Source organism: Podarcis bocagei (genome assembly GCF_964188305.1).
Source record: "Podarcis bocagei genome assembly, chromosome: 5".
NCBI lineage: Eukaryota > Metazoa > Chordata > Lepidosauria > Squamata > Lacertidae > Podarcis > Podarcis bocagei.
In genome coordinates this window covers 447,796-588,087 of record NC_138129.1, presented here as the reverse complement: position 1 = coordinate 588,087, position 140,292 = coordinate 447,796, and the positions used below count along the sequence as shown (strand labels likewise).

General features: G+C 55.7%; 1 protein-coding gene across 4 annotated transcripts; it reads right to left on the bottom strand.

The window, feature by feature from the left end:
- Window positions 1-37,017: 37,017 nt before the first annotated feature.
- CDH22 (cadherin 22) lies at window positions 37,018-103,084 on the bottom strand. Of its 4 annotated transcripts, none has more exons than XM_081196141.1 (11): window positions 102,574-103,084; window positions 96,130-96,424; window positions 84,698-84,817; window positions 75,302-75,469; window positions 72,468-72,655; window positions 71,348-71,601; window positions 65,862-65,998; window positions 44,987-45,108; window positions 43,903-44,020; window positions 40,887-41,138; window positions 37,018-39,358 (listed from the first exon to the last, which is right to left on the bottom strand). In XM_081196141.1, the coding sequence occupies exons 1-11, from the start codon at window positions 102,817-102,819 to the stop codon at window positions 38,826-38,828; spliced, it is 2,433 nt and encodes an 810-aa protein (XP_081052267.1). In that variant the 5' UTR covers window positions 102,820-103,084; the 3' UTR covers window positions 37,018-38,825. The 4 variants fall into 4 exon arrangements, with proteins under 4 accessions (XP_081052267.1, XP_081052270.1, XP_081052269.1 ...); XM_081196144.1 differs by having other exon boundaries at window positions 102,587-102,828; XM_081196143.1 differs by lacking the exon at window positions 102,574-103,084 and having other exon boundaries at window positions 96,209-96,342.
- Window positions 103,085-140,292: the final 37,208 nt, after the last annotated feature.

Genomic DNA, 140,292 nt, shown 5'->3' with positions numbered 1-140,292 from the left:
GGGTTGGGGGGGAAGCCTGCCTGGCTCTTTCCCCTGCACAGGCTCCCCCCTGGTCTCTTGTTCTTTGGTGTTATTGTGTCCTCTTGTCCCAGTGGCTTAATATAGATTACAGCATTTATAGCAGAACGCTGTCCTCTCCCTCGTGAGGGATTCCTGCTCCCAAAGAAACAGAGGTGAGGAAGAGGATTTGGACATCTATGCTACACTTTAGCAGCCAACTCCCAATTTATGGGCGATGTCGGTTTTAGGAGGTTTGCTCTATTTTTTGCCATATTATCTTTTGGCGACAAAGGAGACCGCAGGGGCATGCCGTTTTACAGATAGAAGAAAAAAGTCAATTAAAAAAAATATTTATTGCTTTCCACACAGAGACAAATGTCCCAAACACAACTCTGCATGAAACAAGGACAAAATACAGAGCAGAAACATGCTCATTCAGGAATATTTACGAAAGGACTCTCCTTCCTTGGAGGTTTTTAAGCCAAGGCTGGGTGGCCATCTGCCAGGTGTGATCCAGTTGAGAGTCCTGCATAGCCTCCAGGACCCCTTCCAACTCTGCAGTTCTGTGATTCTAAGAAGTGCACTAAAGGGCCAAAAACATATCTCACTACCCTCCCAAGAAACAATCAAATGAGATGGCAAACAGAAATGTTCTAGCCTGGCACCCTAAAGGCAAACGCCAGGCCTACTTCCATGCATGGAAGTGTTGTGTCTGAGGTTGGGATCCTAGAACAGTGTTTCCCAACCTTTTTTGGGCAAAGGCACACTTGTTTGATGAAAAAATTCTCGAGGCACACCACCATTACAGCCCCGTGACGTCAGCGCGCAGCGTCACGCCGGGAGGGACGCACGAAAGTGTAAGTTTCAATTTTTTCCCCTCCCCCTTGCCGGGGAACCTCCAAGCTTTGGGGGTGGGAGGAGGCAGCAAAGCGAGGCAGGAAGGAGAGCGCGGCTTGGCTGGGTGAGCTTTGGCAGGGGCAGGGAATGAGAGCCGCGAGGCGGGCGCTGCGGACGGAGGCGCTGCCCGCCGAGCTCGCAGGCAGCCAGGCAGGCAGACGGCGAGAGCCCCGCGCTGGGCAGCCTCTCCTCGCCGCCGCCGCCCCGCCTCTCGCCGCCCGACTCGCCCGCCTCCCTCCAGACAACATCTCGCGGCACACCAGGCAACATCTCGCGGCACACTAGTGTGCCACGGAACAGTGGTTGGGAAACACTGTCCTAGAATAATAGGCAGGGAGGATTCTAGAAGGTAGCATCTGATTGGCAGTGGAGCCGTCCAATCCAGCTCCAGAAGGGAAGTTTGAACTAGCCTATCAGGTGTGACTTTGTCTTTGTCAATGGAGTTTTCTTGGCAGGGATACTGGAGTGGTTTGCCGGATGGTCTGAAGCTCAACATCAAAAAAAATAAGATCATGGGCCCATCACCTCCTGGCAAATAGAAGGGGAAGAAATGGAGACAGTGAGAGATTTTACTTTCTTGGGCTCCATGTTCACTGCAGATGGTGACAGCAGTCACAAAATTAAGAGACGCCTGCTTCTTGGGAGAAAAGCAATGACAAACCTAGACAGCATCTTAAAAAGTAGAGACATCACCTTGCCCACTAAGGTCCGTATAGTAAAAGCTATGGTTTTCCCAGTAGTGATGTATGGAAGTGAGAACTGGACCATAAAGAAGGCTGATAGCCGAAGAATTAATGCTTTTGAATTCTGGTGCTGGAGGAGACTCTGGAGAGTCCCCTGGACTGCAAGAAGATCCAACCTCTCCATTCTGAAGGAAATCAGCCCTGAGTGCTCACTGGAAGGACAGATCCTGAAGCTGAGGCTCCAAGACTTTGGCCACCTCATGAGAAGAGAAGACTCCCTGGAAAAGACCCTGATGTTGGGAAAGATGGAGGGCACAAGGAGAAGGGGACGACAGAAGGGGGGCACAGGCACAGTCTGAGACTGCGTGGAAAAGACCTTGGAGGGGAGGAGTCCCAGTGGGCACTGGGAAGCCGGAGACCTTCAGTCCTCGCAACTGCTTCACCAGGGCAAGACCTCCTAGGAAACGTTGCTGAGACCCCTAGGGCTGATCTGTTTCCTTGCCTAAAGAGTTGACAGCACTCTTGCTTTCTTGCTGACCTGCTGCTGGCTCCAGCCCTGACAGCCCTCGTGCCAGAGCTGGCTGGTGTTCGCTGCTCCCACCGTCTTGCTCCAGTCAGCAGTCAAATCCTGCCCTGGCTGCAGATCCCGAATCATCTTCAAAGGCAGCCCCACATTAAACATGCTGCACCTTCCTTGCGAGAAGAAATCCCAAGGCAGTTCACAAACCGCTAAAAGCCAACAGCAAAATAGGGAGAATAAGACTGATTACAGAAATAGAGCAATGCATAACAAAAATGCAGAGCAGAACAATTTCATCAAAACATTAAAACCTCCGTAATTAAGGTGTATGGTAAACAAGCCTATTAGAACAACGCAACAGTTAGAACAATAATTAACGCAGTAGGGTCAAGTCGGGAGATGAGGGGGATGATTGTTGAAACAGGCAGAATGCCAAGACTGACGGGACCTCTTGCTTTTCCGCAACACTGGCGCCACCAGTGGAACATCCGCCTCCAGGTTACCACAAGATGGTGGGCACCAGGCCTTGGCAAAGCTCACTGGGGTCTGAGCAGAGAAGGGGGTGGGGGTCTTTCAGGGAAACTGCTCCAGAGCTATTTAGAGCTTTGCTATGGAAGCTGCAGCATCTTAAAACTGCTTCAGGGGTAAATAGGCTGCCAGGATAGAACCCTTGGTGCTGGGTTGGTGGCAAGGAGCACCATTCACCACCCGGCTTGTGGCAGCACTCTGGACCAGTCGCAGCCTCCATGGGAGCCCCACACAGAGAGCAGCAGTGAAGTGAGGCTGAGATGGGGGCAGAGTCCCCACAGACCTCTGCACCCCCTTCCACCTGGAGGGAGCCCAGGGTGAAACATGCTGCGCATGGCATGTTGTCAGAGATGGAGGTTTTTAACGAGAGATTGGATGGCCTCCTGTCTAGGGTTCTTCAGCTGCTTCTTGCATCGCAGTGGGTTCGGCTGGATGACCTTTGGGGATCCCTTCCGACTCTACAATGCGGTGATCCTAAGGAGGGCGCCCCGCCCAGCCGCAGGCGCTGGTGTCCTCCGAGGGGTCCTGCGTCGGAGGCCGATGGTGGCGGCTCCCTGCGCCTCTCTCCTGCCTGCAGTGCTTTCCGGGGTCTTTGGGTGCTGGGGAGGGAAGCTGGAAGGGGAGGGGACGTGTTTGGTCGGCCCAGCTCAGCCGCCGCCGCCAAGTTGCTGTACCTGACCAGGAACGAGATGGAGACACGGGATCCAATCCAAGGCCGGCGCGGAGGCGGCAGCTCGGCTCGCAGACGGGAGGGACATGCCCGGAATGCAGCCGACGTCGTCCGCGCGCCCACGGGGAGCCCTTCCCGGCTCGCCTCCCTCCCTTCCTCCCTCGCAGACGAGTCTGGCTAGCTCGGCAAGCCGGAGTCGCCTCCTTTCTCGGGACCCCTCGAGCCCATCCAAGCAGACCTCGCACTTCGAGAGGGACTCGAGGGTTTGGGGCAGAAGGGCGGTGCTCGTCCCGGCGTCCTCTGTTGGGTGGGGCCTCCTCGTTCTCTCCCCCCCCCCCCCAGTTTCTGGGAGACTAAGGCCACTTCCTCCCAAGCCACCAACCTAGATGGCTTTCAAAAAGGGCGAGAGACAAATTAATGGAGGATATCTGCGCTCTGCCTGCCCGGTCGGAAGCGCCAACGCTTCTGAAGTCCGCTTGCAGGACACCAGAGAAGAAGAGAGGGCGCTGGTGCTGGGACCTTGCTTGCGGGTTTCCCAAAAGAGACATGCGGGAGGGCACTGGGCTGGGTGGGCCACTGGCCTGATCCAGGAGGCTCTGATGTGATAGACTGTCCCGGAGCAGGGAGGTTCTGCTGTCTCTGAATGCCAGCTAGTGAGGAGAGGGCGCTTGTTCCTTTGGGCACCTGATCAGCCTCGGGACGCGGGACTAGGTGGGCCACTGGCCTGATCCAGCGGGCTCTCCTTATGTTCTCAGTCCTGCGTCCTCCCTGCTGCAGGAGCTGGTGCCGGGAGACGGAGCTTCGGTGGCGCAACCTGCTCCCTGGCCCGCTCCGTCGGAAAGAGCAGGGCGCGCTTCCAGGCAGAGAGAGGCATTGGGGAGCGGGACCCCCGTGAAGCCCCCGGGAGGGGTGGTCGGAGAAAGAGAGAGACCCCCGCCCGAGGGGCAGCTCCTTGGGCGCCCCCCTCCCCTCGGTCCCTTCCCGGCGCAAGACGGGCTTGGCCAGGCGGGCGCGCCCGGGCCCCGCGCTGCCACCTCGGCTCGGGCTGCCTCTTGACGGCGACGCGCAATGCGAAGTGACAGATCCATCGCGGTCCATCTGCCGCTCCGCCGTCAGCCCGCAGCGCTGCCTGACATTTCCAGCTCGGCCCTGACACACGAGCCCGCGCGGCGGGAGCAGGAGGGGCGGCTCCGGCACGGGCGCAGCGGCGGAGGGCGCAGGCAGGGAGCCCGCCGCCGTCGGAAGGGAGGCGGCGGCGGCTGGCCCTTCAGGGGAGCGGGCGATGGGGGGAGGACCCGGCCCGGGACTTCTTCAGGGGGCCACGTGCTGGAAAGAGCCGGGCCAAGACTGCGGGGAGGCAGCGGGGACCATCGTGAGCCCGGCGGCCGCCCCCTCGGTGCTCGGCAGACCCCCCAGAAGCAGCAACAGCTCCCTTCTCCCCAGGGAGGAAGAGACCCACGTGGCCGAGCCTTGGCCGGATTCCAGCAGGCCCGAGGGGCTGCCAGCTGCCGCCACCCTCCGTCTCCCTTCATGGTCTCAGCAGGAGAGCCGCTCAGCCTCGGCTCCGTGTTCCGGTCGCCCCCCCCCCCCAACTGTCACTCCAATTCCGTCTCCTCATAAGCGACAGGGAACAAGCTGTGCTCAGGCTGGCGAGCCGGGCAGGCAGGCAGCTCCCCACCCCTCTCCCCTCCTCCTCCTCTAGGAAGCCACATAGGAAAAGGCCTCATTCTGCTCTGGATCCACCCATCAATCAATTACTTGCAGTTCTCTACCGCCCTTCATCCAAGGATCACAGGGTGGTTTTCAATATAAAAATACAAATTTCCACTGCTCAGTCAGCAAAGCATGGACTACTCTGCAGGGGTGGCGCAAACCACACACCCTCAGCCACAGCCCAACCTTCACTGTGGAGGGATGAACACAGCAGCAGAGTCATTTTCACGGGGTTTACAGACTCGAAAGAACAAACCCCCAAACCAGACCTGAGCCTGAACTCCTGGCTGCCCTGCCGAGTCCTCTTCAGGCTGGGCCTGATGCCCCGTCACAAATACACCAGAAACCTCCCTTGCTTCCTATGGGCAGCCAGTGCTTCTCTTTGACAAAAGATGCCTCAAGGCAAGGCTTCCAAATGAAGCATAGAATTGTGGAGTTAGAAGGGACCCAGGGGTCATCTAGTCCAACCCCCTGCAAAGCAGGAATCACAGCTAAACCAGGAAGTCCCTGTAACCCTTGAAGGGTCTCTGAAGCCATTGCTGGTTCCCTCAATGTACTCATAAGTGTGACTTCCCTTGTTGGTCAAGAACAATGGGAGGCGGGTTGCAGGCTCATATTGGGCAGAATAGTGCTGGTACATTATGTCTCCTGATTCTTGTTCAATAAGGACTAGAGACTTGGGGGAAGGAGGGAAGGAAGGAGAAGGACGTAAGAAAAAGAAAAGAAAAGAAAAGAAAAGAAAAGAAAGAAAGAAAGAAAGAAAGAAAGAAAGAAAGAAAGAAAGAAAGAAAGAAAGAAAGAAAGATGTATCAGAACTCAGCACCAGCTGAAACAGGCTTGGCAGTTCCTTGGCAGGTTGCAAGAGGGCATGGTGTGCCCCCCCTCCCTGCCAAGCCCGGGGAAACATTTCCACCATGTTCCATTTGCCAGAGGCAAGCAGGGAAAGCAGCCTGGGTGCCTGTTTGTCTTCTTGGCCCAGAGACAGCTGTGCCCCAGCGCCCTGGAGGAGGCCTTTGGAGGGCAGGCCCCCATGCCTGCCTCTCCCTCGCTCAGCTGACAGGAGACGGACGCCAGGTCTCCTCTGCCAAGTGGCTCAGCTGCAGCCCTGCCGGCCTCCTGCTGCCGCTGCCTCTGGAAGGATTTCCTTCGGCTTTAATCTCTCCTTGGGATGGAATTAAAACTTTGCACGAAGAGCGCAGAACAAAGCGCGGGTGGCGCATTGGCGGGGCAGGATCAGGCCGGCTTCCCTCCCGCTGCTGCTCTTCGCGGCCGCGTGACTCTGATCTGGCGGCACAAAGGAAGCGAGAGAGGACAATTATCAATTTTAATTAAAGGCAGGATGTTAGTGAGAAGGAGGGCTGGGCTGGCTCCCAGACAGTTCCCTGTCACTTCAGCCTGCTGACGCCGCAGAAATTGTCGTGGATTCATCTCTATTAAAAACTGCCTGAGCACATCTCTTTTCCAGGACCAAGACAGGCAGGCCAGCCGTGACGCTTGGCCACAGGGGGATCACGGGGGGGGGGGGAGGAAGGCTTGCAGGGGACAAACCCAGAGCCATTGCCCCTTAGCCCTAAAGCAGCATCAGGCATAAGCCCAAGCCCTACACTGGTGGGGCAACAACCTGCTTGCTCTCTGAGCATTGGATAAAGGCTGGGCAGCTGGGAGGAGAGTCACCTGGCTGCAGGTGAAATCACCTGGCCGGGCCTTTCACCCCTTTGCAGCTGTGTTAAAAAATGAAATAGCTGTGTATTGCAGCCTTGGAGAATGAGAAGCAAAGGCTGTGTGGGTGTAGATAAGCGAAGAGAGAGGAGCCGGCGTGGAGGTCGGGGAGGTCCAGCAGACATGGAATCTTTTGGCTTGCAAAGAGCTTTCAACAAAGTCCCAGCCGGAGGCTCCTGGGGAAATGGAGGTGTCATCATGGAATAATAAGGGGAGAAGCCCTCTAACCGACTGGCCACGGGTTCAGGGAGCAGTGGAGGACTTTGGGCTTCCAAATTTCAGCAGCTGCCTGTGCAACACCAAAATTTGGTGCGCCCCCACCTCTCGCCTTCTGTTCCAAGCCATAGCTGAGGCCCCTCCTGAAGCCCCCTCTTGGCTTGGTGCCCAGTGCAGGCAAACTGGTTGAGGTCCCCTAAATCTGCCTCTGCGGGGAGCTGCAGTGAATTGGGCACGTCTCAGATGAGGAGAGGCAAGCAGAGGCAGCAGAAAAAAGCAATATTTAAAATATTTGTATGCTGCTTTGCTATTGAAAATATCCAAAAGGCTTACAAGAAAAGCCACCCAGCAGATGGCAATAAAATCAGCAAAACAGCAGCAGAGGCAGCAGAACAGATAAAAATCCAGGGGGGAAACCCAGTTAGCTTATCATCTCCTCAGCTCATCATCTAACAGACAGCAATGTGGGACCTGTTTGTGGTTGTGTTCTACCAACCAGCAGGCGCCATGCTGGATAAGCTTCTCTGCTGGCTCATCATCTAGCCATCCTCTGAAGAAAGGAGAGCCTTGGGAAGGGTCTACAAAGAAGCAGAGTCATGTACAAGGAGGTGCTCCTTCCACCAATGTGACTCCGACATCTTTGGGACCTTGAAGATCAAAACCACCTCACACTGTGCTTTGAAAGTCAGCGCAGATTTTCCAAAACCACTGAGAGATGTTCAGACCAGCGTGCTCCAGGTAACAAGGTAGCTAAGCCAGTAATCAAAGTCAGTGGAAGTTTCAGGGGTGGCCTTCCTACACAGAACACATTGCAGAAATGGCACCTGGATGTTGCAGGAGCCTGGAAGGTTGTAGTAACAGCAGCCAGGCTCTCTCAGCCCAGGAGGGGTCTTGTGCTGCCTCTTACCCGAGGCTGGAAAAAGACACCAGCCAGAGAGCTGGAGAAGAGGGACCTCAGCCCATCACAGGAGGCAGGGAGAGCCACCACCCTGGATGACTTTAGAAGAGAATTAGACAAATTCAGGGAACAGAGGGATTTCAATGGCTCCTAGCCAGGATGCCTGTGTTCTGCCTCAACAGCTGGAGGCAGCAGTGCTTCTGAAGGCCAGTTGCTGGAAGCCTCATTACTCTTCTGATGTTCTAACGGCCCCACAGGGTTGCTTCCATGCAGGACAGCTGCAGGTCACTCAACTGTGCTGTTCATGTGTGCAACTTTTGAACACGGTCCACAGGGGGTCACCCTCTTCAAAATTCCAATCCATTTCCCCCCCTCATTCCATCCAGATTTACTGTTTCTGTGGTTGGGTTTTAAAAAAACGTGTGTGTGTTGGAATCCAGAAATGGTAAGACAGGAAATAATATGGGGTGGCCTTTCAACAAGGATGAGGTTGTGTGGACACTGCGCAAACCAGCCACTCTTGAGCTGGTTTGGGCTGCCCCTGTCCTGATGGGAGAGGCTTGAAGCCCCAACACAACTTGGTAAAGGTAAAAGGTAAAGGACCCCTGGACGTTAAGTCCAGTCAAAGGCGACTCTGGGGTTGCAGCACTCATCTCGCTTTCAGGCCGAGGGAACCGGCGTTTGTCCACAGACAGCTTTCTGGGTCATGTGGCCAGCAGGACTAAATGCTTCTGGCACAATGGGGCACTGTGACGGAAACCAGAGCACAGGGAAACACCGTTTACCTTCCCACGGCAGCGGTACCTATTTATCTACTCACACTGGCATGCTTTCGAACTGCTAGGTTGGCAGGAGCTGGGACAGGGCAATGGGAGCTCACCCCATTGCAGGGATTCGAACTGCCAACCTTCTGTCTGGCAAGCCCAAGAGGTTCAGTGGTTTAGACCAGAGCACCACCAGCGTCCACGAGAGGGCCAGATCTCACAGCAGTCCCAAACTAGGAGTTTGACCCCACCCAGAGGAGCCACTTGGACAACCAACTGGTTGAGACACCTCTATTTTAGATGGTCTGACAGGCCCTAGTCGGATGGATGTTTAACATGGTTTAACATGGTGGCGCCCGCCCTGTGGAATGCCCTCCCATCGGATGTCAAGGTGATGGACAACTACCTGACATTCAGAAAACATCTTAAGGCGGCCCTATTCAGGGAAGCTTTTAATGTATGATATTTTAGTGTTTTTTGGTTTCTGTGGAAGCCGCCCAGAGTGGCTGGGGAAACCCAGCCAGATGGGCGGGGTACAAATAATAAATTATTATTATTATTATTATTATTATTATTATTTCTCTGTCCTATGGACTGAAATAGCAGGACCAGAGAATTAGCAATGGTAACGATGAATAGATAAAGCCATAGATGAACCCAGCCCCAACCTCAGTTATGTCTGTAGATGGAGGAAGAGCAAGTCCTAATGAGCAGCCCCTCCTGCTGTCTGGTCCGCTTCCACGGAGTCCCTTTCAGCATCTGAGACCTGGCGAGGTGCCCAGGGTGCCAGCAAGTGTTTGCCCAACCTCCTGCCCTTGGGACACTTGCCCATTGGGACTGGGTGGGGCTGGGTGGTTACAGGGTGCAGGGAAAGAGGTTTTACACAAGGAAAACACAGCCAGGAAGCACCCGATGGCAAAGAGAAAGAAGGAAAGCCCATCTCAACGCCCTGCAGTTTGGGGTAGAGGCACATAGACCTCCCCCCCCCCATTTGGAAGGAGGAATCTTAGAAAAGTTCATGAGTGGAGAAACTCCAGAGACAAAAAGTTCATGTTTGATATATGACAGGATCATCAGGAAATGTTTTTGGGACTTGGCTGGTCAGAGAGGAAAACAAACACTTGGGTACTTAGAGAGAAGAGCAAGGATGAAAACATTTCTCTGAGGTTTGACAGCTGACACACCCTGTTCTTGCAGGGAAAAAACTGCTGCATGGACAGTTTATAAGATTGAGACGTAATTGCTCTTCAGAAAAAAAAAATCTTATTTCCAGGAATCTAGAAGATTAAGTAATCAGCTCCTCGAGAGGCCATGCTAGGGAGAGGTCTGGAGGCAGCTGCCATGATGACACATGATAATCTTTTAGTAACATGCAAGCAGAAATCTTGCAATCGGCTCAACTGTAGCGTGACATCTCATTACGTAACCAATATTTTACACAGTAATGTTAAGAGATATTGGTACATTTCAGAGGGAATACCAGGGCATCAGGAAGAGGCATTGATTTCCTTCCAAAGAACCAGAGACATGATAAATGCTTCAGTTAGCCGTGTCCTGGAGGCACAGGTGGTTGCTTAATCTCTCCTTCCGATTGCACATGGTCCAGGAAGAGAAAGGAAAATACTGGAAGAAAGGAACTGGCTGTGGAAATGGTTTCGTGGGGGGAGATTTGGCTTCTTCAACCATGGCCTCTGCTTCCATGAAGAAGGATTTCTGGCAAGAGATGGTTTGCACCTCACAGAAATCAGAAAGAAAGTGTTTGCTAGGAGTCTGGTGAGCTTTAAACTGAATCCCATGGTGGAAGGCAACAATATTTCAGAGGACTGGGGGACACAAAGTACTGGGAAGTAGAACTTCCTTGGTGTACAGTAAACTGAGGTCACACTATAGGAACCTGCTAATGGGCAGGAAAAAGCAAGATGGCAGCAGCTGGAGGGAATAACTTCTTTCAATTATTTCTATACTAATGCACAGAGTATGGGGAATAAGCAAGATGAGCTTGAGTTCTTAATACAGGATAGCAAATATGATACAATATCCCACTGAAACCTGGTGGGATGAGACTCATAATTGAAATGGAATAATTAAGAGGTATAACCTATTCAAAAGGAATAAACTAAACAGGAAGTGAGGGAGTGTAGCATGATCTGTAAGGGATGTGTGCACCTGTGGGGAAATTAATGACTGGTATTCAAATTACACAAAATTAGATTCTGACTAAATATTAGGAATAGCTTTCTGATGGTAAGAGCTGTTCAGCAGTGGAAGAGTCTTCCTTGGGAGGTGGTGGGCTCTCCTTCCTTGGAGGCTGCTAAGCAGAGGCTGGGTGGCCACCTGCCAGGGATTCTTTAGCTATGATTCCTGCATTGCAGGGGGTGGGACTGGATGCCCCTTGGGGGTCCCATTCTAACCCTACAATTTTATGATTCTATGTGTTTAAGGGGGGAAATCCTGGGCACCATCAGCCTCTTCAAAAACTCACAATCCTCACCCACCTGGCCAGCCATTGTGCCTGTTGCAGATTCACACCCAACCTGACAGGTTTCAGGTTTCCTCATAAACTGCAATTGGTGCCGTTTAAGCTCATTCCCATTGATGTAGTTTTGAAAATGAGAACAGGAGATGATCTCTGCAGCCTTACAGATGTGCAGCTGGGCACCCCACTAGTTATTCATGTTCTTGAGAAAAATCAATACAGCATCAGACCTTCAGTTTTGGGCTGTCAAGAAAGTTAATTAGGCAAGTGATAAAGTTTTAGTTTAAAAGGAGAGACAGTAGATTTTGAAATGGAAAACCCACAAGGCCCAAACGAAGAATTTTTATTGTTTTCCTCTTCTGTAATCTATTTTCGGACAATGCCAGGTGGAGGAGTGGGAAGAAAATGAATTTAGATTTCATAAGAAACTGAGATACTTTGATCCTCCTTGTAAATATTCTTGGTCTTTTGAGATCTACCCTGAACCAAGCTAGAATTTTAGGGCTTGTTGTGGGACTGACTCCCCTGTGAGGAACGACTGCTGCGTTTGGGGCTATTTGGTTTAGAGAAAAGTGAGTGAGAGGTAACAGGGGTTTATAGAACTCTGCCAGGCCTAGAGAAAGGTTTTCCTCCCTGGAAATTGTGAGCATCCAAGAAATCTGAAAGTTGGGAGAATCAGGACAGGTAAAAGGAGGACTTTGGATGAAGGGTGGAATATCAGTTTAACAATAAACGAATAAATCACATTCACCCAGTGCTATACCAGCTGCACTGGCTCCCGGTGGAGTACAGGATCAGGTTTAAGGTGCTGGTTTTAACCTTTAAAGCCCTATACGGCCTAGGACCCTCGTATTTATGGGACCACCTCTCCTGGTATGCCCCACGGAGGACCTTACGATCTTCAAACAAAAACATATTGAGGTCCCAGGCCACAGAGAGGTTAGGCTGGCCTCAACCAGAGCCAGGGCTTTTTCGGCTGTGTCTCCGATCTGGTGGAACGCTCTGTCACAAGAGACCAGGGCCCTGCGGGACTTGACATCTTTCCGCAGGGCCTGCAAGACGGAGCTGTTCCACCAGGCCTTTGGCCAGGGCACAGCCTGACCCCCTCTCTCCTTCGATAATCCTCATAGAACTCTAGCCCAATGGTTGCCATTAATTTGACTCTGAATGGATTTTAGAATGAATTGATTTTAGAATGCTGTGTTACTTTTATTGTTGTTAGCCGCTCTGAGCCCAGCTTTGGCTGGGGAGGGCGGGATATAAATAAAATTTATTATTAGTGTTGTTGTTGTTGTTGTTGTTATTATTATTATTATTATTATTATTATTATTATTATTATTATTATTATTACTTTTTCCACACAGCACAAACTATGGCACTTGCTCCTGCAGGAGGCAGTGAGGCCCCTCTAGTTAGATGGCTTTAAAAGATGATTAGACAAATTCCCGGAGGAGGAGGAGGAGAAGGGCGATGGGTGGTCAGGAGTCACAATGGTCACACTCTGTCTCCATAGTCCATGCTTGGATCCTGCTTGCAGGCTTCTCATTGGGAGCATCTGGTTGGCCCCTGTGAGAAGAGGAGGTGGAGGCGCCACTGGCCTGATCCAAAAGGCTCTTCTGAGGTTCTTAATGAAATCCCTAAAAGGGGTGAATTCTGGTGCTGGAGGAGACTCTTGAGGGTCCCATGGACTGCAAGAAGATCCAACCTCTCCATTCTGAAGGAAATCAGCCCTGAGTGCTCACCGGAAGGACAGATCCTGAAGCTGAGGCTCCAGTACTTTGGCCACCCAGGCAGAGAAGACTCCCTGGAAAAGACCCTGATGTTGGGAAAGATGGAGGACACAAGGAGAAGGGGACGACGGAGGACGAGATGGCGGGACACTGTTCTCGAAGCTACCAGCATGAGGGAGGCAGTGGGAGACAGGAGGGCCTGGCGTGCTCTGGTCCAGGGGGTCACGAAGAGGCAGACACGACTAAACGACTACACAACAACAAAAGGGGTGAGTATTTTGGTTGCAATGATTGTCTGATAGAAGGCACTTCAGAAGCCTCTCTTGGCCCAGCCTGGCTGGCCAGAGGTCCAACCCAGACTTGCAGCAGCCTGAGACACACCTTGGCATTGTTATGGAAATGACCGGGGGGGGGCGCACCTTTAAAGTTGTTACAATGTTACAATATTATGCTTGAATGTATCCTTTCGACTTGACAGCTCAGGAAAGATACCTAGCTTTATAAATTCATATAAAATCAGTAGTTTGGCCAATTCTCTTCATTCCAATGTCATTTTGGCCTTAGAGGAGAGGACTCCTTTACCTTTCTCTCCTGCCACAATCCCTCAAGCGCGAGGTCACATACACAACAGCCCACCCAGGGAGTGCCCAAGGGTGGCAATCGCTGAGCTGATAGCTGACCCTAAAATCCCAAGAGCTCATCCCCAGACTTGCCCCAGGACAAGGATACCTAAAGAGTTCTATCTTTCTTTGGTGATAGGTACTTGAGAGGTGTTGAGAGAAGTGTCTGGACATGTTTGCCAAGGTTGAACTAGTGTAACCCCTGGCTACCCCTCCCCTTTTGTGACAAGTCAGTGATGTAAGGAGGATGTATCAGTGATGCTGTAGGAACTGTATTCTGGGTGATTTGGGGAAGTTTTAACAGAGGAGGTCACCCCACGCTGGGGTTCTGACTCCCGTGGGAACCTGTTGCGCAGCAATAAAGATCATGGTCTACTGACTGCTGTTTTGCTCCAAATTACTTGGCTGGAACTTCCTTCTTTTACTGACTGCATAGACCCGCAAGCAGGGCTGTTGAGTAGTCTCACCCCAGAATCAGAGTATTTTTCCACAAGTTCCTCGGGAATCTTACCTTGAAGGTTTTTTGAGCTGCTTCCAGGCAATATGTACGTTGCGGTATTTTTGTATGGAAAAAGAAAAATTGTTTAGCCTTATTGACAATAGGTTTCCATGGGAACGAGGGCTTTACAAGCATGTGGCTTTTGAGACACTGTTTTATGTGTGTGTGTTTTTTCTCCAGAAGCCGTTTGCCGCGCAGGGTGGATCTGAGATGTTACCTGCTTCCTGGCAGGTGGGGGTTGCTGCTGCTGCTTCCCAGGAGGGAGGGGGCGGCAGGGAGATTGGCGAAGCATAAAAGCATCAGCAGTGGAGCCAGCCCCCCCCCCCCGCTGGTCCCCAAGAGCCCCCCACCTGCCAGGAAGGGAGGGAGGCTCTGCTCTCGCCCTCCCCACCGGCCGGCCTCCTCTGGCTCCTCCATACCTCTAGTAATTGCTGCCCCACTTTTCCTGTCAAGGCCCTGAGGGAGGCCTGCGGGGTATTAATAAAAAGTGCATGGCTAAAAGAGCTTGCTAACTTTCTTACTAGTTGCTGGAAACCTCAGGAGGGGAGAGTTGCTCCCCTGTGCAAATTTCCCATTGTGAAAACAGGATGCTCTGCTAGATGGGCCATTGGCCCTGATCCAACAGAGGCTCTCCTGGTGTTCTTATGGCTCTCCAGCAGAGCAGTGCCTACCAGGGGGTCTGCTCCTGAATAAGTCCATCCTGAACCCAGAGACATTTATCAACTCCCCCCCCATCATTAATCCCCCTCTCCTTGGGCAGGTGTAGTAGAAATGCAGGAGACAATTGTATTTTGAGGAGTTAGGTGGCATCTCCCTTTCCCTTTAACACCCCCACTTTGATTCTGGTGTTTCACACACCTGTCGGGAGTTTCCTGGGTTCTTCTGGGTTCTTGCAGGTGCTGGCTGGATGCCCGGCTGCAGGGAGTGGGAGACTGTCAGCCGCTCTGTATTAGTTCCATCTCAGGGTCCTGGGCTCATCATGAGTAATGCCAGGTGCACTGGATTCCATCAAGGCAGGCTGTAAGAGCCATAGGTGGGAGGGACCCAGATCAAAGGACCTGACGCTGGGAGACCGGCGGTCGGGGTCTTTCTCCTGCTGCCCTAGCTGGGGCTCTGGGCAGCTGAAGGGGAGATTGGGTAGCCCCTGTCGGGTATGTTTTATGTTATGCTTTGCATGCCTGCTGTTTATCTGTTAATAAAACTGTTTTGGTTCCCCTTCCACCTCCTCATTCCTTTTGTCCTGATATCCTTGGAAAGAACTGCTGTATTTGGCAGCACAGCAGGATACTTGAGAGGACGATGGTGGCGCAATCGCAGGCACTTCTGGGGGAGCTGATGCTCCAACCTTGGTTCAGGCCCTATTTGGGAACTGGGTCAGCCTTGGCTGCTTTCATGGATGGCCTTGACCAGGAGAGGAGTGCAGGCAGTGCCACCCTGTTGCTCTTTCTCACTTTCTCAGCAGCTTTGGACACCATCAGTTGCTGAATCTGCCCGGAGCAGCTCCATGAATTGGGGACTGGGGGCTGCAGTGGCTCTGATTTCAGAGAGCAGCATGGAGTTGCTGCCTCTCAGCCCCCTGGCAACTGTGCCATGGGAGAGGGCACAGAGGACCAGCGCTGCTTAACATCTCTAGGAAGCTACTGGGAGCTGTCCTTTTAGGGGCTTTGTGGCTGGGTGTCACCAGCACGCTGATGAGCCACAACTCTATTTCTCTTTTACATCTGAATTAAGCGTGGCTGTGCAGACCCTGGACCACTGCCTGGTGTGCTGGATGAGGGCCAGGAAGCTGAATCCGGGGAGACACAACTGTGGCTGAGCGGTTCTTGGGCCCAGCAGCTTCTATGCTCATGACAGCGCTGCACTTTATCTGAAGGAGGAGGTATGCAGTTTGGATTTCGGCAGGAAGCTCCATCGGCTGCACCAATGGGAAACAAAGGAGGATGCCCATCCCAGCCTCTTGTATCAAAGACTGCGGAGAGCCAGATCACATAGAACTGATCTGGTTTGATCCCCATATGGGACAACTGCATATCAGGGATGTCCAACAGGTCAATTGCGATCTACTGGGAGGTTTTGGTAGATTGCAGTCAATCGCAGGCTCTTCCATCTGCCCCCCCCGGCCCCACCCTCTAGATTGTTATACCAGAAGATGGAGCTCTCTTTGCAAGGCTGACTGTTTCATTAGTGATCTCTTGGTGAGTGCCTTTTTTTATTTATTCATTCGCCTTGATCCCACCCACAAAAAAATGGGATTTTCCTCCCTAAAAAAACTCAGTAACTTTGACCTGAACCCCCCTCAAAAGGGGTAGATCACTGCCAGTTTTTAATTGTGTGAGTAGATCACAGTCTCTTGAAAGTCGGCCGTCCCTGGACTAGATGATCCTTGGGGTCCCCTCCAACTCTACAGTTCTGTGATTCTTTGAAAGTGATGCTAAGCGTGTGTTCCTGAAGGGGTCAGAGCCCAGTTCTTGGGTTCCAGGTGGTGGTCCAGGAAGAGGAGGAGAAGGAGGAAAGTGTGGCGGCCAGAAAGGAGAAGCTGTGAAGCCGTCCTCACCCCAAAGGGCCTGGGCTCCAGGGGGGGGGGAGGCCCTGCCGGCAGCTGCAGGAGAGCTCCCTGGGGCCCTTGCCTTCCCTTCCTCTACCCTCCGCCTCACCCCACTTGTGTGGCTGGTGGGTGGCAGGGTGGTAATCAGCCCTAATCAGCTCAAGAAATAATTGCCAAGCCTCCCGCCGCGAAATGATGGCTGAAGAGCCCCCCAGCCTCGCTCAAGTGACTGCCAGGCAGATGCCAGAGCAAGAGAACTTCCCAGGGGCTCCAGAAGAGGGTCAGCTGCAAACCTCTGGGGCATCTGACTCCAAGGACTGAGGGGGCTTAGCTCCTGCTCACAGGGCAGAAGGAAAGGCAGCTCTGAGGTCAGGGTGGAGGTGCAGAATTTGGATCCCAGGAGCAGCTGGGCAGGAGGAGCCCCAGGAAAGGACTGCAGGGTTCCTGGCACAGCAGCAACAAATACACTCTGCTTCCTCATGGCTCTCTCCATCTCCTCAGAAGAGAGGAAGGAAGCATTGCTCTCGACTCATTCCGTGTCAGAATGCCATTCTACAAATCTATGGGGGCTGTGGACAGTTCTGGTCCCCTCGCCTCAAAAAGGATCTTGTGGGAAAGGGTCAGAAAAGGGCCACTAAAATGATCATGGGGCAGGGGGGAGCGACCCCCATATGAAAAAGGGTTAGAGCGTTTGGGACTTTTCACTTCAGAGAAAAGGGAAGGGAGAGTCTGGTGGAAATTTATAAAATGATGTAGGGAATGGAGAAAGTGGAAAGGTTTTCTCCCTCTCTTATAATGCTATGAGTAGTGGACACCCAAGGAAGCAGAATATTGGAAGATTCAGGACAGATTAAAGGAAGGCCTTCTTCACAAAGCACAGAGTTAAACTATGGAACTCCCTCCCACAGGAGACCGTGATGGCCACTGACTTGGATGGCTTTAAAAGAGGATTAGGCAAATCCGAGGAGGAGGAGGCGAGACTGGCTCCTAGCCAGGATTCTCTGCTCTGCCTCCACATTCAGAGGCGGCAAGGCTTGCAGTTGCTGGAAACAGTGGCATAGTGTGGGTTGCTGGCACCCGGGACGGGGCAAGTCTTGTGCCTCCCTGGTGAACTGAGCAGCTGAACCGGGGATGTGCAATGGGGGGGGGATGTGTGGATCCCATGTGGAGGGTGAAGGGAGCCCGCCTTCAACAAGCTCCTCGCCTGCTGCCTCCATCCACCTGACCACTAGACCAACCCGCCTGCTGCTGCTCCTCAGCTGCCAGGGCTCTGTGCCTGCTATGGGGGCGCAACCTGGAACCATGGCCTCCCTGCTCCCACTACTACACCTCTGGCAGGAAACCCCAGGAGGGGAGAGGGCTCTGTGCAGGATGTTCTGCTTGGAGCACCTGGCTGGCCACTGGGAGAGGAGGAGGCTGGACCAGCCGGGCCACTGGGCTGATCCAAGAGGCTCTTCTCATGCTCTTGGGAAAAGGAGCCCAGAGAGAGAGAGAGAGAGAGAGAGAGAGAGAGAGAGAGAGAGAGAGAGAGAGAGAGAGAGCGCAGCCAGCCGGCCTCTGTGCAAAGCAGGCTCCAGGTCTCTGGCATTCGGAAACTGCCAACATCCCCTCTGGCCCAGGTCCCTTTTTTGCGGAGGGAAAGAGCCTCTCTCTCTCCGCTTCCCAATCCTTCTCTTGCCTCCTTCTTCCAGAGAGAGCAGTTTCTGAGCCTTCAAGCATCTCATGCCTAGGCTGTTGCAGGATGTTGCCTTCTGCCACCAGGGAAGCCACAAAGGACCCCTCACAGCTGAGCAACACAAGGGGCAGAACAAGCTCTCCTTGCCCGTGGCCATTGCAAACTGGGGGGGGGGGGACACACCAAAAACAGATTGGCAGCAGTGGCTCTCCATGATTCCAGGCAGGAGTCTCTTCCAGCAGGGACTGAACGTGGGACTTGTCAGTAAAGCATGAGACTCTTAATCTCAGGGTTAAGGGTTTGAGCTCCACATTGGGCAAAATCTTCCTTCCAACTCTGCAATTCTGTGATTCTTCAGAGGCAGATGCTCCATCACTGAGCTCTGGCTCTTCATGGATTGCAGGTGTGAATGTCCCTCTCTCTGTGTGCAGCTCCCCCCTTTCTATTGTACACAGAAACACACATTAAAGCCCTATAGACCTGGGGGCCAGGAGACCTGAAAGGTTGTCTCCCCCCTCCCTCACCTACAGAAGTGATCGCAGCTTGTGCTATCTTCTCAGGAGGCCAATTTTACACAATAGGGGTGGTGACCTCAACCCTTTGGAGTCCCCTCTCCTTGAATATCAGGCCGGCTCCATCTCTGTTGTGCTTTCCTCTTCCAACAACCCTTTTAAGGAGAGATATCATCTTATCAGGAGCTTCTTCCTACACAATGGCTGCCCCTGGAGCCACCTCTGCTGCCTTTTTAACACCAAAGAGATCTTTATTTTCTGTTGCAAGGAAGTGGGGACCCAGAACAAAGATGTGTCACAACTTCTAAAGACCAGAAGCTGCCTGACCCCTTAGCCAAAGAGCAAGCAGAGACGGTTTACAGCAGGCATTTGAGAGGACGGCTTGTCTCCTCTCTTATCAGATGGAAGACCTTCCTCTTCCAAACAGCCTTTCAGGTGGAGATCTTTCCCACCTGCATCTTCCCTGGAACTGGTTTTTAAGAGGCTTGCTGCTTGCTGCCCTGGGCTCCCCTGGGAAGAAGAGGGTGAAATATAAATTTAATAAAATAAATCCAGAAGTTCCCTGCCTTGTGAGGAAAGGGGTCCAAGCATGCAAGTTCTGAAAGAGTGGAGAGTTTAGATGCAGGCCCCAGGGAGCCACAGGCGGGTTGCCCAACACGGGGGGGGGGGGGCATCTCAGAGGGTTGCCCTGGGCCTTATGCAGCAGCGAAGGAGGACGCCCTGGGTTGGCAGTCCAGAGCAGCAACAGGAGAGAGGGCAGAGGACCCACACACCCCCCGGGAGGACATCAGATGGGCAGCTGGCTGCAGCTGGGTCAAGTCAAAAGACCCACCCCGTCCCTCCAGCATCCTGCTCCCACAGTGGCCAGCCAGGTGTCCCCAAGGGAAGCCTGTGAGCAGGATCCGAGCGCAAAAGCCTTCTCCCCTCCTGGGGCTTCCAGCCACTGGGATTCAGCAGCATTTACGGCCTCTGACTGGCAGGGCAATGCCTGCCTGCCTGGTCGCCATCGAGAGCCCTCTCCTTCTCCATGAATTTGCTGAATCCTCTTTTAAAACCATCCAAGTTCATGGCCATCATTGCCTCCTGTGGGAGGGAGTTCCACAGTCTGCGCTGCTTGAATTTTATCTGTCCCGAATCTTTCAACATCCAGCTTCGTGAGTTCTAGTGTTACGAGGGAGGGAGGAAATTATTTCTCTGCTCACTTTCTCCAGGGTAGGTATCCTCTCCTCTTTCCCTGCCTCCCCCCCCCTTCTGCAACTGGCGTGTCCTTTTTGCCCCTGCCCATCCTGAGAGGCCCCTGCCACAGAGGGGGGCCAGCAAGAGCCAAGGTGGGGAGCACTCAGCCACCCCCTGCTTCACTTGCAGGGTCCTAACACAACTGCCTGACTACACTGGGGGGGGGGCAAACTTGAAGGAACTCAGGGAGGAGAATGAGACAGGACAAGGGCAGCTTGTTGCCTGTGGGGGGGCATCTCTCCCCCCATCCCTGGGAAATGGCTCCTCTGGCTCAATGCAAAGAGCGGCAATCTGAATGGCGGCTTCACAGACCATTACTCTGCTCTGCAGCCCCCTGAAGAATAATACAGTTTGGTTTGCTTGAAGTGCTAAATGCTTTCAGATTAAGGCAATATATACCTGAAAGCATCATCTAGAGTTGCACTTGCAGCTGCAAGGCAGGCAGAGATGGGACTCAGCGGTCCTGGTCCTCTTTTCCCCAAATAAATGACCTCATCAGCTGAAAGCCTGACCTGCCCGTCCGTGGCACACAGACAGTGGTGGCAGTACCAGCCTCACCCCTTTGCACTGGGCCCAGATGTGCCATCTTGAGTCCATGTCGAGATCAGGCCCCAAGATCTGCCCCTTCTGCTGAGAGATCACCAACCTGCAGCCTCCAGAGACACAGGTAGGCTCTCACACACCTGGAGCCGTTGCTCTGCCCAGACTTAGTCCAGGTGTGCAGAGCAGCCTCAAGGAGGCCAGAGGTTCTCAGACACCTGACAAGAGAAGCGCATTGGTGGCAGCACTGCTTCTGAATTCTGCTTTCTGGAAACCGCAGGAGGAGAGGGGCTCCTGGGCTCGAATTCTGATTTGAGCCACCTGTGGTTGCGATTTGGCATCTGGTTGGATCCTGTGAGAACAGGATGCTGACCCAGGAGGGTCCTTGGCCTCATCCAGCAGGTTCTTCACATGATCAGCAGAATCATGCGTGGCAGATCTTGCAGGGCTGCACCCTGTTAAAGGGAATTTCCTGGGCTCACTTGGATTGCCAAACGAAAACACCAGCCAAGAAATAGGAGCAAAACAGCAGACTGTGGGCCTGGTCTTTATTCAAAGACTGTTGCAACAGGACTTCCACCCACCCCATGGAAGAAGCAGGAAGAAGCCCAGAACAAAGGATGGCTCCCCTTTTTTATAAGTTTTCCCTTTTTTACCCACAGCACCCCAGTGTAACATCACACATACATCATCCATACATCACAAACTGGGAGGGTCTGGTGACAGAAACCTGAGTGTCATGTTTGTCTCCATCCCTCTCTTGACCTCCACCTCACACCTATCAAGTGATCTAAATAAATTAAAAAGTTGTCCAGTAGCACCTTAGAGACCAACTACTGGACAATTAAATATATATATATATATTTCAGCTGCATCAGACCAACATGGCTACCTCCCTGAATCTATCAAGTGATACAAAGGAAAACATTTACAAGTTCCTGTCTTCCTGGTCAAGGTAATCGCCCTCCTTTGTCCTGACCATTTCTGGACGGTTTGCCATTGTCTGTGGGATGGCTACCTGTCTGGTACCCATCTGCCAGGATGCCAGTGATTATCTCCTGCGCAAGAGGCTGCTGAGTACCTGTTCTCAGGTTTGGGGGATTATGGCTGCCTTTCCTCGTGTCCCAAGTTCCCCCTTCGGTAGCCATCTTTCCCCTGAGCAGAACAAAGTTGGAATGGCAGAAATCTGAAAGTTTTCCCATTGAGCCAGTACATCTATCAGTGAATTGTCACAACTGGTAATGTGTAGTGGAGGCCCTTTGAATGGTGTAGTGGTTAAGAGCAGTGGACTCGTAATCTGGGAAACCGGGTTTGCGTCTCTGCTCCTCCACATGGAGCTGCTGGATGACCTTGGGCCAGTCACACTTCTTTGAAGTCTCTCAGCCCCACTCACCTCACAGAGTGTTTGTTGAGGGAAGGAAGGGAAAGGAGATTGTTAGCCGCTTTGAGACTCCTGAAGGGGAGTGAAAGGCGGGATATCAAATCCAAACTCCTCCTCCTCCTCCTCCTCCTCCTCCTCCTCTTCTTCTTCTTCTTCCTCTTCTTCTTCTTCTTCTTCTTCTTCTTCTTCTTCTTCTTCTTCTTCTTCTTCTTCTTCTTCTTCTTCTTCTTCTTCTTCTTTGTGATAAGAACAGCAAAAGAGGCTTGAGCTCAGGGGTCATCCTCTTTTCTTTTGGCCTTAGGCCCACCCTTGGCCGGCCGTCCATTGTCCTCCCTGGCCGAGGGTGGGTCAAAGGCCGGCTTAAGCAGGTAGGTGGCATCCACCCAGGTGAGCCCTGCTCGGTGCCACCCACCCTGCCCACCTGTGGGGAAGGGAGGGCAGATATTGTGGGGACAGATGCAGGAGTGATTGTGTTGATTCCCCCCCCCCAACCTTTGCATAAATTCTGGTAACAACCCCACCCGCCTGTCTAACGCTCCCTGGGCCCTGGCTCCCCCCTGCCCTTTCTGCCCCTCCAGCAACTGACCACCTACATTAAGATTGCAGGCGCTTGGAAGAGATGGGTGCAACTCTACAATTCTGTGGTTCTATGGTATTTTGGGTTGCCCTGTTCCCCCCGCTGGCATGCTCTTGGCTTGGCGACTTCCCACCAAGCTCACGTCCCCCCAAGGCCAGCTCCCTCATGACTGCAAAAGCCACCCAGCCCTCTCATGGGACGCCTCCGTGGCCATAAATCGTGGCCATGGCCCCTGGCCCAAGCATAAATATGTCTGCTTTCTGCAGGGCTGGCCATGATTATTCCTCCTGACACCAGCAGCCGACGCAACACACACACAATAAGCGCATATTTATCACTCTGCGCAGCCCCACGGAAAAGGGACCTGGCAGTGGGGGGGGGGGATTGTGCTGAGTAAGCATGAAAAGAGCTTGGGAGGGGAGGGGAGGGGGGAGAGATGTGGCGGGCAATTAATTATCGGCCTTTGAACAGCCATAATTTTATATTAAACAAATATGCAAATGTGGTGTAAGTGGCTGCCATTACTGTTTGGGTGATTCAGCTGGATGGCTGGTCATCACTCATCACAAAAAGCTTGGTTCTTTGGGGGGGGGTCTTCATGCCTTTTATTTAATGGAAGTGCACCCCCCCCAGCCCGCCAGGAGGATAATGCATGGGAAGCCGGAGAGGCAGCAGCCTGGGCAGGTGAGCAAGGCCCCCCCCCCAGCAGAGATTCTCTGGAGACTGCATTTCCCTGTATTTCTTATTACTATTAAATCACAATCTCGGGTAACTACTAAATTAACTATAATGTAATAAGTGATAGTTTTAACCTTACAAAACTTCTTGTAACCCTACTAGCGATGTTAATTGTTTACAATTGTCTTTCAAGTATAACAAAAATTTGTTCCAGTCTTTCAGAAAAGTCTGGTCCTGATGGTTCTGGATTTTCCCCGTCAGTTTTTCCCAATTTGGCATAGTCACTGAAGGTTTTTAAGCAGAGACTCAGCCATCTCTCCAATGGGATTCCTGTGTTGCAGGGGTTGGACTAGATGACCCCCAGGGGTACCATACCCCAGGATTTTTCCCTTAACACGCCCAGCCCTACAATTCTGTGATTCTGTGACTCTAAGACCCTAAGAAGGTCCTGCTGGGTGAGGCCAATGGTCTATCCTCCAGCCCAGCCTCCCTTCCTGGGATTTCCAGCAGCTGATTTCCGAAGCCGATTTGAGAAGCATGGCTGTCCCTGACTGTGGAGGCGGAGCTGAGCCAAGATGGCCAAGCTGATCCCCTTGGAAAGCCATCTCTTCCTCCTATAGGAGTTCCAGGCTAAACTACATGCGGTGGAACCACGTCCTTTCTTTTCTCCCTCCTCCCAGGTAAGGGCTCTTCCAAGGCCCCCCCATGCTGCCCCCCTGCATAGAGGAGCATAAGAGCAAGCTGGCTGCTGTGGGCCCCATTGTCTTGGCTGTCCCAATCCCTGCTCAGTTCCCCCCTTCCATGTCCCCCACGTCTCCAGTATCTCGGAGGGTCACCGCAAGGCTGAAGAGCTGCTTTGAGCATCAGTACTCCAAGCTCCCTCCACTCCTGGCAAGATGGTGGTTCTGAGGGTGAGAGGCGCCTCTGTCCAGACAGCTGGTCCATCGCCTGCCCTGAAGTCCTGCTCCTCCGGAAAGAGCAGCCTCATCGCCAGAGATGGACCCCCATTTGTCACTGATGAGACGGCGTTCCCCTCCAGCAAACTGACACGCTGGAAGGTGCGCAGAGGAGGGCAGCCAGGATGATGGAGGGTCTGGAAGCCAAACCTTATTTATGAGGAACGGCCGAGGGAGCTGGGGAGGCCTAGCCTGGAGAAGAGGAGACTTGAGAGGCGACACAAAAGACATCCTCAAGTGTCTGAAGGGCTGTCAAAGGGAAGATGGAGTAGGCTTTTCTTCCGCTGTTCCGGGGGGAAGACCCAAAACAACGGAAAGGAGATTCCGACTAAACAGCAAGAAGAACTTTCTGATGGCAAGAGCTGTTGGACAGTGGAAGGTGGTGGACTCTCCTTCCTTGGAGGTTGTGAAGCAGAGGCTGGATGGTCCTCTGTCAGGGATGCAGGGGGCTGGACTAGATGCCCCTGGACCTCTTCCAACTATGACCCTATGAAGGGGAGGGCATCCTTCTAGGCAAGGGTGAAGAAGACTGCCTGCTTCTCTTCTCCCGGAAATCAGGACCAGAGGAAGCAGAGCTGTAACTGGTGGCTGGGAGGGTGGGAGCCCCTAATGGGGTCCTTGGAGCAGCCCCAGCAGAGCTCCCCGCATTAGCACCAATTAGCAAACAGCTGCAGAGACAAGAGGAGCTTTGAGAAGGACGATGTCGCCACAGTCCCAGCTGCATGATGCCTGGTGCCGCGGTGCAGGAGTTTGGCCGCAGCTGTGCCAGTGCCCCACTCAGATTCGCTGCAGCTGTGTGCCAACAGGTGTGCCCAAGAGGCCAGGCCACAAGCCAGAGGACTCCTGAAGTCACCCTGTGGCTCCTGCAGGTGGGCAGCAAGTGGGGGGGCAGCCCAAACTGCCGCCCAGCTGGGTGGCTCAGAGTTGCGGGGCTCAGTGTGCCCCCTGCTCCTGCAGGAGGTTGCTAATTGCTGGAACTCTTTTGCACGGATCCTGCTTGGTGGTTTGCTGTGGGTGAGAACAGGATGCTGGACTGGGTGGGCCATTGGCATGTTCACGTGGAACCTCCGGGTCCAGAGGCAGTCAATCTGGATTCCTAGGTTCTTAGGCATATCTGGCCACTGTAGGACAGGACTCTGCCCGTCCACCAGGCTCTTCTCATGTTCTTAGGAGCCAGCGAGGTGTTTAAGGATCCAGGACCTGTGACTCATCCTGCCTGGCTCCAGGGCCACCTTCTGCTTCCAAGCCAAGCCTGAGCCTCCATCTCCCCCCAGCAGTGGTGCTGTTCTGTGGCAGAGCCCCGTCTGGCCACTGTAGAAGCGCCAGGATCTGTGCCGAGCCCGGCAGCCCGATGATGTTGCGTTGAGGCACAAGGAGCGTGGCAGAAGCTCTGCAGATGGCAACCCCCCCGCCCCGTGTCACTCTCCCCCCTGCAGACCCTCTGGAGAGCAGGCCTGCAGCCCCCGTGTGATGGATTGAGAGGCAAGGCAGTGACATCCCCTCGTAAGTCATCGAGTTTCTTTATGGGGAGATCACAAGTAATAAGCTTCCCCTCCGGAATTAGAATGACATCCTGGAAAATTACAGTCTGGCTGAACAATGGCTGATGGAGGCGCAAAGGATTCCCTCTCCGCAGGCAGGCCCCCTCCCTCCCCGGCAGTGGAGGGGGGGAAGAGAGAAATGGCTCTCCGCTCAGCACCAGGCAGCCAGCAGCTTTGCCTTGGCCCAGCGCCCTCCGTGCCCTCGGCTCATGACTCGGGGGCCACTTGACCCCTGAGCTCCGGCAGGATGGCGGAGGGGAGGGGGCACAGCTGCTTCAAGGGAGGGGGCACGACTAGGGCGATAGCTGGAGCTCACCAGGCAGAAGATTCATCAGGCTGCCACATGGCTAAGCCACGACTCCTCCTGCGATGGCAGGAACTGCTGTGTGGATGGTGAGTGGGCACCTGAAGCCGTGGCACAGGGAAACAGCCAGTGCCCAAGGCAGCCTGCCCAGAAGGTGGCAGACTCCTTCACTGGAGGTGTCTCATGTGCTCCAACCAGGACCAGAGGCCCTGGGGGATTCTGGGAAGGAGGATTCTCTGGGCCCCACTCAGCTCCTCCCATGGGTCCTTAGCAGGCACACTTTATTCTCCATCAGGGGTGAGGGGGAACCAGCTGTGCCAGCCCCAAACCTTCCCCTGGCTTCAGCGAGTTCCCCAAGCACTCTCTGCCCAAGCACCCTAAGGACTAGCTGCTTGGTGGGATATTTCAGGGTGCAGGATCCCGCGACCAGCGCTCCCTTCTGGGTCTCCGGTGCCCTTGTGTGGAGGACGCAGGTTGCTGGCCTGAGCTGATGCCGACAGTTTGCTCCTTTAAAACCCGGCAGACCGTTTTATCCACCTGCTGCCGTTTGTTCTCTGTTCAGCGTTGTAAATAAGTCCAGCTCCCCTTCCCACCTGGAGCTTGGCATGTGGGCAGCCTGCATCCTCCAGCCCCGCTTGGTTTTCAACTCAGCCACTCTCCTGTCTTTGTTTCTGGCCAGCCTCTACTCTGGACTTCAGGAATCAACACATTTGTCAGGCGGACGCTCAGCTTCTGCAGCTGCCAGACTCGGCACTGGGCACCTGCGAGCGTGAGCTGTGGGCATGGAATTTGCGACTGGGCAGCCCTGGTGGTGGCAGAAGGAGGGCAGGTCTGTTGCTCAAGGTGTTTGCTTGGGAGCGCTGCAGCAGAGGAGGGTCTGCAGGAACTGGAGTTGGGGGGCAGAGTGACCCATCGGCCTCCCCTCCCCTGCTGCTCTCCGGCTGCATCTCCCCCTCACCCCCAGCACCTGATGCCCATTCCGGGTGCTCCGACCGCCACAGCCTCAAGGGGCCTCCATGTTCCTCTCCCCCTCCCCAATTCCTCTGTGCACCTGACAGGCACAGGGAGCAGAGAGCTAATTGATCCCGGTCTTCCTCCTGCTGGCCTCCCAGCTGCTTCTACAATGTCATTTTCTCCAGAAAGGCTCCTGCAATTACTGAGAATTACATATGAAAAGCAGGCGGCCCCATATTGATTGGAGCCCAAGAATAGCTCTCCAACCATTTAGAGTAGATTAACTTGGGGGTGGGGTGGGAGTGGGGGGTTCACAGTTATTTAAAGAGATTAATCAGTTCATTTCAGGTAATTCCTCTGCTGTCCACAGGCTCCTCCTGCCCTGCCGGGTGTAGGAACACCGAAGGACAGCCGGTGCCAGAGACTGGCTGCATTGGGGCAATGCCAGGGCTGGAGGAGAGCCCACCAAGCCAGCTGTGCCACTGCCAACTCCACACCCTCCTTCTTGCGAGAAGTCTCAGGAAGAGGGACTAAGTCTAAGGACAGGGACTGGGTGCTGGGTGCTGGGCAGAGGGACCCTGGGGAGACTGGCTCACCCCTCCCTTGCCCCACCATTCCCATCTCCCTCCCTGATGAAGCGGGGGCACTGATGGGCTTGGTTAAAGGGCCCCACCCACCCCGGTCTTGAAGGCTTGTGGCAAAGTCAGCAGACAGGGCACCCGGCTTCTTTTTACACAGGCAGAAAAAGGTCCCTGCCTGCAGGATCTTCCGCTGTGAAACAGACCATTGTTGTTTAGTCGTTTAGTGGTGTCCGCCTCTTCGTGACCCCCTGGACTAGAGCACGCCAGGCACTCCTGTCTTCCACTGCCTCCCACAGTTTGGTCAAACTCATGCTGGTAGCTTCGAGAACACTGTCCCACCATCTCATCCTCTGTCGTCCCCTTCTCCTTGTGCCCTCCATCTTTCCCAACATCAGGGTCTTTTCCAGGGAGTCTTCTCTTCTCATGAGGTGGCCAAAGTCTTGGAGCCTCAGCTTCAGGATCTGTCCTTCCAGTGAGCACTCAGGGCTGGTTTCCTTCAGAATGGAGAGGTTGGATCTTCTTGTAGTCCATGGGACTCTCAAGAGTCTCCTCCAGCACCAGAATTCAAAAGCATCCATTCTTCGGCGATCAGCCTTCTTGATGGTCCAGCTCTCACTTCCATACGTGAGACAAACCATAGAGGGAGGGAAGTGGGGGTGAGAGAAGGAGGTTCACAGCAGCCGTGTTTGGAGGGTGAGTCTGCATACAAGCAACACACGCCTGTTCACAGCCAGCCATCTTGGCTCTTTGCAATAGCAGGGCGATCGCCACGTGGAATTTCAGAGTAGGAAGGGACCCCAAGAGTCACTTAGTTTGACACCCTGAAATGCATCTCCAGCACAAGACCAAAAAAATCACAAACACAAAAACACTCATCTTACTCTGGAAACCTTATTTAAATCTGACATTTCAATAATACCAAGAGAGATGGAGTTTGGAGGCAGGAGAAGAGGTCCAGGCAGCTGCCCTTGGCTTTGTGGCAAGATCAGTCCTGGGGGCAGAGCTGGACCTCAAGGAGCGCAGCATTGGAGAAGAACTCCAGTAGCCAAAGAGGCAGGCAGGGGTCCCAAGAGGCCCCTTGGCTTCCAGGAAGCGGGTCTTGGCCATTTCTGCCTCTGCCGGCCTCAGCTGCTGCCTGGGGCCTCCCTCCCACCATTGGGCTCTTGCCTTGACCACAAACTCACTACTTCCCACACAGCCATCCCTGCCGCAGGGGAACAGCCGTATTGGCCTCCTTTGCAAGACTTTGGAAAGGACCATGGGACGTTGCCTTGTCCCAAGACAAAGCATGGAACCACCTATAGCTCAGTCCTGTCTGCGCTGCCTAACTGCGCTGACCATCCCCACTTTTCAGGAGAAAACGTGGCCATCTTGGGCCCAGCCTTCCCAATCTCCGCTTTGTTGCTGCTGCGTGAGAGAAAGAGGAGGCAGGCGGCTTCTGCGCTGGGTGACTTTCCAAATGTCAACACAATCTGTGCTCCATTACGGCTAAATGTGATCATCTTAACGGCTGGCTTCTTAATGTCAGAGGTACCCCAGTCGATGGATTGACAGCCCCCAGCAGCACAGGGGAAGGGAGGGCCATGGGGAGGGGGTTATGGAGGGCAGAGCCCCCCTGTGTTTTCTCCAGCCTGTGCACTGGAGGGTTAAACTGCACCCCCCCCCACGGTTGCCCTTCCCTGGGTGCTTCCCTCCTCAGAAGAGCCACAGGCTGAGCTTGTCAGGCAGTTTGGCTGGAATGACGGAGGCCTGTCGGAGAGGCTGGGAAGGAGAGCATTTCTAATGGGCTGCTTGTGTGTTGGGGGGGGGGGTGTTTAGCAGCAGCTCAGGTCCCTGTTGGAGGTGGTGGGCAGATGGACAGACTTCTGCCCCTGGGCCAGTCTGACCAGGCAGAGAGAGGGGGGGGCATGTGCTGAGAAACTCCTGCAATGGCATTGGGAGACATCCTCAGGGCAGCTGCTGGGGGGGTGGCAGCTCAGTGACCCAAACAGCAGCCTCTAACTTGCGAAATGGGGCTCTTGGGGCTGCAGCAGCCCCACCCCCAACACACACACACACACACACACACACACACACACACACACGCACACACACCCTTCTCATCTCAGCAGAGGAAATGGCAGAAGACAATTCAGGACAGATAAAAGACAGTCCTCCTTCACACAGCGCAGAGTTAAACTGTGGAACTCCCTCCCTCTTGACTTTAAGAGAGGATGAGACAAATGCCTGGAGGAGAGGGGGGGCCTCCCCGGCTGGAGGCAGTGATGCTTCTCAATCCCGGTTGCTCTTGAGTCCTGCTCTGGGGCTTGTCTGGCCCCTGGAGGAGCAGGAGGCTGACTGGCCTGATCCAGCACAGACTCTTCTCATGTAGAGCAAGGCAGGGCAGAGCCCAAGAGGCGGAGCCATCCCTCTTTCTCCCTCTTGTTATGGCGAAGTGCGCACAATGTGTCCTGGGACCTTCGGATGGAGGATGGATGGCGATGCTTCAGGAAGCGCATCACGGCCAACCACCCTCTCCAATGCACAGGAGCATCGGGGGACCTGGCCATGCTATGCCTCGCCTTGAGCAGCACTTGTGCTCAAATCCTGTGCCACAGTGAGAACAGGGTGCTGGACTAGATGGGCCCCTTTGGGCCTGATCCAGAGGCTCTGCTTATGTCCTTACTTCCTGGGAGAGGTGAATGGCCTCTGGGCCTCGAGGATTCTGCTCCGAATGGGTTGGCAGGGGCAGGGGCTGGCAGGATGGGGAGAATTTGCTCCTGGGGTTCCCCCTTCTGCCTGCCTGGCTGCCTGGCTGTATCCTGAGCAAGGCCCCCACTTCCTGGTCAAGAGTTTTGCTTGGCTTCCGTTGGCTCCGGTTCCTGGAGTGGGAGCACTGCAGAGTTCCTACTCTCGACCCTTTTTGCAGTGGCAGACCTACATTTTGGGGGTCTTGAACTGTTATGGGGGCCCCTTTGCAACCAGCAACGAGGTCTGGGCAACCACTGCTAACTCCTTCAACGACCATTGCAACACCTGTGTTACTCACTCTCAAACTCTGAGATCGTTGAAATATGTACCACAAAAAATAAATCAATGAGTTGTGAGACTCAAATTGTGTCTACTAGACCCATTTTTTAAAAGCAGTGTGGACCAAAGGCGCTTCTGGGGCTCCTCTGGGATTTGGGGCCTTGAAGCAGAAGCTTCCTTATTTCATGGCAGATCCGCCTGCCTCTTTGTGCCCCCTGCCCACCTGAGCCATCCCTCCGTCTCCTGGTCTGTTTGCCTTTCAAGGCTGGGAGAAGCTGTTTGCTTTTCAGCTCAGCTCACCAAGGCAGCAGCTCCTTCCACCAGCTAGCCTGCCTTCGCTCCTCCGCCCACCTGCAGATGACTTCCTCATGCACCCCTTGCGCAAAAGGGGTTGGGTGTGTTTGCGCACACAAGCCCTGCAAGAGGCTCCCAGAACGGGCACCTGGTGCCAGCAGGGGGGCAGCGATGGCAGGTGTCTCCAGATGCAAAGTTCTGGGCACCTCCGTGCTTGTCCCTGGGGCAGGCGAGGGCCAGGTCAAGCGCCGCCCCGCCAACTGTCCCTTTTAAGCGGCACATCCCAGATCAAAGCAGCAAATTCTGGCTTCTGTTTCGATCCCAGAATGTCCTTTTTTGTGTGCGGCTCTCTGGCATGAGCACCGGATGTGGAAGGTGTCCTGTGCCCTCATTATCCCGCTGCTCCTCGTGATGCCAGGGGTCAGGGCATCTGTACCAGGCAGGAGCTCAGAAGCACCCGCAGCCTTGGCACTGCCCGGAGGGGGAGGCCCTTCCCTGTGGCAAAGGCTCAGAAGACGGATCTCCCTCCTGGGGCGGGAGCAGAGATCTTGCTTGCCGAGCACATCTGTCTCTGCCAAAGCTCTCTCGGGAGACTCCTCTGGGCTCTGCCTGGCGCATCTGGAGCAGCTTGCAGAGGGGGCTTAATGGGCCCCACAAGAGGAGACTCCCGGGAAGAGGCGCTTCTTGCAGGACTCAGACGGGGGCACCAGCCTGTTCCCTGGGAGGCAGGAAGAGGTCCCAGTGCCCTTGGCCTTGGGAAAGCGAACAGGGAAGCTTCGCCTCCCACCCCCTGGCCTAATCTGGACCGGATGGCAGGACTTCCTCTCCTGCTGCCCCCTCCACCAGCCCCCATTATCCACTCCGGTCCTGACCCAGCCCCTCCTGCTTCCTGTCCAGTGAGAAGCCGCTGCAGGACACACACCCCTCACACACACACACACACACACACAGAGTAAATCTTCCTGCCTGCTGCCTTATCAGGCTGTGGCCCACACTAATTCCTCAATTTTGTTTTCTAGGAAGAGGAGAGATAAAGGCCTTGTTACCTTTAAGCTGCTTTGAGCATCTGCTGTTGCTGGAGCCCGTTGAGGCACACGGCAAGGCAGCCTCTGCTGCTGCCAGCTGCCAAGCTTCCTGGCTTAGTCAGGATGCGGCCCCTGACACCACTTGCTCTGTCAAAAGGCAAGGACTGCGAGTTTGGGGAGGGGGGAGCATGGCAGCTGCCCCTCTTCAGCTCCCACAGTCCATTTCCACACAGCATGCATGCGGGGGATATTGAGGGTTCCCCCTCACTTCCATGTGCCCAGAAAACATGGGTGCAAGCCCCTGCCCCACTCCTTCCCCAGGGAAAACTCTCTTTAGGGTTAAATTACATCAGATAGCAAATTTGGCACTAAAGGGCGATTGTTGAACTCAACATCCGAAAGAGCTTTTTGATGAGGAGAGCTGGCAGTGGAACAGACTCCCTTGGGGGGAGGTGGGGGCCTCTCCTTCCTTGGGGGTTTTTCAGCAGAGGTTGAATGGCCACCCATCATGGATGCTTGAGCTGAGATTCCTGTATCACAGGGGGCTGGTCTGGATGACCCCCAGGGTCCCTTCCAACTCTACCATTCTAGGATGCTCAGCTGCACTCCTGGCTCTCCCTTTCCAGCCCCCGCCTCAATCGGGCGCCTCTCCCCATCTCACACAGTAACTAGAAAATGTGCCAAATCCTAAAAGCAGCAGATTCCAGGAGGCCAGGGTGCCCCTCAGGAGTGCCCTTGGCATGCGAGCCCCTGCCTCTGCCTTGGCAGCCCCTGCCAGTCTCTCTGAATCACCAGAGGCCACAGAACACCAGGAGATGGACAGGTGCCTGTCCCACCCTCAGCCAGGGTGACCCCCCCCCAGGTCAGCTGCAGGCAGACGCTTGCCAGGAAGCGACGCCTCTCCCCTCGGACCCCTGCTTGGCTCCTGTCGCCCAGGAAGACCCGAGGCTGAGCTTAGCCTTCCTTTGGCCCGGCTATCGATTCCTCTCCTGGAATCCTGAGCGTTTGTTTTGATTTTCGGTGGTGCCAGAAGATTTGTCTCTATTGAATTTCAATATACTGCTTTCGGTACAGCCTTCTAATTTATCAAGGCCATTTGAACTCCCAGCTTATCACCTGCAGGGTCTGCCGTAACTCCCCAGTTTATGTCTGGCAGTTCAGGAAAGCACACAATCTCCGTGGAGTCTGTCTGCAGGAGGGGGAGCGAGAGACCCCTCCCCATTCAAGGCACAGCATTTGGGGGTGTGGCTGCAGGGGCTTTGCTGCCTTCGCTTTCCAAACAGGATTTCCAGACAGAGGCAGGCAGCTGCTGAGCCCAATTCAGACACGTGGTGGAGAGGAGGACAGGCAACATCGGACTCTCCTGGTCCTACAGATCACCAGGGACACCAAAACCAGGAAGAGGCTTACGCTGACCAGATCCAAACTGACCTAAAGGATCAGGACCGCAGGTATGAAGTGGAACGGCCCTCAGGGATTGACCTCTTAGTGGAGGACAATACTGGGACTGAGCCAGACCTCTCCTCCTCCAATGCACAACAGGGAACCCCCAGGAGTGGCCCCAAGATGGACCGCAAGGGGGGCCCCAGCTGGCCCTGTGGTTGGCGACAGCATCCTTCCCTGAGACAGCAGCCCACCTGGAATCCTAGAAGGGTGGAGCTGGAAGGGGCCACGAGGCTCATCTAGTCTGACCCCTTGCAAGGCAGAAGTCGCAGCTAAGGAAGCCCTGACAGCTGGCCATCCAACCGGCCACGAAGGAGGGGCCACAGCCTTCTGAGTTGTGGGCTACAACACCCTTTTGTGGGCCAGCAACTGCCTCCCTCTGGTTTTCCTCTGGCCCCCTGAAATCCCTGCGAAAGGTGGAAGTCTCCTTCCGGGACCCCGCTCTGCGCCCAGGAGGACAGGCTCCAGCCCTCAGGCCCTTCCCCCCACCAGGCACCCCAGAGGGCTGGCTTCAAGGGGGAGCAACCAGCTTCCCTGGCTAGACCAGGCAGGACTCCAGTGAGCAGCATCAGAGGCTGCCTTCTCCCAGGTCAGGCTGGCCCAGTCTTCTCCACTCTGACTGGCACCTGCAGCTCTCCAGGGTCTCGGGTTCAAAAGGGACTTCCCCATCACTTGCCTGGACTTCATCTGGCAAACCAAAACAGCCCTGGAAATCCCAGGGGTTGAATGTGGGACCATTTTTGGCCCAGGTGTGCAAGTGTGGGACGACCCCTCAGGTTACCTAGAGCAGATTCCAATCCAGCTTACAGTCGACACAGAAACAGCCTTGCTTGCCCTGCGGGGAAAATCCTCTGGTACTTCTCAGTGGCCTTCAGTTCCACCAACTGAGCATGGAGGGAGTGGAATCTGGGGCCTGCGGCTCCTGTTCTTCCTGCAGGGACACTTTCCTGGAGAGGGCTACCAGCGGCTACCACAGTCAGAGGCACCAGTGCTTCTGGACACTGATGGCTGGCAACCACAGGAGAGGAGAGAACTCTTGGGCTCGGATCCTGCTTGCAAGTTCCCTACAGGCACCTGGTTGGCCACTGGGAGAACAGGATTCTGGACTAGATGGGCTGTTGGCTTGATCCATCAGGCTCCTCTTTTATCTTTCAGAAGCTGGTGCTGAGGACCTCCCGCTCAGTGCCTTGGCTCCTAAGCTCATGGTGGCCCCAGGAGCTTTGCTCTGCCTCTCAGGCTGTTTAGTATCTGCAGGAAGCCGCTGGGAAAAGGTTGTATGGAGATTTGGAGCCATCAATACGGAGATGACAAGCGGGAGAGCCTCTCTCTTCCATCACAGTCAGGGCGGTGGCTGGACCGATGCCTTGAGGTGGAAACAGGCTGAATGTGGCCAAACACAATGAAGCTCAATCCCCACCAGGCGAGGGGTTGAGGGGGGGGAGGGAGGGAGCAGCACCCCCATTTGAAAGGCAGGCTTGTCACTTGGAGTCTGGCTTGTCCTTGGCGCCCTGACGGCTACAGTCAGATGTGCTTTTGCTCAGGCCAGGCTGGTGCGCCAGCTCTCTCTGTTCCCGGAGAAGGCAGATCTGCCAATCGTGACAGAGGCCTCGGATGCATCGCATGTGGGCTCCCGCCTTTGGAAAATGCCAAGAAACCTCCGCAGCTGCCATATTGCTCAGCTGGACCTGCCTCTCCAGAAGATGCTCTTGCCCCAGTTCCCAGCTTGCCCTCTCCCAGTTCAAAGCACTGGTGAAAGAGACCTTCAAAGGTCCGTTCAGTTTGGGACCAGGATATCAGAGTGAACCCTCCCCTGATCTCCTACCCGAGCTAAAGGGACCCCATGCCCCCCATGAGCAACCCTGGTGGTTTTTTTTGGGGGGGGGGCTTTTCCTTGACTGCAAGAGGCTCCGCCCCTCCCTCCCGAGGGAGGCAGCCCAGTGCTTCCATCGCTCCAAACACTGCATTGGCAAAGCCTCCCTTCTGGGCAAAGCCGCTTGGCGGAGTGTATTAAATGTGTTGGAAGCTGCTCTAAGTGTCCAACTGGGTGTTTTTAATTATTGTTTTAATCTCTGCCGTTTTCAAGTTTGTGTCGTTTTAATGCAGCTGCATTGTTTTAATTGACTGTCACCAGTCACCTGGAAGTCTTCTGGTGAAAGGCAGGATTAACGTGTGGCCAAGCCATTTATCTATGCTGCTTAATTACCCGCACCCATGAGTGCTCCCCACCCGCACCCATGGGGACGTGGGTGGTGCTGTGGGCTAAACCACAGAGCCTAGGACTTGCTGATCAGAAGGTCGGCGGTTCGAATCCCCATGATGGGGTGAGCTCCCGTTGCTCGGTCCCTGCTCCTGCCAACCTAGCAGTTCAAAAGCACAAAGTGCGAGTAGATAAATAGGTACCACTCCAGCGGGAAGGTAAACGGCATTTCTGTGCGCTGCTCTGGTTCACCAGAAGCGGCTTAGTCATGCTGGCCACATGACCCAGAAGCTGTACGCCGGCTACCTCGGCCAATAAAGTGAGATCAGTGCCACAACCTCAGAGTCGGTCACGACTGGACCTAATGGTCAGGGGTCCCTTTACCTTTACCTATGGGTGCTCCAAAGGCTGGCAATTCTTAGTCCAGAGACCAGCCGCCCCCATGAGTGACACTTGGCTGCCCAGGAAGACTGCCTAACTTGGCTGTGGGCATGAGAGGGGAGAGGAAAGCCATGACCCCCCCCCCCCGTCTGCACCTGCCCAGGAACACTTAAAAGAGGGTTTCTGGAAGCTGGGGGCACGCAGCGGAAGAGGGCACACCCCACATGGGGCTCTCATCCTCTCCCTCCGGGCCTCCTTCCAGCATCTCTGCCCATCTGAGTCCACTTTCCCCTCCCAAGAAACTACCAAGGAATGTAGCAGTCCTCTTGGGACGCCTTGCCAGGATCCTTCCCTGCAAGCAGCCGTTGGGGGGACGGAAAGGAGCTGGATTTGGGGCTGGCTCAGAGGCTCAAGCGCAGACCTTAAACTAGTGGCAGATTAAAAGGGTTCTTGTGGGAGACGCCAGAGATTCCACTTGGCTGAGACATCCCTCCTCCTCCTCCTCCTCCTCCTCCTTCCGCAGACCAGCCAGGAGTCTCGCCCGACCCCCAGCCCCCTCAATTCATGGGAATTGCAAAGTACAGTGTCATGAATTACAAATTACGAATTGTGAATTATAAATTAAACGCATGACAAAAATATGTGGGTCGTGAAGAATTCAACACCTCCGAGGGCCACGTGACAATTCAAAGCGGCAGGAAGGGCTGCAAGAAGATCTGATCTGGACCCCTTTTAGGAGACGGAGAGCCATTACTCTTTTGAGGGAAGGGGATTCTGAACGCCTGCCTGGAGCCAGCGGACCAGACCCACTTCTGTGGGGTCACCCCTGTGCAGCAACGGAAAGGGGCTCCGGTCCCTGCCAGGCTTCTGGCTGAGCTGCAAAGGCTTTCCTAAAATCATAAAATTGTAGAGATGGAGGGAGTCCCCGGGGTCATCTAGTCCAGCCCCCTGCAATGCAGGAATCTCAGCTCAAGAATCCCTGGCAGGCGGCCATCTGACCTCTGTCTGAAAACCTCCAATGAAGCAAAATCCCCGCAGGACGGACACACAGGCCAGGCCCCTTCTGGGGAGCTCGCTGCCCACCAGTCCCAGGCCCAGCAGCTGCAAAGGGCAGCAGGAGGTTTTCCACCCCACCTCACCCCCACGGAGCAAGACAGGCACTGGGGGCTCCTCTCCTTGTCTGTCTGTCACATACAGGGTGGGTGCCTGCCCCCCTCCCTTACCAAAGGAAAGCAGCACAAAGGACTCCAGGAAGACGACAAGGAGATCATTTATTTCCGGGTCCCAGAAAGACCAAAGTGTGAAAATACCAAAGGTGAGCAACTTGGCTGGCTCAGAACTCAAAGCACAGCTGCCCCCCCCCCCGTGCTCCATGGGCCTGCCAGCTCCTCCTGTGGGGGGGCATCCTTTGGGGGGCACCCCTATTTACAGGTGGGAAGAGGCAGGAGTGGAGGGGTGTCACCAGGACAGCAGCTCTGGGCAGGTGGGTGGGAGGGCAGGCAGTGGGGGGGGGGGAGCGCCAGATACATACCCTGTTTGGCCTGTGGCCTGAGAGGCCGGCTGCCCCCAGGGAACAGGGAGGGGAGGCGTTCCTGAGGAGGAGAGGGAGGGGAGCAAAGAGCCGCTGTCCCTGCATCTGGCCCCCACCCTTTGGACAAGGACCACGGGGGGGGGGACACTGCCATCTGCCCAGTTGCCTCTCTAGAACCAGAGGGGAAGTCACAGTGAAGGCCAGGCTGGCATGGGGAGGCCCATCCCACCCCCCCTCCCACTACCGGAACAGCCCAGGGAGACTGGGGAAAATCCTGAGAACCAGCGACTCGGCTTGGTCCGAGCCGTAAAGTCAGGCAGGCCTGCAAAGGGGGGCAGGAGGGGGGGAACTGGCCAGGAACAGGGAGCTTGGGGGTCACAGCAGGTGCCAGGGGAAAGGGGAGTCATGAAGGCTGCCCCACTCCCGGCCCCCCAACACACCCTTCAGGCCTGCATCTTGGCCCCAAGTCCCAATGGGCCCTTGCTGGTCTCTCACCCCAAAGGCCAGGCATTTTGTAGGGAGAAGTGAGACTGGCAATGAGGCTGTGGGGCAACCATTTGCCCCAAGAGAGCGGCCTCCCTCAGACCCATGGCAGGGAGGGGGGGGAGTCTCAGGCAACCAGCTTCTGCCAATGGCGCACAACTTTTGCAAGAGGGAAACGGGCAGGTGGAGCCAGAAGGGGACGGTTGGTGGGGGGAGACCCTGCGGAGCAGTGATGCACCTGCTGGAGGGGAGGGGTGTCACACTGCAAGCACCTGGGGAGGACAAGGTGGGGGTGTCTTTGCCGGGGGGGGGGCGGTGTCTGGGGCTGCGTGTGGGAGAGGAGCGCTCTGCTGTGGAGAATTAGAAGACCCTGAGGATTGGTCCCCAAGAGGGGTGGAAGGTTCAAATCCAAAATGCAATAGGGAACGCTGCCAAAGGAGGGAATCAAAATGGTCCCCCCTCCCACTGGAAAAGCGCTGTGCCCCCTCCCCTCCCTGGAACCCACAACCAAAGGCCTCCCCTTCCCCAAGGATGAGGCCAGAGAGGAAGGTCCGGGGGAAAGTCCTGGAGAGGGAGACCCGGGAAGGAGAGCCAGCCAGCGGGAGAAGGAGCAGCAGGCTCCTCTTGGCAGAGACTCCGCTTAGCAAATCAAAGCTTGTCAAACGTTGGAATCAAGTGACAAAATCAATTTCAACAACAAAAGGCTCCCCTCCCTCCCAGGCAGGCCGCCCCCTCCCCTGCGCAGATCCATTTAAATGATAATTTGCCAGGGGAGAAGTCCTGGCTGGCAGAGATGCAGTCTTCAAGGGGCGTGGAGAGTTTCACTGGAAGAGGCTGCGAGGGGGCAAGCAGTGGGGCGTCCCTGGCCCCCTGCCCTGGCCCTCCCTCACCCCAAGGCCCTCCCCTTGCAGGCAGGCCAGGGCACTTGGGGGGTTCTTCTGTGTGGCTGGACCTGGCTGCATCCACACGGTGCCCCCCCCCGGAAGCCACTGCCAGCCTGGCTCTCTCTCCTCCGCTGTGGGTGGGGTGTCTTTTTGGTTTGGTGGGCCTAGGACTCTGCGCCGCCGCCACCGCCGTCCTCCTCCCCTCCCCGGCGCCCGGCGTAGAGGGCCGCCAGCTGCCGGAAGCGTGGCCCCCAGCTGCCCAGGTAGGAGAAGTCCTGCTCGGAGCCCGTGGAGCGGGAGGCGATGGAGCTGAGGGAGGCGGGAGGGGAGTCGGCCCCCTCAAAGGCGTAGGTCTGGAAGGAGTCGTAGGGGGGCACAGAAGGGTCCTCGTCCGCCTGCCCCACCTTCCTGCTGATGTAGTCCCTGAAGACGGAGAAGTCCAAGTCGGGCGCCGGGCGCCACTGCGGCAGCGAGTGCAGCTCCGAGGGCAGGACGGGGGGGCCCTCGCCCCCGCCCCCCTTGGTCTCCGCAAAGTCGTAGAGGCTGCGCAGGGCAGACATGTCGTAGGCCTCCGTGTCCTGCTCCCCGCCCCCCTCGTCGTTGTACTTGATGACGTTGTCGCGCATGTCCTCGTCCTCCTCGGAAGAGAGGTGGCCCTTCTGGTGCCGCTTCAGAGTCAGGATCAGGAGGACCAGCACTGGGGGGGGGGAGAGGGGTGGTCAAGGTTGGAAGAGGGGGTGGGAGAGAGCAGGGGACCCCCCGGGACAAGAGCCAAGGGCTCCTTCCAAGCACCTCCTACCCAAAGGGGTCTCCCTTTCCTTACAAAGGAAAACCCACCTCCTCTGGCCCCATGGAGCCTTCAATGTGGGGTTCCTCAAAGTCTATATTATCCCTCGTGCTGTTTAACATCTACATGAAACCTCTGAGTGGGATTATCCGGAGGTTTGGAGTATGTTGCCAGCAGTACAGTGGTGCCTCGCAAGACGAAAAGAATCCGTTCTGTGATTCTCTTCGTCTAGCGGTTTTTTCGTCTTGCGAAGCAAGCCCATTGAAGGATTAGCGCTATTAGTGCTATTAGCGGCTTTTAGCGGCTTTTAGTGGCTTATCTGTTGATTGGATCAGCTGATAAGCGGCTTAGCGGCTTAGAAAAAGGGGGGGGAGGGAAAAAACCCAGCAGGAACTCGCAAGACATTGTCGCCTTGCGAAGCAAGCCCATAGGAAATTCGTTTTGCGAAGCACCTCCAAAATGGAAAACTCTTTCGTCTAGCGAGTTTTCCGTCTTGCGAGGCATTCGTCTTGCGGGGCACCACTGTATGCAGATGACTCTCAGCTCTCTTTCTCCCTGACATCTGCAGGTGAGGCAGTGGGAGTTCTGGACCAGTGTCTTGCCTCGGTCATGGACAGGATGAGAGCCAACAAACTGAAGCTCAACCCAGATAAGACGGAGACCCTGTTAGTGGGGGATTCCCAAGACCAGATGGGTGGGAGGGCACCTGCTCTTGATGGGGTTCCCCTTCCTCTGAAGAAGGAGGTCCTTCTGGATCCACTACTGTCGCTTGAGGCTCAGGTGGCCCCAGAGGACCTTCCTTCAGCTTCGCCTGGTTTCCCAGCTGAGCCCCTACAGGGGGAGTCTTAACTTCTGCTGCCTCTGCTCTGGGAACCTCAAGGATGGATTACTGCAACTTGTTATACATAGAGCTGCCCCTGAAGACCGTTCAGAAACTTCAGCTGGTGCAGAATTCGGCAGCCAGGTTGCTCACCGGAGCAAGACGGTTTGAGTGTATGACACCGATCCTGATCTTACTGCACTGGCTACCAATTAGTTCCCAGGCCCAATTCAAAGTGCTGATTTTAACAGCTCAGGGGCCCAATACCCCAGGACAGCCTCTTTCCACATGAACCTACCCGGACACTGAGATCCTCCTCTGATGTCTGCCTTCGTGTGCCTCTTCCTCAAGCTGTGGAGGGTGGCAACACGAGAGCGGGACCTTTTCTGCAGTGCTTCCCTGCTTGTGGCCCCTTCCTTCCATATCTTTAGCTGCCAGGAGAAAGGTTTCCCTTGCACCCGGCCTTTGGTTGACGAACAGCCTCTGTCCTTTCAAGTGTTGATGGGAGGGACTTCCTTGGTTTCCTTTCCTTTCCTTATGTATTTGTGTTCTTGGAGGAGTGGCCCTCCCCCCCCCCCGAGGGGCAGGAAGGGGGCTCCGTGGGGCACAGAGACTCACCGATGAGGATGAGGACACAGACCAGCAGGGCAATGAGGGCTCCGGGGCTGAGCGAGGCGGAGACCACGTAGGCAGTGGTGTTGCAGGACTGGATGGCGCCGGAGCTGTCGCAGCCGCAGATGCGGATGGTGAGGGTCCCGGTGCTGCTGAGGGTGGGGGGCCCGCTGTCCACCACCAGGATGGGCAGCAGGAAGAGGTCCTGCTCCTGCCGGTTGAAGCCCAGGCGCTGGGTGTGCACGGCGGCCGTGTTGTCTGTGGGGAGGCAGAAGGGGCATCGTGCATGGCAGGGGGTCAGACTGGATGGCCCTTGGGGGTCCCTCCCAACCCTACAGTTCCGCCATTCTAATCCGAGGAATGACACAAAACAAATGAAATACTGTGAAAATCCCTGAAACAAGAAGTAATCAACAAGGAAAATATTCTTATACTAATAAACTAAATAATAAAAATCAAAAAGTTTAAGGAAAAAATTAGAAAAACCTAGAATTGTACAAAGCCTTAATCGGATGCCAGCTACAAACCTCATTTCACTGAACTATTCAGTTTCCTCAGAAGAAACTAGAAAAATCATAAACCTTAAATGACCAAAATTCAAATTTCTAGTCGATTACTTCTCGTTTCAGGGATTTTCATGGTATTTCATTTGTTTTGTGTAATTTCTCTGTTCCGTGACTGTCTTTTTCCTACTGATTCTAATCCAAGGAGGCAGAGGGTCATGGGATGGGCGGAGAGCGGCAGGCATCCCCTTCCCCAGGCAGCCCCCCCACACACACACCTGAGGGCCGTCAGGTGCTCTTTGCAGCTGGTGCAGCAGGATTCGTCCTCGGGGCCAGCCCAGCCAGAGTCAGTTCTCTCCCCCCCCCGCCCTCCTTGCAGGCACAGACTCCGCAGATCCTCTCCCGCCTTCCTCTCTTCACTGTCAGGGTCCCCAGGAAGCTGCCAGCTCCTCCTGCCCCCCCCCAAAAAAACCTTGCTTCTAACGAGATCTTTAGAGAGTTCCTGCATCTGCTCCTTTTGCCTGCAGTCAGGAGCCGTCCGGTGTCGCTCCCAATTAGCCACCAGCCAGCCAAGAAACACACACAGAGAGAGAGAGTATCTTCCAGAGCCAAAAGCAGCCCGGCAGGAGACAAACCTTCTTCTCCCATTGCAAAAGTGGGAGGGTGGGGTCTGCGCTTCTGGGATGTGCCCCCACCCCAATCTGTCCTGCCTCATCTCTGCCTTGTGTGTTTTGGGGAATGTCTAGAGAGGGACTTCTGGGGGCCCCATCTCCCCCACCTGCACCCTGTGCTTGTTCCATGCAGCCCAGCAAAGCCTGCCTGCGTTGGGAGGGGGGTCATAGAATGCTAGAGTTGGAAGGGACCCTTAAGAGTCATCTAGTCTAACCCCTGAAACACAAGGATCTCAGTTCCGGCATCCAAGCCGTCCAACCTCTTCTTAAAAACCTCCCAGGAAGGAGAGCCCATCTCCTTCCATCCCACAAACAGCTCTTCCTGTCAGAAAGGTCTTCCTGATGTTGTGTCGGAATCTCCTTCCTTGTAACTTGCAGCCACGGGTTCGAATCCCGCCAAACAAGCTGGTGGGGTGTGTGTCCCCCACAGGACACCCCATGGGATGCTAGCTGCCATTCAAACTCCCCAGGGAAAGGCCCAATGGCGCTGGTGGGGGGGGGGGAGATTGGAGGGTCAAAGCCCCAGACATGGGGGACCCAACGGACCCACAGTCTGCCCCTAAGGTGGAGCAGAGAGCGGCAGCTGGGCCACCCTTGCAGGCCAGCCCAGGACCAGGCAGCCGGTCAGCTGTGGGAGGGGGACATGTGCAGGCCCTGCGAGCCACCTGCACAACAGGCAGAAATTCACCAGGGAGTGCAGGACTCAAAAAAGCTTCCTTGGTCAGATTTCTGCCTGCGCAGATCCCAGAAGCCCAGCTGGAAACATGAGGAACTCTTTGGATGCTGAGAAAGTGAATGCAAATTTTATATCGTTTCAGTATTTTTAACTTTTTGTATCTTTTAAACGATTGCTGTGCATTCTTTCTGGGTTTTATAATTTTCTAAACCGCCTTGGGGGTTTTTCCCCTCCACAATCGAGCGGCATATAAATCTTAAGAAATAAATAAATGAATATGAAAGAAATCCTCCTTGTCAGCGGCTGCTTCTTCTTCTTACAGTTGTGCCTGTTCCTGTTTTCTTGCTCTCTGTGGGGAGATTTTGCTGACGGGGTGCACAGAACTCTCTGGGCTAAAGAAATGCAGCCCCTGCAGCCACAGAGGGAGGCGGAGGCCCCTGGAAGCTCACAAGCCCAGAAGGAGAGCAGTTGTCCCCCCTGCCCCACTTTGGTGGGCATTTCAGTCCATACCCAGATGCACCCCAGTGGAGCTTAGATTCACAGAATCGCAGAGCTGGCAGGGACCCCCGAAGGTCATCCAGCCCAACCCCATGTAAGGCAGGAATGCTTGCAGGCATGGCAGGAGAAGAGCAGCTTCCTTGCCCCTCTCAGGAACCAGGACGCCCTCCTTTCCCCCAGCCACCCCCTTCTGCCAGCCTGACCCCAGGGAGCCCCCTCAAGCCAGGCAGGGAGGGCTGTGCGGAGCTTTGCGCCCGAGGTCTCTTCCTGCCGCCGCCGAGGATGTAAAAGGGGGAGATTTAAGTGAGCGCTTTGTGTCTCCATCTGGGCTGGCATCCATCAGTGTCTTGTCTTGGCTCCAGCAGCAATATTTATAAATCACATCTCAAAACTGGCTACAAATTTGTACAAAGAAACAGATGGGCGGTTGGCGGCCGTTTGTCACCGCCGATATTTATACCGTGCCCAGGAGAGAGCAGAGGGGAGGCGGGCAGGGCAGAGGGGGGCATGGGGGGCACTCGCCAAGGGTGGGGCAGGAGCTGGCATGCGTGTATGAGTGGGGCAGGGCTGCCAGCCTTGGGTGTGGGAGAGCAGGCGGAAGGGCTACCTGTGTGTGGGCAAGGTGGGGGGCTGGACTAGATGACCTGGGGGTCCCTCCCTGCTCCCTGGCTTACCCTCGATATCCAGCAGGGAGAAGTGGTGGCTGGAGGAGGCCTCGGGGGCCAGAGTGAAGTAGAAGCGGTGGCCGCTCTGGGGCTCATCCCGGTCCACGACGCTGATGGTCTGGATCAGCTGCAGGGAGGGAGGGCAGCGCTCAGAGGAGCAGCTCAAAACAACATGCCCAACACGGGGCGCCAACGGATTGGCTCAGCACCAATGGATTCTCAGTGCCCCCCCCCACAAATAGATTGATCCTGATACGTTGGAAAGACACAGATATGCCCCCCCTTTGATCAATGGATACAAAAACTCTTACAGCCCATTCTTCCAGATAACGGCTATCCACAGACGTCTTTAAGGCGTTTCAAATGTATTTGTCAAAACCATCGTGAATCAACCTATACTAAGTTTATATTTCAGCTTTGCAACCTTAATTATATTTATTGCTCTTATGTATTCTCTTTCTCCCTTTTCTTTTCTTTTAAAAACTTACTTTAATCTGTCGTAATAATCTCAGTAAAATATATGTATTCTAGAAGAGCCCCTCTTGGGGGCAGGTGGGGCCACAGGTGCCTCTCAGGGGCAGACAGAGACTGCAGCTCCCAAAAGTGTCCCCCCCCAGCATGGCAGGACAGGAAGGGCGGCCTCCCCCCCCTCCCCAGCGGAGGTGATGGCCTCACCCAGATTGACTTCCCTGATTGACAGCCGCTGAGCCACCCCAGCAGCTTGGGGAGCAGGGATCTGGGGGGGGGGGGAGGAGAGACAGAAAGGGGAGAGAAAAGCCCCCACCCCAAATGCTCCTGCTGGACCACAGCTCCCCACAACGAGTGGTCAGGGCTGTCGTACGCCACATAAGACACCCCCCAGCCCCTCCCTAGGCAAAAGCAAGCAGGTGAGAGGGGAGGGGAGTTTCCAGGGTTTGGGGGGACCTTTCTGCCCAGCAAGGCTGTCCCTGCCCCATATGGATCCCCCCCCGCCCCTGCCTGAAGTCTCCCTGCAGGAGACGTGGAGGTGAAGCTGCCAAGTCCAGGGCCTGCCTTGTGGGCTCAGAGCCCCTCACCTGGCTGCCCCCCCCCGGCTGCCCTCCCTTCTCCTCACCTGCCCAGGCTTGGCGTCCTCGCAGACGGCCGCCTCGTAAGGCGTGGCGAGTTCGGGAGGATTGTCGTTCACGTCCAGGATGCGGATGCGAAGGGTCTTCCTGGACACCTGAGCGTGATTGTCTGGAACACAGAAAAGGGCAGAGGGGACTGAGAGCCGCCTCCCAAGGTCCGGGGGGGGGGCATCTCTCGGAAGAGGGACCAACTGGCTTTCTCCTGCTCCAGAACTAATGGAGGAGATTCCAGCTGCACCTCAGGGAGAACTTTCTGAGGCCAAGGGGAACAGTCTCCCTCGGAAGGTGGCAGACTCGCCTTCCCTGGAGGTTTAGAAGCAGAGGTTGGACGGCAATCTGTCAAGGATGCTTTAGCTGAGATTCCTGCATTGCAGGGGGTTGGACTAGATGACAACAAGAATCACTAAAAAACAAGAATCACTAAAAACAAGAAAGAACCAATCATTAAGACTATATAAATCCCAATGACACCCCCCCAGGACAGTTTCCCACAGGCAAGCCTAGAATTGCAGGGTGAGTTTTCGGAGCCAAGTGGCTTCCAGACAGAAACTTCCTGGCTTTTCCTTCCTGATCTTCTCAACAGAGGCATGAAGAAACCTACACAGTGGTACCTCGGTTTTCGAATGCCTCCGTAGTCGAATGTTTCGGAACTCGAACGCCAAATACCCAGAAGTCAATGCCTCGGTTTTCAAACTTGCCTCAGAAATTGGAACAGGAAATGCGGCTTCCGTTTTGAGGCTTCCGCTTTCAGTTTTGTGTTTCTGAATGTTTCAGAACTCGAATGGACTTCTGGAACGGATTACGTTAAAAAACCAAGGTACCACCTTACCAGTTTGTGTCCTCTACAATTGAATCTGATGGACATCAAAGTGACCTCAGGTGGCTGCATCATTCCTGCCCACTGGAGGCAGAATCTAGACTGTACAGTTTTCTGATGGGATAATACACGGGGTGGCCTCACTCGCCCACCCCCCAGGGCCACCCCCCATCACCTCTACAATTCCATGGTTTTACCACATGCCAGGGAGCTCGGGGGGGGCTGTTGGCACCCCAAGAGCATCTCCCAGCCAAAGGTGGAACCAGGCCCCTCCAGCCCTAGGGAGAGCTCCCCTGACCCCCCTCCATAGCCAAAGTCTCTCTGATGCAGCCGCCTGGGAGGACGGAGGACGGAGGCCATGGGGAAGGAGCAGAGCCTGACCCACGGCAAATGGAGTGGCCCCGAACCACAGGAAGCCCTGAAGAAATGCAGGCCAGCCCCAAGCTCCTTGCCCACCTCCAGGTAAGTCCCTGCCAGCCCCACCTGTTGCAAAGACACCCCCTCTTCAGCCCACCCCACGGCTGCCTCTCCCCCTTGCCAGACTGCTGTGAGCCTGGACACAGTGTCCGACCCTGCTTGTAGGGTGGGAGCAATGCGGACGATGCCCCTGCCTCCAGGCACAGACACCCACCCCACCTCTGACTCCCGGAGCTGGTGCCCTTTGCCAAGAAGCATCGCTCCGGCCAGGGCTGGCAGCAAGCCCAGCTGGCGGGCACCATGCCAGTCTCCCTCCTCCGTGGCAGAGAGCGTCTGCTGGAGAGAGGCGGGCAAGGAGGGGCATCTCTCCCTGCTCAGCTCTGCCAATGCCCAAGAGAGACCATCACCTCCACCTCAAGGCATCTTGCTGAGAGAGGGCATGCGGGCACCTCCAGGGTGAGGAAGCCTTGCCCATTGACTGCCCTGCCCCACTCTCATATCACCACAAATCCAGGAAATCGAGGCTAAAAGCAGCTTTAGTCAGCCTCTGAGCATGCCATGAAGGCCAGTCGCTGGGGAAGGGGCTGGCCTCGCACCCCATCCTGCCCACGGGGCACCCGGCTGGCTGCTGGGAGGGGCAGGATGTGCTGATCCACCAGCAGCCATTTCTGAGAGCCCTTTGCACCAGGAAGAGCGGCCGGCATTCTGGAATGCAGCCGTGAGCAGGAAGTGCAGCCCCAGCAGCAGCCTAGCCAGGGAGGGGGCTCTGCCAATCCCGGACTCCTTGGCAATGCCACCCGCAGGCTGGCCAGCTAGCCTGGCTCTGCCTTGCTGGCCTCCAACATCTGCCTCTTTGCTGATAAGTTTGCACGGAACCGCCGTTGCCCAAAGGCCTGGGGGACGGGGGCAAAGGGGCATCACGCCAGCCAGAGCCGGCCTTCAAAGACCCCCCTCTTCTGGCTCGTTCTGCCGCGGCTGCCACTTTGCTGATTAGAGGGGAGGGTCCCGGCGGAGGGGCCAGCGCCATCCATCAAGCGCCTGGCACCTGCCCTGCTCCACTGAAAGGAGTGGGAGAGATGGAGCTGCAGGGCTGGGCTGGGCAGGGGCCGGATCCGGGCAGAGGAAATGGGCAGGTTGGCACAGGAGTGGGGCTGCTGGATCTGGGAAGGAGGGGCAGGGGCTGCCCATTGCCCCCTAACTCCCTCCCTCTTCTTGGCCACTGCTCAGATTTCTTTAAGAAGCCTTTTCTTACAAGGCAGCTCAGAAAAAACACGTAGGAGGCAGCACAAATTTAAGCCAACAGAAGTAAGCGTAGCTCACAAGAAATCTCAGAAAATCATCCAAAAAGCGGGTGGCTTCTCCTGGGCTGGTGGCTCTGGGAGAGAGATTGCCTGGCCGCCCGCCAGGGACTCCTGAGCCGCCATCCCTGCCTGATGGGGAGCGTTAGGGAAGGAAAATAAAACTCCCCCCATCGCAATGCCCTTTTACCAATCTCTGAGGCGACCATGTTTGGAGGACTGCGCACAGTTCTGGCTGCCTGGCCTCAAAAAGGATATTGTATTTATTTATTTTGGTCAATAACCAGCTGATCAAGGATATCGTGTACCCAGAAAAGGGCCACCCAAATTATCACGGGGAGGAGCACATCCCTTGTGCGGAAACTCTGGTAGAAGATGGCAGAACCAGAGGTGTGTGAAATTATGCAAGGCTGGCAGGGGAAAGTTTGCCTCCTGCTCACATCACTCCGGAAGTCCATGCGGCCGTCAGATGAAGCATCGGGATGGACAAGATATAGCACTTTGTCATACACTGCCATTAAACTCTGGAACTCCTTGCCACAAGACAGAGGGATGGTCACCAACTGGACCTTTCTAGAGAGGAAGACGGGACCCTGTTTCTGCTCTGCTCTCGTGCCTCTCAGGGCCAGTTGCTGCAGACGACAAGCAGGGAGAGATGCGGCCCTGGGCTCTGCTCCCTCCCACATTTGGACTTTGCTTTGGAGCATCCAGTGGGCAGCATGCAGGACTCCAGGAGCCCCGGGTCTGATCCTGCAAATGGGCCCTGCCTGGATTACGCAGGCTGCTGGTTTATTAATGGCTGGAGGGAAGCAGAGACCCAAAGGGCAGCCCAGGACGGAGGCTCTGCCTCTTGGTGCCCTTAGCATTTCCAAGCCTGGGTTGTGCCAGGGAATGGTCTGAAGAGGAGGACTGGGGGGGGGTGCATTCTATGGCAGACCAGAGAGTCGTCCCCTTGCCCACAGCATGTTCAGAAGCAGAAAGAGAAACAGAAGCTGAGGGAGGAGTTACCCAGTTAGGAGATAATGACAAGGCAGCTAGTTGAGACGTCTCTTGAGAGCATGGGGGGACCCCCCCCCAGCATGGACTTGGAGGTCCAAACATATCAGAGAGCAAAGGAGGCAGAGGGAGGGAGGAACTTCTCATTGGCGCCTAAAATGCTGCTGAAGTCGGAAGGAAGGCTGGAGTGGCCAAGCGCCCTCCGTGCGGAGAGCTGTGTATTTGTGCTTGATGCCGTAATAAAAGGACTATAAATATATCAGCTGCTCGTTAATTCTTATCTGTGAATTTACGAAAGGGAGGGGAGGACTCTCCATGTCTGACATGTTGGGACTGGGGGGTCCTGCCGGCAGTGGAACTCATAGGGGGTTCAGAGTGGGGGGGAGGCTCCAGAGATGCCGCCGAGAGCCTCTCTTCCTGCCCTGACTCGGATCTCCGCCATGTTCTGTTTCCACTACAAGCTTCTGGGTCTCGGTCTTTCAAACCCCCCCCCACTTGCCTTGTAGCTCCAAGTCAGACCCAAGGAGAGCCTCTCAGTCACCTTCACCTTAACTGTGCATTACCTTTCCACCGTTAAAACCACGCTCAAGGCGGCTCACAACATGAACACAGGTTCATAATTACAAACACAGCAAAAGTCGTCACAAACCATCAATAAAACGCGTCAAAAAGTCCACAACCAAATTGAACAATGGCCGTAAGATCTAAAAATAAAGATGTAGTAAAATAACAAAAAAATGCAAAAAATTAATAGCAGTAACAGCAACACCAGCCCTGCCCCCCCCAAAAAAAAACCCCATACCAAGACAGTGGTGCAAGAGTCTCCTTAGCAGCCTCAGGTTTTGTAGCTGGAGTTGGTCTGGGCTGCGGGAGTCAGGGGGCAATTTCCTGGCTGCCCTACTAGTGCGTCATGTTCTTAATAGGTTTTACGTTTTGCTCATCTTGGGGCTCAGGAGACAAAACGAGGGTTACAAATTAAGCAACTCAACCAGCCAATCAAGCCGCCTCCCTTTTCTTCCCACAGCCCTCAAAAATGCACATTTGCCTGCCAGAGGGAGACGACCAAGTTCCCAGGTGCCCACGCGGGTGGCACAGAAGGATCTCTGCCAGCTGGGGGCACAAGGGCCAACGGGGTTCAGGGGAAGCTTGGGACCCGGGTGGCACGGGGGTCAAAACCACTGAGCCTCTTGGGCTTGCCGATCGGAAGGTCGGCAGTTCAAATCCGCATGACAGAGTGAGCTCCCCTTGCTCTGTGCCGGATCCTGCCAACCTAGTAGTTCGAAAGCAGGCCAGTGCAAGTAGAGACATCTGACCCCATAGTCTCCTTTGACGGGATTCAGCCATCCTTTCCCAAAATTATTGAGAAATGATATATAACGAATTGAAAAAGGTGTTTAAAATAACCGTGGCTGAAAAATCAGAAGCTTTCTTTTTAGGTATTATAGGCCAGGAATTACCAACAGGGCAGAAGAAGTTATTCATGTATGCGACAGCAGCGGCCAGGGTTTTACTAGCCCCAAAATGGAAAGACGACAAGATACCAGTGAAAGAAGAATGGCAAGCCAAACTGATGGATTCTGCGGAAATGGCTAAACTTACGGGAAGACTCAGAGACAAGGACACTAGAGACTTTAAAAAAGAATGGGAACTGTTCATGCTGTATTTACAGAAATATTGTAAAGAAATGGACTCATTAGCAGGGTTTGAGTAAACACTTGCAACTAAGAAAACAAGAGTAAAGGTTAAGAAATAACAACATGGAAATTAATTAAATGCAAGATGTCATTTGAAGAAAATGTGGTACAAAAATGATGAGAAAATAAGAGCAGTAAATTTAAAGATGAAAAATAAGACAAAAATGAAGCAGAAGTAGCAAATAGTTAAAGAACCAGAAGGGAAAGTTGAGGGAAGTCACGGGGGGGGGGGGAAGTGTGTTTTATTTTTATTTTTTATATGGTAAATGTATTGAATAATAAATAGTAAAATTTAATAAAAAGTTATTAAAAAGAAAAAGACTGGACTCAACCGTCCAGGGGTCCTTTACCTTTTTAGCTCAGGGGAAGCAAGCGTCACCAAGAATGGAAAGGAGCTGAACTTCTCCTGTACATGAATGGAGGCCCCAAAATTCCCAGTGGATTAGACCCATCCAGTCCCCCAATGGCCAAGCAGACGGAGCCCCCAAGGGGCACAGCAACTTCCCCCTCCTCTCGCATCCCCCAGTGACCTGTCTCCTCGGATAGAATCACAGAACTGTAGAACTGGAAGGGACCCCAAGGGTCATCTAGTCCAACCCCCTGAAACACAGCGATTTCAGCTCAAGCATCCAAGAGAGATGGGCATTCAACCTCTTCTTAAAAACCTCCAAGGAAGGAGAGCCAACTGCTACCTTCCATCCCACGGAAGAACGGCTCTTACTGCCAGAAAGTTCTTCTGTATGTTTAGTCGGAATCTCCTTTCTTGAAGCCATGGGTTCGAGTCCTGCCCTCCAGAGCAGCAGAAAACAAGTTTGCTCCATCTTGTGAAGAGGACTAGAACCCAGGAGACCAGAGTTCAAATTCCCCCTTGGCCGTGCCGTTCCCTGGGTCCCTGCCTCTCAGCCTCCCTGGCAGGGTCCTTGTGGGGGTTGGAGGAGGAGGGGAGGGAAAGGATTGTCGAATATTTTAAGAACCAGTATTAACAAGGAAATAACCTAGCAGGTCTGGAGTAACTCCAGCAGAACAGAAGTTAACAGAATTTAACAGAATAGGCCATATATTAACAATTGCAAAGTTATTTACTAGAACTACTTCTCAAAAATTAGATACCGCTTCCCATAATGTCAAAATCAACATTGTGACATAATATAATAAAAATGTAGCTTTTCGGTTGACCACCAAGTCCAGTATGTACAAACTACAAGTCCTATATAGTCAGGGCCATAGTACATTCTTTACTAATTTCTTCATCTCTTTTGTATTTTTCTGTAGTTCTAGTAAATAACTTTGTGATTGTTACTATGCGGCCTATTACGTTTACGTGTGTTTTCAATTGGATTTGCATGATATAGGCATTCTGGTGGTTTATAACAGAATTTAACAGGCAAAGAACTTTGAAGATGAAGAATTTGGAACACGTGATTTAATAGAAAAATAAAGAAACCAGGAATAGGGTGGGAGGGAAGTCACCAGGTATTTAGTCGAGAGGAATATGAAAGTTGTGCAGCCAGAGGGGGGAGGGAAGGGGACGTGGGATGTATTCTTTGTCTTTTCTTTCTCTGTATTTGAAAAATGCAAATAAAAAATAAGAATAAAATAATAAGGAGATGAGGGGGGGGGTGCCATGCCTCCTAGCTTGAGCCCCCCCACCCCGTTCCTCCTCCAACAGCCTCTCTTACTCCCCTTCTCCTGAACGTCTTGGAGCCAAGCCATCCTAGCCCCTCCTGGGGGGGGCATCTCCCCGCTGCCTCTCCTCTGCCAGCTCCTGCCTTGCTGCCCCTGCCAGCCCCTCCGCTGGCACCTGTGGCAAGAGGCTGCTGGGAGGCGCAGGGCTGGGACTCCGAGGCCAAAGGGGCTCTGCAGTCGGCCCGGGGGGGGGGGGTTTCGCAAGGAGGGAGGGGGCAAGGTGGCTCCCCTCCCCCTCCCCGGAGGATCCATCATCTCCACCGGCCCCTCCCCCCCCAGCATCCCAACCCGGCTGACTGACATGCAAATTAGTTTAATTATTTCTTCTTCTAAAATAAATTATATTTTGCAGTGGCTGCAATATGTTGTGTCAGGCAAAATTACATTCAATATTTTTAAACTAATTGATGTCAGCCTTGAGAAAACGTGATTGACAGCAGCGAGGAAACGAGGCTCCGCTACCTAAATGCTTTCCTAAATTAAAATTAAACATGCCGGTTTTTTCACCGCATTTCCTCCAGGAGTCGGAATGCCATTAATCTGAAAGCGCCGTGGGGGGGGGGGAGGCAGGTGGGGAGGGGAGCTGGGGGGCACGGAGAAGCAGGATGGGACTCCCAGCCGGGGGGGGGGGGCTGCAGGCCTGACGGACTCATCCAGAAGGATCCGACCGCGTCAGCTGCCCATGAGGAGGGGCACCGGCAGAAGGGGATGTGCCAGGAAGCCAGGAAGTCCCTCTGTAGCCCATGAAAAGCGGGGAAGGAAGCAGAGGGAGGGAGGGAGGGACTCCCCACATCCAATGGGGCAGCAAGGGGAAGCTGGCAAGGCAGCCCCTCTCTGACAAGGAGAGGTGATCCATGGGGGATGCATTCTGGCACAGAATCCCACCCCACTCCCAGCAGGATCACAGAATTGCACAGTTGGTGGAACCCCCCAGCCCGGATTCCCTAGTCCAACTGCCTGCAATGCAGGAGTCGCAGCGAGAGCACCCCTGACCCACAGCCCCCCACCCTGTAGAAGGAGCACAAAAGGTAAAGCAAAGATCACCAGTGTGGAAGCAAAGATTCTTCAACATCAGCTTCGTTGGACTGGTCATGTTGTGCAGATGCCTGATGATCGTCTCCCAAAGCAACTACTCTGTTCTGAACTTAAAAATGGAAAGCGTAATGCTGGTGGTCAACAAAAGAGGTTGAAAGACTCTTTCAAGGCAAATCTTAAAAAATGTAGTATAAACACCAACAACTGGAAACACTGGCCTGCGAGTGCTCCAGTTGGAGAAGAGCCTTGATCAAAGGTGTCCTGGGCTTTGAAGACGCTCAAACTCAGGACGCAAGGGAGAAACGTGCTAAGAGGAAGGCACGCTTGGCAAATCCACACCGGGATCAGCTCCTGCCCAGAAACCAATGTCCCCACTGTGGAAGGATGTGTGGGTCCAGAATTGGCCTCCACAGTCACTTACGGACTCATTGTTAAAAGCATGTTCATGGAAGACAATCTTACTCTGCTACGAGGGATCTCCAAAGAAGGAGAAGAATCAGTGTATGAATCAAAGTCAAACAGATGATGAAAGTTGAGGATTAAGGAGAAAGCCGGGTTGGTTTAAAAGGAACCTCCCATATGAACAACAACAACATTTTTATTATTTCTACGCTGTCCATCTGACTGGGCTGCCCCAGCCATTCTGGGCGGCTTCCAGCAAAATATAAAACTCCACAAAACAGCAACCCTCAAAAACTTCCCTATACAGGGCTGCCCTCAGATGCCTTCCAAAAGCCACAGTGAGCCCTGGGGGTCCCTTCCAGCCCCATTATTCTATCATTCGACTGAGGTTTCTAAGCGGAGGTCGGATGACCATCTTCCAGGGATTCTTTAGCCGAGTTCCTTCATGCCCAGGGGTTGGACTAGATGACCCCTGGGGTCCCTCCCCACCCTACAACCCTCCGATTCCATGATCCTTCTAACCCCATTCGCCCTGCCACCAAAGTGACCAGTTGGACCGGCCTTGGTGCATCTGGATCCTGGCCCCCGCCTCTCCCTTGGCGCAGGTGAGTCTTTGCCGGGGAGGAATCTCCCTCGGAAAGAGGGGCTCCCCTCCCTCTGGCCCCCTCCCCTCCCCTTGCGCTGCCCCGGCTCAGCGGCAGGAGGGTAATTAAGGAGCGGTCCAGCTCCGTCTGCGATTACGGCCGTTCTCCGGCAGGAAGATTTATCATCTCAATTACCAGCAGTGGACACAGCAGTCAAGGGCCCATCATTTTACATGAGCGCCGGAGAAAACAGGGAGAGAATCCCTAATATTAGCCCAAGGAAGGTAAACAGCTTGTGCGGGAAATGAAGATTTATCTGCACAAACACTCCAAGAGGCTCTGGGGGCTCAACAGGCCCCTTCATGCCGCGCCCGGCCCTGCGCATCCCCGAGGAAATGCTCGCGGCTGCCCAAAGAGCACCGAGCCAGAGCAGAAGGCAAAGCGCGCCGGATCAGGCCAGGCATCCTGCTCTCACGGCGGCCAACCGGGTGCCCATCAGGGAGGCCAGCAACAGAATGACGGCACAAGAGTAAAACCTCAGTGCCTAGGACTTGCCAATCGTAAGGTCGGCGGTTCGAATCCCCGCGGCGGGGTGAGCTCCCGTCTTTCGGTCCCAGCTCCTGCCCACCTAGCAGTTTGAAAGCACCCCTAAGTGCAAGTAGATAAATAGGTACCACTTTTTAGCGGGAAGGTAAACGGCGTTTCCGTGTGCTGTGCTGGTGCAGGCTCGCCAGAGCAGCTTCGTCACGCTGGCCACGTGACCCGGAAGTGTCTTCGAATGGCACTGGCCCCCGGCCTCTTAAGTGAGATGGGCGCACAACCCTAGAGTCGGACACGACTGGCCCGTACGGGCAGGGGTACCTTTACCTTTACCTAATAGTAATAGTAATGGAATCTGTGAGAATGGTCAGGAACATACCAGGCAGTAAATCCTACTGAACTGCTTTGGATGGCAGCAAAAGGCTGCCCAGTCTTTACCCAGTTACCTGGGAGTAAGATCCATTGACTACAGTGGGACTCACTTTCGAGTAGACAGCGTCAGGCTCCACTTACAAGAAAGGAACAAAAACTCCAGGTGTTTCTGAGGACAGCTGGCTGCTGAAGCATTGCAATTAAAGAATTTAAAGCAGATTGGTGACCTTTTCCTTTGAAATTCTAGGAGGGGCTTTTTACACCAGCTTCACTGTCTCCTTCATTTGGTGCAGGGATTGTATTTTCAGTATAAACTGGACTCTGTTTTTGCACCGACACACACACTCCACTTTGATTGTTCTCAGAGACATGGAGGGGAGAAAACCGGGAAACGTGGACATTCTGGGATCAAATCATAGCTGTCAACTTTTCCCTTTTCTTGTGAGGAATCCTATTCGGAATAAGGGAATTTCCCTTTGAAAAAGGGAAACGTTGACAGCTATGGATCAAATCAGAAACCAGGACAGCTTCTGTAATTCTGGGACTGTCCCCGGAAAACCGGGACACTTGGAGGTTATGCAAGAGCAGCCCTTTCACATCCTGCAGTTTCCAGCCACTGGGATTCAGAAGCATTGGACTGGGGAGCCAGAGTGGGGCCATTGTGACTCGGGGCCATCGAGAGCCAAGCCAGCGCCAGAGATGGGGCAGCCGCTGACCAGCCGGCCATGACCCTCCCCACATGCAGAGGTTCAGCCTGGAAACCCAGGAGGGAGAGGAGCTCCTGGCCCCATTTGGAGGGGTCTCTGGGCACCCGAGAGGCAGGGGCCCCCAGGGCTGTGAAATGGGAGGAAGCAGGTTCCCTCCCCAGGGGGAGGAGGGCAAGAGGCACCCTTGGGCATCCAGCCCCACCCAGAAGCGCCGGGTGTGTGCGGGTGCAGAAAGTGTGAGCATCTATGGCGGGGGTTGGACTGGATGACCTTGGGGTGCCTCTGAACCCTACGATTCTGCGTGTCTGAATTGCACCAAAGTGGGGTTGAGACCCAAAGAGCGGCAAGCGTCCCACCAGCAGTAACGGGCAGGGGCTGGAATGAAGCTCCTGGGCAGTTATGAGAAGATATGCGTCATTCAGTGTCATCCTTCTCCCCCCCCCCCCGAAGCACCAAGAGGGAGGGAGGGGTCACGTTCCTGCTTAGGGCAAAAGCCCTTTGCAAGAGGAGGGGCAGTTGGGTCCTCGGGTGGGAAATGCTGACTGTTCCCCCACTGCTGTCTCTCTCTCTCTCTCTCTCTTTCTTTCCCTCCCTCTCTCTTTCTCCCTCTCCCCTCGCCCCCCCCCCACTTTGAAGGCCGCCCCTTTACAACTGCCCTTTCCAGCAAAGGATCCCGACATAAATGGCGCTTTAAATTCAATATCCGCCATTAATATTTCATGATTACAAAGCGCTCCGGATAATGTCTGGCAGGAGCGTCTGGACAGTTAAAATGGATGAGTCAGAACCTCCTGACGGAGGGAGAGGGGAGTCGGCGGGGAAGGCGCCCGCCCAGCGCTGGCACTAATGCGCCCTGACAGGCCCCTTCGCCCGCCGGGGGCTGCTGACTGGTCTGGAAATGGGAGCTGTTGCGGGGAGAGACGGCCCGTCTGATTCCTGTCGCCTTGTATTTGCGGGCGGAGAGAGGGATCCCCCCCCAGCCACGCAATGGGAGCCGGGGGGCAGCAGAGCCCTTCTGCACCGTGGCCTGTGGGGGAAGAAGCCCCTGCCTTCCCCTGCCAAGGGCAAGAGGATCATTGGGCTGTGGGGTCGGAAGGAACCCTAAGAGTCATCTAGTCCACCCCCTTCAATGCAGGAGAGGTGCATGTACCGCCAAGCCCTCCCCCCGGTGGCACTGCCCCCCACAGGCCCCCTTGCAAGCCAACTGGACCTACTGAACAGTTCTGAACCCCACATCCCTGCCACGGGGCTGGCTGTGAAGAACACAGTCCATTAGGGGCGCGGCAGAGACCGGGAATTCTGGAAACATTTCTACTCTGGAAGGTACATTCATACCTCAGGTTGAAGTCACTTCAGGTTCAGCCTTTTTGGGTCATGCTTTGACCGGAAGGGCGTTACTTCCGGGTTTCGCCGCTCACGCATGCGCAGGCGCTCAAAATGACATCACACGCATGTGCAGAAGCGGCAAATCATGACTCGCGCATGTGCAGACACGCGGGCGCGGGTTGTCTTCACTGCAGGATGTGAACGGGGCTCAGGAACGGATCCCGTTTGCATCCAGAGGTACCACTGTAATTGCAAGACCCCCAAACATGCAAGGGCCTAACTCTGGCCCAGACCGCAAAGACGGACATTTCCGATGAAGGGAGAGATCTTTACCGAGGCAGAGGAGAGGGCAGGCCAGGAAGAGGCCTTGAGCCACAGCAGCCGCTGCTCTCCAGAAGGGGGACAGGAATGGCGAGGGAGTGGGGCTGGCAGCAGCAGGCCCAGGACCCCATTGCAAGAGCATCCCCTGCCCCCTGGGAACTCCAAGAAGCCCTGAGAGGTCTCCTCTGTGCCTCTGTTGGATTGCCTTCTCAAGTCAGCCAGCTGCAAATGCTGCATTCTTATTCCGAAGAATAATTCAGTTTATACGCCGTCCTTTATCCAAAGATCCCAGGGCAGTTTGGAACGCCTCACGCCCAGCCTCTCCAGAGGGCCTTCCCAGAAGTGGCAGCTCCCTTGGACACTCGACTCCCAGCACTGTTGAGCTGGAAGGGTCCCCCAAAGGCCATCTAGTCCCACCCCTGCAATGCAGGAAATGCTCTTGCATCTTCTTCTGCAGCCCCTCTCTGCCATCCTCCTCCTCATTAGCATTCCCTCTCCCCCTCCAGACAGGTGCTGCTTCCTACCTGCACTTGCCACGCATATTTATTCCTATTTATTCGGCTAACTCCTTCCTCTCCCCTCCCTCCCACCCCAAGAGATTTCCTTTGGCAGAGCAGAGCCAGCCAGCCGCTCTGCCAGGAGAGGCAAGGGGGGCGAGGAGGAGGAGGAGGAAAGGAATCTGTCTCAGGGCCCTTCCCGAAATCCGCTTGCCCAGACCCCCGAGACCCAGCCGAGGGAGGCATCAAAGGCGGCGGCTGCTGGGAGCCAGCCTTTGTTTCCTGCCGTCCTTGTTTGAAGTTTGGGGAAGCAGCATTCAAGCTGTTGGGCTTCCTCTTTGGGGAGAGCGGCAGAGATGGAACAGAGCAGCCCCCCTCCCAAAAAATATATAGACAGCCAAGGAGGACCAGGGAGGAGGGGGCAGCAGGCAGGAGCGCAGGAGCCGAGGTCCTCACAGGACCCCCGCCAGAAGCAGCGCCCGCTGGTGGGGGTCGGTTGGGGGGCCTGGAGCCGAGCCGCTCACTCTCCCCCACCATCTGCTTGGTTCTGAACCCCGGCCTCCTCCCCAGCTACAGCCGCCTCCTGCAGGGCTCCCAAAAATACCATCTTTCGCGCCTGCCTGCCTGCCAAGGACCAGGCTGGTTTGCAGAGAAATTGTGTGTGGGGGGAGAGGCTATGTGTGAAGTGGGTGGGAGAGGGAGGGAGGAGAGTGTGGGGAGGGGAGGGGAGCCCAGAGTGGGCACCCCATAAGCAGAGCCCAGGGGAGCCCCCCGCCCAGGGTCATTTCAGGTGCTGCAGAAAGAGGGGAGCCTGCCCTGCCACCGGTGTGCCATGAAGGGTCTCATGGACAAGATCTTGCAACTGCGGCAGCGAGGAAAGCAGCCTTTGCCCTCTTTTAGCTGAACTTCTTCACGCAGCACATCATGAAACCAAGGAGGCTGCGATGGCCACCAAGTGGGATGGTGTCAGGGGTTTAGGAGCAGAGGCACGGGCAAGGGAGGAGACAGAGAGCGAAGGGGAGGAGGCAGAAGAAAAGATGAGTGATGACGACGACCCGAGATCTCCCAGTCTTTCCAGTGAATCAGAGGATTCACAGAAAGGAGCACCAGTGGCCAGGGCAAGGGGGGAGTCTAGGGGGGCACCCCAGGAAGATAGAGCCAGAGGGGACTCAGGGGAGAGCAGTTGGAAATCGGGACCAGCGTCACCGCCAGGAAGCAGGGAAGAGAAAGGGAGCCAGGGGGGAAGCGCTGGCAGCTCACCACAGGAGGGAGGGCATGAGTCAGGAGTGGCCACGCCTCCATCGGGGAGCGAAGAAACGGTTAAGAGGAAAGTGGAAGGTTGGGCGCGCGCGCCAAGTTCAAATGCAGAGGAAGGCGGCGCAGTAAGCAGCCCCGAAAGGGAACCAGGTCCTAAAGCCCGGCGCAAGGAGGCAGGAGGGTCCGGGTCAGCGTCAGAAGAATCCCGGAAGGAAGAAGCCCCGGGGGGTAGAGGGACCCAGAGGAGGACAGTCAGGCGGAAAAGGTGGAGCAAGGCTAGGATATTAAGTTGGTGCACACGGGGCGGAGACTCAGACGGAGCTTCGCCGATCTAGCTACTAGACGTAGAGTTTGCGCGCAGCAGCGTGAGAATGGAAACTGTAATTCAATAAAGACTTTTACTTAATGATCGCTGGCTAGCGTGATCCTCTGTGAGCTAGGATCTCCAAGCAGCTCTGACAGTAAGCTCCGTCTCATCATTGTGGGCATCTACAGCCTCGAGGAGGGGAGAGAAACAGGTGCCTACTAGCGAGCTCACGAACGGCAGACGACATGACGGCTGAGCAGCAGATAGAGGACCTCAGAAAAGCAGTGGCACAACTGAACGCCGAGGTTCTCGCATCCAGGAAGAGAGAGGAGGAGGCAGCTGCCGCCTGCAGGGATCTCCAGGTCAGGTTAGACGTGCTGACAAAGCAGACACCCCGGCAGGAGGGAATTGGGTTGGCGAGACGGACAGGCGGGCTAGTCTCTCACTTCGATGGGAACCTGCAACAGTATCCCAACTTTAGAGCCGACGTACTGTGCGCACTGCAACTGCTGCATAAAGACTTTAGAGATGAACAAGAGAGAGTGGGGTTCATCATGTCCCATCTGCATGGGGATGCGAAAGCATGGCTACGCAATTTATGGAGAGATAAGGATCCGGCGCTCCAGAATGCGGATGCCTTTATTAAAGCGATGGATGGGTGCTTTTTATCAAGTATTGACGTGGATCTTGCACGGAAGGAGGTGCATGGGCTGAGACAAGGGAGGGCCAGCGTCAGGCAGTATCATGCCCGCTTTTTCGCCTTGGTCAGTGCCCTGGAATGGGACAGAGATTCGGCTCCGGTAAGAGACCTCTTTTGGGAGGGGCTGCACAACTCGATTAAAGATGAGATCGCGAGGGGGGAGAGACCCCGAACCACCCAGGAGGTCGTTCAGAGGGCACTGGCAGTGGGGGTGAGGCTGGAAGGACGTCCGTGGAGCAGGGAAGAAGGGCGTGGAGGGCGCGAACCAGCCGGGGGCCCCTCCTTCCTTCCCAGAGAAGCAGCGCGGGCGCAATCCACGCCTCCGCCAGGAGGAGGAGCCGAACCTATGGAGGTTGGAGGTGCAAGGGCTCAGTCAGCAACCAGAGCCCTAGCACCGGCAGCAGTGAAAGCGAAGCCTCCTAGAGGGAACAGGAAGTGTTACGTCTGTGAGGAACCAGGGCATATGGCAAAAGAGTGTCCCCAGAGGCTCCACAAGCTCACTGCAGCCTCGGCAATGGTGACTGCAGCAACGCAGCAAGCAGGACCACAGCAGGGAAACGACGCAGTCTGGCTGGAGGAAGAGGCACTGGGGCCCAGCCAGACGTGTTAGTGACGCAGTCCCCAGAGATTTTACAGCCCGTGAACCCCCTCCCGCCCAAACCAGTAGTGAGGCTCACAGCATCTCTCCAGCTGCCCAATGGAATCACCATAGACGTGCCAATCACCATCGACTCAGGCAGCAATGCGGACTTTATAGGACAGGACTTTGTCGACAGGCACGCTGTGCAGTTGCTGCCGGCCACACTGCCCCTGCAGGTTGTCACGGTGGATGGCAGGGAGCTGCTCGGGGGGCAAGTGGTGAAGCAGACGCCACCAATGGTGATGCGACTTGGGAATCACAGAGAAATCATCAGCTTCAACGTCACTCAACTATCTGACACGCCCGTTGTATTGGGCATGAGTTGGCTGGACAAGCACAGCCCAACGATGGCTTGGTACCAGAGGCAGCTGACCTTCGGCTCTTCCTTTTGTGCTGAACACTGCATAGTGCCCAGGCAGGAAGGAGAGGAAGAGGAGTCACAGCTGCTGCTAGGCACGCTGCAAGCGATTCCCCACAAGTACGCTGAATTTTTGGAAGTTTTCTGCGAGAAGGAGGCAGACAGGCTACCCCCTCACAGACCATATGACTGCAAAATTGACCTGCTGCCGGGGGCGGCGCTGCCTAAAGGGAAACTGTATTCCATGTCAGAGGACGAACTGCAAGAACTCAAGGAGTTCATTGATCATAATTTGCAGCGCGGCTTCATCCGGGAGTCCAAGGCAGTGGGGGGCAGTCCCGTATTCTTTGTTAAGAAGCGGGACACGCCCCAAAAGAGACTCGTAGTGGATTACAGGATTTTGAACAGTGTGACTAGGCCATCGGACTTCCCCATGCCCCGAATTGACGACCTCCTCGCGAAGGTACGGAAGGGCAGAGTGTTCACCAAGTTGGACCTGCGGGGGGCGTACAACCTCATTCGCATGCGGGAGGGTGATGAGTGGAAGACAGCCATGTTCACGCCCCTGGGGACCTACGAATATAGAGTTATGCCTTTTGGATTGCAAAATGGCTCCCACGTTTTTCAAGCATTTATGCATCACGTGTTGGCGGGACTGCTCTACAAGACGTGCGTCTGTTTCTTAGATGACATCCTGATCTTTTCGGAGTCGCAGCAGGAGCATGACAAGCACGTCAAGGAAGTGCTGAGCAGGCTAAAGCAACATAGGCTCTACGCCAAGCTGGAGAAGTGCCAATTTGACGTGACGGAGGTGGATTTTCTGGGCTACAAGCTGTCTGACAAGGGGCTCGCCATGGACAGCGCCAAGGTTCGAGCGGTGTTGGATTGGAAGAGCCCGCGCAACCGGAAGGAGGTCCAAAGGTTTGTCGGCTTTGCGAACTTCTATCGCAAGTTTATCAAGGGCTTCGCGATGCAGACGGCGGCCATCACTGACACGCTTAGCTCCAAGAAAAAGAAGTTCATTTGGACAGAGCAGGCGGAGCAGTCCTTTCAGGCACTCAAGCGTCTCTTCGCGTCGGAAGAGCAGCTGCTTCATGTCAACCCCAGCAAGCCGATGAGGGTGGAGACAGACGCTTCGGACAGAGCCGTGGGGGCGGTCCTGCTGCAGAAAGACCCGCAGGGGGTGTGGCGACCGGGAGCGTTTTACTCCAGGAAGCTCAGCAAGTCCGAGCAGAACTACACCATATGGGACAGGGAGTTGCTGGCAATTCATGCAGCGTTCAAGGCGTGGAGGCACTTTCTGATCGGCGCCAAGCACACGGTGCAGGTTTGCACGGACCACAAGAATCTAGAGCACTGGCGCACGGCACAGTTCCTGAACCAGAGGCAGATACGTTGGGCTGAGTTCTTTGCGAACTTCGACTTCCGAATAGAGTATGTCCCGGGGGACACCAACATCATGGCAGACGCTCTCTCCCGTAAGCCACAGTATCTGGAGGACGCAACACCAGCGGCCGCCATGCACATCTTCGCACCGACAGTGTGGGCGTGCGCCGCGGCGACCGTGGACCTAGAGGCGGTACGGCGAGCGTTGCAGGGGGACTCCTTCGCACAAGCAAAGATGGCAGAGGTGCAAAGGGGCAAGGCAGCGGCCGACGGTTTCCAGCTAAGAGATGGATTGCTCATCCGTAAAGGGGCCATCTACGTGCCGGGAGACGAACTTCGAGCCAAGGTGCTGCAGCAGCTGCACGACGCGCCCACGGCCGGGCACTTTGGCAAGGAGAAGACGGTGGAATTAGTAGCCAGGGATTTCTGGTGGCCTGGAATGAGAGGGGAGGTCGCAGACTACGTGGCGAGGTGTGACACCTGCCAGAGGGCCAAACCAGTGCACAAACCGCCGGCCGGACTGTTGGAGCCGCTGCAAACTCCGGTAGAACCTTGGGAAAGGGTGGCCCTGGACTTTGTCACGGATCTGCCCAGCTCAAGGGGCAAGACGGCAGTGCTGGTGGTGGTGGACCTGTTTTCCAAGATGGCGCATTTCATTCCGTGTGCTAAGGTGGCCACGGCGGAGCAAACCGCCAAACTGTTCATAGACCACGTGTTCAAGGTTCACGGTCTGCCACGGTCTATTCTGTCCGACCGCGGGCGGCAGTTCATCTCGAACTTCTGGCAGAAGCTGATGGGCTTCCTGAACGTCAAGATCAACCTGGCGTCGGCGAGACACCCGCAGACCAACGGGCAAGCGGAGCGGGTCAATGCCATCATGCAGCAGTACCTGAGATGTTATGCAAATCAACAGCCTGCGACGTGGGTGGATTACCTGCCGCTTGCAGAGTTCGCCTACAACAACACGAAGCACGTATCCACGGGGGTCACGCCGTTCTTCGCCAACAACGGGAGGCACCCCAGAACCTTCCCGGGACTGGAAAGAATGGGGGAGGGGGAGCCGCAGACAGCAGATGCGTTCGCGTCGGAGCTGCAGGAAGTCCACGATCAGCTGAGGCGCCACCTGGAGCTGGCCAAGCACGCATACAAGGTACAAGCAGACAAGCACAGAAGGGTTGGAGAAGAGCTCCACGTGGGAGACTGGGTTTGGTTAGCGGCCCACGCAGTGCCGGCCAGGTCGTTGGCCAAGAAGAAACTAGGGCATAAACAACTGGGGCCCTACCAAGTCGAAGAGCAGGTCAACCCGGTAGCTTTCAGACTGGCACTTCCGGAGGGTTCCAGAATGCATCCGGTATTCCACAGATCGGTGCTCACTCCCTACAAGGCACCGCACAGGTTCCAGGAACCCGGAACGGCGCCGAGTCCGGCCAGAGACAGAACAGGACACGCGGGAGCGGCACAGAAGGAACGCATCAACGAAGTCACGGAGATTTTGGACTCCAGATGGGGGGAAGAGGGGGTAGAATACTTTCTCGCCAAGGAGGGCACCCCGGCCAGTGCGAACAGCTGGGTGCCGGGCTACGCCTTAGACGAACCTCTGCTCAAAGACGAGTTTCATGCCCTCTTCCCACATAGACCTATGCCAGCAGACTTTTTCGACGACTGGCTTTTCACACCCACGCTTTCGGCCAGCACGTTCCGGGGGTTCGACTCGGACGAGGAACCAACGCGAGACGTCCGTTCCCCGGAGGGGTCACCCTCGGGATCTGTCTCAGAACCCTCGTATTGGTGGGACGATAGGCCAGAGGAGCAGTTCCGCAGAAAGTGGCTGGACTGCTCAGGACGAGCAACGCCGCCAGGAGGAAGTGAGGGAGAGACGGACATGGATATTTTCGGGGACGACCCTGGTTTCGAGCACGGCGGCACAGAGATGGAAGCGGAGGTGACCGTCGTCGACGATAGCAGGGAGGAAGTCCCGGAAGAGTTCAGATGGAGGCCCGCCACGGGAAGCGACCGATATCCGACGTTCGTCCCTTTGCAACAGCAGCCCCCAGCTCCAGCACCGGAAGGAGGGGAGGGGGGACTGGGGGGCTTCGAGGGGGGGATGGATGTCAGGGGTTTAGGAGCAGAGGCACGGGCAAGGGAGGAGACAGAGAGCGAAGGGGAGGAGGCAGAAGAAAAGATGAGTGATGACGACGACCCGAGATCTCCGAGTCTTTCCAGTGAATCAGAGGATTCACAGAAAGGAGCACCAGTGGCCAGGGCAAGGGGGGAGTCTAGGGGGGCACCCCAGGAAGATAGAGCCAGAGGGGACTCAGGGGAGAGCAGTTGGAAATCGGGACCAGCGTCACCGCCAGGAAGCAGGGAAGAGAAAGGGAGCCAGGGGGGAAGCGCTGGCAGCTCACCACAGGAGGGAGGGCATGAGTCAGGAGTGGCCACGCCTCCATCGGGGAGCGAAGAAACGGTTAAGAGGAAAGTGGAAGGTTGGGCGCGCGCGCCAAGTTCAAATGCAGAGGAAGGCGGCGCAGTAAGCAGCCCCGAAAGGGAACCAGGTCCTAAAGCCCGGCGCAAGGAGGCAGGAGGGTCCGGGTCAGCGTCAGAAGAATCCCGGAAGGAAGAAGCCCCGGGGGGTAGAGGGACCCAGAGGAGGACAGTCAGGCGGAAAAGGTGGAGCAAGGCTAGGATATTAAGTTGGTGCACACGGGGCGGAGACTCAGACGGAGCTTCGCCGATCTAGCTACTAGACGTAGAGTTTGCGCGCAGCAGCGTGAGAATGGAAACTGTAATTCAATAAAGACTTTTACTTAATGATCGCTGGCTAGCGTGATCCTCTGTGAGCTAGGATCTCCAAGCAGCTCTGACAGATGGCTTTAGAAGTTGGAAGGGCCCCTCAGGGTCATCTAGTCCAACCCCCGGCAATGCAGGAATCACAGGGGGCCACCTGAACCCTGCTTAGAAACCTCCAATGGAGGAGAATCCGCCACCTTCCCAGAGTCCGTCTCGCTGCCAACATCTCTCACCATCAGAAAGGTGCTTGATCTCCTTCAAAAGCGAAAGGTGGGGGGCTAATAATCCTCCTGGAAGCCCCCCAAAGGGTTTGGGGGCAGGGGGTGTTGCTTCCCCTTTGCCCCATCCCTCCCTCCCTCCCAATCCTGCCCCCTCCCCCTTTGCTGCCGCAGCCGCGAGGTTTTGGCTTTGCCTTCCTCCGGGGGCATCAAAAGGGGGCCTGAGGCGCCAGCCCCAGAGACAGGCAGGGAGTGGGGGGGAATGTAGCTCCCCAGGAGACCCCACGTCAGGCGTGGCAGCGGAGGCAGAAGCACTACCCGCCTGCCCATCCCAGCTCAGATTAATACTCCTGCTGGCTTGCCCCTTCCTGCTTCCCACTGGCACCTGGGAGGGCTGCTTCAGGTCCAGACGAGCCCCTTTGGCCTCCTCCACCTCGGGGCTCTTCTCCTTCTTCTTGGCCACCTCTGGGCTGACTCCATCCTGCCCACCTCATCGCCCCCCCCCCCCGGGACTCACCTGCTTCCATGGCCAAGATGGTGATGTTGTGCCAGCCGGCTGTCTCCCGGTCCAGCACCTTGCTGGTCATGATGGCGCCGGTCAGCGGGTCGATGTCAAAGATCTGCTCCAGGTCGGTGCTGCGGTCGATGGCGTACCTGGGCACCAGGTGGGAAAGGGAGCTGTGAGGAGGATGCAAGGGAGGGGTGGAAGGCTGGCACATGGGGCAACGGAGCTCTTGGGACCCTGATGTCAACCCCAGGGGGGTAGGAAGGGGGTGCGGGGGGTGAGGCCCGCCCCGGGGTGATGAAATGGCAGGCGGCACTCTCCGTGGGCCCCGCAGCGTGCCCATGCCATGCGTCTCAGGCACCCAAAGGCTCTGCACTGTCCACTTGCTGCCTACCCCCCAGCTGTGGGGTGGCCGAGAGCATGCTTGCCCCGTCGGTATGGGCACCGTGCATGCGCCATCCCTATGGGTGCCACTTGAGCACCGTCCGTATGGGTGCTGCGCATGCACAGCTGCGCAGTTTGCCCTGCCCCTGTGGGTGGTTCGGCCCACCCCTCAGCGCCCTCCCTGGCTGCCAGATAGGCTTCTTCTGCCACTGGTCAACTCCTCCTCCTCTGTGATTTCAGCCGCAAGGAGGACTAGAAACCTGCTCCTTTTAATTTAGCCATTAAAGGAAACTTGTCAATAGATGCTGCAAAAGGTGTTTAATGCACAGAACCTGCCCAGCCAACAGACCGGCATGCCCATCCTACACCAGCTCTCATTCACTGCCACTTTCAGACGGGCGCCACAACTTGCCAACATTCATTCGTTTACGGAGAAGACACCATGTCAGAGCAAGAACCCGGAGAAGGAAGATCACCCTCCTCAGATCACAGAGTCATAGAGGCGGCTCAGAGGATACTCCAAGTGGCACATTCCACACAAACTCTCCTGGCATGTGGAATCAAGAAGGAACTGCACACATCTGACATTGGCCTCCAGCCCCTGTAAAGGCAGAGGGGGGGCCTAGCCCCCCCGGGCGCTGACTCACCCACCAACACAAGACGCAACCGGCTGTACTTTTGAATAAATAAGGTATAATATTCATTGTATCAAATTGTAGATTTCAACGGAAGTCTCATAAAGTTCAACGGAAAAAGCAGAAGACCCCGTGGATCAGTTCGTTCTCTAGTCTGTTCATGCATAAGGTCCATCCATGTATAAGTATCTATTCCACCTGTCTGTTCATAGAGTCCAGTAACCCACACGAAGGGTTGTTACAGTTCCACAGAATCCTGTCACAGAGTCTAAGACAAGGATTTCCGGGATATGAGCCTTGTTTTGCCATCCTGGGCTTCATCAGTAGTCAAGGCTCATATGTAATGTTACAGGACAGTGGATCTTCTAGCCTAGTAGTGCTGCATGAACTGACTAGAGAATGAACTGTTCCACGGGGTCTTCTGCTTTGTTCGTTGAACTTTATGAGACTTCCGTTGAAATCTTGTGTGTTTATGGAGTATGTTTCCCGTAACCATAGGTTTGTTGTTGTTGTTGTTGTTTCACACACACACACCCCAACAGGCAGGAAGCTTTCGGGGGGGGGCACACTCTGGACAGCTCCTAGCCAGGATGGCACCGCTCTGCCTCCACAGTCGGAGGCAGCCAGGTTTCTGAATGCCAGTCGCTGGAATCCGCAGGAGAGGAGAGTTGCTCTGGGGCTCAGGAGCTTTTTGCAGAGTTCCTACAATGGGCATCTGTTTGGCCACTGGGACAACAGGATGCCGGACTAGAGGGGTCACGGGCATCCTGGTCTGGCTTCTGTGCCAGGGATGTGAGGCGATTGGCCCAGCAAAGACCAGAGGGGAGATGCCAAGGAAGCCAGACTGCCCGGCCTTGGAGGCTTCTGCACCTCCGTCCGGATCCGTGCTGTGGACGCGTTCCCAGAAAAAGCAGCACCCTCCACCGGCCAGGTGCTCCTGAAGCAGCCCCAGCCCTGGCCACACCCTGCACAGCCCCTCCGGCCCCCCGCCAGGCCGGCCGGCCGGGCATCTGCCTACACCGCTGTGCTGCCTCCTTTTTCCTCCGCAATAAAGTTAATGACTCAGATGGAGGAGCGCCGAGCGAGGGGCCCTCGTCAAATCCGCAGAGGATGACACAAGCCGGGAGGAACTGTAAATATTGCAGAGGACAGGAGGATACAGGTTCCAAACGACCTTGACAGGGAGAAAGGCCAGGCGGGGAGGGAAGGGACAACTGCAGAGTGTTACGTCCCCCTGGGAGAGAGGAAAGCCCCACAAGTGCCCCCCGCCCCGGGAAAGAAGAGCCTTGCGAGAGCCCCATAGCGCTGGAGGGGCTTCCCCTGCAATGCAGGGAGCTGGACTGGGCAACCCTCGGGGTCCCTTCCAACTATGATTCCCACCAACGGAAGCCGAGGGCCTCCTGGGACGCACCTTCAGCCAGACGCTTCCTGGTGCTTCCTCTCTGTTCCTGGGCTGTGCCTTCTGCCCCTTCTGCAGGATAGATCCCCGACGGGGGCAAAAGGGGAAGCTGCTGCCCTGCGCATGCACCATGTGTGCCCAGCACCTGCTGCTTACTGGAGTCGCCCCCTGGATTCTGCGATGGAGGTGATGGCACAGCCACCCTCCTGGATGTGCCAGGCCTGACCTCCCGGCAGCAGCCCCAGGGGGTGGTCTCTGCCCAGCTGCCCTCTGCCACCCGCAAGCCAAGCTCTGCTAGGAGTTTCTGGCTTCTCCCGCTGCCTTGTCTTCCTCCCCTTGGCCCTCATTTTGCCCCCACGGCCGCCCCCTCCCTCTGCCCCCCACAAGCAGCCGAGGAGGGCAGCCCCACCTCCAGGGCGACGGGGGAGCAAACGCCAGACGGCATCCGGCGCGGCTGCTGGGAGATGCTGCGCCAGCAGTGCCAGGCCAGAGGCGGCAGGTCACGGCCCCCTCGCCTCTCCGCTCGCCCTCCTAATTGCCTGGTTGGCAAGATTATTTTCAATCAGGTCTGGTTTGTCTCTGGGGATTTATCGTCTTTTATCCGGCTATGAAACAAGCCAAATTGCTTTGCTGCTGCTGCTGCCTGCAATGGCGTGTTTGCGTGGGGGCTGCTGCCTGGGGGGTCTCAGACGTTGCCGCTGGCCGAAGGTGGGGAGGAAAGGGTGGGCCTGTCCAGAGGGGACCTTGGCCTCAGCCGCTCTGCACCCAGTGCAGGGCTTGATCCTGCAATCAGAGGGAAGAAGGCACAGGAGCAGACCCTGGCCGAAGCCAAGGCCCCCAGCGGTCGGCCCCAGGAGCTGCTTCCAGCTCACGGTTCAGCCTGAAGGCCTCCCACAGAGCCGCAGAACCCCAGTTCCCACTTCATGCCGGGGTTGAGCATGTGCAGAGTGCATTTCCCTCACTGCTGCCAAACCATGTAGAAAGGAGCCCCCTCACTTCTTTCTCAGTCTTGCCAACCCTCCTGAACTGAGGATTCACAGACTCACAGAATTGTAGAACTGGGAGAGACCCCCAGGGGTCATCTAGTCCAACCCGCTGCAAGGCAGAGCTCAGCGGAGGCAGACATGTCACCTGCAGGTCCAGAATACCTACAGATGCTCCAGGGGTGTTTTGACGGAAGCTTTCCCGGCGGCCTTATTACGTTTTGCATGCTGTATGAAAGCAGCGTCAGTGATACACAAAAAGAAAAGGATGCCCTTCTCTGCCCCCCAGAGCCCAGCCCCCTGCCAAGGGGGAGCTCTCTCAGCCCTCACGTGTCCCAGTTGCCCCCCCCCCCGCAGCGCCCTCCAACGAGGCCTGCCCTGCCCTGCCCAGCCCTTCCCTGCACCAGCTAAACCAGTGTGCGCCCCCATCACCAAAGGCAGCAGATCTGCCCCCCACCACATGCCTAGCTGGTTCTTGAGGGGGGGGGGTTGAGGCAGCCAGAGCAAGAAGCCGCTGCTTGGGATGCTGCTGGTGTCGCCAGCTTCCCTCTCCTCCTCCTCCTCCCAACGGCATCGCCTGTTGTTTGGCTGGGCAGAGCCGAGAGCGGTTTCTCCTCCTCCCTCTCCTGCGCTTTGGCGGTTTCCTTGGCACTCGCCTGCCTCAGCCCTTCCTTGCCACCCCCAAAGGCAGCGGCAGCAGCTGAGCGAGGGGCTCATCCTGGCATCCTGGCATGTGCATTGCTGCTGCTGCTGCTGCTGCGGCTGCTGCTGGGCTCTGGGAAGCTTGTCAAGCGCGGTGTGAAAAGCTCTTTGTGGTGTTTGTTTTCCCTGCCTGCCGCCTTTGTGCCGGAGCAGGTTGACGCTCTCGGGCGTCGCGGGAGTCTGCAAACCGCCTGTGCCCAACACATGTCTGTGGCGCCAGCGAGTGCCAAGGAGCAACAGCGTCTCTACAGAGTGCCAGCCTGCAGCGCTGCATCGCAGTCGGGGGGAAGCAGCAGAGGGGCTCCAGCGGGCGCAGGCGGGGAGGAGGCCGGGAGGAGGGCCCTGTCCTGGGCAGAGAAAGAGCGGAGGCCTGTCTTTCCTCCCAGCGAATCACAGCTGAAGCATCCCTGGCAGGCGGCCATCCGACCTCAGCTTAAAAACCTCCGAGGAAGGGGAGTCCACCATCTTCCCAGAGAAGAGAGGAAAGGCTTCTCTCCAGCGGCCCCCGTCTGTCAGGCCAGGTGGGGAAGGGCAGCGCTAACGTTGCACAGAGGTGATGGGGGGGCTCCACCTGGCACAGGCCCTGCTGATCTGCCCTCTTTGCTCACCTGTGGCACAGAGGCCCCCTGGGCTCTGTTGGGCCAATCCTGGTTGAGCCCCAGAACCAGAGCAGAGCAGCTGGGCCTGCCCGCCCCCCAGAACCCCTGCACCTCATCTCCCTTCATGCCTCTGGCATTCTGCTGGCACCCAGAGCCCACCCATTCTGAGTGACAGCCAACTGACTTTGCATGGCCACTTCTGCTGGACCCCTCTGCCCCATCCCCAGACCCCTTTGCCTCTCCTGAGACACAAACAGAGGTGCCATGGAGGTGCCACTCAGAGCAGAAACTCAGCAACTGGGATATATAATCTAGCACCGATTGCACAACCAGGAGATTTTCAGGAATGTGCATGAAAAGGCAAGGGAGTGGTTCCAGATGCGCATGCGTGTGATATGTGCAAAAAGGAAAAGTTCCACAAACTACACAGAAGCCCTTCCACTCCCACCCCCCTAAGTTGGGCAAAGACCTCGCCTTTTAGTTCATCTCACAAACCTCGAAACTTATTTCTTGCCAAAGGACTTTGCAGAAGCCTCTCCCCAAAAGCCGAGTTTTGTGCGACATGAAGCCCTCGGCCACCTGGCAGATTCCAGATTCCTCCTTCTCTGCCTCCTCCCAGGCTTAGGCGCCCAGAACCTTCTTGCCCCTTCCCCCTTCTTGTCCCCTTGGGGTCCCCCACCTCAGCTGCCCATGCACCCCACTTGCCTTTGCAACCGCCCCCCTTCCTGCCCTACTTCCTCCCTCTCCCGGCACCACGCGCCCATTTCCTGGACGGAGGAGAGGAAGCCCTCCTTACCGGACGGGTCTGTTTGCCACGTCGGGGTCCAGGGCGGTGACCATGCCCACCAAGGAGCCCACCGCCGCGTCCTCCTGCACCTCCATCAGGCCCTCGGGGGGCTGGAACTCGGGGGGCTCGTCCACATCCAGCACGGAGACGCGCACGATGGTCTGGTCCCGGAAGGTGCCCAGGTCCACAAAGCGGGGGTCCGCAAACTTGTTCAGGGCCTCGACCACCACTGTCTGCACGCTCTGGGCCTCAAAGTCCAGAGGCTGCAGAGAAAAGAGGGTTTTTTTGTGGGGTGAGCAGTGGGCTGACACCATCCAGGCTCCCCCCAGGCCCTGCCCCACCCCTTGGCCACCCCAGGGTGAGAGCCAGGTGAGAGCCAGGGGCACCTCCCTCTTGCGAAAGGCTGGAGGAAGGAACTGCCCCTTTAAGGGTGGCAGCGCCCAGCCGGGTCCTCTGGGGCCAGTTCTGCAAAGAGGCACCGATAAGCAGCTCTATGTTTTAGGAGCTCTGTGGGGAGCAGCTGCCTTGCATGCAGAGGGACCCAGGTGGCACCCGCCTGGCAGCATGGCCTGGCAAGGCTGGGAGGGGCAACCCCAGAGAGCGGCTGCCAGTCAGGGCAGACAAGCCAGAGCAGGGCCCATGGGCTGGCTCGGCAGCAGGCAGCTCTCCGTCTCCTGCCTGCCTGCCTTCCTCCATGGGGCAGGAGGGGGTCCCAGTCTGACGGAGGCAGGCAGAATCCCGCAGGCGGGCTGGCATGCTCTGAATTCTGGAAAAGCCGAAGAGTCCCAAGATCCCCGTTTCCCAGGCGGAGGGAGGCCTGCCAGCCAAGCAGAACTGGGAGGCATCCAGAACCCACCAGGAATCAACTGGAGAAACCAGAGGCAGCTGGAGGGGGGGGGAGAAAAGGGGGAGAAGGGGGACAGGAGGAAAGAGCCCCCAAGGCTGGGCAGGGCTTTGCTGATGGGGCAGCAGAGGATGGCAGGGAATCCATAGAACTGCATGGATCTGAATTGTATAGAATTGTGAATGCTGGGGCAGCTCCCCCGAGGCCCTGCTGTGGCCAGAGGCACCCCCCCAGCTTCCCCCAACACCCACAAAGGGGAGAATGAGAGCCCCCCCCCCGGCTCACCTTCTGCACGGAGATGAGGGCTTCCTGTGTGTTGCTGTCGGTGGTCACCCGGAAAGCCCCCAGCCCCTCCTCGTCCTTGACCTGGTAGGTCATGTCGGTGTTCTCGCCCACGTCGGAGTCCTCGGCCTTCACCCTCCCGATCAGAGTCCCCACGGGGGCCGTCTCCACCACACTGAACTGGTACATCTCTGGGGCGGGGGGAGGAAGAGGCCGGGTGAGGAAGGTTCCTGCTTAAGAGCCACCCCATCGCTGCCTCCGAGCCCCGGCACTCTCACATCCCCCCCCAAAGGAACCCATCTTCAAAGCATGGATGGAACAAGGAGTTTGAGTGGGTGGCACAACCTCAACCACGAATTTCTGGATGGGACAACCCTTCTGATCAACGTGGAACATTTCTGTAGCTTTAAAACTGAGAGGAATTCTGCAAAAATTGATCTTCCAGGTCTACTGCACAACGTCTCTCTAGGGACGGTCTAATTCGGATGGACTCTGGCCCTGTCGTGATGTTGGCAGGTCCAGTGGCATTTCCCTTTGGGTCTGCATCACTTTTGTATTGGAGTAATCCTAGATATTTGAGGATGTTTGTGCGGGTCGGGGCTGCTGATTCTTCTAGATCTGTCAGCAGCTTTCGACATGGTCGATCACGAACTTCTGGACCACCGCCTCGCCGACGTGGGGATCCAGGGCGCAGTCCTTCAATGGCTGCGCTCGTTTCTCTCTGGTCGGGGACAGAGGGTGGCGCTTGGGGGGGAACTGTCATCCCGCCACTCCTTGGTGTGTGGAGTGCCTCAGGGTGCGATTCTCTCCCCGATGCTTTTTAACATCTTTATGCGCCCCCTCGCCCAGCTTGTCCGGAGTTTTGGGCTGGGCTGCCATCAGTATGCTGATGACACCCAACTCTATCTGTTGATGGATGGCCATCCTGACTCGGCCCCAGACACACTGATCAGATGCTTGGAAGCTGTGGCTGGATGGTTACGTGGGAGCCGGTTGAAGTTAAATCCTTCGAAGACAGAGGTCCTCTGGCTGGGACGGGACGATATGGGATTGAGGGGGCAACTCCCATCTCTTGCGGGGGTGCAATTAGTGCCAGCACCGTCCGTTAAGAGTTTGGGTGTAATCTTCGATACCTCCCTCTCCATGGAGGCGCAGATTGCAGCTATAACAAAGGCGGCATTTTTTCATCTCCGCCAAGCTAAGCAGTTGGCTCCTTACCTCTCTCGCCCTGACCTAGCCACTGTGATCCATGCGACGGTCACCTCCAGACTGGATTATTGTAACTCGCTCTACGTGGGGCTGCCCTTGAGACTGACCCAGAAACTCCAGCGGGTGCAGAATGCCGCAGCGAGACTCCTTACGGGGTCTTCGCTGCGGGATCACATTCATCCGGTGCTATACCAGCTGCACTGGCTCCCGGTGGAGTACAGGATCAGGTTCAAGGTGCTGGTTTTAACCTTTAAGCCCTATACGGCCTAGGACCCTCGTACCTACGGGACCGCCTCTCCTGGTATGCCCCACAGAGGAACTTACGGTCCTCAAATAAAAACATCTTGAAGGTCCCAGGCCTCAGAGAGGTTAGGCTGGCCTCAACTAGAGCCAGGGCTTTTTCGGCTGCGGCTCCAACCTGGTGGAACGCTCTGTCCCAAGAGACCAGGGCCCTGCAGGACTTGACATCTTTCCGCAGGGCCTGCAAGACAGAGCTGTTCCACCAGGCCTTTGGCCAGGGCACAGCCTGACTCCCTCCTTTGGCAATCTTTACAATACTTTAGTTTATGGTTGCCATCAATTTTGATTTTAATTAATTCTTATGATGTTTTTATAATGTGGCACTATTTTAGTGTTGTTAGCCGCCCTGAGCCCGGCTTCGGCTGGGGAGGGCGGGATATAAATAAAATTTATTATTATTATTATTATTATTATTATTTTCAAATCCTATCCCCATGACCTGGGGATTAACAGCAGGATGAGAAAAGTGGACTTTAGGAGCCCTTTGGGTCACAAAGCGACTGGGAGGATTAATACTCGCTGTCTGCTGGGCAATGGTCTGAGGACCTGAATGTCCCGACTACATCTGAACCCGTTTTTTGTTGTTTTTTGTAAACTCCACTTTCACCTGGACATCATTTTGGACATTTGGAGGTTGTATGTCCATCTTGGGTGGATGCACTGATGCTTCTTGCATTGCCAATGTGCTCAGAGTCGATAACATGTGTTTCATTCCCTCACCCCGTATATTCTCTCTTTGTTTTTTTCTTTACCTTAATAAACTTCCATTTAAGGGGGGGGGCAATAATAGAAAGCAGTGATGTGGATTTTCTAGGGAAAAAAGAACTTGGAAGTTTTCTGTAAAAAAAAAAAAATTGGGGAGGGATAATGTTCTAATGCCCTGCAAAGAGATCCCGTTGCATTTTATTCATAATTTATAAAGCTAAAACTGCCAAACGGCCCAATCCTCGCCTAATCCTGGATTTGCATTTGTCATCAAGTCAGTGGTTCTGAAATTTCGGGAAAGGGAATCTCTCGGGGGGGGGTCCTGTGTAAATCTGCCTACCCCACACCAGAGTTTTTGGGGGCACACCCCCCCCTTCACAGCTTGCACGGAGCCTGCACCCTAAAAGCAGGGGCACCCCAGCCTGGCACCGGGAGAGTGTGCATGGCACCGGCAACGTGGCCTAAGTGCCCAGCTGGCAGGGCCCACCCCGCTGCCTGGTCCAGCAACCCACTGCCAAGGCAGCCCAAGTGGGGCACCCAGCTCTGACTGGACAGCTGCCCCCCACAAAGGAGCTGCCAGCTGCTGCCACCCTCCCTCCGTCCACCCCGTGGCCCAAGCTCACTCTGGGGGAAGCGTGGGGGGTTGTCGTTGACGTCTGTGATGACGATGGTGACGGTGGTGGACCCCGAGAGGCCTCCCAGCTGCCCGGCCATGTCTGTCGCCCGGACCACCACCTCATAGCGGTCTTGCGTCTCCCGGTCCAGGTTGGCCACCGCCGTCCGGATCACACCTGCAGGAAGTCCCAACATGTCAGTGGGGGGCCAGGTGGGCCCCCAGGAGCCTCAAGGGGCCACGCCCAGCCCCAACACCCCTGCCTTCCGTCAGCCCTCCCCCCACCGCAAACTGTGCCAAGGAGGAGACCCACAAAGCACTCCCTTGGCAGAGGGCGAATCCCAAGGTGGATGTGGCAACAAGCCCAACGCTCCCCCCCCCCCAGTCTCCAACAACTGGTATTTGGAATCCTATTGGGAAATGCAGGAGGCCTGGACCCACGGCTAAAGAAAGAGCCCCCAACCAGCTGGCTGCCCCACAGCAAGGAAGAGGTGGCGCCCAAGGATTGTGGGGCATAAGGGGGCAGGATATGCACCCGGGAGATCTTTGGGGGCAGGGAATGTCCCCTGTGGGGCAGCCGCCGCCTTGGAGGGCCCCCCTGGGCAGGCCCCCAGGGTGCCCCCAGGCAGGCCCCAATCCTGGCCCCCTCAGGCCTTTTTCACGCACACCCCACATGACAGCATCGCTAGCATCAAAATGACAGCCTGTGTTTTGCCATCTTTTGGTGCCAATTTTCCCTTTTCATGGGGAAATCCAACAAGTGGGAAAACACACGTGTCACATGTTGCCAGTGAGCATTTGCGGGATCTCAAAGACTGGCTTGCCATATTAAGCTCCCGCCTGGAAGTCCCCTTAATTGGGACGCAGCAGTGCAGGCAAGGGGGGGGGCACAGCTGCAGGGGGAATCCCGCCCCCCCGCGCATCTCTTGGCTGCAGCTGCTGCTGCAGGGGGGCAGGATGAGGCTGTGCCTGGCGCTGGGCGAGATCCAAGGGTCTCTGCTGCCTGTTTGTCTCACCAGCTCAGAGAAGCACCAGCTGCTTGTTAACTCCTCAGATCAAAATAAAGATCTTTCTGATGAACTCTGCTGAAGCCGCAATAAATAGCTGCCTGCTGCCCGGCAGGAGCCGGGAAAATTTGGGGGAAAGCAGGGAAGGGGCAGAGATGCCACCTCGCCCCCCCACCACCCATGGCAAGGAGCTGGCTGAGCACCCAGGGGAGCCAGGCTGGCAACCGGCCAGCTGCAGGAAAGGCAGCTGTTGGGGAGGGGGCAGCGGGGGCCAGTTTTAGCTCAGCTGCTCAAAGGCAGCCAGGCCAGGATGGCATCCCCATCGCCCGCCAGGCACCAGGCTCCCCCGCCAACCATTTGGCAGCCCAGGTCCCGACTCCTGCGCCCGCCCACCCCTTTTACTTCTCTTCGTGCAATTGCCCACACCTCCTACACTTGCGGGGGTGGACTAGATGACTCTGGGGTGCCTTCCAAATCTACAATTCTGTGATTCTCTGCGACCCAGGGCCAAAGGGCAGGAAGAAAAAGGGTCTCCTGGTAACATGGCACCAAAGAGGACTCCGCTGGCCCCCAGCAGCCTCCCCCAGTTTCAAGAGCCACCTGTTTCCCAACTGCCATGGGGGGAGCCAGGCTGTGGGTCCTGGGGGGGTCGGAGGTAGACGCCAGCATGGCAGGGGTTGGACGCGATGAGCCTCGTGACCCTCCCATGGGTCTTACCCTCCCATGATTCTAGCATGGGGCAGAGCTGCAGATCCAGCCCCCCAACCAAGGCGGTGGGTCCCACGAGGTCACTCTGCTGTCAGGGAAACGTCCTTCCTGGCAGCGTCTCTCCAGAGCCCTTGCATTTGGGGCAGGGAGCCTGCTGCTTGCTCAGTGCTTCCCCGGGGCTGGTTTGGGGGCGCAGCCAAGTGGGGGCCGGAGTGCTGGAGAGGCCAGGCCTGTGCTCCCCCCCCCGCCCCGCTGCTGCCTCTCAGCTCTTCCCAGGAGACGCTTGGCAGCCCCGAAGGCTCTGCTCATTATCCCGCCGCTGATGGGCTGATTGTCAGGAGGCATCACTGCTGGCTGGACCCAAAGCCGCTCCTGGCCTCTCTCCCTGGCTGACAGCTGTCAGCCGCCGTGCCCTGCAATTACCTCCGCCTCACCCCAAAAGCTCTGGCTGCCCTCCCTGCCACCAGAAAGAGGGAGAGAAGGGGGGGCACGCTGCTTGCTCGATGCAAAACGTTGCAAAGTCCAGCAAAAAGCTCTCTCTCCCCCTCGCTGCCCATCCTGCTGGGGCTGAGCTTGCAAAGAGAAGCAGAGGGGGCTCAGCGCCCCCTTTCCAGAGAGAGGGGCCGGCCAGAGCAGCTCCCTTGCATGCAGAAGGTCTCAGGTTCAATTTCTGTCAGCCGCTGCTGCCAGTCAGTGCAGACAACACTGAGTTAGACAGACCAAGGCTTTGGCTCCGTGTGAAGCAGCTCTTTGCATTCCTCTCTAAGCCTTCCCACATGCTGGGAGTCCCAGGCCTCCTTCTTCATCTGTGTGCCTCTGAGCATGGGAAGAGCACTCCTGCAGCAAAGGGCTGCCAGATGGCACCTCCCAAACCAGCAGGCAGGGCCTCCTCCACTTGCTGCCTCCCTGGAGATCTGGTCCCGCCCTGCTGGGGAACAAGGGGGGAGGGCACTGCCATCCTGGGACGGGGGAGCGAGAGAGAGCTGGGAAGAGGGCCAGGCCAAGGATGCTCCTGGTCAGAGCTGGCATCCGGGTGGCAGAGCCCTTGGGAGGCAGGACATCCAAAGAAGCGGAAAGTTGAAAGATCCTGAACATCTTCAAGCAAGTCCTTCTTCGCGCAAGGCAGAATTGAACTATGGAACTCCCTGCCTCAGGAGGCGGGGATGGCTGCCAACAGGGATGGTGTACTTTGCTGCCTCCACTGCATCCTGATTGTGCCGTCCGGCAGAGCTTTCCCGGATCATGCATGCAGGGTGCTTGACAGTCTGGCCAAAGGAGGCAGTTCAACGTGACTTGTTTGCAAAGCATCTAGAGGAGAAAGCCACTTGCACCCACCAGGATCCTGGCTCCGCTGTTACAGCAGATGCATCTCAAGGAAGGTCCAGAGTAGAGTCTATGGTAAGGCTCAAGGATGTGGAAAGGGGGCTTGGACTGCCCAGGGAGACCCCTTGCGCTCTAAGGTAAAGGTAAAGGGACCCCTGACCATTAGGTCCAGTCGTGGCCGACTCTGGGGTTAAGGCGCTCATCTCACTTTCTTGGCCGAGGGAGCTGGCGTACAGCTTCCGGGTCATGTGGCCAGCATGACTAAGCCACTTCTGGCGAACCAGAGCAGCGCACGGAAACACGGTTTACCTTCCGGCCGGAGCAGTACCTATTTATCTACTTGCACTTTGACGTGCTTTCGAACTGCTAGGTTGGCAGGAGCAGGGACCGAGCAACGGGAGCTCACCCCTTCGTGGGGATTCGAACCGCCGATCTTCTGATCGGCAAGCCCTAGGCTCTGTGGTTTAACCCACAGCGCCACCTGCGTCCCTTAACCCCGATAAAAACCAGCCAGGAGGGGACAACTGGCTGGGCCATGATGGCGAGGAATGCCTTCCTAGGAGAAGGAGGGCTCCCTGCCTGCTTGAAACCCTACCTTGCGTTCAGAAAATCAAACTACCGGTCAGTTGCAAAGCCTCTCCTGATATGCCCCGTGGAGGACCTTAAGGTCCATAAATAGCAACACCCTAGAGATCCCTAAGGAAATCAGATTAGCCTCAACCAGAGCCAGGACCTTTTTAACACTGGCTCTGCCTGGTGGAATGCTCTGCCTCATGAGACCAGGGCCCTGCAGGATCTGATCTCTTTCCGCAGGGCCTGGAAGACAGAATTGTTCCGCCTGGCCTTTTGGAATCAACTTGATCCCCTCCCCCTCTTCCTTTTTCCTTTCTCCTTCTGTGATGGAACTCCTATTTGGGGACTTCCCTGGCTTTTTCTGGACCATGTAGGACCAGTCTGGATAGTTAGCCTTGGTGAAGATTTGACATTTTTATCCCCAAAGGTTTTTGATTTGAGTTCCTACTGAAATGAGGCTGCATCTGAATGTTGTATTTTAATCTTGTTCTTAAGTTGTATTTTAATCAATTGTTTTTATATCTGGTGTTAGCCGCCCTGAGCCCAGTCTTGGCTGGGGAGGGCGGGGTATAAATAAAAGTTAATAATAATAATAATAATAATAATAATAATAATAATAATAATAATGATTATGATGATGCGGCTGGCCTGATGCTTTCTCTCCATCGCTTTAGGCACCAGGCAGAAACATTCCTCACCTCCCAGGCCTTTGGCTTATTCAACAATCTATGGCCTTTACAACCAGGGGGGTGGGGGGGCATTGCTTCTGTTTGTTACTATGGTGTGTATTTTTGTGTTTTTATATTGTAAACCTCCCTGTGATCTTTGGATGATGGGCGGTATAGAAATTCTAATGATGATGATCAATGGAATGGCTTTGCTTTTCCTCCACTGCTGGAGGCAGAAATATCAGTTGCCAAAAACCACCAGAGGGGAGGGCATCTTGCCCTTGGATCCTGTGGACACGATGGGTCACTGGCTTGATCCTGCACCTCTCCTGGTCCTCTCCTGTTCAGAAGGGGGTGGCATCTGGCTCCTGCAAGTTGCTGCAGCTCCAGAGCCAGGCAGCGTCTCATTGGAATGGAAACGGCTCCGTTAATTAAAGGGTCTGAAGCGTTTTATAATGAAAATGATTCTTGTCAGCCGCGCTGTGATGAGAGGGGTGTCATGGGGGGGGGGCTCAGCGGAGACAGAAGCTCATCATCCTCCCAGCATGAAGGGAGCCCAGGGCCCTCCAGCGAGGCCTCAGCACCGGGCAGAATGAGGGGGGCGCTGGGATGCTGGCAGGGACCCTGCTCTGCCACCGGCTCATCAGCTTCTGCTCCAGCCCCGGGGAAAACCCTCCCACCAGTCGGACTCCATCCCATAATTACGCACGCAATCCAAGGAAGAGCTGGACCCGCCTCCCATGACGTCCCCATGGAAGGAGAAAGAGACCAGGGGCCCGATCCATCCCAGAATATGCCAACCTTCTGCCTCTCCGCTGGTGCCGTCTAAGGGAGAACTCAAACGCAGCTTCTCCCCTCGTTGGGCATCTCTGCCCGCATTGCAGGGGGTTGGACTAGATGACCCTGGGGGTGCCCTCTACAATTCTTTGACACATTCTGGGCTCATTGCGAGGCCAAGAAGACTCAGAGGAAACCCAGGGAGTTGGGGGGGCGCAGCTGCGTCTGCTGGCTTTCATTATCTCCACAGCCCCCCCCCCTCCACACCCGATCGCCTCTCTTTTAAATAACTTCTCCCCTCGCACGAGTGATTCCACCTCCCCGCCTTTGGCTCCGTGCCCATCTCTTACACACAAGGGTTGTGGAAATCGAGGGGGGGCGGGGAGAGGGAGGGAGGGACAACTGCAAACTGCTGGGCTGATTCTTCTTTGAACCTGCCTCACCAGGAGCCTCGCAGGGGCTGAATTTGCCCCCAATCCTGGGACAGACAACTGAAAGTCCTGCTTCACGCAGCGCATTGTTAACCTGTGGAACTCCCTGCCACAGGAGGCAGAGATGGCCACCAACCTGGATGAAACCTATGAAAGAGGACCAGGCAAATTCAGTGGCTCCCAGCCAGAAGGTTCTGCTCAGCGTCCACAGTCAGACGCAGCAACGCTTCTGAATCCCTGTGGCCTGAATGCCACCCGTGGCCAGTCAAGGCAGCCAGCATTGAGTCCGAGCGGCCTCATCCTGGCTCAGTTCATTCCTGCATTGCAGGGGGTTGGACTAGATGACTCTTGGGGGTCCCGTCCAACTCTGTGTTCTAGGATTCTCTGTTCCTCAAAGCCTCACCCAGTGGCCCCTGGCAGAGGAACCCGATTGCCCTGCGTGCCAATTCCTGCAGGGGCAGCGGCCCTACCTGTCGGCCTCTTCAGAGCCAGATTCTCGGCCCAGGGGTTCCCTCTCCCCCCTCCACCCCCTAACAAATGGGGCCTAGGGACTCCGCCTAAGACGGCACAAAACGAAGCCAAATCCCAAATCCCTCTGGTCGTTAAAGATTAATTTCCACTTTACATCCGTAAATGCATCCTAATTTCCCAAGGAGGTGGCAGGCAGGCAGGCGACTTGCCCCGGGTTCAAAAGCTCTGCCCACCTGGGAGCCCTTCAGGGCAAGAGCCCCTGGGGAGGAAGGCGCTGGCAGTGCCCTTGGCCAGACTCGGACGCTGCCTCCTGCAGAAGCGGACAAGCCCAGCCGCCTCAGCCTCCCCCCGGCAGCAGCAGAAAGGAGGAGCCGCACCAGGCCAGGTCCTCCCTCTGCCCAAAAGCAGCACTGGGAGGGGGGGAGCCGAGTGCCAAGACCTGGCCAGGCAGGGTTTGCTGGGCAGCGCCAACAAAGTTGAATGCTGGGAGATGTAGGGTAGACCAAAGGAAGGACGGAGCAGAGTTAACCTATGGAACTCCCTGCCACAGGAGGCCGTGAGGGCCACCAGCTTGGATGGCTTTGGAAGAGGAGGAGATACCGTATTTTCACTCTATAAGACGCACCTTTTCCCTCCTAAAAAGAAATGGGAAATGTGTGTGCGTCTTATGGAGCGAATGCAGGCTGCGCAGCTATCCCAGAAGCCAGAACAGCAAGAGGGATTGCTGCTTTCACTGCGCAGCGATCCCTCTTGCTGTTCTGGCTTCTGAGATTCAGAATATTATTTTTTCTTGTTTTCCTCCTCCAAAAACTAGGTGCGTCTTATGGTCTGGTGCGTCTTATAGAGCGAAAAATACAGTAAATTCATGAAGGAGAAAGAAACTATCAAAGGTGGTTCTTCTCTGCCCTCCATGGTTGGAGGCCAAAATGCTTGTGAATGCCAGGAAGGGAGAGGGCTCTGGGGTCTGATCCTGCTTGCAGGTTTCCCGGTGGGGCACCTGGTTGGCCACTGTAAGAAGAGAAGATGGTCCCCCTTTGGCCTGATCCAGCAGCCAGGCTCCTCATATTCTCTTATGGAACCTCCAGGTCCAGAGGAAGTCTATCTGGATTCCTACGGGCATTTGGCCACAGTGAGAACAGGATGCTGGGCTAGACGGCCCATTGGCCTGATCCTGCCGGCTTGGGCAGGAGGCCCTCAGAGAGAAGGCCAGAGCTCCTCCTTTCCCTTTCCGCTCATGCAAAGACACGCACGGTCCCGCCAAGCCTCGCGCAGGACATTTGCACCCTGTGCCAGCAGAGCTGCTCCCCGCCTGGGTCTCCTCGCGTGATCAAGGCGAGGGAGAAAGCAGGTCAAAGTCAAAAAGGAAAAGGAAACGACTCTCCATTATCGTATATTACGAAAAATGAAGGTGCCAGACTTTATGGCTCCTTTTACAGCATTAATGATCACGATGGCTCTGCAAGTTAAGCTGCTGATCTGGGCAATTAAACCTGATGCTCCGAGCACAGGAAGGAATTGCCAGGCGGAGCAGCTTGCCAGGTGCATGACGGGACCCGGCCGGAGTCGGGGGGGGGGGGCTTCCGTGGCCTCTGCCCTCAGCAGGACAAACGTCTCCCCGGCGGCTCTGTCAGCTCCCATGCCACCCAAGCCAGCGCAAGTTGGCAGCCTGCTCCTGGACCACCGACAGCTGTTGCCACCCTGGCTTGGAGGAGGGCTCTTGATGCCACGCTCAATGGGGGGGGGAGAAGCGGGTGCAGAAGCCGCCTGACTTCCGAAGGGCTTTCGTGGGATGCCAGGATGCCAGCGGGCCCAGGAAGCCAAGGGAGAAGAACCCTCCTCTGAGTGAGCCCAATTTAGGAGCGGCAAAGACCCCCAGGTGAGGGAGGGGAGGAAGGAGCAGGTCTCCATCTCACCCAGGTAATTCCTGCAGCCCCTGCCCCCGCCCTCCACAGCGCCCCCTGCAGGCAGGCAGAGAGGGAGACATCTCCTGCCCAGAAACTGACCAAGGCTGCCAGGTTGGAAAGAAGAATTCTGAGGCTGGAGAAAAAGTGTGGCTCCCATTTCCAAGCAGAGAACTGGCCTCCTCCGAGGATCCCTGGGGACCTTTGGGGGCACCATAGCTGCTTTGGCAAGAGGGGGCTTTGCGGGGAGTGGGCAGAGGCAGCTGCTTGCCCAGGAATAGCCGGAGTGGGCAGGCCTGTGAATCTGACGCATCGCCGCACATTGAAACTCCCCACTCAATTTGAGGACGGAAAGAAGCAAAGGGGGATGGATGGATGGAGAGACACGCAAGCCCCACGGACGCCCCACGGAAGCCTGGCTGGCTGTTTCTGGGTTTCAAGGATGCTGGTCCCTTGCCAGCCCCTGCAGGGATCCTGAGCTGGGTACCGGGACTGCCAGCCCAGCCCTGTTGGCTGCCAAAAGACGCTGCCCTCACAGCGACTGCCATGGGGTCCAGCGGCCCCTTTTCGGAGTCTCCCCCTCCCCCCAGGCCCAGGGAAGCAAGCGAGTGAAGCCCCCCCCCCCCCGTCCTAACAGGCCGTCACGGGATCATCTGCTGGGGATTTATCGTAGGTCCCTTTTACAGCAGGCCTTTATTAGAAGTTATTAAAGGATGGAGCGGATTCCACCACTCGCCCATCAAATATTAATAGAGCATTTATAAAGCAATCCTTAATTTAAAGTGTTGCCTTTAATCAAAGGCCCGGCGCTAACAAAGCCGCTGCTGGAGAGCCTGGCAGGGGGGAGTCTTTGTGCCCCTTCAGAGTGCCAGCCCCCCCCTGCACCCGGGAAGGGTCAGCGCCCCTCCTCCAAGGTGGGCCCAGCCGGCCCAGGCTGACATTTCCGGACGCCCCGCTGGGTGCAGATGCCCACGGGCGGTCTCCTAATGCCAGCCCCTCCCTCTCTCCCAGGGAGATCACCTGGCAACCAGGCAGGTGGGCACAGAGGAGGGGGGGTGGAAAACCCTCATGCAGCAACTCTTTCCATCTGTGCTTTCCAGCAGCTGGGACTCAGAAGCATAAGGTGGGCCATGGACAGTCCTCTTGTCCATGAATTGGTCCCAAATTGGGGGGGGGGGATCATTGCCTCCTGTGGCGGGCAGTTCCAACGTTTAACTATGCGAGGGAGAGCTGCTGCAGCAGAACTCCAAAGACGCCTCTGCCAGGCTGGCGTTCTTGGGTGATCTTCCTTGCAGCCGCCCCCCATGAAGCAGGACAGACCCAAGGCTACCCCCCACAAGGTTAAATTGCCCCTTCCACAAGCCCAGCACCCAATTTGCTAGGCTACCTGGCTGCCCCCCTGATTCTCAAGAGATACCTTCTGCTCCAGGAGAGCCAGGGGGTGGTAGTTGGGGGTCAAAGCCCACCCCCCTGTGCACAGCCAGCTCCCCCTCCCACCCCTCTCACTGCCCCCCCCAGTGCCCCCAGCACCTCTGCCTGGCACTCACCCGTCCTGCTGTCAACCGTGAAGTGTTGCTCGCCCTCGAGGACGCTGTAGACCACCCGGGCGCTGCTTCCGTAGGTGGGGTCATCGGCATCAGACGCCATCACCTGCATCACCGATGTCCCTTGGGGGGGGGACAGAAAGAGCCCCATGTGAGCAGCAGCCCTGACCCCCGACTTCCACAGCCCCAGCCCCACCAAGGCGGGCGCACAGCCTCCCCCTGTCCTGGGCGGGACAATTTCCTGCAGGCTCAGATCTGTGCAAGGCCCCCTGGGGGGGGCAGGACCCATAGGGTGGGGGTTCTCTCCCCACCCAGCCTGCTCTCCTCCATCCCCAGACAGAGCCCAGGGTCCTCATGCACAACACGTAGGAGGGGGGGGCAGAAAGAGTGCAAATTGGATAAAAGTCCATCAAATGGCTGCAATTAAGTTATTGATTTTCAACGCTGCCTCATTAAACCGGGGGCTTCACTCTGAGTGTCCCTGCAATGGGTCTAATTTGACATCATGTTCAATTTGACCAAAGTGGGACCCCTGGACGTGAGGAGCAGGAGGGGGTGTTGGGGAGGGGGCTGGAAGGCTGCTGATGGCCCAGAGACTGACAAGGCAAGCTGGGGGGGGGAGAGGGAGAAGGCAGAGGCCTCCCCAGCTGGCACTGCCCATCCAGGTAAGCAGGGAGGGCAGGTGGGCAGGGCCCCTGCCAGGTAGGGATCACTCAGGTGGGCCCAGCCCTTCAGGGAAGAATCTGCCCCCCCATCTCACCTGTCAGTCAGGAAGCCTCTTGAGGTGGCCAGCAGAGTTTTAAAACGGCAAGATCATAACCGTTTAAAACGGAATAAAAACGCCACGCAGGAAAAGAGACACAGATGGCACCGGCCGTAAAACCAGGCACCATTAAATGCCAAAGGGCCCCTGCCAACTGTTGCCTAAATGCACTGCTGGGGGGGGGGCTGGATTTGAGGCTGGCAAACTGGAGGGAGCTCCAGAAAGCCCATCAACACTGTGGGAGTGCCAAGCCCGCTTTGGAAGGCAGTGCGGCATAATGGTCGGAGCGCCACGTTGCTCCTTTGTAGGGTAACGGCAGCACAGTGACTTGGGGGACCAGGGTTCAAATCCCCCCACGGTTGCGAAGATCTCCCTGGGTGGCCTCTCAGTCTAACCTACCTCACAGGACTGTTGTGAAGATGAAATGGGGGGGGGGGAACCATGTATGCCAGCTTGAGCTCCATGGAGGAAAAGGCGGTAGAGAAATACGTTAAATAAACGAGGAGGAGGAGGAGGTCTGAACGGGCAGCGTAGGGGGGGTGTGGCCCTTCTCTCCCCCGGCCATGCCAAGCCCACCCCCAGTCCTGCCTCACTGCCAATGGGTCATTCCTTGACGGTGGGGGCTGGAAGTCACAGAGGTCTCTTCCTTCTACCGTGTTGAACCCGCCCGCCCCATGCCAGATTCCCCCTCCCCCCAGCGCCACCTCTAGGCTGCCTGTCACACCACTCAGAAATCACCACAATGGACCCCTCTTGCAAAGCGGGTCAAGGAGGCAGAGAGCAAGGGGCAAAAGATTCGGGGAAACACCGAACATCTCAACAGCCCCCCCCCAAGGCACCAGGAAGGGGGTGCTCTTTTTTAAAGAAGAAGAAGTATTTTATTAACAAAAATAAATAAATGAAATACAAAGCATAAAGAAATCGTGCTACAGTATTGAACTTGTTATTCCAAAATATTACAAGAAACACATTTTTTTCTATTAACCTGTTAGGCTGGTTTATAATAGGTTAGCTTGATCGTAGTGACTCTCGACCACATTTTCTCACTCCATTCCGATATCGAAAGAGATATGCTTTCCCTCCCGCTTTTAGCTATTATAATCTTAGAAGCAGTTTTAAGGTTGAACGCTATTTCTTGATCATTTTCCAGTACGACATCTTTTAGATAACCAAGCAGAAATCCTTGAGGTTCCAAGGCTATATATGATATCCTATCATATCAGAGATTATTAGCCTGAACAGATTTTCAGAATATTTCTATCTCTATCTGAGAACCATTCCAGAAGAGATGTCTGTAATCTGCTTTATTTAATCCACTTCGCCAACATTTATCCGATCCTAATTTATATATTAAATTCAATTTGGAAGGCGCTAAATACCATTGATAGAGGAGTTGGAAAGAGTTTGCCGGTCCTTTTGGTGCCAGGGAAAGAAGACTTTCCCGTTCGCCCAGGCCTGGCCATTGCAGGCTGGTTCCTGGGGGCGAAAGGGGGGGTTCTCTCAGCCAGCCCCCCCAACTCACCTTCCTGCTTGCAAACAGTCCGGGGGGAGGAGGCTGTGCCCATCTTTGCCTCCAGCTTCTCTGGTCCCCCTCCCTCCCGGTCACAGGGGGCACCTGCCCCACCTGTCCTTGGTTTTTGACAGACAGGTTTTAATCTGGGGGGGGGGTGCTCTGTTGATGGTTCCCCTCCTTCCGCTTGGAAGGGAGACTCGGCTGCTTGGCTTTCCGTCTGCGTTGCGCCTCCAGATCTCGCAGCACGAAGCAGGAGGCAGCTGCTCTCGCCTTCCTCCCCCAAATCCCAGCCTCTGCCTTTGCTGGGGGGGGGCAGAAATCTCGCAAGACTCGCAAGCAAACAAACCCTCAGCATTGGCAATGAGCTGCAGAAGCCCCCCCCCCCCAAGTGAGAGAGATAATTAGGCACGTAAAGTGGATAAAGAGAGGGTCTCCCCCCCAACCTCCTCTCCAGCGCACACCAGGGGGGGGCCCAAAGCAATAAAACTTAACAAGTCAGAGCAAATTGGTCTCCCTCTCTCTCTCCTTGCTAAAAGGGGGCATCCGTGGGGGGGTCCAACTGGGCTGAACCCAACAGGGCACCCCCACCCCCAGGCAAGGCTCCCCCCAGGCGGCCAAGTGAGCAAGAATCCTAGAATTGCAGAGTGGGAAGGGAACCAGGGGGGTCATCTAGTCCAGCCCCCTGCAAGGCAGGAATGACAGCTGTAGCATCCCTGACGGACGGCTCTTGGACCTCTGCTTGGAAACCTCCCAGGAGGGAGACGCCACCCCCTTGCAATGGCTATAAGAACCAGAAGTGTCATAAATGAAAGGCATGTCCATAGATGCGCAAGGCAACCCCACAGACACAAGGGCTGGAGGCCACAGGAGGGACCCCCCCTCCCCTCCCAGAGTCCCCTGGAGGCTGAGCCAGATGTGGCTGGCTCTGGAGAGGAACCCCGGGCTGCTGTGCCATCCTCGGCCTGAACCTGACAGCACCACCACGCCTACCATGTGCCATGTGGCAAATGGAGCTCAGCTCTCTGGCTTCTTCTTCTCTTCTTCTTTGTCTTCGTCTTCCCTTTGTTGTCGTCTTCTTCTTCTTCCCTTTGTTGTCTTCTTCTTCTTCTTCTTCTTCTTCTTCTTCTTCGTCTTCTTCTTCTTCATCATCATCTTCTTCTTCTTCTACTTCGCTGATCCCTCGTAGCTGAGTAAGATTGTCTTCCATGAACATGGTCTTAACAGTGTGTCCGCAGGTGACTGTGGAGGCCAATTCTGGAGCCACACATCCTAGATCCACAGTGGGCACATAGGTTTCCGGGCAGGAGCTGATCACAGTGTGGATTTGCCAAGCATGCCTTCCTCTCAGCACATTTCTCCCTTGCGTTCTGAGTTCGAGTGTCTTCAAAACCCATGACACCTTTGGTCAAGGCTGTTCTCCAACTGGAGCGCTCACAGGCCAGTGTTTCCCAGTTGCCAGTGTTTATACTACATTTTTTTTTCAGATTTGCCTTGAAAGGGTCTTTGAACTTCTCTGGCACCACTGCGTCCGCAAGCAGCTGTCCGGTGGAGCTCTTCCAAGTGGTGAATGGCCATTGGTTATTGGACCTGGTGAGTGTTACTCAGAAACCTTTGGAAGCCGGCTGACAAAATCATGGCTAGAGCAGGTCCATTTAGGGGGGTCGGTCTCCTCCCTGGGAGGTTCTTCAGCAGAGGTTGGGTGCTCATCTGCCAGGGATGCTCCCTGAGATTCCGGCATGGCAGGGGGCTGGACTACATGGCCCTTGAGGGTCCCTCTATTATTCTGTGATTTCCTGAGGACTTCCTGAGCCATTCTGCAGGCAATCCGGAGGAACAAAATGCCATGCCTATTCACCGGGCAGGATGTGTCCTCTCCCCCCCCCCCCAGTGCAAAGGGAAGCCAGGAGATGTCCCAGTGGGGCCAGGATCCTTCTTGCTTGAAGCCCAACCTGCAAATTCGTGGACGGGGGCCAGTTCCCCCTCCACCTGCCCTTGCTTCACACTCAAACCAGCCTGAGCCCCTCCCTCCTGCCAGGACCCTGCCAGCCGCCAGCCCTGCCAGCCTGGGCAACACACAGCAATGCGGGGGGGGTGGGGGGACTGTTGCTGCTTCCCCCGACGGCGGCTTTCTTATCCCCGGCTTTGCCTGGCTCTGTGCTGCCTGTGGTCTGACTCACATCCCCCAGAGACGGTTTAGCTGGTGCTTGCGAAGGATTTGGTTGACGCGAAGCTTTCTCTCCTCTGTTTGCTGTTCACTAATAGAGAGTTTTTCTCCTGCTTTTATCTAAATCAATCAGGGGGATTTGCAGGAACAAGACAAGGCCCAAGGCAGGCACCCCACCCCACCCCACCCAAAATACAAAGCCCAGCCAGCATCTCACGCTATGGGGGGAACAGCAACAGGGCTTGGAGACAAAATGCCCCCCACCCCACTACTCTGGGGCCCCACCTCCCTCCACGCACCCCTTTCCATCAACTGGGTGCAACTGGGACGGCAGCAGCCCAGGTTGCCCTGACCGATGGTCTTCTCCAGGCAGGAGGTGACCCTGTTGCTTCCACTCGATCTCTTGGCAACTCAGTGCAGAGGATCACGGGATCCTCCAGAAGGGCCTGTGAGACTTGGAGGAGTCACAGTGGCTTCACAATGAACTACGGGGCCAATGTCAGAGGGCAGCACTGGGCAGCTCTCTCCTGGCACCCTGGCAGGCTGCTGCAAAGCCGCATCTTGTCCCCTCTGCCATTAAAATTCGAGATGAAGCCATGAGTAGGAGTCGCAAGTTGATCTGGGCTGAGGAGACAGCAGGGAGCCCACGAGAACTTGCCTGGCCAGGAAGACAGTAGGGCTCAGTGTCTCCCCATCCCTCCTTCTCCTCTGAAGTCAGGCAAGGCAGGATCTCAGGAGCAGGGACTTTCTTGTGGTGGCCCCTGTTGCACTCATTCTCCTGCAATTCACCTGGGGGCCTTTGCAGCTGAAGAGCAGGGTAAAAATGCTTTGAAGAAGAGCATGCAAGCACCGAATCATTCAGACTCTTTCCAGCATCAGGTGAAACCCTTCAGAGAGGGAAAGGCTTTTCTGCTCAGCTTTTCCGAATGTGCTGCTGAAATGTTCTGCTGTAGATCTGGCATTTTTATGGCATTTTGCATGCCGCTCTGCGAGGCCTGACAGAAGAGCAGCCAATGAGCATTTCAATATATCATCATATAAAACAACACCCTTTTTGAGATGCAGGAGACGGAACCCTGCAGGAACAGAAGAGGAGCTCTGCTGGTTTGGGCCAAGGTCCCACCCAGTCCAGGATCCGTGCGCAAGGGCAACTCCCCCCCCCCTGCCGTTTCCAGCAACTGGGATTCAGAAGGAGGGCTGCCTCTGGCTGCGGAGACAGAAGCAGAGCCATCCTGGCTGGAGCCCTCCATAGCCCTCTCCTCCTCCTCCATCAACTTGTCAAATCCTCTTTTAAATCCGTCCAGGCTGGATGCTGTCCCTGCCTCCTGTGGGAGGGAGTTCCACATGGAAGAATCCAGAGAGTACGGCACAGCTGTGGTGCCCCTCTTTCTGTTTTGAGTCCCATCCCCTAATGTCAGGTGCTGGTGGGGGTTGCTCGTGAGTAACCAGGCAGGACTCTGACCTGGTCTTTTACAGGTTTTATTGTGCAAGCTATTTACAGTGCAGATCTACAAAGTTCATGTCCTTCTCAGTCACTTGCAGAATCCGGGAGCGGCCCCTTCCGGCTTCTCCCCCAACATAAGAACTTCGGCACCCCAAGCCTCCTCCTCCCCTCCTTGCATTTCACCCCTCTGCGCAAGGAGGGCGACGGAAGTGGCGTGCGTCCCTCCTGGCCAGCCTGCATCTCAGCAGCATCCTTCAGCCCTCTCCTCACCTGGCTGGCCCCTTCCCTCTCTTCCCCACTGGAGGGGTGGCTTTTCCCATTGCTGGAAGAGGAACTGCTCCTCAGGAGTTCCGGAGGCTCTCCACCTCCTGCTCCATGCAATGGCCTGTCCTGCGAAAGTCCTTCAGATGCTTCTGACAGGCCTGGCAAGCCCCCCCCCCATTTGCCTGCAGGAGACTTTGGCTCCCTCCTCCTGACTCGCTTGCAGGGACCCCAGGAGCCCTTTAGGAGAAACAGCGTGGTGGGGGCTCTCTTCCCGCCTTGGGGTAGGAGGCCACTTTCAGTGGCAAGAGCCCACAGGTGGGTGCCATCTGGACCCTGCAAGTCGCTTGTTAATTTGCCTCCGGTTTGTTTGCTTGTCTATTCAGATTTCATTCTTCTTTTTGGCCCAAAGGCCCCTTAAAGCAGCTTATAGCAAGACGAAAATGCAGAATGCAAACAAGGCAACAAGACACACACACACAAAGACTTTCATCAAATAACACGGTTTGGAAATGCACAAGATTAAGGCAGCCGCAGGTTAACGGAGACCAACCGACTCCGTCTCCATGCAGGGCTTCTTGGGAAAGGAAAGCTCCCAGCAGAGGCTTACAAGACCCTCCGGTCGTGGCAAAATTGGCCCAGGAGGACCCAGACTCCCTCCTTGGAAGCATCTCTAGTTAGAGGCAGAAGCAGGTGGAAGGACACAGAGAAGAGTCTGTCGGAAGCCCTGGAGGGAACAACAACCTGGCCAGGCAGAAGGGAGGTTTCTGATGCTCCTCGTTAGGGAAGGCGCAGCAAAGTCCGGGAGCCTCTACTGAAAAGGCTCCGTGCCTCCCAGGAGACAACCTCATCACAGGTAGTAGAGCCACCCCTAGCCTGGGAGAGCTTGAGGGGTCACAAAGTCTGGTGTGTGGCATTCAATGGATGCTGCTGAGAACTGGGGTTCTGTGAACCCAGCTACCATCTCCACCGAGCAAACAAGCAATCCCGTTGGAAGTTTCCAAGCTGTCTCCAGGGGCAGCCCCAGGCTCAACATATGACAGCAGTCCAGATGAGAATTTCGCCTTTGTCCTTCCACAAACAAGGCAGGCGCCTCCACCCAAAGTGAGGAGCATCAGAGGCAAATAATTCCTTTGGCTTCTCTCCATTCTCCCCCTCCCCACACTCCTCCAGCAGGACCTCTCACAGGAGGGGTGAGGGCTGCTCTGTGTTCGAATCCTGCTTGTGGGTTTCCCTTGGGACCATCCGGCTGGGCACTGCGGGGACAAGAGGCTGGGCTAGATGGGCCCTGGGCCTGATCCAGCAGGCTCCTCTTAGGACAAGGACCTTCTGGATGCAGAGCAGGGAGCTGGGGGGAAAGGGGCACGAAACCTCCATGAAGGAGAGAGAGAGAGAGAGAGAGCGCCAAGCAGAAACACACATGCCCAGCTAGATAACATGCTCTGGTTATCTCCCGCTTGGACTACTGCAATGTGCTCTATGTGGGGCTACCTTTGAAGGTGACCCGGAACTACAACTAATCCAGAATGCGGCAGCTAGACTGGTGACTGGGGGCGGCCACTGAGACCACATAACACCGGTCCTGAAAGACCTGTATTGGCTCCCAGTATGTTTCTGAGCACAATTCAAAGTGTTGGTGCCCAGTATACCTGGGAGCATCTCCACCCCGGACACCAGGGTCCACTTCCGATGGCCTTCTGGCGGTTCCCTCCCTGCAAGAAGTGAGGTTACAGGGAACGAGGCAGAGGGCCTTCTCAGTAGTGGCGCCCACCCTGTGGAAAGCCCTCCCTTCAGATGTCAAGGAAATAAACAACTATCTGATATTTAGAAGACATCTGAAAGCAGCCCTGTTTAGGGAAGTTTTTAATGTTTGATGTTTGATTGTGTTTTTAATATTCTGTTGGGAGTCGCCCAGAGTGGCTGGGGAAACCAGATGGGTGGGGTATAAATAATAAATTATTATTATCATCATCATCATCATCATCATCATTAGAGCCAGAGTCCTAGGGAACACCTGTGACCAGAAGGAGCCTGGAATGCCAACGCTCTCCCCAGGAAAGGGGGGGTCATGCTGGCAGAGCTTGGCACTCCCCAGAAAGCCATCTGTCCCTCTTGGCTGGGCTTGCTGGATCCACAGCGGAAGGTCCTGGGACTCATGACAGCACCTTCCCCCCACTCCCCCCCCTGGCCTTGGCCAAGCAAGCAAATCGGCTCTAGGAAAGGAGGGAGGGAGATGGGCAGCCCCCCCCCCTTGCAGGAGATTAACCAATTCCCTCTGCAATGATAATCAGGACAGGTCTTGACCCCCAGCCACCAAATCGCCTCTCTAAGCTGGTGGAGGAAGCTTGCTGCTGCCCAAGAAGCACAGGGGGGGGACGGGGGGCAACTCAGCAGGGAGGGCAGAGGGAAGCTGAACCCCAGATTGAAAGACGCTTCTAAGGATCCCCCACCCCCAGCTCAGGACCCCCAGCGTGAGCGCACAATCCCAGCCAAGAGATTTCAGCCAAGCCCCCCCCCCCCTCGCCCTCCGCTGCCCAGGCCTCCTTCCTTCGCAGCCCAACTCCTCCTGGTAGGAAGGATGGGGGCAGGGAGGTGGCAGTGGCAGCCCCTCCTGAAATCCTGGCCCCTGAGCCTGCGCACATTTATACCCTGCTTTTTGCTCCAAGGAGCTCAAAGTAGCACATATCACTATCTCCCCCACGCACACATTTTATCCCCACAACTTCCCTGTGAGGTAGGTTAGGCCAAGAGAAGGGAACGACAGGCCCCCCCCCCCAGGGTTAAGTGGGGATTCAAACCCGGGTCTCCCCCAGTTTGGCACTCAAATCGCTGAGCCACACTGTCTTACGCAGAGTGACATGTGGAAGGGGACAGTTCGAAAGCTGTTCTCGGTGCACCCAGGACACCTGGAGCCTGCCCCAAAATGTTGTGGGGGGGAGGAGAGGAAAGAACAAGACACACGACCTGGGTGCGAAGGAGGCACCCTGGAGACGGGTGCCAGTCACCCTGCTTCCCCCCCCCCATGCCCGTTCCCTGCTCAGAGATGCCAGAAGGAGCCTCTGGTTTCTGCCTCCGCAGCAGAGGAGGAGGAGGAAGAGGAAGGCCTGAGCGCTTCTGACAAGGGCCTGGGGCTCCTCCGCCGCGGAGCGTGTCTGGCGTCCGCACGCAAGCCTCCCAGGACGCCCATTGCGCCGCCAAGGCACGTAGCTGCCGCTCCAAACCCTTCGCTCTGCTTTTAACTTCTGAGCCTTTTAATTTGCAGGAATCGCCTCCTTTCATGTAGGGAAAGAGCGTCTCTTCCTTCCTGTGATCTGCAATTTGGCACAGGCGCCGCCGCCTTTGATATGCCTTGTTTCCATCAGCTCCTGATCAGGCACCCCATAATTGTGAGCGATTTTCAAATAATCAGAGCCTCCGCTAATATCTCCCCCCCCCAAAGGAGCAAGCAGCTCTTTCCCTCCCCCAAAACACAGCCTGCCTTCTGTCTCTCACCCGCCCAGGGAGAGCAAAGGGGGCTCACGGCCCCCTCTCCGGAAATAAGTGCCGGGGCTCAACCCTGCCCCCCCCCAGCTTCTCTCTGCAGCTCAGCTCCTGAAGCAAGGAGGGTGGGGAAGGCAGGCTGTGGGGACTCAGAGGGGCAAGGCAGGCAGTCTGCACGTGCTCAAGGACCATGTCTTCATTTACAGATTCCATCTTCCATTTCAGGAGACAGATTCTGGGGCTGATCTCAGCTGAGCCCCAAAACCATTTCACCCCCAAAGCCCAAGGGATCCTGCAAAACGCTTTGCTGCGGCAGAGGCTCTGCCACTTTACCCTCACACACACACCCCATTACAAATTTATTTAGTTATTCACTTCAAGCATTCAGGTGCCACTTAGTCCCAGGGGCCTCTAAGTGGTGGGCAGGAGACTTGATACAATGGAACCGAAGAAGAGTTAAAACAATAAAATCTGGATTCTGTATAAAAGCCAATTGGAGTAAAAGGAAAACGGATTCTGGAAGTGCTGGAAGTTCAGCCGGGAGAAAGAGGCCCGTCTGACCTCCACTGGAAGGGGGAATGTTGATTATGTATTTACAAAAGTACTGTAAACTGGTTAATACATTGGATAGGCTTTTAAGTACACTTGTAATTTTAGAAATAGCGTAAGAAATTTGAGGTAGAAAAATAATTTGGAGTTGAAATGATATGCAGTTGAAAAAGAAAATTAAGGAACCAGGGTAGGAGGGGAGGGAAGTCATGGGATTTGGAGAATTCTGTTTTATGGATTTGATATTGCTTTTGTGTATAAATTTATGTTGTTGCTTGTTTTTTTATTTTCGTTATCTTTGTTGGAAAATTATTTTTTAAAAAATTATTGAAAAAAGGAAGGGAGTGCCCAGAATTGGGCACATAGTACGGCCTGCGTCATGGCGGACACGACCTGTGCCTCTGAACCACGAAGAGTGACTCCTCTCTTTGGGATGAAAGGGGCTGGAGGGTCGACGAGGGATCTTGCGCCCCAGTTCCCGAGGGGCTTGAACCTGACCCGGTAGCAAAGAGCCCAGGTAGACGTGCGTCAGGTTGCTTCCAGTTGGGACCCTGGGTGTCTGAAAGGGTTAAAGAGCCCCCACCCACCCCGATCCAGAGTAGGTCTCATCCCCTCACCCCTCAGCTATGTGACCTCTAAACCGCCTTGCAGCGCAAGGGATGCCCATGCAACAAAATCTCACGTCTCCTCGGCCCCAAACGGTTTTGCTCAATGGCCCAGCCCCACTCAGCAGGGCGCCAGGTGGCAAAGGCTGGTGCGGCACGTTCAGGGGGCAAGAGAGGAACTTCCCACTCAATGTTTGGAGAAGCTGCTGGACTTCAGGGATGCTTTTCAGTTGCAGCTTCCTGCATCGCAGGGGGTTGGACTAGATGACCCAGGAGGTCCCATCCGACTCGAGAGTTCTACCATTCTGACAAATCCTCAGCCCCCACCCCAAGGGAAAGGGGTCTTTCCAGGCAGCGGAAAGGAGGTCCCCTTCATGGCCTGGAGCCAGGAGCTGCAGATGGAGCGGGGCGGGTGGTAAGGGGGGAGCCTTGGGGGTGAAGGAAGCAGGGCAAAAAGGCCCCAGAGGGGGCAGCATGGAGGAGGCAAAGAAACCCCCCAAGGGCCTTTCACAAGCAGAGGCCAGACCCTCGGAGGAGGGGGGCACAGGACCGGAGGGCAGGCGTTTGGAAAGCCCTGAGCCCCCGGCCTGCTCCGCAGGGACCCTGGGGTGGGGGCAGTGGGTGGGGGGTTGGGGGTGGCGTGCAGAGGGACTCACCGATGGGGGAGAGCTCGGCCACACTCCCGATGTAGGGCCCCCCCAGGAAGCGGGGCTCGCTGTCGTTGATGTCCTGTACCTTGATGACGAACTCCGACTCGGGCTCCAGCAGCCGGTCCGTCTGGCGGTCCCTGGCCTGGGCGCGCAGCGTGTAGAAGGTCTTCTGCTCGCGGTCCAGGCGCTCAGTGGCGTGAATGTCGCCCGTCAGCTCGTCAATCAGGAAGATGGTGCCGGCCCCCTCCCCCGAGATGGTGTACTTGATGGAGCCGTCGCCCTCGTCCGAGTCCGAGTGGATCTGCGGGGAACGCGAGACGGGGAGGTTGGTGTGGGAGAGACAAGCAGGGAGGAGAGCAGGCGCCCCGGGGTCAGTCCCCACCGGCAGCATCTGGAAGGAGCCCCCTGCCGGAAGCCCTGGAGAGTTACTGCTGCCAGCCAGTGTTGGGCAGCCTCTCGTGTTCCCATTCAAACCAGTCCCTTACTTAGAACCATGAGGACTAGTGGCTTCCTTTATTTTTAGGGCAAATAGCATAGCTCAGCAGTAAGCCCCTTTTCCACCCATCTCCAAGGAGGGCTGGGAGAGACCCTGCCTCTGAGGTGCCATTGCTGCCAGTCAGTGAGGCCAATACTGAGATAGATGGACCCTGCGGCCCTCCTTGGTATATGGCAATTTCCCAGCGGCAGCAGCTCCCAATGGCCAGGCCCTTGGCTCCAGACATATGTGGGGCTGGCGTCTAGGGGGCAGCAAGGGGCAGCAGCTGAACGTGACCCTGTTGACTCCATCGCCACCTTCACCAAATGCAAAATTGCTGGAATAACTCTGTGTCTCTTCTTTTGACTGAGAACCATCATGGTGCAGAGCTTAAGAGTGTCAGACTAGAGCCTGGGAAAGGCCTGGGTTCGAATCCCCGCTCAGCCATCAAGTTCACACAGCCTCTTGGCCTGTTGTGCGGCCAAAGGGCAGGGAGTCATGTATGCCCCCTTGGGCAACTTGGAGCAGGGCCTGGGGACCAGGATCGGATTCTGCTGGGAGGCCCTGGGCAGTGGCCAGGATCCTGCCAACCAGGAAAGAGGAGCCCCCCAGGCTTGCCCAGAGCCACTGCTGGAAACCCCACCACCTCAAGCCCATCTTTTTTTGGGGGGGGGGGGGCTTGGAAAGTAACTAGCAGGTACCTGGAATTGTAATGGAATTAAAAAATTCTGGGAAATGATATATAACAAAATGATTTTTTTTTAAAAAAAAAAAAACCTTTGTTTAAAAAAAAACCAGAAGCTTTTTTACTAGGAATTATAGGTACCGAGATTCCAAAAGATCAGAAGAAACTGTTCCTGTATGCTACATCGGCTGCTCAGGGGTTGCTAGCCCAGAGATGGAAGGAAGAGACAGCCCTGACCAGAGAAGAATGGCAGATCAAGCGGATGGACTCTGCCGAAATGGCAAATTAACTGGGAAGCTCAGGAACCAAGAAGACAAGAAATTTTAAAAAGAATGGGAAGTGTTTACAGTGGTGGCCCGCAAGACGAATGCCTCGCAAGACGGAAAACTCGCTAGACAAAAGAGTTTTCCGTTTTGGAGGTGCTTCGCAAAACGAATCTCCTATGGGCTTGCTTCGCAAGATGACAATGTCTTGCGAGTTCCTGCTGGTTTTTTCCCCTCCCCCCCTTTTCCTAAGCCACTAAGCCGCTTATCAGCTGATCCAATCAGCAGATAAGCCGCTAAAAGCCGCTAAAAGCTGCTAATAGTGCTAATAGCGCTAATCCACTAATCCTTCAATGGGCTTGCTTCTCAAGACGAAAAAAACCGCTAGACGAAGAGAATCACAGAACGGATTCTTTTCGTCTTGCGAGGCACCACTGTATAATGTATATACAAACTCATTGCAAACGGGTCAAAACATTAGCAGCATTCTAAATACACTTGTAATGCAATAGAAACGACAGATAATTTAGGAAGCTGAAAAATTGGGGAAAGTATTGATATGCAGATGAAAACAGAATTAAGGGGAACCATGGATGCAATGGGGAGAAGGCAGGAGATTCAAAGTAATCTCGATATCTGAATGTGTATCATATTTTGATGTAATTCTTTTTCTTTTCTGTTCTTTTTCTTTCTTTTCTTTCTTTCTTTTGGAAAATCAAATTTTAAAAAATTACTTAAAAAAGGAAAGAGACGAGCAGGAGCCTCCCCCCCCCCCAACTCCACCTCAAACACAGGTTTGGGGTCCCGGTTGCTGGATTATCTGAGGTCCCCTCGGCCTCCAGCCCTTTTCCCGGCTGCTTTAGAAGACTCCTAACGAGCTCGGAGGCTGGACAAGCTTGTCTGACTTTGCTCCCTGACCGAATTTCTTCTGACACTCGGCTTTCGTGCAGTGACAGCCGGGACCCCAGGCTCTGGGGCCACCTCAGAGGTTCTCCGCAAAGGCTGAGGGGTCCCAGGGAAGGTGGGGAGGGGCCTTTTCCTTGGCGAGGAGTGAAAAGGAATGAGGAGCAGATCCATGCGCAATGTGGAAGAAGGGGTGATGCTCAGGTGCCCACGAATCTCTGTGCCCCCCCCTTCCAACCTGGTCACTGTGGCCTAGAAAGGGGGCCCTGCAGCCAGCAGGAGGGCCCCCCACACACACACTCCAAGAGGGCCCCCTTACTCAGGGGGGCAGTGGTGAAGGGGCTCTGCCTGCCAGAGATGCCACGCTTGGGGACTTCTCCACAAAGCAGCTCACCTGTCCAGTTTTGCCTGCACTGGCCGGCAGCAGCTCTGCTAAGAACTTGAGAAGAGCCTTCTGGATCAGGCCAATGGGCCGTCTGGCCCAGCACCCTGCTCTCACAGCGGCTGGACAGTTTTGGAAACTGCAAGCAGGATTGGAGCCCCAGAGCGACTTTCCCCTCCTGCGGTTTCCAGGGACTGGGATTCAGAAGGAGGGCTGCCGAGCCGAGCCAGCCTGGCCAGGAGCCTCCACAGTCCTCTCCTCCCCCCTGAATCTCCCTGGTTCTCTTTTAAAGCCTTCCGAGTCGGTGGCCATCGCTGCCGCCTCCTGCGGGAGCAAGTGCCACAGTTTTAACTATGCTCTTTTCTTTGTTCCCTCCCGAATCTTCCAAAGCCCCCCCCCCCTCCTCCATACCTGCTACCGAAGATCAAACAAGCAGACAAACAGGGATGAATCACTTGTCCCTTTTTTTGTAGCTGCCTTTCAGCAAACAGCCCCAGGGCAGGGTTTAAAAAAAATGACATTTTTTTGAAGCGCCATGCACAATTAAATTCTTTAAATAAAAACCACAAAAAGCAACTAATTCTCCAAAGAGCCAAAGAGCAGCACAGGAGAGCCAGGCGAGAGACAGTTTGGGATCAAAACCGAAGCCTTCCGCATGCCAAACACCCGCCCTGCCTTCTCCCTGAGCCCCAGGGCTGGGCACCTGTCTCTGCCCCAGCCTGGCCCTGCTCAGCCGCGAGGGAGACGGAGTTTCAGAGCAAGCAAACAACAATGTCAAGTGCCCAATTTCAGGAGGGCAGGGAGCCCCTTTCCATATTCCAGGTGAGATCAGTGGATGAGGACCCCCACATTCAGGGGGCAGCTCAGGGGGTGGCCCTTTGCGGAAGCTGGAGCCAGGTGGGGGGGGTGGGCTGGGGGAGGTCTTGGCTCTCTCCGTCACCGGCTCAGAGCTCTTCCCCCCGTCCTGCGGAAGGGATCTCTGCCACCCGGGAGCGAAAGGGTCCCCGCATCTCCCCTCGGCCCCAGAGTGCCTGGAATCTGGGCCAGATGTCCGGAGATAATTTTATGGGTGGCATTAAACTGAGTTATGAGGTTTTTACAATCCAGCCACTTATGAGAAATCTATTAACGGTAACTGGACGGGCAGAGCCCAGCGCGGTGGCGCACGGCAGAGGCGTTAATTGGGACCATCCATAACGGGCCGGGCCCCCGGAAAGGCCTCGCCAGACGCCTTCATTTACTCCCCAACATTTTTTGCTGAGAATCAGCAAAGTTGCCAGAGAAGGGAGACGTCCATTAATCGGCTAATGAAATATGAAAATGTTTATGGCCCACTCAATCTTCCAAACTGCAGTTCCATAATCCACCTCCAGACACAGACGCGGCTCCGCAGCCATCAGGGATGGCAGACCTGCCACGTTTTACGAGGCCCTCGTTAGATTTGTCTCGTTAGGGGCAGTTTATGTTTCTATTTACCTCGCTGGCGAGGGGAAACTAGCCTCAGGGCCAAACTCTTTGGAGAGGATCCCCAGAATGACCTCAGAGACACTCACACCCACGGCAGGCGGTAACTTGCGCCCGGTTGCCTGGCAAAGATGGCAGCCGAGGGGCATGGGGAACAGGCAGCCACCAGGCGAGGAACTGAGCTGCCCGCCCCCTGCCTCAAATCAGGCAGGCAGGGAGCTCAGGGGGGGGACGACCTCCCTGCATTCCCACCTCCCTGACCTTTCCACCGCCTGTTTTTCGTCTCTGCAGAGAGCAGATCCCTGCCGCCACTTCCCCAAGCCTGCAGAAAGGGGTCGCTTGGAGCTCCCAGCAGCGTCCGTCTCCCCCCCCCCCCAGCTTGTGACAGGAGGGGGGCTCTTCAAGTCAGTTTGCAGAGGAAATAAATGCGGAGGCGCAAGCAAACGTTGACTCTACAAGGTCAACTCTGTGCCAACTGTGCAATGGACTTGCCAGAGGCGCCCCCCCCCCAGGACTGAGCTCCCCAGGAGGACTCTGTCTTCTGGGCAGAAGCTGGGGGTCAGCTGCTGTGTCAGCCCTGAAGCCTCTTCCTCCTTTCACACATGGGGGGGGGGCTAACAAGGATGTCAGCAGACACCCACGGAGGGGATTTTTAAAAAGAATCGCTCCAAAGTAAAGCAGATGGTCCACCTGAAGAATGGGGGGGGAGTGGGGAGAAGTTTGCCCATTTGGGGGGGAGCAAAGGTGACCCTACTGCCACCCCCTCCCCATCTTTGGCTCCCAGGTCCACCTGTGGGCAGCGGAGAAGCCCAGCTCCGGGCAAGGGGGGGCACTGAGTGGAAGGGCAGAGAAATCCAGCCGCCAGCCCTGGGAAAGGGGCTTGAAGAGGGTTTTGGAAAACAGACAAAAGCCTTTCATCTCCTCCGTCTGTTAAAAAGGGAAATTGTTTCCTTGCCCTAAAGGGCCAGAAATCTGGGATTTTACGAGGCCATTAATTACCTCCTACTAATTAAATCAAAATTAAATGTGAGCAGAGGTGCATTTTCCTTATTAAAACGATTAAACAGAAAGCACAGATACACAAATAAAAAACGACTCTGGGACGGTGGAAGAAAGGAAATCAAATAAGAACTCGCCCTTAATGAAGGCGCTTCTGGTGTTTGCTCCAACTCATAAAGCCCAAGTTCATCAATTTCCTTTAAATATTAGCAACTTAATTAAATCTGTTTTTTCCCCTTTAATCCCCTCCTCTATCTAAAATAGATCTGTCCACAGGCACAAGTTTGTAACTCATGCTGACCCCATAATTCTATTTTTTATTATTTAAAAAAAACCACGGAAATCCACATCAAACTGACAGGGGCCTCAGGGGAAATTACACTTCAGAAAAAGGATTAGCTCAAGTACCCAGATTTTATGAAAATGTTATTGGTCCTGACTGGCGCGTCTGGGCGAGGGGCGGGCGGGCGAGCGGGCAGGAGGCGCAGGGAGAGCCAGGGCAGAGAAGCAGGAGGCGGCGTTGGCAGAGACGCCGTGCCAAGGGGCAGGGGCTAAGGGGCAGTGCCCGACGGCTATGTCCACAGGGCAAGGAGGCCCCAAGGCCCAGGCACTCCCTCCGAGGGAGAAGCCGCTTCTCTGCGCAGCCAGCCTGCCGTTTCCTTGGCGCTGGCAGCCGCTGTGGCAAGCAGCGTGCAAAGGGGCTGTAAAATGGGTTAGTTTTAGGTTCCCAGAGTTCATTTTGGAAAGGAGGCTGTTGCTAGGCTACCTCTGGAATTCGCCAAGGCCTGATGCTTCGAGTCGCTCCCCAGGGGAGCCGTGAATTAACTGGAACGGCGGCATCAGCAGCGTGGGGGGGGGGCAGGAGAGAGCGTCCTGCCGGGGGAGGCGAGGCAAGGAGGCACCGATCCAAACTTAATGCCCAGGCATGTCCCAGCCAACTTTCCAGATCAGCTCAGAGGACCCACAGCAGGAGGAGGGAGAGGCAGCCTTAGAAGGGCTTCATGCTGCCCACGTGCACTCGGCTGTTTGACAGTGGATCCATCTCCCGGGGGGGCGGACTCTCCTTCCTTGGAGACTTTTAAGCAGAGGCTGGAGAGCAATCTGTCAGGGACCTTCTAGTTGAGATCCCTGCCTTGCAGGGGGTGGACTAGAGGACCCTTGGTGGTCCCTTCCCACTCTCCCATTTATGATTCTAAGCAGCCCCATGTTCCCAGTCCCCTCCCTCTTTCCCGAGCAGGCGGCCCCTGCCCCCCGCCCCCCACGACCCGGCTGCCTTTACCTTCCCCACGTACAGTGGTTCCGTGCCGGTGTACTCTTCCACCACGAAGAACTGGTTCCAGACCCAGCCTCTCTTCACGCGCCCGCTGCCCGGCAGCCCCCCATCCCCGGACTCTTCTGGGCCGGAGCCCCCAGGCTCCATGTGCATGCTCACGACCCCCGCAGGGCAGCAGCCCAGGCCCCACAGAAGCAGAAGCAGCAGCAGCAGCAGCAGCGGTCGGATCCAGAAGGAGTCTCGGGAAGCCATCACCACAGAGCCCTGGCAGCTAAGAGGCAGGAGGTGGGCATCCTCTGGAGAGGGAGGGGGCAGCCACAGGCTGTGGGTCAGCCGTCCGTGGGGGGCAGCAGTCTCGGCATCCTCGGGAAGACAGCGGGCGAGGATCACATGCCTGCCCCAGTCCCAGCAGCCCCCCTCCCTCCTGGCAGGATCCGCTGTCCAGGACCAGGAGCGTCAGGCATCAGGACAATGTGAGGATGGGGCCTGCCCCATGCTGGGCGCAGCACCCACACAAGGGACCCTCTGAGGCTGGCCCAATCCTGCTCCTCCTGAAGTCTGTCTGCACACAGGCGCCTCTCGCTGGCTCCGCTCGCCCTAGGTGAGTCTCGCGAAGAACCAGCTGCCTGCTTTGTGAGCACCCGGGGGGGCCCCAGCAGCTCAGTTTCCAAAACGGTCCTCAGGCACCAACTCGCTGGGAGCACCCGGCGTGGTCAGGTGGTGGCTGGTGCGCGGCGGATCAGGTTGAAGGATCTGGCAGGTCCCGTTTCCGCCAAGGCATCGTGGCTCCAGATCCTGCCATTGGGGTCCATCCCAAGCAGCAGCCGCTGGCGATGCCCTCTGTCCTCTGCCGGGTCAGAGAGGCTGGCAGGCGAGGTTGGCGTCCATCCCCAGGGACCTGGGAGAGAGAAAAGGGGGTGGTGAGTGAGGGGCTCGTGGGGGCGACTCTGCCCTTCCCCCCTCCAGGCAGCTCCCCCCAGGTGATGGATGGGGGTGCTGCTTGCAAGCAGGATTGTGCCCTTGCCTGCCTCAGTTTCCCCCCCCACACACACACACCCCTGCCAGGTATGGGAGCCACCTGTCCTGCAATGGCTCCCGAGACCCTCTGAAGGCACAACCCCCTCCTCACATTGCCAGGCGGGTGAGTAAGTGAAACCGGGACCTGCAGTCCCAGAAGTGGGGGCCCTGCAGGGACCCGTCAGGCCGCAAGGTTTCAATTGCATGCCCAACTGAAGCCAAGTCCACAAACATCCAGCTGTCCGGCTGTCAGTTGTGGTCTGATGGCCACAGAAGTCCCTCGGGAGACTCTGGGAGAACGGACAAAGGAGACCCCCCCCCCACTGCCATGCCAGGATCGAGGGCCATTGTGCCATTTGAACAGGATGCCTGTAAGACCCGCCAGCAGCCAGAGGGCGACCCACAGGTTGGCCGTGGGGCAGGACAACATGAGGAATCTGCGCAAGGCTCTGGAAGGAATCCTGCCTGCCTGCCTGCCCCTTATCCTTTGCATCCCTGAGGGAAGCAGCCCACAGCCTCACTTCTTAAAAATAAAATAAAACCAGGGAATTCTCCTCTCTCCAGACACTGCTACCCCTGAGGCAGCCAAGCGCTCCCTGCAGCCCCACACATGCGCAACTGTCTCGTGCCACCAGCGGCACACCCCACAGCACACGAAATATTCCCTCCATTATGGGTTTGGGCAGCCTTTATGGGGGCTTGTCAGTTGTGAGAGGCCACTGGGAATCGAGAGGGAGAGAGGAACACACAGTGACACACACACACACTCAGAAATTCATTTATTTTATTTCATAAAATTTACGCACCACCTGGTTTTTTTTTGAAACAAAACAAAACCTTGAAGAGGTTTACAAAAAGATAAAAGAAGAAACTCAAGCAAATTTTGCAGCCATGCTTTAATAAAACATACAGCAGTTAGAACAGGTTAAAGTTCACATCTGCTTTTGAAAGAAGAACGTTTTCATCTGGCCCCAAAGAGAAGAAGAAAGGCGGCTGCTTGAATGTGTTGTCAACAGGCAGGGAGTTCCCAAGTGAAGCTGCTGCCACAGCCGAGTTCTTACAAAGGCAGAGCAGGGTTTCCATGGCCCCCGGGGCAGTGCCAGCCCCACCACCTCCCCATGGCGCAGCTTAGCACCACTGCCATCCTCGCTTACCTGCATGCCCCCTTTCCTCAGTTATAACCATACTGAAGGCGGCTCACGACATGAAATGATTCCCATTACTGCAAAACTACAACAAAAGGAGTCATAAGCACTCAGTAAAAACATATCTGAACAAAATAATCCCCATTTATGTCATCATAACACCTAAAGATAAGATTCAAAAAAATAATATCAATAACTGCAAAACTAACAACTCCAAAATTAAACCTTAATTTCAACAACAAAATCCCTTTAAAAAATACCCCTAAGGGACTGCAGGAAGCTTCTGCCCCCCACCCCCACAAAGGGGGCTGCTTGGAAGCCCCTTTGTTCCAGCCCAGGAGTGCAACTATGGCCGAAATATTGGGAAATTTTGGAACAAGAGGGAGATAGACTGAAATTGCAGAGTTTTGAGAAATTAAAAAACAAAGTGCGAGACCGGCTTCATTATTATCAGATAATGGAGGCATATAATTTGGACAAGAAAATTGGCTTCCAGGTGGAAAAATCAAAATTAGAAACAGAATTGCTAGAACCCAAAACAAAGATTTTGTCAAAAATGTATAACTTGCTGTTGAAATGGAATACACAGGATGAAATGGTGAAATCTGCTATGATTAAATGGGCACAAGATGTCGGACACAGCATAATGATGGCTGACTGGGAACAGTTGTGGACCACAGGTATGAAGTTTACGGCATGTAATGCCTTAAGAGAGAATATTATGAAAATGATATACAGGTGGTACATGACACCAGTCAAGCTTGCAAAAATCTATCATTTGCCCAATAATAAATGTTGGAAATGTAAGGAAACGGAAGGTGCATTCTTTCACCTTTGGTGGACGTGCCCAAGGATTAAGGCTTTCTGGGAGATGATTTATAATGAACTGAAAAGGGTATTTAAATATACCTTCCTGAAGAAACCAGAGGCCTTTCTCCTGGGCATGGTCGGCCAAATGGTGCCAAAGAAGGACAGAACTTCCTTTATGGATGCCACAACAGCAGCAAGAATACTTATTGCAAAGTATTGGAAGACACAAGATCTACCCACTCTGGAAGAATGGCAGATGAAGGTGATGGACTATATGGAATTGGCAGAAATGACTGGCAGAATCCGAGGCCAGGGAGAAGAGTAGGTGGAAGAAGATTGGAAGAAATTAAAAGACTATTTACAGAAATATTGCAAAATTAATGAATGTTAGAATGATGTCAGAATGAAGTTAAGTGGTTTAAGCAGCAATGTTTTAAAGGTGTATGAAAAATGGATTATTAACAGGTGAGAACTCAAAGTTATATTATATTAAGTTAAAGGATTAAGATAAAAACAAAGAGGGAAAGAAATTGCTGAATTAACTAACTGAATTGGAATACAAAAAAGGTGTGAGGAGGTCAGGGAAGTAAGGATATGAATATATGATATGGAAAGATTGATGTGTTTTCTTTTTAAATGTTTTTTATCTTTTTTCTGTATTTTGTACTTTTTTATTTTATTTTGTTTTTGTTTTTGTTTTTTCTTCAAATTTTTTTATTTATGTAATTTTTTCCCTTTGAAAACTTAATAAATATCATTTTTTTAAAAAAAGACTCAGTGGACCTGACGGCGGCAGCAGCAGCAGCTTCCCCAAGAGGCCTCTGCAGCTGCCTGCCTGGGCTGGCACTCTTGCTCTCTTGCACAGGGCAGGTGGCAGGCACAAAGCGCCAGGGCCGCTCGCCCAGGGCCACCCACACACCTCCCTGCCAGAAAGCACACCCTGGCTGAGGAGGGAGGAAAGTGAGGCTGCAGAGAAAGGCAGCGGACTCTGAACGGCAGCAGCAGCAGCCTAGCCAAAGTCACAGGCAGAGTCCACAAGAAATACATTTTTAGAAAAGGAATCCAGGAAATTATTGGCTGGTTAACTTTGACTTCTATTCTAGGAAAACAGGCGGAAAGATTGACTAAACACATACCGTAATTGCCAAGCCTATGGAAGAACAAGCTTTGCTGAAGAAAAACCAGCATGGCTTCTGCAAGGATAAGTCCAACACCAGGCAGTTTATTATATCAAAGCACAAAAATAGATAACATAGCTACAAAAAAAACCCCAACTCCCCCCAAAAAAACCATACAGTTTTAAGGGCCAAAGATTGTTCAATTAGCCAAAGGTCTGGGAGAAGAGGAGCATTTTTGCCTGGTGCCTAAAGATATGTAATGAGCCTCCCTGGGAAGAGCGTTCCACATGGAGGAGCCACCACAAAAAAGGCCATTCTTGCGTTGCCATCCTCCAGACTTCACAGGGAGGAGGAACACAAAGAAGGTCCTCAGAGGATGGTGGCAGGATCCAGGTCTCTTCGTCTAGGGAGAGGCAGTCCTTGAGGTTTCACAAGTCAAAACCAAGACTTTGAATTGGGCCCAATAGCTCATCGGCAGGCCGTGCAGTCGGGCTATAAAGCCCCAAAAACCTTAAGGCTGAGATCTAGGGAGCACAACCTCATTCCCAGGAACCTGCCCATCATCCGGAAGATGGGGGGATGAGATGGGGGGGGGGCTTCTTGGTGGCAGAGCCCCAGTTACCGATCTCTCCCTCCCACAAGAGGGGCCAGACTGGCCCCCGTCCTACTGTTTCACTCTGTATTCTTAAGCAGTTTTTAATTTTTTTGTATCAAGGTTTATTGATTTTTAACCCAAGAAAGGCACTGGTGAGAACTGTGGTGCCAGGATGCAGACCTTGGTCAAAGTGCTGTGGGCACCAAGTGGCCGGCCTGGGGAACAAAAGAGGAGGGCGGGTGCTGGGCACTGGCAGGCAGCACCACCCAAACAGCGCTGGCGGTTGCTGAGCTGGGGCTGAAAAGCAGCAGAGGAAGGTTGGCAGAAGTCAATGCGTGTGGGTGCCAGGAAGCAATCTGCAAATATCACAATCTTCCCAAACGTAGACTTGAGATCTGAAGAGCATGGAGAGATGAGGACACACCTGTCCTTGGAACCACCCACCCCTTGGCCAGCTCAGGTCAGCAAGAGCTCCGCTGGCTTCTCCCCCTCCTCCACTCCCCCCCCCGGGACTTGGAGGAAGAGAGAGACCTGGGGGGGGGGGGTCTGAAGGGGCCCAGGAGGCCACGTGCCAAAGCTAGAGGGCTGTGTGATTGGTGCCCAGTGGGCATCTGGTTGGCACCCCTGGGAATGCCACCTTGGGCTCTGAGACGGAAGAGGGGCAAAGGCAGGAAGGTAAGAAAACAAGCCAACAGAGTGACTCGCAGGGGGTCCTGCTTCCCTGGCAGGTGAGTTCCCACGGCTCCCTCTCCTTCCCAGGCCCCCACTCTCCACCACCCCCCCGACACCCGTGACTTGGGCCAGTTTGGCAGACAAGGATTTCTGTTTGTTTGTTCCAAGGAATTTCTGTTGTGCGTTGCCCACGGCTTTCCCTCTCAGCTTGGGGACTCCTTTTGTGTAGAGGGATGCATAAATTGAATAAATCTAATCTGTGTCTCTCATCGGCAGCCCACTCTGCACGGCTGGCGCTCTCCGTGGCCAGGATTACGTGGGCCGCTCTGGCGGGTCCCCCCCCCCTCTCTCTCTCAGCAGCCTGTTGCTCTCCCCCTCCCAACGCATCCCCCTCCCCAATTGCCAAGGGAACCTGGGTGGAGGGAAGAGAGAGGCACCCCCAAAACCTAGCCAGGCAGAGCAGGCAAGGGGGCACCCTTCTCCAAGGGGGGGAGAGACTCCTGGCCCAGCACACCCTGTTCTCTGCACCCCCCCCCATGGGAAGGAGCAGGGTGCCAGCCACAGAGGGCTCTGCCCCCCAAAGTGCAGGGGGGCTCAGTCCAAGGCGTCGAGGAAAGCGCCCCATGGAGCTAGGAGGCGGGCGGGCAGCCCCCTCTCTCCACAGATAAGACAGGCGCACAAACACCCATCATCACAACAACAGGCTGCCTCCCGCCGTGTCCCCCACCCACACGTGGAGGGCCAGGCAACGGTTGCTGTGGGAACGCCAACCTGCCTCCAGAATCCTTTCCCCCCCTCCCGGCTGCCTTTTGTGCTCAGCCATCTCCTCCGTTAAGTGACCCTGCCAGCGGGGTGGGGGTGGGCTGCTCCCCCTCTCTCCTCGCACCCCCCACCCCACTCCAAAGAGGGCAGAGGCTCTCCGCATCCAGCCCCCCGCCCAGCAGTTGGCAGCCAAAGCACCAAGGCACTCCTGGGCTCGGCAGGTGAGAGGGAGGGGCTCCATGCACTCCACAGCGCCAGCCCCCCCCCAGCACGTGCTCCCCCCTCCCTCCCTCCCTCCGGCCTCCCCCTCCTCCCGCTCTGCTCTCGTCAGTGTGTGTTTGGCAGAGCTGTACTGTACATCATGTTGACAGTAGAAATTACATCCTGAGCTTATGTTTTACACTCTGCCCTGTCAGAACTCACCGCAGCCCAGTGATCAGGACAAATTGAATAGCATCCCGTCCGTGTCAATATTTATTTCATTTCACAAATGCGGCGGCCGGCAATCGGAGGGGAGACACCACCTGCTCATCTGGCGCGCGGGAAGGGGGAGGCACACCAGAGGGATGCTGGGAAGCCTGCGCTGGCAAGGCCCAGCAGGATAGGGGGCAGCCACGGAGGCCCCTAGACACTCACACACAGAGAGAGAACACAAATGACCTTTGGGCACCTGGGGAGGCTGCGGAAAAGGAATGCCAACACAGCCTCTCCCCTGTCCCTGCAGCTCCTCCAGGGTGGCACTGGGCCACCTTTGTGCCTTTGTGCACCTGGGGAGGCTGCAGGCAAGGAATGCCAACACAGCCCCTCCCCTGTCCATGCATTGAAGGGCATCTCCTCCTTGCCCAGGAGACTCCCTCAGCCTCTGCCAACCCCACACGCTCCCCGTAAGAACATGAGGAGAGCCTGCCGGATGAGGCCAAGGGCCCCCCCCAGCCCAGCATCCTCTTCTCACAGGGGCCAAGCCGATGCCTCCTAGGGAAGCCCAAACACAAGATCCGAACGCAGGAGGAGCCCTCTCTCCTCCTGAGGTTTCCCTAAGAACATGAAAGGAGGCTGCTGGATGAGGCCCCCCCAGCCCCCCTCCTGTTCTCAGAGTGGCCCACCAGACACCCACGATGGGAAACCTGCAAGCGGGACCTGAGGGCAAGAGAACCGCTCCCCTCCTGCGGTTTCCTGCGGCTGCAATTCAGAAGCACGGCTGCCTCCAGAGCAGAGCCAGTAGCTCTCGCTAGCCCCCCCCCCTCACCCTCCTGGATTTGCCAGCCGAGACCTCAGGAGGGACCCTGCCTGCCACTCTCGATGTTTCTCCAGCCCCTGCGGAAGAAGTGTGGCTTCCCCAGACTCTGTTTTCCTCCAGTGCATTAGTGCGGGATCACAGCACTCTATCCCACTTAATGCCTCGGCAAGACCACCTGCCTGGCATCTCATCTCGGGGAGGCAGCCCGGCGCAGAGAGGCCGGCCGCCGACAGATCTCGCCGCGATGGGCCAAGGAGCCGGCATTATTCCAGCGGCAAATTCCTCTCTCAGATTGTCAACAGCGCAGCAAATTGCAGTGCCATGTAACTGTGTCTCCTCTCCTTAAACAAGATTCAATTCCACTTAACTCTCCCCTTCCTCGGGGAGGGCGGGGGGGGGGGACAGGACACGCAGGCCGGAATTCATTTCCCGGGATCTGCTAGGCAGGCGCCGGCGCCGTTACCAAGGCAAGGTCCTTGGGAAACTTTATTATCACTTGCCACCTCAAAGCACCTGCGCAGGCAGCAAGGCGGACGCTTCCGCTGGGGTGGAATTCAATTTCTCCCCTGCCTCTTGCGAGGAGACGGAGCCACAAATGCTACAAACATCACAAACACACCCGGGGAGCAGGGAGGCCAGCGGAGGAAAGGGGCCTTGAGCAGCAGCTACTGAAGGGGCCAAACTGAAAGGAGCTGGCGAAACCTCTGGCAAGGACCAGGGGGGGAAATTAGCTCCTTCATAGAATAGCGATTGGAAGGGACCCCCGGGGTCATCCAGTCCAGCCCCCTGGATTGCAGGAACTGCAGCTCAAGAACCCCTAAAAGGTGCCACCTGGCCTCTGCTTAAAATCCTCCTTCGAAATGCAACCTGGCACATTCCCCGCCCCCCCCCCACTCCAGAGCAGGTAAGGAACTGCTCGTCTACTGCCCAATCTTGCTGGGCAAGCCACCCACCCCCCAAAATAACACCCCCAACTATAGGTGTGGGGAGCTAAGCCTGGCTGTGGACTCCTGCCAGGGGCTGGGCTCAAAATAACAACTCCTGCCTAGGAGGCAGCGGGCAAAGGGATGTTTCCATGAGGTGGACCCAGGCCTGCCTTTGAAACAGCTCAGAAGAGAGCCTGGAAGGGGTGCAGAAGAGGGAGACCCAGGGCCTGGAATCCACGCCTGATGAGGAATGGTTGAGGGAAGTGGGAAAGAGGGGAGCCACATTCAGACATCTCAAGGGCTGCCGCAGAGAGGATGGAGCCAGCTGCTTTTCTCCTGCTCCAAAGGGAGGACCCAAGTGACGAGAGAGGAGATTCTGTAGACTCTCCTTCCTTGGAGGCTGTTAAGCAGAGGTTGGATGGCCATCTGTCTTGGATGCTTTAGAGGAGATTCCTGAATGGCAGGGGGTTGGACTAGATGACCCCTGGGGGTCCCTTTCAGCTCTAGGATTCAGCAAGTCCAACCCTCTGACATGACTTGCCAGCCGGAGTGCCAAACATGGCCGAGGGGAGGCAGAGGGGCTCACTCCTCCCCGACCCCCCTCCCTCCTTTATTACTGCCTCCCCCCAAAAGTCTTTGTCCAGGGACCAGGCGGAAGCAGCAAAGAACAAAGACCCCTCCGCTAATCGCATGGAAACGGCAGTTTTAATAATAAAAGGGACCAAAAAAGCCCATTGTACTTATTAAAAGTGTAATCTTTCCTGTCCTTGAAGTAAATCTCCAGCTTCCTTTCTCCGGCTCCTTGGAATTATTTTCTCGGCAGGGGGCCTCCTCCTCCTCCTCCTCCTCCAAAGCTTTTCTCCTCAGCTGGCTTGGAACAGACCAAGAGGTGGGATAAAGCCCCTTCCAAGGAGCCCCCCCCCCGTCCCATTGCTTCTCCTTGCTGAAAGATGCGAGCCAGAGTCCGTCCTCCGTCCCTCCCTCCTTGCCAGGCAAGTTGCCTTAATGCGAAGTAAGTTAATTATTGGGGCTTTGATGGCCCCCAAGTAAGGAAGCAGGGGAGGAGGAGGGTGCCCCCCCTCGTAGCTGGGGAGGAGACCCCTCCTGGTCACAGGGGGAGAAGCAGGAGGTGTTTGTTAAAACCCTCACACAGCCACGGTTTGGGGAACGTATTTCCAACTCACAATATTTCCTTTTCAGATCTTCTTTGGTCCGAGTTTCAAAGAAATTTTTAATTGCAAAAGAAAATCTCGGTGTCTCCCTGGGGGGAAAAGAGCTTTTAGAGCCAGAACCGTCTCGCTCGGCAATAATTCTTCTCCAAATAGGGAATTTTCATGCTTCAGCTACACGGATACAATGCTTTAATTGGCCTTTAAAGACGTAAACTTGGGCAGGAGGCAGAGGAGAGAGGAGAGGCACCTGTACACTCTTTGTCCTACGAAGTGGGAGAAACTTTCCAGGAAGGGGGGGGGGACTCTAAACTGGGCAAAGGGGGCACCTCAGGATGGGGGGGGCAAATGCAGATCCCTCCCCCGGCTTCTCGGTCTGGCCCTCAACACTCTCCCCCGGCCACACCTGCCCTGGCCTGCGAACCACAAAAAGAGAATCCTAGAACTGAAAGGGGTCCCTGCAAGTGGCCCCCCAACCTCTGCTTGGAAGCCTTCAAGAGGGGAGAGTCCACCACCTTCCGATGGAGCCCATTCCCCAGCCGAAGAGCTCTTGCCCTCAGAAAGCCCTTCCTGAGGTTGAGTCAGAATCTCCTCCGTTGTAAATTGAGTCCATTGAATAATCGTACAGTCATGGAATTGTAGAGTTGGAAGAGACCCGAAGACCATCCGCAATGCAGGAATCCAAAGCGGCAGAAAACAAGCTTGCTCCATAGGACAGCTCCTCAGGTACTGGAAGGTGTGTTTTGTGTGTAGGAAGGCGCTGGCCAGACAAAGCGAAGACTTGCGAATGGAAGAGGCCCCTGTCCAGAGCAGGCCAGTGGCCTGTCCAGTCCAGCATCCTCTTCTCGCAGTCGCCCCCATGGGACACCCCCAAGGAGGACCCCCGGGGCGCAAGAGCACTTCCTGCCCTCCTGGGGTTCCCAGCAGCTGGCATTCAGAAGCATCGCTGCCTCCAGCCAGAACTGCTCTGGGGCTCAAATTCCACTTGCAGGTTTCCCCACAGGCTCCTGTGAGACATGGATGTCCGACCCTTGGCCTCATCCTGCAGGCTCTGCCTAGGTTCCTATGCTCCCCCCAGTGGCTTCAAAATTTCAGCAGCTCCCTGCACGAAGCCAAAATGTGGCCCCACCCCACCTCTCCCCTCCCCTCCTTGTTGCAGCGCCCTCTTGGCGCAGCGCCTAGTGCAGGTAAACCCCTTGCACTCGCTTCAAACACCCCCCCATTCTGCAGGGAGGGGCCACAGACTGGGCTTCCTGTGAGCCACTGAGAGCAGAAGCTCCAGCACTCAATGCAAGCCAGAGGGAAGCCCAAAGCAGCCCTGGCTTGGAAGGCAGGCAGGAAAGGGGGACAAAGGCTGTCCAAGAGGAAGCTAAAATATTCAGAGAATGAAAAGGACAGATTAAAACACGAAATGGATTTCGTGCCCCTTGACAAGCGCAAAAGGAATTGGCTTCTTTTAATCAAATGTTTGGCAGAAAGATGAATTATTTATCGTCCAATATGGCCTGGTTAAATAGAAAATGGACCAGTGTTCACAGCTTGGGTGCCTGCAGTTCCTCACCTCTGCATGCCCCCAGATTCCTGCGCGGGGGGGGGGGGAGCAGCGAGGAGCTCAAGCCAGGCAAGGGGTGGGCAACCGTCCCCAGCTCCGCAGTGCACCGCCCAGGCTTCAAGGTCAGAGGTCAAGGTCACGGCTGCCCCGTGTGGCAGAGAACGCTCAAAGCCTGCAGCTTCCTCCTCCGAAGACTCCTGGGAACCGTAGTTCACCCCGCAGTGAGCTGCAATCCCTAGAACAAAGCGCAGCTCCCAGGAGAAGCCCCTGGGGTGCGGGAGGGACCCAGAGTCATCCTTCTCGGGGGAGGGGGGACATCTTCAGCCCAAGGGCCCCATCCCCTTCTGGACAACCTTCCCAGGGTCACATGCCAGGGTGGGTGAGGCCAGGTGCAAAAGGGGTGGAGCAATGAAGGCAAATGACACTTCTAATGGCAGGTGATGGGGGGGGAGAGTAAAATGTTAACTAGCTGGCCCTGCCTTCCAGCGTGTCCTGCGTCTTCGTCAGACCATGCCGTGGGCCCCGGTGGGCTCCCAGAACCTGAAAACTGCAGAGGGGGTGGCTGGTGAGGGGAGCCGCCTGGATCAGACCAACGGGGGCCTGCTGGACCCAGCATCCTGTCCTCCCAGAAGCCCACCAGGAGGACCCAGCAGAGCAGCAACATGCCCCCCTCCCTTCCCCTTCCCATGGGAGGCAGGGAGAACCGCCAACTGGGATGGCTTTCCAAGAGCATCAGGCAAATCCATGGAGGAGGAGGAGGAGAGAAGGCTCCCAGTGGCTCCCAGTCAGGATATCCCAGAAGCTGGAAACCCCAGGATTGCGCTCGGATCCTGCTTGTGGATTGGCCAGTGGCATCTGGTTGGCCCCTGTGGGAACTGAGTGCTGGACTAGATGGGCTCCCTTGGGCCTGATCCAGCAGCCAGGCTCTCCTGGTGTCCTTAACTGGCCTTCCGGGACATCTTGCCCCTGATCCTGGAGAGAGGAGAGGCGCTTCAGGACTTTGGCTCAGGAGCAGCCATAGCTGGCCAGGTCCAGCTCCTAAAAATCCCTCACCCCCCACCTGTCTCTCACTCAGCATCAAGCAGCCAGAGGATTTGACATGCTAGCATATTGGGGTGGGGGTATTCTGCCTCTTCTAAGCCACTAATCCCCCCCATGGACCCCCATTATTTGAAAACCCCACTGGCCACTCCCACCCCATTGCCAGGGGGTCAGGTGAAGGAGAGGCAGAGACCAGCCAGAGGCAGGCAGGGTGAAGACTGCTGCAGATGAGGAAAGGAGGGAGGGGCAGCCACTTTGGAAAAGATGCCCTCCAGCCTCCCCTGACTTCCAGGCCAGCGGCTTGTTGGCTCTCAAGTCAAACTCCCAGGAGGAATCACCCCCCAAGCCCTCTATGCTGTGGGCACAGCAGCCCCAGTGGCCGGCCCCGGCTCCAGCCCCACAGTGCCTGCCCTCTTCCCCACCCCCCACGAGCATGGACAGGGGCCTGTCACAACCAGCGCTTCCCTCGTGGCTCCAATGCCATCCGGCCCCAACCTAACGCAATTCACATTTCCATCAAGTCTCCACACATCTGCATCATGCATCATTTCCAGGGTTCATTTTGCATGCAGCAAACTTGCAGGATGTTGCTTTCCTGGCAGTGGAATCTTAATTGTTGACTTGCAGCAAGGCGGCTCTGTGGGCACAAGGCAGGAGCAGGAGCAGGCGGGCAGGTGGAGGCGTTGGAGGGGAAATGTCAGCGGGGAGCAGGGAGGAGGTGTCATGGATGCTTGGGTCGAGATTCCTTCATTGCAGGGACTTGGACTACATGGCCCTGGGGACCTCTTCCAGCTCCACAGCTCGTATGATCCTCCGATTCTTCCCCAGCAGAAGCCAGAAGGGGCAAGTGCCACCCCCCCCCCCAAGGGAATGGGAGCAAGGGCTGCCCAGGAAGTCAGAGAACCCTTTCCGGGTCAGCTCTGGTCCTGGCGGTTGCTGGAGCAGCCACAGAGAGAGTCAGGCGGGTGCCAGGCAGGCAGGAAAAGGTGCCTACCCACCTGGGCATGGCCAACAAGACAGACTCCCTCTTCCTCATCCACAGGCGGGAGATGGAGAATATGAGAGGAGCTTGTAATCTCAGGCCAGTGGCCTATCCAGTCCAGCCTCCTGTTCTCACAAGGGAAGCCCACAAGCAGGATTGGAGAACAGAGTCTTCTCCTGGGGCTTCCAGCTAATGTTATTCGAAACCACTTGTGCCGCCAACAGAGGGGGGGCAGACCCATCCTGGCCAGGAGCCACAGATCTCTTGATCCTCCTCCATGAATTTGCCTCTTCCTCTTTTAAAGTCATCAAGGTTGGTGGCCATCACTGCCTCTGCAAAATCATGATATCTCTTACCACAAGGATGTGGCTCAAGCTCCAACAGTTGAAAAACACAACGTTAAAAGCAGTTGGGACAGATTTCAAGGAAGAGAGCAGGGTGGGGGCCCTCAAATGTATTCAGCTCAGAGTTACTCCAGAGGGACCCACTGAAATAATGACTGAGTTGAGTAAGTTGATTTCAATGGGCCTATGAGGAGTAAAACTTACACCTCCAGTTATCTCAGGGGTCAAAGGTCAGGGGGAAAGGTTACTGGGATGCAAGGGGTGAGGAGGAGACCATCCAAGTCAGATGATCACCAAGATTCTGAACTGGACCCAGAAACAAACTGACCACCAGCCCAGCAGACACCCAAGAATCACCCAAAAGGTGACTCCATGGGCAAGCGCCCAGCCACGCCCCTCCTGCCTCCTTCTGGGCCAAGTGAAGTTTCTGATCAGTCTTCAAGGGCCGTCCCAGGTACAGCACACTGCAGCAGTCCAACCTGGAGGGAACCACAGCAGGCTGGATCTTCTGGGGAACCTCCAGGCTCCTTGGACTACTCATGGCTGAGCTAGACATTTGGTGAGGGGTGGGAGAGGGGACCCCACAGAAGCCAACTCCTTTGGCCCCCGAGATTCCCAGTGCCCTGGTGGGGGGGGGGTCGGGTCCCAGCCCCACCCAGGAGTCTTCCAGGCCCCCAGCCAAGGAGCAGGCGACTGTCAGGCATGTGGAAGAATGAAGGTAATTAGCCGCTTTAATGCCAGTTGCAGACTAATCTTTCACACTTAGGAAAATTGTTCCAATGATTTTCTTATTTTCAGGGGAACTCATTAAATAAGAATTAGAAACCAGATACGATAGTAGATAAGAAAATTAGCTCTGCCGCCATATCCTGCCAAAACAGGGCAATTTGGCTGCTGTCTCCTCCTGGGTCTCCAGAATGGGAGGGAGGCATCCGCCCGTCTCCAGGTAAGGACCCTCGGGCCCAAAGTCCTGCCCACTCGCCCCAGCCTGGCCAGCTGAGTGTCAGGCTCAGCTTCTTGCCAAGAGTGGTGCGGGGAGATCTGGAAGCAGGGGCCTCTGAGCACCTGCAGAGTGCTTTCCTGCAGTGCAGAGTTGGCGGGTTTCAGCCCACCCAAGCACCCGAGGGACGAGCGGAAGGGGACCAGAGAGTGGACTCAGGTCTGCGTATGCCCCCCATGGACACCTCCGCCTGCTGCTCTCCCCCCCCCCGGGACTGGGGGCAAAATTAGAGATCCTGGTGTAGTTACTTGGATAATAGGGAAGGGGAGCCCCAGGGTGGGAGTTCTAGCTCTACAATTTTATGAGTCTATGAAACTCCTTTTCCCTTTTCTCATTAGCAAAACTGGGCAAATTGTTCATCCATTCATGTCTGAACATTCGTCCTCTGTGCCAAGATGCCACCGCGCTGCCTCAGGCAACATGGACTGACCTCTACCTTTGCCAGTGGGGGGAGCCAAAGGGAAGCCCCCCCCCATGGTTATGAGACCCAGGGGCCACCCGGCCAGCTTCCTCCTTCCAATCCATGGGAGGGGAAATGTCACGCAAGACAGGCTGCTGGGAATGTTCTTCCACAAAGGGTTGGTGGGGGGAGTCTTTGACTGAGGGAACTGGGGGTGAGAAGCCCAAACACCCCCTGCTGCTTCCCGGATCAAAGGAGTGGCTCCCCGCAGCTGCTGTTGAGTTTCCAAGGGAGCCATGGGGGGGCGCCAGCCACAGACCTCCTGAGCTACCACAAAACATGGGAAATGAGATTCGTGGTCGGGATCCATTGCTAGCTTTAAAAAAAGAAGGAAAAGGAAGTCCAGATTCTGTGCCGGGTTCCAAAGAGGGCAGCCCAAATCGCTGAAGTTCCCCCACCCTCCCACAAGGAGAACGACAAACAACTAGGTTTTAATTTGGTGAGGGCTCTGATGGGAGAGGGCTTGATAAAGTTATGAGACATGTGAAGACACAATTTTTCTCCTATTCTAATAGAGGGAGATGGGGCGGGGGGTGCTCAACGAAGTAAGACTAGCAGCCTATCCAGGACTGGCAAAAGCAAGAACTCGTTTTGCCGTCCTAGTCGGGGCTGATGGGAGCTGTAGTCCAAAGCACCAGGATGTCATCAGGCGGCGGAACAGGAAGCCTGCTTTGCAAAAGTTAAGGTTTGCCAAACTATTCTGTGAAGCACCTTCCACCCTCGCTTCCCCATTAAACAGCTTGACTGCCCCCGAATCACCATGCTGGAATTGGTGTGGCCCTCTACTGGCAGCCACGCTAACTGCAGCATGACGACAGCCTTACATTTTAATATATATAGGAAGAAAATAAGGCAGTTTGTTTACTTCCACTTTTATATCCCTCCTTCCTTCCTCCAAGGACCTCAGCGTGGCATGCATGGTTGTGCTCCTCCACATTACATCCTCACCACAGCCCTGTCAAGTAGGTTAGGCTAAGTCACTCATGGCTGAATGGGAATTTGAACCCTAGCCCATCTCTCTAACCACCACATGAAGACCAAGGGGGGTCCATCTAGCCTTGCCTCCTGCAGGAGCCAACCAGATGCCTCAGGGAGAGAAGCCCACAAGCAGGGCATGAAGGGGAGTAGTCGCCATAGCTACATTGAACCTCCATGGCCAAAGGCAGTCTACCTTTGAATAGAAGTCTCTGGGGACAAACTCCCTGCAAAGCACCAGCCTTCCTGCCCTGCTTGGGGGATTTCTTTCCTGCCAAAGAGCTTTGATCCCATGGCCAGCTGGAAGAAAAGCACCCACCCCACCCCACCCCACCCATCACTTGCAGGTCTGAGACAAAGGCTGAGCGTAGAAAAATCTCGGGCCTGCAGAGCACTGGATTCTGTGCGTATTTATACCTACAAGCAAAAGGTGTCCTTGATTTTCCTTTCCAACGTCAGTCAGGACAAAAACACCAAAGAACAGCACCAACAACTCCAATTAAAACAAAAAAGATCGAAAGAGCAGATAATTGTTATTATTTTTTAAGGTAGAGCTGAACCTGGTTAGTAATCTAAAGACCATCTCACACCTGCGCAGTGGATGGACTCGGCAGGACGGCCAGGCGCAGGCAGGGGGGCTCAAGGAAAGCCCCCCGGGGCTCTTTCCAATTAAATTCAAGTGTTTCTTTCGTTATTAGAAGGGGGCAAAAGGAGGGGTATAAATCTTTAAAATAAAGCGACCTCCTTCAGTAAAAGGGCGGGCAGGCCCCTGATGGCTGGAGGTGGCCCTTGAGGGGAAAGGGCCCTTGCAGAAAGGTCAACCCCCGATGGCGTCTCCAGGTATGGAGGGGAAGACCCTCAAGGCTGAAACCCCGGCTGCCAGCCAGGGTCCGCAGCACTGAGATGGGTGGGGCAATCCAGCCCCCTACATGGCGTCGTCCTCAGCCATTGGGGGCTTCGATGGATAAGCAGCTGGCCTTGGGTGGCGCCCCTGGGCAGCAGCCTCAGCCTCTGGGCACTTGCCCACTATTTCTGCAAGGTCCCGGGTGCTAGTCCCTAGAAAGGATGGAGGGTCCCTGCAAGAGGGGCTGGAGCTCCGGGACAGAGGCCTTGCTTTTCAGAAGTGGAGGCTGCAGGCTCAATCTTGGGCATCCACTCCAGGTTTAAAGAGAAATCATAGAATGGTAGAGTTGGAAGGGACCCCCAAAGGTCATCCAGTCCAACCCCCTGCGATGCAAGAATCTCAACCAAAGCATCCATGACAGATGGTCATCCAACCTCTGCTTAAAAACCTCCAAGGAGGGAGAGTCCACCACCTCCTGAGGGAATCTCGTGGGTCAGGCAGGGAAACAGGCGCAAAGGCCTGAGGGGCTGGAGATGCTGCCAGTCTGAGCAAACCGCCCTGGCAAGACTGGCCCACCAGACTCATAGGGTTGTGAATGCGGTTTGGGCTGTAGGCTTAAGACAGCCAGATCCGGGCCAATGGGCGCAGATCCTTGTGGCCTGAAGGAGCCCATGGCAACCAGGCTGGGGGGGGGGTCTGTGGCAGCGCCCGCCCCCTTTCCCCTCCCCCGCCTGCTCTCCAGCACATCACCTTCCTCCTTCCCAGCAGCTGCAGACGCCCTGCGCACTCCTGATGCAAGAAACAGGCTTTTAGCGTCCTGTCTAGTAGAATCAAATTTTTATATCCTTTCACGGCCAATAAATCCAGCTGGGAGAGGAGAGGCAGAAGGGGCGTAAAAGCCCTCGTAAATGCTGCCAGCAGCAGAGCGGAGGGGCCCCTCCCAACACACACACACACACACAGCGACGGCAACAGCTCCATCGCCCGCGCGGATCCCCGATAACGGCGGCAAATGCTTACACCCGTCTCCCGTCTCATTTTCCCAGCTTGATCTCCGCTGTCGCAGTGTGATGGTTTCACCCCATTAGCCTTCCTTAAAAAAGTGATCCCAGCCCCACGCCTCTTATTGCCCACATAAATCAGGTGCCTGGGAATACAGAGCACCTTTAAATAAACAGCTGATGGAAGTGAAGTTCCAGGATCATTATTAATAGCTTTCCATTTCGGCGGCCACTGTGCTGTGACATCCGTCCCCGGGAGAGAACGCTCACGCCTCCCAGCCCCCAGCACGACTCGTCCCTTGAGGCTCCCCGCCCCTTAATTGCAGGGACCCCGTCCGCTAACGGAATGCTAATGCCAGCCAGGAGGAGGAGAAGGGTCTGCGGAGCAGGAGACGGGGGACCCTTGCCAGGCCTCTGAGGCAGAAGAGGAGGAAGAGGAGGAGAAAGCCCCCCTTGGTCAGGAGGAGGAGGAGGAAGAGATGGAGGAAGCCACACAGTGGCCTTTGGGGAAAAGCAGGGGTCCTCCCTCCCCCCCCCCCGCCCCATACCAGGAGGACCAGGGGTGCTGCTGCTCCTCACCCAGAGACGGGGAGAGAGTGTGCAGACTGAGGAGGCAGAACCAGCCCCGCTGAGGGCAGCTGCTTTTACCTGACCGGATCCAATTTATTTTTCCCCAGCCAGCCCCAGGCAGAGACGGAATCGATCCCTCAGCCCTCTCTCCGGTAATTAGCCAGCTCCCCTGGGAGAAGCCAGCAGGTGCTCCCCAGCCCGGAATAGCAGAGAGGGGCTGGGCAAAGCGGCCTGCCAGGAAAGCAGCCAGTGGGGCAGATCTGGGGCCCAGCGGGAAGGAGAGAGGCCCAGCGGGCAGCGGGTGCCAGGACTGAAGCAGGGAGGGGGGCATTCCCAGCCACAGGACTCCTGGACACATAGCCTACCTTCCTCCTGAACCTCATCAGCCCTCACTTGGAACAGCCCCCCATCAACAAACGCCCCCCCCCATTTCCCCTTCCTAAAGATTCAAAGCATCTCAAGCCAAGCAGAGATGAGGCTGGAGAAGATGCCAACCGCTAGCCCAACTCCTGGCTACTGAAGAGCTGGAGAAACCCTGTTTTGCTGGACTCCATGCCCTCCAGGACCCACTGGAATCTAGGGCAGCCCATTCTCGGAGGAGCTTGCACCAGTGAATGGGCTTTGAGGCAAACTGGGTGGCAGCCCCTGGCAGAGGAAGGCCTGGTCTGCCTGGCGCAAGCCACCAGTCAACTTCCCTCTGCCACCATCCTGTGCAGCTGGTGCATCTGCTGCATCTTCTTCACTCCCTGGTGCACACCTGACTCCCAAGGAGACCATACAAGCACGGAATGGCAGAGTTGGAAAGGGCCCACATGGTCGTCCGGGAGCACCAGGAGGGCTCCATCTTGGGGCGGGACAGCCAAGTCACCAGGCACCCTTGGCACAACCACCTGGGCACTCGGCACCTCAGCTAGCCCTCAACACCTGGAATGGGGCAGCAGCAGCAACCGAGAGCCAGTGTAGTGGTTAGAGAGTCAAACCAGGGTTCAAAAAACCCCTCCTCAGCCATGCAGCTCACTGGGTGACCTTGGGGACCAGTCACTGCCTATCAACCTACCTCACAGGGTTCTTGTAGGGATTAAACGAGGAGGGGGAGAACCATGCTCCCCCCCCCTTGACCTCCTTGGAGGAAAAGGTGGGATTTGAAAGCCAACCATAGATAAAACAATTAACAGCCTCACAGCAGAACAGGCCTGGGAAGTACAAGGGGGCCCAGCTGTGACCTTTGCCATGCAGCGCCCACCAGGCAGCAGCTGCCACCTTGGAACAGGCTCTGCCCAGCCCTGAGCCCCAGGACTGCCCCCTAAGTACTCTTCTCCTGGGGCTGGCAGGTGGACCTCCACAAAGCAGAAACCTTGAGTCCTGTGCGGTGGTGATTGCTCTCCTGTGATCTCCATCACAGCCACCCGAGGGGCACCTTGGAAAATGCTAAATGCAAGAGCACCCAAGGCAGGCTGGGCGACACAAAGGTAGGTGTGGGGGGAGAAGGGGAGGGAGGGGGCTGGAGCAGCAGCAGCAGCATGGTGGGGAGCAGAGATGCAAAGAGGAGGAAGGTGGGCTGAGGATGGGTGCCAGGCAGGTGCCAGCCTGTGGAAGAGAGATGTGTGACCCCAGGCACCACCCGCCCACCTAATTGGCGTTGGCAAGGGAGCAGCAAACTGCCCTCCCCAGCCAGGCCCCTGGGCAATGCCAGCAGGAAAGGACAGTCCTTCCAGGCAGTGAGGGTTCTCCAGCCTCCAGCCCCCTCCCCTGCCTGCCTGCCCCCCCCCCCCCGGTGCAGCCTTTCCTTCTCCAGGCATCGCAGAGGGAGAACAAGCATCATGGAGGCGATTCTTGCCGCCTGAGCACCGTGCGCACACATGCACGCCAGACAGCAGCCCCCCTCCCCTCACGGTCCTGCCTGCCTCTGCCTCACACACTTTCCGCCTCTTTGCAATTCCACTCCGCAGGTTGTTGCTGCCTCTGCTCGCTGGCTGGTTCGCAGTGGCTCCCTTTGTTCCAGAGGCTGCTGCCGCTCCTGCCTCCTCCTCCTCCTCTGGCTGCTCTCACCTCCCTTGTCCCTCTTTAGCCTGTTTGATGAGCAGAACGTCAGAACTCTTTGCACACAAAGCAGCCAAGCAGCCGGCCTCCTCTGAAGGGGAAGGCACCCCTCCTCTCGCTCTCACAGCCGCAGCAGCTCTACCAGAGAGAGGGGAGCTTCGGGTGCCCACTGCTGGGGGCAGGACAGGCGGGCAAGAGAGGCAGGCAGCCCACCCCCACCCCCAGAAAGTGCGCCTCCTGCAATGGGCCACCAGGAGGCACAAGCTGCAGGCAGCATCCAAGGCTGGCAGGTCTTCCAAGGACACAAGAACTCTCCTGTCTCTCTCGAATATCCGAGGGGGGGGGCGCTGGGAAATGGAAGACCCCAGAAGAAGCAGAAGAATGCCACATGCCCAACCATCCCCACCAGCTGACAGTCATAGGGGGTACCAGCACCCCATTTTTCTGGGTAGCGTTCTCCAGTATAGCTGCCCCACAGAGAGCAGGCAGGCGGCTGTCAGCTGAGCCAGGCAGCCAAGCCAAGCCAGAGGACCCCCCACGCCAACAGCCACAACTGTTCCACCATCTCTCCCAGCATTCCCACAGCGCCCGGAGCCCCGGGGCAGACGGAGGCCTTGACCTGCTCAGGCCCCCCGCGGAGTGGGAGAGCGGCAAAGGCGGGGGGGGCAAGGGAGGCCTCAACTGTTAGATCCACGTTAGTTAACAGCTTAGCTAGATCACGAGGCAGCAGCCTAGGCATTTCCTTGGGGATGTGTCCTGGTTCCAGGGCTGATCATTACGGAGCCCGCAAGCCAAGCCAAGCAAATTCAGACAGGATTGCAGCCCCTTTGGAGGACGGGGCTGGAATTCATAGAAGAACTTCGTGACTTTGAAACGGGGAGGAATCAAGAAAATCAAGGACATGAGCAGGAATGCAGAAGCAGAACAGCAGCCACCCCCCCCCCTTGGGCTGGGAGTCCCCACGGCTGAGTTGTGCAGGAACCCCCGTTCCGAGCAGGACTCCACGCAGCACAAAAGCAGCTCCTGCTAGGTCACAGATTTATACAGTGGTACCTCAGTTTACAAACTTAATCTGTTCCAGAAGTCCGTTCTTAAACCAAAACCGTTCTTAAACGGAGGCACGCCTTCCCTAATGAGGCCTCCCGCCACCGGTGCGCTTCCACCGTTCAGCTTCCGTTCTTAGACCAAGGTAAAGTTCGCAAACTGGGACACTATTTCCGGTTTTGCAGAATTTGTAAACTGAATCGTTCTTAAACAGGGCTGTTCTTAAACTGAGGTCCCACTGTACACTGCTTAAATATGAAGGCCGCCATTTACCCTCCTTCTGCAGAAAGGCAGCCCCAGGGGAAACTGGCCCCACTTTGGAATAATACGCCAAGGCTCCCGCAGCGGTTTTTGGACTGGCATCACAATGAGAGCAAGCAAATGTGCCTCCCCAAACCACAATGCCCCAGAGAGTGGAGAAAACATTTAGAGCAAATGAGGGGGGGCAGGCAGCCTCCCTTTTCCTGCCTGCTTTCCCCCTCCCAACAGCCCTTGGCCAGGAGGCTTCACCCGGGGAAAGGAAGAGGGAAACTGGGAGCCCTCAGCGTCTGGGGACTGCATTTGCCTGCAGTGGGTGGGCTGCCCCACAGCCGGGCAGTGATGCTTCCTGCAAGGGATGGGGCAGGAAGGAGAGACACTGCTGCCATGGAAGGTTCATTGAGGGCTTCTGCCGGGATCCCATCTTGCCCCCCAACCCCTTTTCCCCTCTGCAGAATCAGGAGTGACAAAAAGGCTCCTGGGATCTTAAAGGCCAAATGTGTCCCCCCCCCCAAAAAACATGCCCCTTTCTCCCTCCCCAATTCCTCAGTGCTGCACCAGGTGCCCAGGAGGGCCCAGAGTTTCCGGGGGGGGCTGTGAGCTGGGGGCAAGAGCTTCGGAAAGAGGCACAGCACTCAGCAGGCCACTTACTGGAAAGCATCCGCTCCAGCCGCCTCCCTGCCCCCCTCCCGGGGGGGGGGCAGTGCACGTCGCCAGCCTTGGACCAGACCCAGTCTGGGCAGCTTTGCCTGCTGACGGATCCACTTTCGGCTGCGAGGAGAGACTTTGCCTGCCGTCCAGCACTAATTACCCAGAGCAAGGCAGCGGCAGCCTGGCCCGGCCCTGGCTCATCAGCTCCCAAGCGAGCGAGACAGCCAGCGAGAAAGCGGGGGGCAGGCCAGTGACCCTCCGGGCAGCTTGTTAGCAGGCGCTGCGGGTCACCTGGCCAGAGCACAGCCGCCGCCAGCTCTGCAGGATAGCTGGGCTGCGCTGGCAAAGGGCAGGACCACCTCGTCAGGGTGGCGTCTCTGCCCCGTCCTGGCCCCTGGGGGGGGGAGCCCCTGGGGTGCACAGCAGCAACTGCACAGGCCTGGGACAGCTGCTGCTGGGCTCAAGTCGCCCTCTCTTCATCAGGAGAGGTGCTGGCCTTCCAGGGCCACAAGAGGCTTACGGACCCAGGAAGACGGATCTCTCCCTGAGGAGACCCACACGGCCTTGTCCGGAATAGCAGCAAGAGATGGACCTCTGCATCTCCTCCACAGCCCCATTTCACGCCCAGGGCGCTCAGGCACCCAATTCTGGCCTGGGGTGGAAGGGAGAGGAAGGTGTTGCCCAGAGGGTGGGGCCTGTAGAATTTCACCTTCCTGGGTTTTCAGCAGAACATGGGGAGGGATTCGGAAACGGAGAGAGAGGTCAGCAGGGACAACTTCTGGGGCAACGGCGATGTCGTCAGGTGGCGGCGCCCCATATTTGGGACAGGCCTGCTGAAAAGAGGCATCGGACCCTTTGCTCCCCAAAATGGGCACTTAGCTCAGAAAGACTCAGGGGCACAGACTCAGGCAGAGACACCCACCCACCCCTCCCAGCAGAAAGCTGCTTCTTCCTGAGACAGAGACCAAGTGGGTCTATTGTTTGAGGAAGAATGAGCTGAACCTGCTGCTTCTGGCAGGCCCCCCCCCCCAGCCCAGGAAGCAGCGAGACTTGGCTCCTTGCCTGAGCATGCCTTGCAGTTGCCATAGGGATGCCACAGCCGCCACAAAAGGGGCCTTCCAGAGGCAAGCCAGCCCAGCCCTGGCTGCGTGGGCGGGGGGGGGGTGAGGCTCCGACGGGGCTTCATGGGACAGGTGGGGGGCAGCCAAATGCAGAGCCTGCCCACCCTCTGCCTCGCCCAGGCACCGTGTTGGCGCCTCTCAGAGAACAGGCTGCGCGGGCAAAGGGGGCCCCTGGAAGAGAGTGCCCTTTCTGCCCCAGAGCCACTGAGCCCCACGGCACAGAGTCCAGTGGGGGAAGGGAGCCCTCCGCAGCCCCAGCCAGAAGTTTGCCACTCTGAGCTCCTTGGAGAAAAGGGTGAGAAATAAACTTAACAGGTAAACACGAAGCCTTCATCCAGAGCAGAGGCCTTCCAAGACCAAGCCAAGGGGCAACTGGGGATCTGACCGCGGGGTCTGCAAGCAGCATTCAGCCAGGGAATGGGCTGTGGGGAGGGGGGTTTGTCTTACAAATATCACCACACCCTCCAGGTGCTCTCTCTTGCCAACTCTCCAGCCGCCTGACCCTAATCATGCTTATTGCGATGAAACTTACTCGGAATCTTAGAATCGTAGAATTTGAAGGGTCCCCTAGGGTCATCTAGTCCAACCCCTGCAATTCAGGAATAAGTGAAGGCACTTGGCTACCAGGGTGGTCAGAGATGGCCGGGATCCAGGCACAAGAGAGGGTTGCTGATGGCTACCAATGGTTTTTAAACATATTTTATACATAGTTTTAGTTCTATCAATGTTTAACTGTATTTGAATGATTGGTTTTTCTATGTTTCTAGCAGTTCTTGTAAGCCACCTTAAGTCCTGTCAGGGGGAAAGGTGGGGTATTAATAAAATAAAAGAAAGACACGATGAGTATGTTCTGTCTCCGCTCTTGGAGGCAGCAAAGCTTCTGAACAGGGCCTTTCCTGTGCTGGCTCCCCTTGTGGAACGCTCTCCCCAGGGAGGCCCGCCCTTCCTTGCAAGCCTCCTGAATCTTGCTGCAGCCTGCCTCTCCTTCCCTGCCCTTTCTACCTGCCTGCTCCCCGATTCCAGCACCCCTCCCTTCCATGGTGGGCTTTTGGGCTCACAGCATGGCAGCCAATCAATTCCCCAGCTAACTCTGGCCCTTGGGTTCCTAATCTGGCCCTCAGCATCCGTGGCTCTATGGAATCATAGAATTCTAGTGCTGGAAGGGATCCCAAGGGTCATCCAGCCCAACCCCCTGCAATGCAGGCCTCTCAACATAGGCCAATCAACTACACAGTCATATTTAGGTCCCCAACTTTTGCCTGAATAACAGACTCCTTGCAAAGTCTCCTTTGCAAGGCATTATGCAACTTGCGCTGCTCCTGCAACCAGCTGCAAAACATGTGCCCATTAAGCCACAGGTTTGCGGCTTTCTGTGGAAGCAGAGGTTTCATGGCCCACCCAAGAAGGCCGGGTCTCTCTCTCCCCCCCCCCCCGAACCCTCCTTGAGATTCATGGGAGAAGCGCAAGCCATTCTCAGGTCAGCCACACTGGATTTCCCTTCCCCAAATCCTGGCCACCTGCTCCTTCTCAGGACGGCCCACAGTCCACCCACCACGGCCCAACCCCTCATACCTGCCCTGCTGATCTCGGTCCCAGCCCTGCTCAGGCGGGCACTGCCAGGGCTCCTGCCAGCCTGCTGGGTGGGGTGCGAGACCCAGCGCCCTGGAGCCCCAGGCTCTCACCAGGAGCTTCCCTGGAGCCTTCTCCAGGGATATTTCCCCCCCCCCCGCGCGCGCACTGGAGACATGCAGCTGCTCCCCTCCTGGGGATGGAGGAGAGCCGGGCAGCATCTCCAGCCCCCCCCCGCCCCCCCCCGCCTGTCCTGCTTAAAGAACCCCAAGTCTTTCCTGTGAACTCGCCACTCCCTGACCTCCTGCTCTGGAGCTTCTTCCTCGCCCGCTTCAAGACGGCAACAATTCTTCAAATTTATCACCCAATATGAATGATTCAGGAGCAGGCACGGCGCCAACATCCTCTCTTGTCATTTGGCTGAAACTCTGCAGAGTCTTTATAACCCACAAGGGCCCAGCGTGGTCGTCAGCGGGCCAAGGACCCGAGCGGAGCAGGAGGGGGCAGGCAGCCTCCCCCTCCCTCAAGCGCTTCTCCTTCTCAATGCCTCCTGCAGGACGCTCCTCCGGGCCCAGACTGGCAGCCTCTAGAGCAGCTCAGCGCCCCCCATTTCCCCCAGCACCTAGACTTGAGAGTTGGAAGGAACCTCAGAGGACATCCAGTCCAACCCCCTTCAATGACAGGGACCAGGTGGGCTGAGAGGCTGAACATCTGCCCAGGACAACCCACTGCTGGAGCAGAACATCAGAAGACCCAGCGGGACCTAGTCTAGTGTCCTCTTCCCAGAGCGGCCCAAAGGGAAACCCTCAAGCAGGACCCGAGTGCGAGAGCCCACTCCCCAGTTTCCAGCAACTGGGATTCAGAAGCATTTACAGCCTCCAACTTGCCAGCTCGGCTGGGGTGGGGGCAGCAGCCTTCTGAGACAGAGGGTCCCCCACGTGGCTTTCCTGGTTTGGGGACAGGCTCCGGTTCCCCTTACCCCCCCCCCAGGCTGATTGATTCACTCAAGAGAGCCTGAAGCATGCGCTGCCCAAGGAACAATTCTTCCCGTGCGGGGACTTGTAAAGCAACAAGAAGTCACCCAACAGGAATGCAAGGGAAGCATCTGCCAGTGCTCAGGAACAGGAGAACCCAGGAGAGAGGAAGCACAGAATTGCACAGGGAAGGGGAAAGGAGTTTCTGCCAGCTCATCAGAAACTGGCCCTGAGCAACTGTGACCCTCTAGGCTCGGCACCAAAGCGCAGGCCCTGCTACCTCCCACTGCCCTGCTCCCCCAGGGTGGAACCCACCCCTCCATCTCGAGGAGCAGCGGGCATTTGCCAGCACTGCTTCTGCCTCCCTCAACTCCCCAGGGACCCTTCCCCATGTGGCTTCTGGCAATTGTGCCTCCTTCAGCTGAATCGCTCCCGTGGGACTCTTGCAAAGCCTGAAGCCCAGGAGGGAGGAAGCCCCAGGTGGGCATGAACAAGGAAGCAGGGAAGCCGCCTGGCACGGCTGCGCCCACACAAGAAGCACCCCCAAGCCCCCTCTGAGGAGAGGGGCAAGTCTCCCTGCCCCACAAGAGATCACTCCCAGCCCCAGCCGGGGGGGGGGGCAGCTTAACTCAAGAGGCCCAGCCAAGCAGGCCAGAGCCACTTGGGTGCCTCTTTGGGTCTTGTGACCGGAAGAGCTGGCTGGCTGGAAAGCGGCCTCCCTGGCCCAACAGGATAGGAGCCCAAGGAGCAGACTTCAGGCGAGGCCGGCCATGGACCCCCGTCTACGCAGACTGGCAGCAAGGGCTCCCTGGGTTCCAGCAGAGAGCAGTCTCTCCCAGGCCTGTGGGGGGGGGGGAGAGATTGAACCCAGGCAGAAGAACCCAAGGAGAGCCTGCAGGATCCGGCCAAGGGCCCATCCAGCCCAGCATCCTCTTCTCACAGTGGCCAACCAGATGGACCAGGGCACAAAAGCAGCTCTCCCCTTCCGTGGTTTCCAGTCTCAGTTTCCAGCAGCATTGCTGTCTCCAGCTGTGGAGCACCTTCTGCATGCCAGGCCCCTGCTCTGCCCCAGAGCCACAGCCCCAGGCAGGCACAAAGACACGCTGCTGTGTGTTCCAAGCATGTGAGAATCAAAGATTGACTGCCTCTGAAGATGGAGGCTCCCTTCAGCTCCGCGGATCCATCACCACATTGTTCTACCGCCAAGCACAGCGCTCACACTGGTGATCATTGCAACGCATCCCCCCCCAGCGCAAAGAACAGAGCAACAACACTGTGCAAGGGGGGGGTGCTGGCGGGTGTGGGCAGGCACGTGCGTGGACACAGCCACACACTCACACACACGTGCCCAAGCACGCACACGCAGCGCCTCAGCAGGCAACAGACCCCATGCCAGATCCCGCCAAAAGAGGCTTTCTTATTTATTAAATTTATATCTGCCGCTTTCTTCCCAGCTGCCTCAGATTAAGTGGTCTAGTCCTGCCCGCCCCTCGGAAGCCGAAGGGCACGGGAGCTCCATGAGGTGCGCTGCTGCCTCCCCCCCCCCCCCCGTTTCTGCCATTCCAGGAAACACCTGGAGAAGGCACGCTCACAAAGGCACTTCCCACGCCCAGAGAGAGAGAGAGAGAGCCGCCGCCCTCCTGCCCCCAGCAAGGCCCGGCCGGGGGGCGGGCGGGCAGCCACTCACCCATCCAGGGGCAGCCGCCCGAGAGCGGCCCGGCTGAGCGCGGAGTTCCCGCGGCCGCGCAGAGTTGATCCGCACCCAACTTGGCCGCCCGCTGCCGCGCTCGCACGCCCAAGCAGCGCCAGCCTCGCCGCTTCCGCGCCTGCCGGTGCACGAGCAGGCGTGCCCCCGGCAGCACCAACTCCCAGCTCCACAGACACCAGCGCCCCACAAGCTGTGGGGCAACGGGCTGCTCCAGGCATGGGGGGAGGGGGCCCCCTCCGCCAAGGAAACCCGCTCCTTCCCCCTCAATGCGAGGCGGGTGCCTCTGGAAGGAGCAGCGGCAGGTCAGCCAAAGCAGCGGGGCCCCCCCTCCAAAAATGTGCTATTTTGTCCCTACCGAGAGCGGGGAGCGCTCCGAAGGGTCTCCTCGCGAGGGTCCAGCAGATGGAGGGAAGCGAGCGGACTCCGAAGCCCCGCAGAGCCCGGCAGCTCCTTGCCAGGAGATCAAAGTCAAATTTACCAGAAACCGATTAAAAATAAACATGGAACGGCTCGGTCTCTGCCTCTCATCCGCACGTGCGGGGACTGGGAACATCCACAGGCGGGGACGGAGCGGGGAGAGGAGGGCAGACCTGGACAGGGATCGTGCGTGCGGGGGGGGGGCGTAAATCCCCCCTAGACCTCCGCAAGAAGCAATCCAGGTGAGGGGTCCTGGTGCTACCTGGGCGGCACTGCAGAAGACTGGGAAGTCTCCAGCGGGGGCGGGCGGGGGTCTCTCTCTGGCCACGCTTGCTCAGGTGAAGCACTGCCTGGCCCTCCTGCCCGCAGCCCCCCCCCCGCCAGAGGAAGGGCCCCCCAGAGACAGCACACGCAGACAGAGAGAATGGCTCAGTGGCCCCCTTCCTGGGGGGAGCATCTGCTGACCAGTCCAGCGCCCCCAAAGTGGTACGTCGAGGGAGAGTGGGCCCTGCCACAGTCAGCCCCCCCCCCACACACACACCTTTGGCTGGGCACACTTTAGATGCCCCACCCTCGCTAAGGACTCCTCCCCAAAATGACTTTCTCCTAACTGCGGGGTGCGCGCCCCCCCGGAGAGCAGGGGGAATCCCAAAGATGCCCCACAGCGTCCAGAGAACCAAATGTCCCAAGCAGACGGCCCCCCAACCTCTCATTCCCCAAAGCATTGTGAATGGGCGCCCCAGAGTCTAGGTAAGGCAGGATGCTTCTTGTGGGGGGGGGCTCCTGGTTATGCGGGGGAGGGCTGGCAAGGCTCACCCCATGGGAGGGGGGAGGGACAGGCAAAAATTCCAAAGGGACCCCTCCCGGCAAGAGCCCCCTTCTTTCCGCTCCCACGCAGACCCCGTCTCTCGCACAGGGGCATCCAAACCACGGCAAGCCGGCCAGGACCCTCCCGCTTGCGGACCCCCCTGTTCCGCCCACGTCCCCCCAGTCTGGCCGAGGGTCCCCAGCCAGCCAGCCGGGCTCCGGCCAGGGCCTCTGCTGGGCGACCGGAGGCGGGACGGGGAGGCACGTGAAGCGAACCGCGGCTGCCGTCGGAACCAGAAGCGAGCTTTGGAAAGCCGCGGCTCCCGAGCGAGCGAAGGCAGCGTTTCAAGCCCCGCGACACCCCTGCGAGGTAGGTCCGGCTGAGAAGCAGCAGTGGAAGGAGAGGGGATTTTAATCCAGGCTTCGGGGGGACCCTCCCCGCAGACTAACGGGGGCCCCACCCGAAGGCCTGGCACCGGAGCGCCCGGTTCTTCTCCCGAGCTACCTGGCGACGGCAGGCCCGGCTAGGGGCGCGCGGGCAAGGCGAAGGGTTGCCTCCACAGGGGCCTCGCCCTCCCGAAAGGGGGCGCCGCCCCGAGGGACAGGGGCCCAGCGACGCCCCCAGCCCACCAAGGGGCCCGGGGCCGTCCCCTCCGGGAGCAGCGCCGGCGACGAGAGCGGCGGAGGCGGCGCCAAAGTTTGCCGAGCGGCGGCGGAAAGTTGCGCTCCTCGGCGGCGGCGGCGACGCCCTCCGCTGCTGCCCGACGGGGCGGGCGCCCACCTCCCGGCGCGGCGGCGGCGGCGGCTGCTCTTACCTGGGCGGCGGGCGATGCTCCGGCGACAGCTCCTCTCGTGGCGGCGGCATCGGCACCGGCTCAGCGCCGCGGTGGCGGCGGCGGGCGGAGCGCGAGGCGAGCTGCAGCCGGCGCGGCGCGAGGCCAGCCCTCCGTTCGCCTCGCCCAGCCCCGGCGCCGCTGGAGCGCGCAGAGCGCACGGCCCGGGGATCCGCGAGCCCAGCTTCGCCCGCCGCCGGGGACGAAGGCGGCGGCGGCGCGCGGAGGAGGGAGCTCGGCGGGCGGCGGGGGGGGGGGCACCCGGCACGGAGCCACGGGGACGGGTGGGGCGGCCGGGGCTGCTGGCGCCGCAGGACGAGCAGGAGGCGGAGGAGAGAGCCTCTTGCGCCCCGCTCCGGCCCGGCTTCTCCGGGGCCCTTCTCCGCCCGCCCCCCACCGGCAACCGGAGGGGCTGCGCCCGCTCCCTGGCGCCCTCTGGCGCCGACGGCGGCTCTTCCACGGCGGCTCTTTGGCTCCCTCCAGCGGCGACGGGGCGCCGCGCTGCTGGCCTTCGCGCTCTGCCCGCTGTGCCCCGTCGAGCCCGCGCGGCGGGCGCCCTCCCCGTCGCCAAACACCCCGCGCTCTCTGCGCAGAAAGAGGCTGCCCGGGCGGACAAGCTCCTCCTCCTGCTCCGCTCTTTCCGCGCGGAAGGCTGAGCGCTCTGCACGCGCTCAAGAGCACGCCCGCCATTCTTCTTAGGGGTCCCGGCCCGCGCTTCCTCGAGGGCTAAGCGCCCGAGGGTGTTGGGCGGGACGGAAACCGAGTCTTTCATGGGCGCCGTGGCCGAGAGAGCCGCCTCTGGCGCCCCCCCCCCGCCCCCAATCTCTCTCCTCCGGACCCCCCAACGGCAGGAGCAGCTGTCCAGTAGCAAGACTTCTCTGCCTGTTTCTCCAGGGTTAGGTACCTTTAAGGACGAAGCAAGTAAACGCGTGTCACGCGGGAACGGCGGCAGTGGAGCGCGGCTTGGCTGCCCAGCGTTGATTCTGCGTCACGTGTGAACGGTGCTTGCCGCGCCGTGGGCCAGGAGCGGGTCGGGCCAGGCGAGAGGCCGCTCACTGCCGGTGTCGCAGCGCCCCCTGCGGGCACAAGGAGAACGAGCCTGCCCAGCCTCCTTTCCGCGCTCCTTCGTGGTCACGGCGGGAACCACGCGCCCTCCGACGGGGAACGCAGCGCCTCTGTCCATGAGGGTAGCCAGGAATTTGGGGGGGATCAAGCCCTTTGTTAGGGGGGTCTGAACCTCAGTTTGCTATATACATTTTTATTGCATTTTACTGATTTGAGGGAGCAGCTGCTCCTCCCTGCCCCCCCCCGCTACGCCTATGCTTAGCCCCCTCCCCAAAAAAGGCTTAATGCCGGAAAGCGTCCTGCTCTGCCGCTGACTGACTATTTCCCCACTGGGCGACCTTGGAGGTTTTCTTCAGAGGTCGGATCTTGGCCACCTCTCAGGGATGCTCTAGTCGCGGTTCCTGCGTTGCAGGGGGTTGGGCTAGATGATCCTCAGGATCCCTTCCAGCTCCATAGTTCTGTGATTCTGGAGAAACAAGGATGTGGGAGAGCCCCCCCCCCAGCCAATTTTCAGGAAAGAGGAGGAGCAGCTTTGATATCCCAGGGAGGGCAGAAGGAGAAAGGGGGAGCCATACAGTTTATATGACTCCTTCCTAGCATGGGTGTAGCCAGGATTTTTGTGGGGCGGGGGGCAGGACTTGGTTGGGAGGCAGGACTTTTGTTGGGGGGGCAGAACCGACGTGATTGGTCAGTTAAGTATTTCCGTTGTTTTACTTGATCTTCCCCTTGGCTATGCCCATGCTTCCTGGGCTGCCCCTAAGACTCAAATCTTGCCCAAGAGGCCCAAGCCAGGACTGCCCTCTTTCCTGGGCATGAGAGGCACCCCCTCCTCAAATTAATACCCTTGGCAGTCAGAGGAGACGGGAGCAGCTCTGTCCAGGGGGAGCCAGGTGGCATTGGAAAGGGCTCTGGTGGTCCCCTTGCTACCCCTCTCCCCACCTCATCAGAAGAGCCCTGCGGCTGGTTCAGACCCAGCATCTCCTCCTCACAGCAGCCCAGCAGGTGCCCCAGAGGGGAGTGTGATAGGAATTTATGGTCTTAGATATATGGTAATATTCATAACTGCACATACATAGGTCAGCACAGGAAGACCAACCTGGAACCATTTTGATTCCTAAACTGACCAAATGTTTTCTCTGCAAGGTCAAACTGGAAAAGTCTCCCCATTGTCTCTTTCCTCACAAATCCTGTCTTAAGGACACATTTAAGATATGAATAGGGTGTGAGCCTGTGACCTGGCCCAGGAAATAAGTATTTTACCACTACAAAAGAATGGTCAGGCTCCCCAGGCAATCCAATCAAGTAACTTGCCAGACAGGAGATAAACTGTGACAGGAGAAAAACAACATTTAAATTTCTGTGATGTAGGTGGGATGTATCTAAGGGGTGGTCTTAGGTTACACCCCTTCTGTGATGATGCATAATGTTTCTGGGGGTGGTCTTGATCTAGAGAATGGGGATTTCAAAAGTCTTTATAAGCCCTTGAACAGCAATTTTGGGGGTCCTCTTCCTCTCCTGCGTGTGAGGGGAGCACCCTGTTGCAACAGATCAATAAAGATCAAGCTTACTAGCTGCTTTGCTTCTCAATATTCTCTGCTTGGCCTCTGTTATTTTCTCCTACCAATAGGGAACCTATGTAAGGACTCTATATGGGCTCTTGGATACCCCATAAGGGAAAATGGCATATTTTTATTTACAACAGGAGAAGCCTGCAAGCAGGACTTGAGGGCAAGACTTCCAGGGAATGGTACCCGGAAGCATCACTGGGGGGGAGGCAGAGCAGAGCCATCCTGGCCAGGGCCTTCTGGGAGGGGCTGGGGAGAGGAAGAGGCCCTCCTCCCCCCCATTCCCAGGGGGAGCTCCGTGGGGCAGGAGGAGGCAGCCTTGGCAAACAGCCCCACGTACCCACTCCTCTTCCAGGCGCTGCTGCCATGAATTCCTGAGGACCCCAAATGCATCTCTCTTCCTTGTCAAAAGGAAGCAGCTCACCCTGCCCCCCCCCGACTCTGTCTCCACGGATGGCTCCCCACTTTGTGTGGGCAGGACACAAGGCAGGACCCACCCCCAGGAGTCCTCTTGCTGGGCGGTGGCTGCTCCTGGCCTTCCCCTCTCCCCCCCCCCCACCTCTCTTTTCTTTTTCTGCTCCTTTGTCTGCCGGAATTGAAAGTCAAAGGCTTCCTTCAACTTGCAGAGGCTGCTTTCATCTCTCCTGCTCCTTGGGAAAGCTGCTCTGACTGAAGGACCCTGACACGAACTCCTCAAGGCCTGTTTGAAGAGGCTGCAGACACCCCAGAAGAGGCGCTTCCTGGCCCCAGGCGTGGAGAGGAGTCCCGATGCTGAACGCAGGGCAGGCGGGGGGGGGGGAGGGGTTGTTGTGTTGTATTGTGTTTTGATTATTTCTCTTTTTTTTTTTTTAATAAATTTTTATTGGTTTTACAGCATTTTTTAAAAAGAACAAACAAACACAAAAACAAAACAAACATACAAAATACTTTCAAAGATATTTTCATAAACCTCTTTTCTTGGACTTCCCCATACCCCCCCTCTCTGCATCCCAGTGTCCATATTTGAACTAGCAACTCCCAGTTGTTACTTTCTAATCTCTGTCATCTTAGTCCTCCTTTATCATCTAACCTTGTATCCCTGTACCCTGTTACTTCTAGCAACCACAACATTTTAACATTCGTTGAGTTTGTAGTAGTCCTTAAGATAGCTCTTAAATTTTTTCCATTCTTCTTCCACCATCTCTTTACGTTGGTCACGGATTCTGCCTGTCATCTCAGCCAGTGTCATATAGTCCATCACTTTCATCTGCCATTCTTCCAGAGTAGGTAAATCTTGTGTCTTCCAATACTTTGCGATGAGTATTCTTGCTGCTGTTGTGGCATACATAAAGAAATTTCTATCTTTCTTTGTCACCAATTGGCCGACAATGCCCAAGAGAAAGGCCTCTGGTTTTTTGGAAAATGTACATTTAAGTACCTTTTTCATTTCATTATAGATCATTTCCCAGAAGGCCTTTATCTTCGGGCATGTCCACCAAAGGTGGTAAAAAGTACCTTCAGTCTCTTTACATTTCCAACATTTATTATCGGGCAAATGATAGATTTTTGCCAGCTTGACTGGGGTCATGTACCACCTGTATACCATTTTCATAATGTTTTCCTTTAAGGCATTACATGCCGTAAATTTGATACCGGTGTTCCATAACCATTCCCAGTCATCTGACATAATGTTGTGTCCAACATCCTGCGCCCACTTAATCATAGCAGATTTAACTGTTTCATCCTGTGTGTTCCATTTCAACAGCAAGTTATACATTCTAGATAAATTCTTAGTATTGGATTCTAACAATTCGGTCTCTAGTTTTGATTTCTCCACTTGGAAACCGATTTTCCTATCCTGTTTAAAAATTTCCATTATTTGGCGATATTGAAACCAATTTTCTACTTTGTGCTTCAATTTCTCCTGACTTTGTAGTTTAACCTTGTCTCCATCCTGTTCTAAAATTTCCCAATACTTCGGCCATCCGACCTCCATATTGAGTTTCTTCACTGCTTTAGCCTCCACTGGTGACACCCATCTAGGGGTTTTATTTTCCAATAAGTCTTTGTATCTTATCCAGACATTAAATAATGCTTTTCTAACAATGTGATTTTTAAAGGTACTGTTAACCTTGTCATACCAAAGATATGCATGCCAACCAAAAGCATTATTGAAGCCTTCCAGATCCAAGATGTCTGTATTCTCGAGGAGCATCCATTCTTTCAGCCAGCAAAACGCTGCTGCCTCATAGTACAATTTTAGGTCCGGCAGGGCAAAACCCCCTCTTTCTTTAGCGTCAGTCAGTATTTTGAATTTAATTCGGGGCTTTTTGCCCTGCCAGACAAATTTCGAAATGTCTTTGTGCCACCTCTTAAAACATTCCATCTTATCAAGAATCTGCAAGGTCTGAAACAAGAATAACATTCTAGGCAATACATTCATTTTAATTACTGCAATTCGGCCTAACATTGACAGTTTCAGATTTGACCATATTTCTAGATCTTTTTTAATCTCTGACCAACATTTTTCATAATTGTCCTTATACAAATTAACATTCTTAGGTGTTAAATAAACCCCTAGGTATTTGACTTTCTTAACCACTGTCAAACCTGTTTCCTCCTGAAACTTCTCCTTTTCCATATCTGTTAGGTTTTTCCCTAAGACTTTAGTTTTTTGTTTATTCAACTTAAATCCAGCCACCTGGCCAAATTGTTGAATTATTTCTAAAACCCTTTTCGTACTAGTGTTTGGCTCTTGCAAAGTCAATACTAGGTCATCTGCATACGCTCTTAACTTGTAGTGTTTAGCTCCGACCTGCACACCTTTGACCTGCTGGTCATTTCTTATCATATTCAGCAACACCTCCAGAACCGAAATGAAAAGTAATGGGGAAATTGGGCACCCCTGCCGAGTTCCTTTTTCTATCTTAAGTTCCTCAGTCACAACATTATTTACAATCAGCTTAGCTTTTTGTTCGGAATATATTGCAGCCATACCATTCTCAAAACCCTGGCCTACCCCCATCCCATGAAGATTCTTCCTCATAAAACTCCAAGAGATATTATCAAAGGCTTTCTCCGCGTCCACAAAGATCAATACTGCTTTAGTGTTTATATTCACCTCCAGCTTTTCCAAAATGTCTATTACATTCCTTACATTGTCCGCTAGGTGTCTTTTAGGGAGAAAGCCTGCTTGGTCTTTATGAATCTTCTCCATCAAAACTCTTTTAAATCTTTTTGCCAAAATGTCTGCAAAAATTTTGTAATCCACATTAAGGAGTGATATCGGGCGGTAGTTCTTAAGTTGGGTCTTTTCAGTCTCTGACTTTGGTATGAGTGAGATATATGCCTCTTTCCACGATTCAGGTGCCCTTTTTCCTTCAAGGATCTCATTACAAACTTCTCTTAATGGTTGAATCAACCATTCCTTCAACGATTTGTAGTATCTAGAAGTCAGTCCATCTGGTCCCGGAGATTTGCCCAGTTGCATATTCTGAATGGCAGCCTCTACCTCTTGTTCTGAGATTCTCTGGTTCAAATCCATCTTACTTTGCTGAGAGATATTTTGTAATCCATATCTTCCAAGGAATTTGTCTATATCTTCTTCATTTTGCGGGCCTTGGGTGTAAAGTTTTTTGAAGTAACTTAGAAAGCAATTTCTAATTTCGTTAGGTTTAGATATAGTCTTTCCATCAACCTCTAGGCTTGTAACTGTATTTAGTTTCTGCCTTTTCTTCAATTGCCATGCCAAAAGTTTACCGCATTTATTTGCTGATTCAAAAGTCTTTTGTTTCATTTGCTTTATCTTCCATTCAATCTCTTGGTTCATCAATTCCATATATTGAGTTTGATATAACTTAATCTCTCTTAAAATGTCCTGAGACTTTGGTTTTGTTCTTAATTTCCTCTCTCCTTCCTTTATCATTTCCAAGATCTTCTCTTTTTTCTCATTTTGTTTTTTCCTCTTTATTGAATTTTGTTGAATCAAAAATCCTCTCATAACAGCTTTACTTGCGTCCCAGATCACTCTTTTCTCCACGTCAGTCCTCAAATTTATTTCAAAATAGTCTTTTAAGGTCTTTTGGGCCTTCGTGAGAATCTCCTTATCTCGAAAGAGGGTGTCATTCATTCTCCATCTAAATTGACCGGTTATTGTGAGTTTCATCTCCATCTTCACGGCGTTATGGTCGGAGCAAGTTTTTGGGCAGATTTCCACTTTCTTAATCTTTGGAGCCAATCCACTAGTAACCCAGATTTGGTCAATTCTGGTCCAGGTCATCATTGCTTGGGAGAAGAAGGTTCCCTCTCTCTCCAGAGGGTTCCTTGTTCTCCAAATGTCTATCAAGTCCATGTTTTCTGTCATTTCAAAGAAAGTCTTGGGGAGTCTCCCTTCTTTAGTGACTGTTAGTCTTTGTGCCTTGTCCATATTAGTGGAGACCACGCCATTCATGTCTCCCATGATTATCATATTATAATCCAGATAGTCCGTCAAAGTTTCATGAAGTCCCTTAAAGAAGTCAGATTTGCCTTCATTTGGTGCATAAATTCCAACAACTAAAAGTTTTTCTCCTTGTACTTGTATCTCCACAGCCAGATATCTCCCTTGTTCATCTTTAAATATCATTTTTGGAGCCCATTTCTCCTTCACATATATTACCACTCCCCTCTTCTTAACTTTGTCTGATGAGACAAATTCTTGTCCTAACCTTTTATTTGTAAGTAATCTCCTGTGGGCTCTAGTTATGTGAGTTTCTTGTAAACATATCAAATCCAATTGTTCTCTGTTCAAAATATGAAATACTTGTCTTCTCTTCAAAGGCCCATTCAGTCCATTACAATTCCAACTAAGGAATTGCAGAGCCATCTTGTTATTTTCTTAAGGCTCCTCCAACAGCTCCAAGTTGTTGCTCTTCTTCTGACGGTGGTGGTTTTTGTCCAAACGAGAGATTCAGGATATCCAGTGCTCTCCTCTGTTCTGCAAGTACGTCCACAGTCCCCTTCTGTAGGTCCTCCTGATATCTTGCCAGAAATTTGTCTTTATCTTGAATTGTCTTTATTTTCACTTTCTTTGCCTTGTAGTCGAATGACAGTCCTTGTGGGAATTCCCACCTGAAGCGGATCTGATTTTTTTTTAACAAAAGCACCAAATCCTTGTAGAAGTTTCTTAAGTCCAAGATATATTTTGGTATGTCTTTAAAAATCTGTACTGCTGAATTTCCAATTTGGAGGGCTTTTCCAAAGTGTAGTCCTAAAATTTTATCTCTTTCCTCCTTAGATCTGAGTGTGATCAAACAATCTCTTGGTGTCTTTCTATCTTGCTTTTTGCCGAGTCTAAAGGCAGTTGTGATTTTAAAATCGTCTTCCTCCAAGTCCCAGCAATCCGCAAACTCCCGTGTCAAATATTCCACAAGGTTGTCACTTTCATTCTCCGGAATCAGTCTTAATTTTAAGTTTCTCTCTTTCCTCTGTAACTC

Bases quoted from the DNA above. Each gene is read 5' to 3' on its own strand.
- CDH22 (XM_081196141.1), bottom strand. From the start codon at position 102,819: ATGGCTTCCCGAGACTCCTTCTGGATCCGACCGCTGCTGCTGCTGCTG. The intron at 72,656-75,301 runs GTGAGCTTGGGC...CCCCCGCCCCAG, and splicing joins CCCCCCACGCTTCCCCCAGA to AGATGTACCAGTTCAGTGTG. The intron at 65,999-71,347 runs GTAAGGAGGGCT...CCTGGTGCCCAG, and splicing joins GTGGCAAACAGACCCGTCCG to GTACGCCATCGACCGCAGCA.